At 35.3% G+C, this 144,179-nt stretch overlaps 8 protein-coding genes and 1 long non-coding RNA gene across 75 annotated transcripts in view; 3 read left to right on the top strand and 6 right to left on the bottom strand.

Moving 5' to 3' along the window:
- Positions 1–15,829, bottom strand: part of myo5ab (myosin VAb) — a 38,403-nt gene extending 22,574 nt beyond the window's left edge. The window contains exons 1-14 of one of the 3 annotated variants that reach the window (XM_073942736.1): positions 15,674–15,829; positions 14,991–15,101; positions 10,649–10,820; positions 8,116–8,260; positions 7,868–8,024; positions 6,679–6,822; positions 6,490–6,571; positions 6,223–6,326; positions 4,570–4,676; positions 4,229–4,494; positions 2,501–2,582; positions 2,278–2,418; positions 533–658; positions 360–443 (exon numbers count right to left, since the gene is read on the bottom strand). In XM_073942736.1, the coding sequence (XP_073798837.1) occupies positions 360–443; positions 533–658; positions 2,278–2,418; positions 2,501–2,582; positions 4,229–4,494; positions 4,570–4,676; positions 6,223–6,256 (840 nt within the window). In that variant the 5' untranslated portion in view covers positions 6,257–6,326; positions 6,490–6,571; positions 6,679–6,822; ... (3 more) ...; positions 14,991–15,101; positions 15,674–15,829. Of the gene's footprint in view, positions 1–359; positions 444–532; positions 659–2,277; positions 2,419–2,500; positions 2,583–4,228; positions 4,495–4,569; positions 4,677–6,222; positions 6,331–6,485; positions 6,572–6,678; positions 6,823–7,867; positions 8,025–8,115; positions 8,261–10,648; positions 10,821–14,990; positions 15,102–15,673 lie in introns of all 3 variants that reach the window. The other 2 variants (XM_009297774.5, XM_068217487.2) reach the window with 2 other exon arrangements.
- A 3,408-nt stretch (positions 15,830–19,237) lies between these two features.
- arpp19b (cAMP-regulated phosphoprotein 19b) lies at positions 19,238–26,122 on the bottom strand. 2 transcript variants are annotated; one of them, NM_200972.1, is given in 3 exon segments: positions 19,238–20,030; positions 23,803–23,925; positions 25,982–26,122. In NM_200972.1, coding segments are annotated over 3 exon segments (336 nt in total). In that variant the 5' UTR covers positions 26,021–26,122; the 3' UTR covers positions 19,238–19,856.
- Positions 26,123–29,095: 2,973 nt separating this feature from the next.
- Positions 29,096–35,561, bottom strand: bet1l (Bet1 golgi vesicular membrane trafficking protein-like). 4 transcript variants are annotated; one of them, XM_073942008.1, is made up of 7 exons: positions 35,329–35,561; positions 34,427–34,657; positions 34,130–34,200; positions 33,765–33,968; positions 31,547–31,632; positions 30,257–30,313; positions 29,100–29,647 (listed from the first exon to the last, which is right to left on the bottom strand). In XM_073942008.1, the coding sequence occupies exons 5-7, from the start codon at positions 31,610–31,612 to the stop codon at positions 29,480–29,482; spliced, it is 291 nt and encodes a 96-aa protein (XP_073798109.1). In that variant the 5' UTR covers positions 31,613–31,632; positions 33,765–33,968; positions 34,130–34,200; positions 34,427–34,657; positions 35,329–35,561; the 3' UTR covers positions 29,100–29,479.
- kcnj11l (potassium inwardly rectifying channel subfamily J member 11, like) lies at positions 32,164–38,316 on the top strand. The gene is given in 6 exon segments (NM_001012387.3): positions 32,164–32,283; positions 33,422–33,609; positions 33,694–33,930; positions 34,430–34,699; positions 35,379–35,586; positions 37,577–38,316. Coding segments are annotated over 5 exon segments (1,299 nt in total). The 5' UTR covers positions 32,164–32,283; positions 33,422–33,453; the 3' UTR covers positions 38,005–38,316.
- Positions 38,317–40,933: 2,617 nt separating this feature from the next.
- Positions 40,934–47,531, bottom strand: cd59b (CD59 molecule (CD59 blood group) b). Of its 6 annotated transcripts, none has more exons than XM_073942742.1 (4): positions 47,473–47,531; positions 44,725–44,790; positions 44,493–44,597; positions 40,934–41,375 (listed from the first exon to the last, which is right to left on the bottom strand). In XM_073942742.1, exons 2-4 carry the CDS (start codon positions 44,777–44,779, stop codon positions 41,173–41,175), a joined length of 363 nt encoding a protein of 120 aa, XP_073798843.1. In that variant the 5' UTR covers positions 44,780–44,790; positions 47,473–47,531; the 3' UTR covers positions 40,934–41,172. The 6 variants fall into 6 exon arrangements, with proteins under 6 accessions (XP_073798843.1, XP_073798842.1, XP_001336789.3 ...); XM_073942741.1 differs by having other exon boundaries at positions 44,493–44,633; XM_001336753.9 differs by having other exon boundaries at positions 44,725–44,794.
- Positions 47,532–55,867: 8,336 nt separating this feature from the next.
- On the bottom strand, positions 55,868–70,101 carry prdm11 (PR domain containing 11). 4 transcript variants are annotated; one of them, XM_073942756.1, is made up of 9 exons: positions 69,880–70,101; positions 65,993–66,102; positions 65,810–65,886; positions 65,460–65,719; positions 65,303–65,370; positions 63,233–63,420; positions 59,241–59,774; positions 58,803–58,918; positions 55,868–57,599 (listed from the first exon to the last, which is right to left on the bottom strand). In XM_073942756.1, the coding sequence occupies exons 2-9, from the start codon at positions 66,055–66,057 to the stop codon at positions 56,763–56,765; spliced, it is 2,145 nt and encodes a 714-aa protein (XP_073798857.1). In that variant the 5' UTR covers positions 66,058–66,102; positions 69,880–70,101; the 3' UTR covers positions 55,868–56,762. The 4 variants fall into 4 exon arrangements, with proteins under 4 accessions (XP_073798857.1, XP_073798858.1, XP_693848.4 ...); XM_073942757.1 differs by lacking the exon at positions 59,241–59,774; XM_688756.11 differs by having other exon boundaries at positions 55,868–58,918.
- Positions 70,082–77,755, top strand: LOC141380885 (uncharacterized). The gene is made up of 3 exons (XR_012400217.1): positions 70,082–75,507; positions 75,607–75,659; positions 75,916–77,755. It is a non-coding gene; the product is annotated as an uncharacterized lncRNA (long non-coding RNA).
- A 1,466-nt stretch (positions 77,756–79,221) lies between these two features.
- Positions 79,222–120,443, bottom strand: phf21ab (PHD finger protein 21Ab). 46 transcript variants are annotated; one of them, XM_073942760.1, is made up of 18 exons: positions 120,210–120,443; positions 109,886–109,928; positions 104,522–104,625; positions 101,358–101,390; positions 101,115–101,180; positions 95,989–96,156; positions 91,470–91,721; positions 91,011–91,103; positions 88,108–88,395; positions 87,743–87,853; positions 87,596–87,647; positions 87,425–87,504; positions 85,487–85,547; positions 84,125–84,318; positions 83,398–83,553; positions 82,902–82,977; positions 82,671–82,774; positions 80,078–80,922 (listed from the first exon to the last, which is right to left on the bottom strand). In XM_073942760.1, exons 3-18 carry the CDS (start codon positions 104,576–104,578, stop codon positions 80,236–80,238), a joined length of 2,478 nt encoding a protein of 825 aa, XP_073798861.1. In that variant the 5' UTR covers positions 104,579–104,625; positions 109,886–109,928; positions 120,210–120,443; the 3' UTR covers positions 80,078–80,235. The 46 variants fall into 46 exon arrangements, with proteins under 46 accessions (XP_073798865.1, XP_068073593.2, XP_073798867.1 ...); XM_005174283.6 differs by having other exon boundaries at positions 91,470–91,724; XM_073942778.1 differs by lacking the exon at positions 84,125–84,318 and adding an exon at positions 84,475–84,497 and having other exon boundaries at positions 91,470–91,724.
- An 18,620-nt stretch (positions 120,444–139,063) lies between these two features.
- The window catches only part of dgkzb (diacylglycerol kinase, zeta b), an 84,540-nt gene continuing 79,424 nt past the window's right edge, over positions 139,064–144,179 (top strand). For all 8 annotated transcript variants that reach the window (XM_005174290.6, XM_073942751.1, XM_073942749.1 and 5 more), the window contains exon 1: positions 139,064–139,613. In XM_005174290.6, the coding sequence (XP_005174347.2) occupies positions 139,414–139,613 (200 nt within the window). In that variant the 5' untranslated portion in view covers positions 139,064–139,413. The remainder of the gene's footprint in view (positions 139,614–144,179) is intronic.

Below are 144,179 nucleotides of genomic sequence, written 5' to 3' on the forward strand. Positions count from 1 at the left end.
GGGTAAACAAAACAGCCTTTATAACCAAGAGCAATGTGCTACTTATATACTAGACTAGTTGTTCTCAATTGGTTCCTTGTAAGTAACACAACCTTCCCCTGCTTTCATGGACCAATTTGGTTTCAACCCACCCCCTGAGAGAGCATAGGAATACAAAAATATATTCATAAACCAGAACAGCAGGTGGCGCTACATCCCAAAAGCCATGCTGAATCATAAATCTATTTTTATATAAGTCACTGAGGGAGTACAGAATAATATTTCGCAAGCTGCAACACGCTCCTGTTCTCATTTAGTCTGTGAGTGGAGCACAAGAGTGCCAGCAAAGTGTTTAGTGAGTTATGTTGAGGTGGACACACCTTGCTAGCCTTCAGCACATTAATTTGTTCTTCGTTGACGGTGTCTTTATTTTTCTCCAGAAATCCATCACACTGGTATTCAACCTGAAACACAAATTGAGTTATAATATGATAGTGACTCCCTGAACTCCAGTATGAACACTTTATAAGTGCTTATAATTCTCATTATGTACCTTATCTGCAAAGTGTAATATGATGAAGGCTTTGTTGGACATGCGAGGTTTCTCAAAGTGAGAGCTTTTCTTTAGGTGAGTGTTGTACAGCTTTTGTGCCCACGAGTCATCTGAACCTTTTGGCATCTGAAAGCAACAAATCAAAGGGGATAGTTCACCCAATAATTAAAATTGACCCACTTCTTACTCTCCTTCAAGTGGATCCAAAACTTTATGACTTTCTTTATTCAGTCAAAAACAAAAGAAGATATTTTAAAGAAAGCCATTTACTTCCATAGAACGAAAAACAAATGCCATGGAAGTCAATGGTTACAGGTTTCCAGCATTCTTCAAAATATCTTCTTTTGTGTTGAACAGAATAAAGAAACTTAAAGTTTAAAACAAGTAAACAATGAGTAAATGATGACAGCATCTGAAAGCATCAAATTTAAGGGATAAATTTTCACCCAAAAATAAAAATTGATTCCTTTTTAGGCCGTACTCACACTAGGTACAGTTGCCTCGAAACGGGCCAAAGCACGCTTGTCCCCCCTCCCGTCTCCCCCGACGGCCCGCGCTCACACCAAAAACGGGCGTCGGCACGTTTACGTCATCGCTGCTGCGCTGTTCAGTGAGAAGCGCTCTCTCACTCAGCAGCACAGTGGAGATTTCTCTAGTTATATTGTTTCAGTCGTTTGATATGCTGTCAAATATTTCGCCAAACAGTCCTTAGGGATGCGGTGACACGCAGTCAGATATTTTGCCGAACAGATCCACCACTTTTGGCGCTCATAAACAATCATAAAGCTCTGGTGCTGCAGGAATGAGGAGGTCTGCTGAAGGCGCGCAGCTGTCGTGCAGTGAGGAGTTTGCGTCTTTAATAAGCTACGGCAGTTTGTGTTCACTGAACAGTAAGAATGATTAATAAATCCATATGAAACAGTCCCTTAAAAGTCACGTCTCGCTTTCAGTTTCGGGCTTTGGCGCGTTTTGCACTCACATACAAGCGTACCGCGCCAAAGCCCAAGTGAACCGCGTTCAGGCACACCTCTTCCAACCGGGCCAGGGCCGGCCAAATGAACCGTGCTTGAGCCCGATTGAGCGCACTCACACTTCACAAACGATCCGGGAAACGGGCCTGGGCACGGTACGAATGGCATAGTGTGAGTAGGCCCTTAATCTCCCTCAAGTGGTCCCAAACTTTTATGACTTTATGACTTTATATATCTTTATTCTGTCGATCGCATAAGTCAATATTTTAAAGAAAGTCATTGATTTCCACAGTAGGAAAAACAAATACTATGGAAGACAATGGTTACAGATTTTCAGCTTTCTTCAAAATATCTTCATTTTGTGCTGGACAGAATAAAGAAACTTAAAGGTTTGGAACAAGCAATGAATGAGTAAATGATGACAACAGCTGAAAGCATCAAATCAAAAGGGATAGTTCACCCAAAAGTTAAAATTGACTCACTCTTGACCTCAAGTGGATCCAGACCTTTATGACTTTCTTTTTTCTGTTGAACATATAATATAATATTTTAAAGAAAGCCATTGAGTTCCACAGTAGGAAAAACAAATACTATGGAAGTCAATGGTTACAGGTTTCCAGCTTTTTTCAAAATATTTAATTTTGTGTTGAACAGAATAAAGAAACTCAAAGGTTTGAAACAATTTGGGTGAGAAAATATTCTTAATTTTTGGATGAACTATCCCTTTAAGGATATAAAACAAAAAGTTCACCACAAAATAAAACATGTTTTTACAGTGCATTCTTCATCTAAAAGATCCAGCAAGCCCATCTTGGCTTCGATCAGGTTGATGCAGGGCTGGTTGTCGTAGAAGTCGATGAGCGTCCATGGTATCTGCTCCTTCATGTACTCCTCCTGCTCTAGTTTGAACACATGCTGCAGGGGAAATGCTTTCTGTGAGTCGCGATGTGCTTGGACATGACTGAATATTATGTGAATGCTGAAGAAAAATGCTGACCATGTTAAACTGCTGCTGGAGCTTCTCGTTGGCGTAATTGATGCAGAACTGCTCGAAACTGTTCAACTCAAACGTCTCGAACCTGGACACAAAAGTCGAGGGTTCTTCAGCAACTTAATTTTTTTTTATCTTTGAGAGACACTTTTATTGTTTTTTAGGAATAATTTAATCTTCCTTATTATAAATATGAAAGTATTAGTTGGTATTATGGGTGCTCGATACTGGAAAAAATTATTTGCAATATTTTGTAAAACACTGCGATATTTCGTTCTTCTTTAATATAAATACACTACTTGTAATCTAGTAAACAATCTATAGATGCAATAAAGAAAAAAAAATACAACTGAAATAAACAGTGATTTATCATTTTCCAAGTCCAACAGTATTCAGATACACTAATTGAATAATACAAATAAAAATAATTCAATAAAATTAATCATTATTAATGTTACAAACAGTACAGTTTCTTATGCCTGAATGTTTATAAAATCATTATACAGTCACAGCCCTCAAAAACACATGCAAATTATAATACAAACTCAACCTTGATATTCTGCATTGCGACCACTGCAAATGATGCGATATTGATGCTGAAAAGATATATTGTGTAGCCCTAGTTGGTATACAATGCTTTATAAAATAGCCGAGGCACAAAAACCTTTTACTTTTCCCACCTTATTTGTAAGATTATCTAAGCTTTTATTTTATTTACTATGTATTTGGGACTTTTATTTTGAAATCTGGACAGGCTTTAAGAGTAAGAGTAAGCAGTTATGTGAAACAAGCGGCCCTGTGTGGATCAGAATGCAAAATGCAGGATATACGGATTATAATAAGGTCTGTTTATTTGCCTCTTCAGTTAGTTTAACGTGTATATCGTGAAACTCGCTCCTTCTAGCTAAAATAAACACTTCAGTCGAAAAAATTGTTATTTAAAAAATCTCAATTTGGTCAAATATTTGACAACTGAAAGTATGAATAATTGCATGTGTGTATTTTATAGTACACCAATGCATTCTTTGGTACCTTTATATGAGTAAGTTGTCGGTAATGGTGATAGTAAATAAATAAGTTGCAAATAATAAGGCACCTTTAAGTAAGTCATAAAATATGTCTAAAATGTCTTTTTTTGATGTTAGGACGACTTAAAAAAGGACTAAGTTGTGATATTGAAATTTAGGAAATCGTAGGTTGATCTTTAATTTTAAACTCCACTGTATACGAACACTTGCAGGCTGCAGTTCACCTAATGGCCACCGGTGTCACTAATAACATTAATAAATTCATTTTTCTTCGGCTTAGTCCCTTATTTATCAGGAGTCACCACAGCGGAATGAACCACCAACTATTCTGATATATGTTTTATGCAGCGGATGCCCTTTCAGCCGCAACCCAGTACTGGGAAACAACCATACAATCTCACATTCACACACACACTCATACTACAGCCAATTTTATTAACCCAATTCACCTATAGCGCATGTCTTTGGAATGTGGAGAAAACGGGAGCACCCAGAGGAAACCCAGGCTAACACAGGGACAACATGCAAACTACATACAGTAATGCCAAGTGGCCCAACCGGGATTCGAACCAGTGAGGCTTGCTGTGAGGCGACAGTGCTAACCACTGAGCCACCGTACCACCTCTACCTAATAACAAAGCTGATTAAATTCGACACACAACTAAATAAAGTATAAAGAAGAAGAAATAGCAGGAGGCTCACCCACCCATAGATGTCTAGGACACCGATGAACGAGTGCGGTTTAGAAGAAGTGCTCAAAGCCTTGTTGACCTGGCTGACGATCCACGAGAAGAGCTTGGCGTAAATGTGCTTTGCAAGAGCGTCCCGACCGTTCACAGCTTCCAGTCGGGTCACAGGTTTATTAAGGGTTTCCGTGGCCGTTTTCAGCTTTTTATGACACAACCAGTGAGCCATGGATTCATTTGACACTTCAGTGAGGTCACAAAACATGTCTAGGTGTCCGTTTTCATCCTGGGTGTGATGAAATGGTATTGTGAAATCAGTATAGTAGATATTATTCATTCTTGAATTTTTATGATAGCTTACAGAGATGCTGCAGCTGGATGATCCTCTCTCTTTCACTTCCACATTCCCCAGATGAAGAATGGCTGACAGGATTTGGAATAAACCCATTTGGTGTGCCTCGGTAATTCCTGGAATCAGCAGATACTGGCATGTTTGTGGTTGAATGAATAAACTAAGAGCATGTGAAGGGGCTCGTATCATGAGGAATTTAATTGGATCTGATCTGATCTGATTCAAGAGCTTTATGCACTATGAAAACACAGTCACTTCCGCGTGTGCTGAATGATCAGAGACTGCCAGTCTAGTCGTATTTGTATAATAAGGAGATTAAAATAAAATTATTTTAAAAAATTATTTAAAAAATGTATTTATGATATTATAAATAACAAATCAAATAATACTAATAGACTGAATAAATTAACTCAAATAAAAAATAGAAAAAACAAAACAATTAAAAAGGAAAAATAAAAAGGTATAATTTTAAACCAGTGACAATAAAATAATTAAAAAACAAAAGGCATTACATAAAGTAATGTAACATTAAATAGGCATTACATAAAATAGTGACTGAATAATTAGAAACTGGCAGTAAAGTCATATTTAGATAATGGGAATAAAATTAATCAATAAAAAATAATAAAAGAAAAAAGAACTGTTTTTATGATAATAAAAATAACAAAAAATAAATCTAATAATAATAATAATAATAATAATTAATAATAATAATAATAATAATAATAACAGATTAAATAATATAACTAAAATACAAAACAGGACAAAATAAGAAAATAAAATAGGACGAAATGTTTTTTTTATCAATTTAGTTTTAAATAAATAATATAAAACAAAATAATAAAACCAAAGGCATTACATAAAGTAGAATAAAATAAAACATAAAATAATTTAAAGTAATAGAAAATAAAATACAACAAACATGTTTAAATGCAAGCGAAAATGAATATATATATATAAATAAAAATAAAATAAAAGTATTTATGATTATATAAATAACAAAAACCTTATAATACTAAAATATTAAATAAACTAAAATATAAAAACTAAGAAAACAAAATATATATTTTTTATAAACTTATTATGAAATAAATAAATAAGCAATAAAAATGACAAAAATTTAAAATAAAAGGCTTTTAATTAACTAAAATACAAAATTGTAAAAAAATTAGAAAATAAAAAGGGCAATTTTTTAACTTCAAATAAATTTATAAATAAATATTATGAAACAAAATGACAATACAAAAACGAAACCAAAGGCATTACATAAAATAAAAAAATAAAAGACAAAAATGTATAAAATAAAACAGAAGAAATTAAAGCAATAGAAAATAAAAAAGAACAAACATGTTTAAATGCAAATGAAAATAAATAAAATAATTAAAAGTAATATAATTTATAAATTATATTAATATTTTTTTAATTCTTATTAAAAATTATAACAATGTATATATCATTTTTACAACAATTTAGAATAGAAATTACATTTTACAGCAAAATACATGAATTAAATATTGCAAATATAAATACATTTAAAAAATAAATATAAAATCAATGATGTGACCCCTTTTTATTATTCCAAAAATAAGTTACAGAGACGCATGGATAGGACCCTGGATTACAAACCCCACAAGTGAGATGAAAATCTAAAACGATTCATACCCAGCAGTGAAAAGGCTTTCCTTGTGGCCTGCATCTCCTTCAGGTCATTCACTCCCACGATGACTGGACTTCCGCCTTGGTTAGTGTAAGGAAAATCATCAGCGCTACCTTAAGAGAAAGACTGGTTACTGAAGAGAACGAGTCACCCTGAGGAGAAGTGACCGACAGATGTTCCCACTACAAAATATCAGCTTGCAACACGAAACCTACAACAACACCATCTGTAAACAGTCAAATAAAGACGCACACTGTAGACTGCGCACTTACCTAACTTTAGAGGTTTAAATTCAGGTAAATGAGCGCAGGCACAGAGCTGATAGAAGATGTGGTAGTTTCTCTCCTCACTTGCCTACAACATAGATTAAGACTTACCACACAATTTATATGTATTGGATATAAATGTTTTATGATACTGAAATTAATGACATTCAGACTCTTCCAATGAGAAAAACTAACCTGGAACACAACTCTAGATTTCTCCAGAAGGTACGTCCTCATGTTTGCTCCAATGATGTGATGTTTCCTGTCAAACCCGATCTCGATGTACTTCCCAAAGCGGCTGCTGTTGTCATTTCTGGTGGTCTTGGCATTTCCAAAAGCCTACGCACAGATGAAAAAGTCAAGATGCATTGTTTCCACGTAGTATTAAAGTGTTTAAAGTCCATGTGAAATCAAATTAAAGTTTTTTAAATCTTAGCATCAGTATGTTAGTCTTAAGGATATCGATAAGCTAGTGTGTTCCAAAACAGTGACGAAATGCACATTAAGAAGATGTAAACATCCAAAGCTTGCAATTTGTCACTTCTGCCTAAATGGATTGTTTTTATATGTGACCTCATACTTAAGTTTTTCATCAAATCTGACTAATCAAATCTTCTCTAACATGTCCCGCCCACTTCAAAGCACAATTGCTAAATGCTTTTAAGCTCAACCATTCTCATTGGCAGAGCGGTGTTAAAACCTAATTGCTATTGGCTGTTTTTAAGGGGAGGAGCTACTGTATGCCCCGCCCTGTCTTTTTTTTTTTTTTTTTTTTTTTAAATGCACATTTCAAAGCACTTCATGAGACTTTTAGATGCTTCCGTAGTGATGAATTGTGTCTGGATTTCTACAGTACTTTTCCAGAGACCTCAATGTGACACACAAGCACTACTGTAGTATAATAATCAACTAATCAACGAACTCTGCTGCCGTACCATGGCTACAAAAGGTGCAATGATAGTCCCCAAATAGATAACAAGGTAACAGTGCTGCGTAATATCATTATGCCTGCTACAGTCATGAGACGGCAGCAAAGTTCCTTGATTATTATGCCAGAGTAAGAGCATATTTACAAGCCATATCAACCTACAAAATAGCAATATTTAATTTCCCATCTGTCTCAGTATACAATTTAATCACAGAAGAATCAAGCTTGACCTGGGAAAGTTATTAAAACTCTTTTCTGAATTTTTTTGAGTGAGATGCTAATGGTCTAATCTGATTCAATTATCTATGCTAAGCTAAGCTAAATGTGTATTATATTTAACAGCCAGACCCGGACAACAACAGAATAGATTTTAAAAAAAAATGGTGAAACGCAACTCTGGGAGAGTTGTAAAATATTAATAACATATATAAATTTTCCCCTTTAAAGCTGTTATACCTCCATAATGGGATTGGATGCCAGGACTTTTTCCTCCACGCTGGCATCATCAGATGATTCGCTGACCGTGGCGAAGTAACGCATGGCATATTTGGCAGAAACGGTCTTTCCTGCACCCGATTCTCCACTCACAATGATGGACTGATTCTTCTCATCTCTAACAGGAGGAAAAGGATAGCATTGCAACATATTATTGCACATATTCTTATAAACACTCATTTTATCATGGAAAAGGTGTGTGTGCATACCTGGCCATCTGTTTATAGGCCTCCTCTGACACTGCAAAGATATGAGGGTCCATATCACCCATATTCTGCCCACTGTAGGCATTGATGATGTCAGAGCCATAGATCGGCAGGCTTTCATATGGATTGATGGCAACCAGGATGATCCCTGTTTTTAATTTCAAATAAAGTAATGTCAGACTAAGGTCAAACTTAATTGCGATGCTTTTTCAGACTCTTATTTTAAAGCTTTGCATACTGTATGCAAAACAGCCTAATCTAAGAACAAGAGTCCAGGACTCAAAGTCTACTGAGTGGTTCAGTACAGATGACACAAGCTCTGCTGCCTCATGTTTTATGGTTCACATTCAAGCTGCTGCACATGGAGTTTCAAAGTCTACAGGTCAATGCTCAGGAACATAATCAAAAAAGAAACAAAATAAAAATATTTAAATTATATAAAAAATTGCGCATAAAACTATCTATGTCTAGACTATAATACAATGATAATAAACAGACCAGTCTAAAACATTCTGAATTGTAAAGTGTAATAATAAACATTAAAAAAACAGAATAGTTAAGTCTGATCCAGAGTTTCATAATTTACAGGTCATAAAAATGTATTAAATTAAAATAATTAAATAAAACACACACACACAAACACACACCCACTAACACATTATATACAGTGTGCTTTAATTTGGTTATTTAAAATAGATTGTGTTCACATAAAATGTTTACACAACCATAGCATATTCATTCATTCATTCATTCTCTTGTCAGCTTAGTCCCTTTATTAATCCGGGGTCGCCACAGCGGAAACAACCGCCAACTTATCTAGCACGTTTTTTATGCTGCGGATACCCTTCAAGATACACTACGGACAATTTAGCCTACTAAATTCACCTGTATCACATGTTTTTGGACTGTGGGGGAAACCAGAGCATCCGGAGGAAACCCACGCCCCAAAAATCTCTCATTTAAATTAATATTTTTTATAGGATGCTTTACAATATTATATTTGTGCATATACATTAGATTAGTCAGTGCTGAAGCCAAATCTGGTGCTTATTTAACAAATAACTTACAATAATGGTTATAATAATTACAATAATTAGTAACCCAAATGTATATGTTAGGGAAAATATTAAACAGCTTTTTTAAAAATAGCTAAAATCAAATGAAACAAAAAATATATACAATTTTGTTGAAATATTCTAGTTTGTCATTTTTTGCAATATTTTGCAAGAATTTAAATGTATTATTTTTACATATCTAAATATTTTCAGTGACTAAAATATTATTTTAATAAATATATACGTTTAATAAATCTACCTTGTCCAAATACACCAATATACATTACCCATATTCACTGAGAAATGGATAAAAATATTCGTTTTCAAAATGGGGTTTACTCAATTACTCTCACTGTATATATAAAATATAGAGCATCAATTAGCCTCAAAAGTACTGCATTTATTTTGACATTGAACTAAACAGCAAAGTCTGCATTTAAAGTATCATCCAAATATAATAACACAATAAGTATACAATTTTTTAAAAAATCTAAACATAAAACTAAATTGAATGTGTAATGTCCGATTCAGTAGATTGAGAGATCACTGTTCAGAAATCAAATTAAATAAAATTGTAATTTAACATTAGTAAAATATAAATTTATTTATTTTTTAAAATGATAACATTTATTTTTTTTTAATGTAAAAATTATCATATTTTAGCATTAAAGGAGCAGTATGTAAGTACTGTGGTTGAAATAGGTATTGCAATCCTGGATAAAAACAAACGTAAGAGCAGGTTGCCAGACTGGACAGAGTGATTTAAACAGTGTTCTAAACAGAAGCAACGGCACCCGATAGAAGGAATATTCTCCATATTAAAAGGAGTTTTTGTTTTAACCACCACCTCAAATTGATATATTAGAAATGATTTCTATTGTTTGCAGCTGAACAACAGGACAAACTTACAATGACCACCTCATGTACACCTCATGTGCTTATTCAGTGTTCAATGTTAACAACGTGAATTGAATGCCATTTTACATGACATTTATTTCCATACTAGTGAAAGCAGCAGCAGATAGTTCACATTGTACAATGTAACCTGCTCACCTAATGTTTACGTGCGTAATATTTATATTATTCGCTAATTAATAACCTCATGTGGAACTCTAAATCTGCATCTCATTTCGGAATCTGCCACTGTCCACCAAAGGTCGCATTTCAGTCACGGACGCATTTTTTCAGAGCCTTTCTGAATGAATGAGTTAAATTATCACGGTATTTTTTATTTTTAGAAGAATCAAACGCTTACATACAGGACATTTAAATTTACTCCTTTCATACTGGGTTTAATACTGAATTTGTACAAAGTCAAATGGCTAATTTTACCAATCAATACAAGGAAAAAATTAAAAACAAAATAACAATTTGAAAAAAAAAAGGAAATTTCAATTTAAAATTCAATTAAAATAAAAAAATTAGATGCTTTAAGATCAATCTAGAAAGCAATACCACAATCATTGGTAAGTGTCGTGTACCGCAGTATGTGTAGATGAGCTTGGAGTCTGTGAAGCGGACCCGCAGGTTGTGCAGCACCGCAGGTTCATGAAGGTAACTGAGAGCGGTGAGGTCATTCTCACCCACCAGGATATCCGGGTTACGAAGAGGAGGAAGAACGCCACTCTTCAGGTCTAACTTATACTCCAACTCCTGCAAAAAAGTTCAGATGAGGATAATGTAATGAAGAAAGTTGCTCAACATACAAGTACAACCCTCACAAATCTATCTTTTAAATTCATATTTTTAATATGAAGCTATAAAATATTATATTTGTGCAGATACAATAGATTAGTCAGTACTGAAGCCAAATCTGGAGCTTATCAAACGAAATACCTTACGATAATGGTCCAAAATTAGTACAGCCAAATTTTTATGTTGGGGAAAGATATTAAATAAAAAAATGTAAAAAGAGCAAAATTCAAGAGGAACAAAAAAACTGGTTTACAATTTTATTGAAATTTTGTAGTTTGTATTTTTTCCCCACATCTTGCATGAAATTGTATTATTTTTCTGCTTCTAAAGATGTTCAGTGAGTAAAATATAATTTTAAAAAATATATTCATTTAATACATCTCTTTTGTTCAAGTGCACCAAAATATATGACCTATATTCACTGATAAAAATATTCATGTTCAAAATGGCGTACACTTATTTATGTTGAGCACTGTAGCCTTGACCCATAAGCTTCCACTGTACGAGCATGACTGTAATTCCAACATTTTAGTCAGTAGAGCTTTACGTTTATCAAATTTAACCTCATCAGATCATATGGTGAATATGTGCAGATTAAACACCGGTGTGTTATGGGTAAAACATGTGCTTTTAGTATCACTCAAACATTTGCTGAACAGAAATGAAAGTACCTCAGGAAAACCACAAGCTAACCTTGTAAAGATTTAGGTCTGGTGACCTTACATCCATTTAACGTTTCACCACTTTTAAACAGTGACGAAAAATAAATGGAAACAGTTTCTGAAATGGGAGCTCCACACCCATTATTTTTCCTACAGCGTCTCTGTCTGACTCAAACCTGACTCAAACTATCCACAAACACTGTAATTCTCCTGGGCCTGTTCTTACAAAGCTGTTCATTTACCACTGAGTTTCTAAAGAGCAGTCAAAGTTTTTACCTCAAGAGTTTCTCTTAAAAGCTGTTTACAAATCTGCAGAGACAAACTTTTACTGAGTAATAGAGAGAAGTCTTTAAGGGACAGTTCACCCAAAAATAAATATTCTGTCATCATTTACTCATCTTCCACTTCAAGGTACAAACTGTTTTCTGTTGAACACAAAGGAAGATATTATGAAGAATGCTGGAGAATACAGCCATTGATTGCCATCGATCATCGTTTTTAATTACTACTACGGATATCAACAGTTGCTTTATGCAACATTCTTCAAAATATATTCTTTTTAAGAACAAAAGAAACTCCTGAGAGTGTAAATAAATTAGGAATTTTTCATTTTTGTGTGACTATCCGTTTACGTTGAGATGAGGGTGGGGTTTACTTTGATGCCGGTTTATTAACTATGCACACAGCATTTGGACAACAGGGGAGGGGTCTCTGTCATTTTCCTTCGGCTTAGTCCCTTTATTCATCAGGGGTCGCCACAGTGGAATGAACCGCCAACTATTCCGGCACAAGTTTTACACAGCGGATGTCCTTCCAACTGGAATCCAGTGCTGGGAAACATCCATACACACACACTCATACACTAAGGCCAATTTAGTTTATTCAATTCACCTATAGCGCATGTCTTTGGACTGTGGGAGCAACTGGAGGAAACACACACCAGCACGGGGAGAACATCCAAACTCTAGAAATGCCAAATGGCTCAGTCAGGACTAGTGACTTTCTGAAGACACCGTGCCACCCTGTCAGAGATTCATTCACAGAAATATGGTAGAGTGCGATATTATGTGGCCATATTCAAGTTTATTTCAAAATAAAAATGCTGCTACATCCAAATAAAGATTTTAAAATGCAAGTCTAACTAAATGTGCATGTGCAAGTTTATGTTTAGCTACTTTTCAACCTTTGACTTGTGTGTATTTTGTAAACAATTAGCATATATGCTAATGATAACATGCAAGGAACTCACTTTTTTGCCCAACTTGTGAATGAAAAACATGAATATACTGCCCCAATGGGATTAAGACAATACGTTTTTAAAGCTCACTATCAAGTGTTTCTAATATGTTTACATTCCTCAGCAGATTTTCCACATTTAGGATAGTAGAAGTAGTAGACAAATCTTTTTATTGAACTTTTAAACAGAGCAACTCAAACATACACAAGAACAAGGTACATAAAAAATGGAAAACAAATACAAGGTGAAATAATATTAATTAAAAAGAAAAAGGTAAAAGGCACAAAAAAACAAACAAAAAAAAGATTTAGGGGTGGGTAGAGCTTACAATTCAAGTATTTGGAATAAATCTGTTCTCAAAATATGACAGGAAGGGTCTCCAAACTTTGAAGAAACTATTACTTGAGCCCTGGGTGCTATATTTGAGTTTTTCAAGCTTTAGATCCGCCATGACAATTTGTACCCATTTAGTATGTGTTGGTGGTTTAGTTGACTTCCACTGCAAAAGTATAAGTCTTCGGGCCAACAAAGAAGAGAATGCTAGTGCATTTAATTGACCTGCTGGTAGTGTAAGGTTTTCAGGTGTCACACCAAATATTGTCATTACTGGATCTGGTTATCTCCTTTTCACATATATAAGAAAAAGTCTCAAACGCCGCAGTCCAAAATGGTCTTAGGGATGAACATGTCCAGAACATATGACCTAAGGTGGCCTCATCTTTCTGGCACCTAGAGCATGTTGGGTCAATTTCTGGAAATATTCTTGACAATTTTCTTTTAGAAAAGTGCAGCCTGTTAATTATCTTAAATTGTAATAAACTGTGTTTGACGCAAATAGATGTTGAGGGAATTTGCTTAATTGTTGATTGCCAGACTGTCTCTGGAACTGTATTTCCTAAGTCATCTTCCCACTGTTTCTTTAGAAAATCTAGAGATGGTGCAGTTGCTCTTTGAATCAGACTGTATACTTTTGATATCAGACCACCCTCAAATGCACTTAGATCAAAGATCTCCTCAATCCAGCTACTTATGGGAGGAGCTGAAAGTGTATTAATATACCTTTTTACAAGACTTCTTACCTGTAGATATCTGAAGAAATTTGCTCATTTAGGATAGTTTGTAATTTTCACCCCAAAATGAAACATGAAGCACTAAAATTACCACAAAAGAAGATTTGACAGAATGTTAGAAACTGGAAGCCACTCACTCCATTGACTGTTTGTTTTTCCTACTAACATTAAAAAATAATTTTGTGTAACAGAAAAAAGAAACTCATAAAAGTGTGGAACCACTTTAAGTGCGAGTGAACAGAACATTTTTATTTTTGGGAGAACTGTCCCTTTAAGAGGGGGCGGTTAGGACGACTCTAAGAGCCCAAGCTATTTTGCGGCCACCAGAGATCCTATTAGGGGTCCCCCGCAGTCAACACACACCCCTCCGCTTTTCAAATTTATCCGCTAATGAACCAACCACGCATTTGAGAGCTAATTATAGCACTAAAACAATTTTTTTTAAAAACTCTTCAAGCAAAAATGTAGGACTTCTAAATTTAAAACTGACACTTTTGTTATTTTTAAGATTTTCTATTAAATCTGCATGTTATGAGCTACTTTTAGCATAAAAGGGGGTCTATTTTTCATTATAAATGGTTTTAACACAGTTGTGTGGCAACAGTGTGTGAATATAGGCAGTCTCTAATGATAAAAATAATTAACTCTATTATTTATAAATTAATCATGCTTCACAAAAACAGCCTGCACAAACACTTTAATTGGCATTCTTCGATTGTACGTGTCATCAGAGGGAGAAACCCCGCCCATTAGTGTCCATGCTTATGGTTTCTCCCTCATAAGCATAGACAGCCCTGAGTGAGAAGCAGCCATCTGCCATTAGGGTTTTGAATCTGCTACTGTGCTGACACAAAGACATGTGTAGCTCCGCCTATCATATTTCAATTTAAAGTGACAGTCACCAAAAAGGCACAATTTGGATCTAAGCGTAAAATGGGCAGTTTCAAATAGTTTTAAAACACCATTTCTGAGGAATTTTGAGCTGAAACATCACAAACACACTGTGGGATATCAGAGACTTGTTTTACATCTTGTAAACAAGGGGCATAATAGGTGCAATTTAAGATGTTCCAGGTCTAGATCCTTTTTCTAATCATGTTTTTTGTATCTTAACCTTTAGATTAGATGCCAAACTAGCTGAAGAGTGCGAAAGTCTCACCGTCTCATCCTCCAGCAGTAGGTGCAGGACAGGATCTCCAGGTCTGTAGTCTCTGCTGAGCTCTGCTGATCTCCACACCTCTGCAGGGTCTGGGATCCAGACTCGGGCCAACTGCAGGCAAACATCAAGTTAGTCTAAATATCAGTGGCATTCAAACACAGATGTAAAATGATCTAATTTATGCAACTGATATAATGATTATTATATATAATATCTCATTGATTTACTATAGCAATCAACAATAAACTCAATGGGTTTCATTTGAACTGCAGCTTCTTTTGTTTTGTTTTCTTTTAACTTTAATAAAACTGCATTAAATATTTAAATAAATGCATTCACCTTTAAAACAAAACAGTATCTATTTTGTCTAGTTTTACTCTTAAATATTTCCTAAATTTAAAGTGACAAATCTCTCTATAATATATTTGATTTTCTTTCAACTTTTATCAAGTATCTGAGAGGTCAATACATTCATATTTCTGTCATGTAATTAACTTTTCATTTTCTTTCAGCTTTACCAAATACATACAAGTAAACATGTTCAAACTGAAATACTATTAAGCCTCTGTGAATCTCCAAACAAACCAGGAAAGCTGCTGTGCGCTTGGTCTGTCTGGATCACATTTGGCTTCACATGTTTCCATTGCACAGATGTGAAAGTAGCAGGAATTAAACTCTCATACCTTCGAGTAAAGCTCCGGCGCTGCCATTGAGCTCTGCCTGATCTCCCGCTACTCCAAAAACATGACAACCCCAGCCATTTAGACAAAAGCACACATTGAGAAACGCCGAAGTTTCTGCAATCTCTCGGCTGCTGGTGTGGAAGTGTGACAGGCGCCGGGGAAACGCATTGAGCGGCACAGTTTAATAACTAACAGCTGTTTTTTTATGGAACATGACTATTTATTCCGCCAGGGGGCGCACGGTGGCTCAATACAATGGCAGCTCCGTTCAAACACTTTCAAAGTTTAGTGTGGTTTTTGCCTTAGTGGAAAAAAATGTGTGGACAAAATAGTGAAACCTTTTTGTTAAATTGATTGTGAAGACAACTTTCATATATAAATATGTACGTTTGTTACAGTGCTCATTATAAAAGACTTGGAAGAAAAACAACCGCCTACTAAACTAAAACGGTTATGATTAGTTTATCCTGATGGTCGATGAGAAAAGTAACATAAACCACTTGACAAGGCGTTCGCTTTAGCAAAAAAGTTACTATAAAGACTGTTATAATATAAAACTATACATTTATTACTTTAAAAAGAGCGTTATAATATTTAATATCATGTATTTTGGCGTTTTTCACTTGTCATACTATTTCTGTGTGGAAATTATTTAGGCAATTTTGTATAAGAACAATTGATGCACAATATACTTGTCTTTTCTATAACATATTACACTGCTTGTGGAGAAATTAAAGTAAAAAAAAAAACAGGTCGCCAAATCATTTGTGAGTAAACCGTGCCGCCCTTTGGCGATATGAATATGCATGATTTTAATAAGGTATAAAGACAGGTTCATTCTGTAAATGTTATTAATATAGAGATATTTTCTTTGTCTCTTCAGTCAGGGGCTCTCTGCTCAATGTTGATATTATGTTTGGTATAATTTCTCTTCGTGATAATGAATGTGTGACACTTGAAAAATACGAAGCAATTACGAAGTAAGTCAGCATAGCAGCAAATGACTGACAAATGTGGTTTACTGCACAATGATACTAAAGCTGGTCATTTTCAAATCTATATCTTTCTTTTCCAGGAACTTTGTTGCAATAAATAAATTATTGTGGAAACACTGCCGCCTTGTGGTGATTTTTAGATAATGCTCAAAGCTGTGTAAAAAATAATTTCCCCTACTAAAAATAGCTTATTTTAACATATCACCTGATGCTGACTGAAATTTGTAGCTCATAATTTGTGCTGAGCATATAATAACATAAAAAAATGAAAAACGCAACATTATGAATGAAGAGGGGGGAAACAGTGCCGCCAGGTGGCGATTATGAGTCACTGCACTCTGACCAGATCTTCAAGTGTAGACAAACAATCAATACTCAAAATATAAGCTATTTGCATGTTTATGTCATTTATAATGCTGCAAGAAGCCTGAAGTTCAGCATCTTGCCTTCGACAATTAAATACAGATATAAAAACAAAATAAAGCAAACTACTACGGCAATTTATGTTGGAAAAACAGTGTGGCGATTATGTGTTCTTGTGGTGATTATATGTTACTGCACATCAAACAAGCACAAGCAGAAAGCTGAATTTTATCAAGGAATCAGCCACTACCACGAGTTTTTATTACATTGGGAATAAAATACAACGATAATACTTCAAACGATTAAAATTCTAATTTGATTAAATTGAATAACGAAGACTATGCAACCTTTTGGGTTTGGGTCCAGAAATACTCAAGTAAATAATGCAAATTTAAAATGTGAGCTGGTTATTCATTCATCGTTGTCATCTCTTCTGCTGCAGGAGCAAGTTTGTTCATCATTTTAGCTTTGGCAGCATTACAGTCGCTTGAAAATCATTTTAAAGCCACTATTGCAATTAACAGTGGGGAAACAGTGCCGCCTTGTGGCAATTTTTAGTTACTGCACTGAGACCAAGCACAAGCAGATAATTTAAAATTTTATCAAGTTAGATACTACTACGAGCTTTTATCATATTAGGATTAAAAATATTACAGATTTAATTAGATTATAATCAATAACAAATAAAATGCAGTCTTTTGGGTTTAGGTCAAGAAATACTCAAGTAATGCATATTTTAAATGTGAGCTGGTTATTCCTTCATCAATGTCATCTCTACTGCTGCAGGAGCTAGTTTGTTCATAATTTTGACTTTGGCAACATTGCAGTCTCTTGAAATTAAGTTATAGGCCAGCATGGTAATGAACGGTGGGGAAACAGTGCCGCCTTGTGGCGATTATGAGTTAATGCACTTTAACCAAGCACAAGCAGAAAACTTTAAATTGTATCAAGTTATCAGCTACTACTACGACCTTAATCACATTGACATTGGGAATAAAAACGTAAATAAAAACGCTTATAATACTACAATTGTAAATTGCTAAAAATGATCAACGAAATATTTTTGGTTTGAGTCCAGAAAATATTAAGTAAATAATGCATGTTTAAAATGTGAGCTGGTTATTCCTTCATCAATGTCATCTCTACAAGTTCAAGTCTCTTCAAGTCTTTTGGGTTTAGGTCCATAAAATACTAAAGTAAGTAAGGAGCTAGTTTGTTCATCATTTTAGCTTTGGCAGTGCCGTCTTGCGGCAATTTTGAGTTACTGCACTTTAACCAAGCACAAGCAGCTAACTTAACATTTTATCAAGTTATCAGCTACTCCCACGAGCTTTAATCACATTGACACTTGGAATAAGAACAGAAACACATGTTTAAAACTAATGCAACTATAATTCGATTATAATGAATGATGAAAAAAAGTGCAGTCAATTTTTTGTACCAATAATACTAACGTAAATAATGCATATTTAAAATTTGAGCTGGTTATTCCTTCATGGGTGTCCTTTCTACTGCAGCAAAAGCTAGTTTGTTCATCATTTTGGCTTTGGCAACACTGTAGTCGCTTGAAATGAATTTTTAGGACAGCATGGCAATTAAATGTGGTTAAACAGTGCCGCCTTGTGGTGATTACAAGTTACTGCACTGAGACCAGATTAACGAACATAGAGAAACCATCTACTATAGGATCTCTCGGCTAGTATCAATCTACTAAAACGGCTTTTTGTATATTCCTCGACTCTACAGGAAGCTGTCTGTTACAAATAACATTTATAATATAACAGTTGCTCAAATTATATACATTTACCGATTTACGAACTGACTTTGACCTTTCAAATATTACAGGAAAGCAGACCATAAAGTCCATCTAAAATAACATGGATCTAAAACTAGCAATATTTGAAAGACCTATAAATTGAATAAAAATAATTAATTAAATCTGAACAAATAAAATCCTTAAGTAATTATTCTATGATCAGTCTGTTTATTAGATTCAATCATGCCTTCGTAATTCTCATTGTGAGATTAGACTTTAAACAAGCCAAAACGATTACATGCTTTTCTCCAAAAGTTAAAGATAAATGATAGCAAAAATACTAGCAGCTTAATTAAATACTTTTAAACAATAAATTTTTCTGTAATAGCAAAATATGCGTCTTTTAAAAAGAACTTATGAATTTCAGAAACTACAGATCAGTCCGACAGCGCATGTGCAAAACTAGTTTATTTACAAAACAATGGCACAGTTGTGACAGTAAACGTTTGTACAGCTCAGATAAATCATTTGGGTTATGACAACACAACCTAATCGACCAATCAAAGAGGAGAGGGCAGATAAACATCACCCGACCCGAGAGAGACAAACAGCTTTAAGGCCATTTTCATAATTAACAAGTCAGAGGCAAACAGCGAATGTCAACAAACCTAACTATTAAGAGTGCGTCGATTTTCTTCAGCTCATCAGGATAACGTCTACAAGGCCTTTTTGTTTTTTACAGGAGGCACAGATTTGGCAGAGGAGGTTGATGTGATTATTTAAGTCCAGTCCATATTCATGCAAGTCTTGTAGTTATGAGAAAACAAAAACAAATGTAAAACTCTAAAATAACGTCAAAATGACTTATTTGGTCAGACCGCCATGTTTAAACCTTGGCACTGATGTTGCGAGTTAAATCCAAGTGCTATGGTGGCAGAGTTGACAAAAAAACAAGTATATTATATCAAGAGTGTTTCTATATTTGAAGACAACAAGAGTAAGAAAGGATAGCAAAAGACAGACGAAACAGTAAGATGAATGTAAGGAGCAGCAGGCAGCAGGACTGGCATTAGAACGCGAGTTTGCTGGCCTCCAGTGACTGTTTGCGCTGGGGAAGATCCTGAGGGGTGGGGATGTGGTCTCCGGTGATCTCCGTCTTCTCCGCCGCCGCTGCTGGAAGCTGCTTGTTCTTCATCTTGGCTTTAGCCATGTTATAATCGCCCGAATCAAAGTACTTTTGCTGCTGGAGAAAACAAGAAAACAAAATACACGAGTTGCAGTGAAGTCATGTCAGATCATTTTTTCAACAGCGCTGCTTACAGAATTTCTTTTTCAATGAATTGTCTGTCTGTCTGTCGATCTATCTATATTAAATTATTTAATAAAGGGATAGTTCACAAAAAATGCTAATTCTGTCATAATTTACCCACAAAAAAGTCATTTTGAAGAAAGTTGAGGCCTGTTGTACAAGTAGTTGAACACACTGAGTTGCAGAGGGTGTACTCATCAGGGGCCTCATGTACTAAGACTTGCGTGGAAATCATACTAAAACATTGCGTACGCACAAAGCTGTAAATGTGCGTACACAGAAAAAAATTCAGATGTATGAAACACTGCGTACGCCGAATCTCACGCATATTATTTTGTACATCCGAATGAACGTGAAACTGAGCGCAACATGCACGAGCACAAAACCCCTCCCTGCCTCCTCCCCTGTATGAATATGCAAATGACTCTACTTTGGCAAAACCCAACGAAAAAGCAACGACAAAAGCAAGCAAAAAGAGAAACTTTGAACAGAATGTAAATTGTAGGTGCTCCTTTCGGAGGTAGACCGGAGAAAAGCGGTGTTATTTGCAAGTTTGTTCTCCGGAATTAACAACAAAAGAAAAAAGTAGAGTGGGAGAGTTTAGCTGATACGGTCAACACAGTTGGGTCTGAACATCACACTGAGTGAATTAAAAAAGAAATGGTGTGATTTATATGTGTAAAATGTTGCACTACCCTTAACAGTCTCAGTGGCGCACCTCGTAAAACGCATGTTAACATGTTTTGACACGTTCGAGCATGAACTCGGTTCGAATCCAGCGTAAATCAGAGCTGTAAATCAGTCCATAACAATTAGGCCCCATAGAGCCCGAGCCCTACAGAATTCGGCCCAAGCCCTACAGGTCCATTTTAATTGAAAGCTTTATAAAGCCTGAACCCGTTTACAGCCCGAGATTATTCAAATGTGCACAGGCACACAGCTCTTTTGCCTTTTTTCGAGAATAAGTCATTCATATGTTTTAACAATTTATTCATGACAAACATAGGCCACTTGGAAGTTATAAAATAAGTCTTGGCGGCTAGAATTACCGTTCTTTTTGAACTTGCAGCTGGCCTGACCGCAGTCAAAACACACGCTTTTTGATCTCTCCATCCTCATTTGTTTTTTCTTGCAGGGATGGGTTTTGATGTTGTAACAAAATTTGATTACTAATCGATATGGATCACATGACTATTCATTTACTGCGCAAGCTAAGCCCGGCCCGACCCCACCCGGTCTAAAATGATAGAAATAAAACCCGAACCCGTCTGGTCCTGTCTGGTTCAGGCAAAGATCTTCAGCTCTAGTACTCACACTGTGAACGGTGCCGAATCGAGATTGTTCCCCTTCTTGTCTCCCCCTCGACACACAGTCAAATCTTCTGCTGAACAGAGCCACCACTTTTGACGCTCATAAATTATCAGGAAAATCCTCGTGCAGCAGGTATTAGGAGCTTTGCTGAAGATGCAGCTGTTGTGCAGTGAGGGGTTTGCGTCTTTAATAAACTATGACAGTTCACGTTCATTGAGAAGAATGATTAATAAATCCATATGACCTTAACATGTGCACTTTGAACTCACACTACAAGCGTACTGCGCCTGAGCCCAACTGAACTGCACTTTGCCACACCTCTTCCAACTGGACCAGGGCCAGCCAACTGATCCTGGGCATGAATCGTAGCACTCGCACGCATCAAATGAACCAGGAAATGGGGTCAAACGCAGCCGTGCATGGTTCAGATAGCCTAGTGAGAGTACAACTTAAAAGGGGTCACACACCGGATGCACAGCGCCATGTAAATAACACTTGGAAGTATCCCACATCGGATGCAGACGGTTGATGACGGTTCAAACTATTGGTGCGGCAGAAATATGAACAGTGTTCTGAGTTGTAGCTTGGCACTGTGGATAGCCACCGACATGCAGCGCCGGTGTGTGTACCAGATTGAAATCAGTTTTGAATTCTAAAATGCAAAACACGGCACTGAGAGGCACATCTGGTGTGAAACCCCCTAAATTTTCAGATTGACAAAAAAAAAAAAAAAAAAAAAAAAAACGCAAAAACAAACTGATGCATGTTAAGAGCATGTCGAACCAACAGAGATGATGACACTCATGCTAGGTGACACCAAACAGGGAATTAAGTATGTTGTAAGCAAATTGCATATACAAGTCAATGCAAACGTGAGAACTGTGATGCACTAGTGGCGAACGCACAGAATATGCAACGTTTAGTGTGAACCAGCCATGTTTGCCAATCAGAAAAGAGAAAAAGAGTGAAAAGCGAAGATGAGTTGAAAACTCATTTTAGTGTCCACATGATCAGATTCTACCTGGAGTTTCCAAAAATCTTCCCCCTGGCCAGAGTTTTCAAAACTTCCAGTTTCAGTAATCCGACTGATATGTGGACAAACAATGAAACCGTGTAGAAAAAAAAATAAAAAGTGCCATTTTTAAAATACCCGTGTTCATGAGCACTGTTTGCTCAAGCTAACTGCAAACTTGTGCTGCTCAGTTTTGAAAGTGCCTGCAGATACCCGAGGGCTGCGCGCTGTGTCTCAGTGATGCATCAAGTGCTTCATTCAGGCACCGGCTGCACAGACGCAACATGTGATGCTCCATAAAATTATTCTGCAATATTAAAAGTTTCTGTTCTCTCATCCTTCCAACTGAGTTTATTCTTCCAAGGGGAATACTTACAGTGCTGCAAATAGTTTGTACAGCCTGGCTTATTGTGATCAAAATAGTTGATAAATTAATAAAAGTAAAACTGACAGGTGCAATATTGATTGTCAATAACAGAGATTTATAATATAGGCTACTCTGAAACTGAATATTTCACTGTAATATATATATATATATATATATATATATATATATATATATATATATATATATATATATATATATATATATATATATATATATATATATATATATATATATATATATATATATATATATATATATATATACACAGACCAGTTTGTGTTTTGGCGCTGAAGCATACAAGCGGAACCTTGTTTTGAACTTTCTCTCTCACTCACTCACAACGAGATTTGGTGAGGGATTAAGTAAAACTGGCCTCAGACAGTTTAGTTTAGTCTGCGTCAAACCTGCAGAAAAATATCACGCTTTGCTAAAAGGCTGATTGTTTTACCAATGATTATGGTGAATAGTGGTAGCTTCAAAGAAAAATCTTAATATTAAAAAAGGAAACATAAGCTGGACCACAACAGATCAATGTCGTTAGGACTGTTTAAATAATGTTGCCTAGTTTACAGCAAGCATAGTGTTTTTACTTAGGTTGTGCTGTCTGTCATGTATCATAGGCCTATAAGTCTGTTACTTTTACTAAGGAAGATATATTATTTGAGCTATAAAAACTGTATTATGCTTAGAAAAAAGGATTTTAAAAATGGCACAGTATCGGGATCGGATCTGTAATAGAATTTTGCTATCGAGAACGGTTCCAAAAAAAATAATAGCGGTGCATCTCTATAAAGAAACTCAATGGTTTGAAACCACCTGAGGGTGAGTAAATATAATTTTGGGAGGGTGAACTATCCCTTTAAATGTTATGGGTTAAACAAAATGCATATTATTGACTCTCAGCCCTGAAACTCAAAACAGCTTTTCTTGTTATTGTTAAAACAAACTCCGAGCCTGACTGCTGCACTCCATCGAATACTTGTTAAAAAACTTACCCCCTTTTGCAGTCTTTTCCGCAACAGATCCGACCCGCCAGGCCTGGCTCCCAGATGAGGGTATCGGGCCTTCAGTTTGATCTCCTCTGCCTTTTCTGGACTCACAACAGTGTCCTGCATCTCCTACATCAGATGCGGGAAGAAAACATTTCAGACTACAAAATGACGATTGGCAGAGTTGAATATTGCTTTAAAAACTGCACTCCGAAACACATTCATAAAAGTTTGTCATCATGAATAAAATGCATGTTTGTAGCTTTCAGCTGAAAATGGTGTTGTTTAGGTCTAGGTCCCTTAATGATCTGGTGGTTTTAAAAGGTACAGTTCACTTTATCATGATGATTCAGTCATCATTTCCTCATCCTCCACTTGTTGTTGGTTTTATATTCCTTTCTCCTTAATAATATTATATATATATATATATATATATATATATATATATATATATATATATATATATATATATATATATATATATATATATATATATATATATATATATATATATATATATATATATATATATATATATATATAATTTCAGTAAAGTATTCCTTGCAAATTCTTAATGGGGAAATCATATTAGCAGCCAAAAATCATCAAAGTACAACATTGTTCAGTCAATTAAATAGTGTTAATGTTGTTTTGAAGTCATTCTTGCATGCAACTTCAGACTAGGCATGGGACGATAAACGGTTTCAAGGTTTAACGTGGTTTGGAAAAGCCAAGTTTTTTTTTTAGATTTATTTATTGGCCTTTTTGGCTTCATTAGATAGTACAGAAGTACAGAGACAGGAAGCGAAGTTGGAGAGAAGGGGGGGGGGGGGGTGCAACCAGTTGTAACAACTGGTTACATAAACAACAGCATTAACAATATAATGCTGTTCACCAAATGCTGAGAACTTGTGCCACTCTACCCATATTGTTTACCATGGTACTGAAATCACATTCAAGTATGACTTGAAAGCAACATTAGCAATAATTATTTGACTGTGAACACTGTTGTACTTCAATAGTCATCGCTTGCTAATGTGATTTCAATATTTAAAGTTTGCGAAGTATACTGTTTTGAAATTAAACTATTATTATAAAGGAAAAGTTTAAATGTGCAATTTTAAATACAATGAAAATTGGATTAAAATAAGAATAGATATTTAACAATTAAATGTAACAACTAATTAGATAAACAACAGCATTAACCATATAAAAATGAATGATTAGTTGATTTGTTAATTTATTTTTCACCAAATACATCACATACACATTATAATACTCATTATAATTAAAGTAAAGCTGGTTTTATATCAGCACATTCGTTCAATAAGAACTTGTGACACTCTCCCTATATCGTTTGCCATGGTACTTTAAATATTTGGTCTGAAATCACATGAAAGTATGACTTGAAAGCAACATTAGCACTATTTATTTGACGATTTAGGTGAACAATGTACTTTGATAGTCATGGGCTGCTAATATGATTTCCACATTTACAGTTTGAGAAGTATACTATTCTGAAATTATATTATTATTAAGGAAAAGTTTGAATGTACGAACTTTAACACAATGAAAAATGGGTTAAATAAAGAATAAATAGATCTTAAAAATTGAGCTGTACAATATAAAAAAGTAATGATTAGTTGATTTGATGGCTTATTTTCCAGCAAATCCTGAGAACTTGTGCCACTCTCCCTATATTGTTTACCATGGTACTTTGAATATTCGGTCTGAAATCACATGCAAGTATGACTTGAAAGCAACATTAGCACTATTTAATGGACTGTAAACACTGTTGTACTTTTGATAGTCATCGGCAGCTAATGTGACTTCCACATTAAGAATTTGCAAAGAACACATTTTGAAGTTATATTACTAAGGATAACATTTAAATGTGTGAATAAAAAACCAACTGTACTCAATCACATTATAGGAATGCTAAAGATTTAGTCAAGTCAGTCGCAAGCAACGACAAATGAAGACATTTGCTTCCCAGAATGTGTTTAAATGCGCTCGTTTGCATCTCAAATGAATACATATATAACACATGATGCTTGTTTTCAAATATCTGACACATTTATAAACTATTATTACACTTAAACGAGGCTTCATCTGCTGAATCAACACAATCACATTGTCAGATGCGTTTCGGCCCTCGAAGCAAAACGTGTTTGAATGAGCAAACCTGCTGCTCTTCTGTGCTGGTCTCCACTTCACTGGACATCACGACAAATTATAAATGCAAAAAACAAAACAAAAGGACATAAAACACAAATAAGGAAGACTTGGCTTCACTTCGCCCCGGGACAGCCGTTATTGGTAACTGACCGCCCGCCGTTGCTGCTGTCTTGAAAATCCTAAATGTTCTTCTTCGAGAGGAAAAGAGCGACTCAGTGTGTCACTGAGCTGCACTGCCGTCGTGTGGACTGGAAAAGAACTGCACCACAAATATAAACAAAAAACGTCACAAAAGAACAACTGCACAACATATCCGAAAAGAAGTACATTATTATTGGATACTGTAAAGGTACAACCAATATACAAGAAAACTACAATATTAACTTCTTTATTTTGTATGGGAAATATTTTATTTACAAACAAAAATTCTCAAATTCGCAGCCTTTTCATTTTAATTAAAACTGATGTATTTAGTTTGGGTAAAAATAAGTGATAGATTCTTGGAATATTACGATACATATTTTGGAAATATCACAGATACATAAGTCCTCTATGTTGTATTTGTGTTTATTTTTTATTTCTATTTTTTAAACAGTTTTATATGTATTTTTAATATCATTTAACTCGTTTTACGCACTTCCACCCAGTACTAGGAAACACCCATACACTCACATACACTACTGTCAATTTTGCTTACCCAATTCATCTATACCATGTCTTTGGACTGTACATGGGGGAAACCAGAGCACTCGGAGGAAACGCACACCAACACAGGGAGAATATGCAAACTTCACACAGAATTGCCAACTGACCCAACTGGGACTCGAACCAGCAACCTTCTTGCTGTGAGGCGACAGTGCAAACCACTAAGCCGCCGTGTCACCCTCAAATATATTACTGTACATATCTACTTTCATTTTTAAATATTTCTTTTAGATCTAATGTTTGTTAGTTAGTGTTCTCTATTTATTGTGCAGTAGTCAACATATGAAGTGGTTTCATCAAAGTTGTCCTAAAACTACTGAACAACATTTATTGTTTTGGGTCAAATTTGAAAAACATTTTTGATCCACTTCAAATATTGACTACTGTATATTAATCAAATATCTAAATACCACTACTACTACTAATAAACAATTAAAAATATATAGTGCAAATAGGGGCTGCACGATCACTTCACAGCAAGAAGGTTGCTGGTTTGAGCCTCGGCTGGGTCAGTTGGCATTTCTGTGTGGAGTTTGCATGTTCTCCCCGTGTTGGTGTGGGTTTCCTCCGGGTGCTCTGGTTTCCACCAGTCTAAAGACATGCGCTATAGGTGAACCAAGCTAAATTGTCCGTAGTGCATGTGTGTGAATGAGTTTGTATGTGTGTTTCCCAGTGATGGGTTGCAGGTGGCAGGGCATCCACTGCGTAAAACATATGCTGGATAAGTTGACAGTTCATTCCACTGTGGCGACCCCTGATTATTAAAGGGATTAAGCTGAAAAGAAAATGAATGAATAGTGCGAATGTGAGGTACAACAAAATCTAATTTAATTTTATAAATCTATATGCTACTTAATGCATTTTTCATTTTTTATGGACCAAATATTGTCTCAGATTTTACAACAGACAAGTTAAGACTAATTGTAGGCCCCCGACCAGCCTGAACACCCGCCGGTGACCTGCACACATCTGCAGCTTCTCCACGATGGACGTCCAGCGATCTGCAGCAGCTAGACTCCAGCTCTGCACAAGAAGTTTGGCCAAAGAAGTAATGGTCATACTCAACTGAGCCTGGTTTCTCTCAAGGTTTTTTCCCCTTCACTTTCGTCAATTGGTGAAGTTTGGTGCTCGCCGCTGTCTTGCTTGGTTTGGGACTTGTGTAGCAGCAAACATCGATGGATTTGCTCTTCAGTGTTTGAACTTTCAGCAGTGAAAATTAAACCACACTGAACTGAGCTAAACTGACTGGACTGACAGTTTCAATTAACTTGAACTTCTATGTTAAGCGGTTTTGACACAATCCACATTGTAAAAGTGCTATAGAAATAATCAATTCAATTAATGTTTATTTATATAGCGCTTTTACAATGTAGATTGTGTCAAAACAGCTTTACATTTAAGCTCTAGTAAAGTCCAGTTTTCAGAGTTGAAGTTTAGTTCAGTTCAGTGTGGTTTACATTTCACTGCTGAAGGTTCAAACACTGAAGCGCAAATCCATCGATGCGCAGCTCCACAAGTCCCAAACCAAGCCAGCCAGTGGCGACAGTGGCAAGAGGGGAAAAAATGAATAAATAAAATTCAACAGACGAAGTGAAGGCGACGCAGTGGCGCAGTAGGTAGTGCTGTCGCCTCACAGCAAGAGGGTTGCTGGTTTGAGCCTCGGCTAGGTCAGTTGGCGTTTCTGTGTGGAGTTTGCATGTTCTCCCTGCATTTGAGTGGGTTTCCTCCGGGTGCTTCGGTTTCCCCCACAGTCCAAAGACATGCGGTACAGGTGAATTGGGTAGGCTAAAATTATCCGTAGTGTATGAGTGTGAATGAGTGTGTGTGTGGATGTTTCCCAGGGATGGGTTGTGGCTGGAAGGGCATCCACTGCGTAAAAACATGCTGGATGAGTTCAATTTGCTGTGGCGACCCCGGATTAATAAAGGGACCAAGCCGACAAGGAAATGAATGAATAAATGAATAATGAAGTGAAGGGAAAAAAAACCTCAAGAGAAACCAGGCTCTGTTAGGCATGACCATTTTTCATCTGCCCGAACTTCTTGTGTGGAGCTGCAATTTAGGCTACGGAGGCTGGAGAACGTTGGACGTCCATCGTGGAGAAGCTGCAGGTGTGAGTAGGTCACGGGGGGTGATCAGGCTGGCCCACAGGATTGGTGCGGGGACTTGTGTGCCATTGTGGTCTTTCAGGAATCAGTCTCATGCACTCCCCTCCTCTATGACCACCACAGCATCAGCTCAACACAAACATAAACATAAAATGAATTGATGAACTTATTATTTTCCAATTAAAATATACAGATTAATGTAAATAAACATCATTGATGCTCTTGACAATCAAACAATTTGAAAGAGTTTAAATGTATGCCGTTTATCGAGGCTGGATGGAAAAACACACACAGAAAGAATCATGACATGAAGCATTCGCAATAACATTTTTAATGTACATAATTATCAAAAATTAGTTGCATTTTCTTACATATTTTACAGTGATAAAAATAGAGCTCATGGAAATCAGAAAAGTAAGCTTTTAATCAATCTAATATTGGTCCATGTGGGTTTCTTTGATTGAAGTATGAATAAAAATACACACTGAATAAACTTAATTTTGAACATGTAAACAAAGAGCTTGGAGTTACATGTGATCAACCATTCTCAAACTGCATCTGTTTTCACTTAATAATGATGAAAAAGCATAACCTGTGCGCTTCTCTGAAATCCCCAAATAACAGAGACAATCCCCATAAACTCTCATAGAACTGAGAAACCAGCTTAAAACATGAGCAACCAAAACCACCCATCAGTTCTGCATCCGGGACACCAGATAATAAAGCAGGAAGAAGGCCACAACCAGACCCACGGACACGTAACACAGGATCTTTCTGTTGTCTCGACCCGATCGGACCATTGTGGAAAACCTCTTCACGCTTCCAGTCAACAAACCAGTTGTGCTGAGAAAGTTGGAGTCCTGAGTAAACAAGGATGTAAAAGCACATGATGACGAGTTACAGCCTTCTGCCAACACTGCAAATACAGCATTAACACACTCATGCATACCGTGGCCAAGAGAGATTAACACACTGCAATTTAAGAAAACACATGCAATTACAAAAAACACCAGCAAATTAAGCAAAGATTTTCCACAGGTTGCAAATACTCACAATGCAACCAAATTAAGAATGCAAGCTGCATTTTCTCACAACACAGGCAAATAGCATTGCACACAACAGAAATATTTCAAGGGGAGACTAAAACGTGATGGACTTAGATATTTAGGTTATGGTTATTGAAGCTAATAATATACAAAAGACAAATGGATTGGTGGAATCAGGATGTTAAAATAAACAAAGATCACTTTACTGAGCAATAGTCAAGGCACAATAAGCAAATCCCAGACAGGTCTGTCATGCTTTTGAGTCAACTTAAAACATTTCTGTTGTGTCCAGTGCAGAATGCAGTGTGTTTTCTTTATTTGTTTGCGTTGTGAGGATTTGCTTTCAAACCGATGAAGATTTTTACTTAATTTGCAGGTGCAATTTTTGTAATTGGATATCAGCCACCGTGAATTTACACTTACCATCCCATCCAAATAGGCATTCTGTTCTTCCGCATCTTTGTCAATGTCGTATGCTAGCTGCGAAGGAGAAAACAAAATATAAATGATTTTATTTTAAATAAAATTATATATTTAGATTTTATTAAATGTGTTTATTTAGATCTCCATTAGGCACTTTTTAATGTATTGACTATTCTTCCTGGGGTCCAACAAATAAAATAAAAAAACTTACATCAAATCATCATCAAAACCAATACAAAAAAAAAAACAAAAAACTAATTTATATTAAGATAAAACAACAGAATAAAATACCAAAAAAAAAAAAATACAAATTTACACTAAACCAGAATTATATAAATATAACAAAGCATACAATGTAATTTTTTTTAAAACATCAAAAGTATCAATTAACTAAATATATAAATTAATTATAATAAGACATTATATTAGTCAATGGGTGATTATGATGGAACAGTTCTTGAAAAAAAATCATTTATTTTCAACATTTAATGTGCACTCTCAAAAGGTTTCAACAAAAAACTTTTGTTATAAGAGACAATAAAAACAACAGACAGACAGACAGACAGACTAAATACTTTATGGCAAGAAAATAAATATTTACTACCTCATGACCATTTAAATATGCCAAAATTTTCTTTATAATATTATACATAGAAGTTTTTATGAGAAGCAGATCTAAGAAAACATTTAGATTTTTTGCCTATGCCACCTCTTTCAGAAAAGGAGAAAACCTCAGCCTTGTTCATACCATACACACAAGACACTTTTTTCCACTTGCTGGAATTGAAAAGAAATGCTGAGGGAAATATTTATGTAAAACTGAATCTTTTTAGACTGATGTTTTTAGCTAAATGTTTAGTTTAATAAGAAGTGAAATTGAGGTGAAGTTGGTCTTATATTTGCACATTTGCTCATTTTTGAACAATGACAACTTGTCCCCATGTGGTTTACCATGTTACATTGAAAACTCTGGAGTCTGAAATCGCATGCAAGTATGACTTTAAAACAACATTAGCACTATTTAATTGACTGTGAACAATGTTATACTTTGATAGTTATTGGCTGATAATATGACTTCCACATTTAAAATGTATAAGGGATACTGAAATTATATTATTAAGGAGAATATCTGAATCTCTGAGTATTAAACCAACTTTATTTATACTTGATTTCTGGGAAATTTTAAAACACCATTGAGATTTTCAAAATGCTTTTCAGTGTAGCTCATTATACTCAAAATAATAATAATAATAATAGATTTTAGCAGATCTTGGACTAGTTCTGACTTACAGACTTTAGTCTCGAGACTTTACTGGCCAGATTTTCCGCCATCCGCTTGTTTTCAGCATCCAGCATGTCATCCACAGCTCCATGTCCTGAAAATTACATTATTATTCAATAATTTTGGGCTGTTACAACATTCTCACCTGAACACCTTCATATTTAAGTAAATTTGTTCAGGCAAAATCAACAACCGAAGCTACTGTTAGACAATAAAAGCTTTATAATATTTTAATATCATGTATAATATCATGTAACTTAGCTATAGTACTGCTTAAAAAGTGTAAGAACTGCATATTAAAAGAGAACTGCTACGTGTCACTTACCTCGATTCCATGGATCAGCCATTTTTAAAGAGCTAATCGGCTAACAACCTTCTAAAAATACTCCAAAAGACGCCAAACACCGACGAAAACTATTCTTATTATCCGTAAAAGACGTATAAATGTAATTCGCACACATATAATGTTAATAAAACTGTTGGCAAAAGTAAACAGAGCGCATTTATCCCGAAGAGAACCGCCAAACAGCAGCAGTGTACAGTGAAGCGCAGCTGTCGCGAGGGGATTGTGGGATATGTTTATCCGCCGGTCATTCATTTTTCTATCATAAGGACTCTGTCTGATTGCATAAGCTTCCTAGACTGCCATCTGCTTGCGTTTGGGTTTTAAATGTTTTGTTCGGTTAGTATTATTTTACTAAACGACATCGATATGAAATAAACAGCGCCTGACACTGTTGTGCTGGTAAGCATCTTTATCTTATAAAAAACCTTGATAATCCTGTCATCATGATGGCGATCGTAAAACACAATAATAAAGGATGCATATTGAAATTAAGATTTTTGGATGTCTTAATGCGCTACAATGCATTCAATTAAATGAAGAAAATGTTCTAATATAATGCAAAATAATAATTGAAGGGGATTGAAAAATATTAATCGTTTTAATGCTGATGTTTTAACAGGAATTAGGAGATTGGATGACATTAAGAGCGGTCTATCAGCTACTGTCATCTGAATTCTCATACCGAAAAAAATTGCTTTGAAATATGTAAAATAATCGATGAGCTTACGCGCTTCTTTGATGATGTACAACCAAATTATGATAAAACGTTATAATATATGTATATATTTGAAATAATACATGTATATATTTTATGTTTGAGTGAAACTAAACTATTCAAAATAGCATTGTCGCTCGTGATTAGACAGTTTCATGCCAGTTTTTCCCTTAATAAACGATTACCATTTATTTAATTAAATAATTATATTTTAAATTAGTTAAATATAAAAACTAAAAGAAATATAAATGTAATTGTTTAAAATTATGAATATGCTTTGATATCTGTGCAACTAACAAAAGACAATTTATGAGTTATCTGTTTATGCATAAAATAAACAAAAAAAATAATTAAAATTAAGCTTTAACTATTATATTACGAGTTACATCAAAAATTCTTCGATTTTTATTTATTATAACCTAATAATATAATTTATTAATGTAACCTTTATTATAATGTTATTATAACCTTATTCATTATGTAATTTATAAATGTAACCTTTTGCATTATTATTAGGCAAAACGTTACCTTTAGGTAAAAGATTTTAAAATTATGCAATTCAATGCATATATACTGTAAACCTAATTTATTATTATTATTTTTTTAGCAGTATAAGTAAAACAAAACACTAAATTTAATGATGAATTAATGATAAAATGTAATGTCAAACTGCTTTGTATATTGTTTACATTGTAAAAAGGGCTAAAGAATTAAAGATAAACTAAATTAACTGAAATGTACTTCATAATTTTTTCTTTATTTTTCAAGAAACCCTTAGTGTTACTGTATATTTTAGTTCTTTTTTTTAAATTCCTTCTACAGTGCGGAGCACCAATTGGCCACAAATTGTCATAATGTTGGCCCGCAAAGGTCTTTTGCCTGATGGGTTCTTGTTAACGCGACTCGCTGAAGATGCACAACCCAGCCGCATCCGGCCAAAGTCACAAAGGGCACGTTTTATCACCAAGAGCGGCTCATGTAATGTAGCCCACAAGAATATTCGAGAACAGGTGAGATTTTCCTATCAGTTCTAGGCTAAAGAAAAGTTTCAATTGACTCAGTTGCAGTGTTCATAAGAGATTATTGCTTCTCAGGGTCGGTTTCTCCAAGATGTGTTCACCACCATGGTGGACCTGAAATGGCAGCATTCTTTGCTCATCTTCACCTCAGCGTTCCTCTGCTCCTGGATGCTCTTTGCCATGGTGTGGTGGCTCCTGGCATTCGCTCATGGAGATCTAGAACCTCGAGATCCCAATGAACCCGGACCTGTGCCGTGCGTCACATCCATTCACTCCTTCACTTCTGCTTTTCTGTTCTCCATTGAAGTGCAGGTAAGGATCAATCTGGATAGATATGACTCTGTTTCCATCTAGAATTATTATGACATGCATTTTCAGTAATCTAAATATTTTAGACTCCGCATACATTTTTATTTAATGTCATCCACTTGTGATTGGACTGACTGAAACGTAATACTAGTTGTCAAAACTGAGGGAGAATAAACAATGTAATATTTTTGGTAAACTATACCTTAACAGCGCTGAACAGGATGTGAAGTAGAAGTTGACGTCAATCTTCTGTGGAGGCGGGGCTTATCCACTCTATTACATCATAGAGTAGAACATTCAAGAATCTGTTATCTTCAGACTGCCTTCAATATAATCTGTATTTAGAGGAACCACAAAGTGTTCAGTTCTAAAACTTACAGGATATTTTTAGAGAACTATGAGCTCTTATATGTAAAAAAAAAAAAATTAGGTGATTTTTAGGTTTCACAGTTCATGACCCCTTTAAATCGTCTGTAAGATAATGAAGCATTTGTAATACCAGGTAACTATTGGTTTCGGAGGACGAATGGTGACAGAGGAGTGTCCGCTGGCCATCATAGTCCTCATCATCCAGAACATTCTGGGCCTGATCATCAACGCCATCATGCTTGGCTGTGTGTTCATGAAGACAGCTCAAGCCAACCGCAGAGCAGAAACCCTCATCTTCTCCCGCAACGCAGTCATTGCCCCAAGGAATGGCAGACCGACATTGATGTTTCGTGTTGGAGATCTGAGAAAAAGCATGATCATCTCTGCCAACATACAGCTGCAGGTGACAGATGTGTTTATTTCTTTACTGATGTATTTAAATCATTGAAGAACCTTAACATCCACAGAACCTTCTATTAGAGAGTTCTTCATTTTAGTCCTTTAGATCAGTGTTTCTCAACCACGTTTCTTTGAGGACCACACGCTTTGCACATTTTCCATGTCTCCTTAACCAAACACACCTGATTCAGACCGTCAGCTCATTAGCAGAGACTGAAAGACCTGTAATTGGTTTGACGGACAAAGGAGACATCCAAAACATGCAGTGTTGGTGGTCCTCCAGGAACGTGGTTGAGAAACACTGCTATAGATCTTTAATATGTCCTTCAAACTAAGGTTATTTAATCATTATTTTATCACCAGGTTCAGACAACATAAAAGCAAGGCATTTGATGTCAAAATGATGGCAGATATGTAGCTTTAAAGATAGTATAAATTCTGCCTTAAAGGGACAGTTCACCTTAAAATTAAAATTCTGCCATTACTTGGCAGAATGGAAATCTATTCAGGCATCTTGAATGCAAGAATTTAGAAATTCGACATGGAGAGTGATTTTCATACACATTGATTATCATAACAAACACAAATTATGTGAAGTGTGAGCCAAAAATGCTTTATATATCATGTCTGTACCAGATATTCTTGAGTTTGATTCCATCCTGATCTTGATATTTGCTCCTCAGGTTATTCGGCGGACAGTGACAGCGGAGGGCGAAGTGATTCCCGTCTGTCAGTTAGATATCCAGGTGGAAAACCCTCTCAGGAGCAACGGCATATTCCTCGTCTCTCCACTCATTATCAGTCACACCATTGACAGAGGGAGTCCACTGTACGAGCTCTCAGCGCAGTCAATGGCTACCGAAGATCTGGAGATCATTGTCATTTTAGAAGGTGAATAGAGTCTACTTTCCAGTACTGGGTTGTGGCTAGAAGAGCATCTGCTGCATAAATCATATGGTGGAATAGTTGGCGGTTTATTTCCCTGTGGTGACCCTTGATAAATAAGAGACTAAGCCGAAGGAGAATGAATGTTTGATTGAATAGAGTCTGCTTAATGTAATTGTTTTGTTTAAAAGCCAAAGTATTTTTAAGGGATTATCATAGATAAGCTCTCTAATATGTGACCCTAGAGTACAAAACCAATCATAAGTGTCAATTTTGGGAAATTGAGATTTATACATGATCTGAAAGCTGAATAAATACATTTGTCATTGATGCTGAGATGCAACTATTTCAAAATCTGGAATCCGAGGGTTTAAAAATATCTAAATATTGGGAAAGCTGCCTTTAAAGTTGTCTAAATTAAGTTATTAACAAAGCAGGCCTGTAGCCAGGGGAGGGTTTCAGGTGGTTCAGAAGACCCACCCCTCATTGACAAAGGCCCATAACTACTATGTCATAATAAGTTGTGAAAATAATCCATGGAAAAAGGCTTTAACACCATGTGGAATCCTGTGTTGGTTGTTGCGTCAGCATGACTGAGGAAAGTTGAATGTGCGGGACGGTTTGCTTTTTATGTTAATGATATTTAAATAACAATAGGCTAAAGTTTTTAATTTAAAACTTTAACAAATTCCTATTTTTTCTAATGATGCAATTGATGTATATGATGTAAATGATAATTGATGTAAACCTTAACATCAAAAATGTGGTTATGATGACCATCAAACAAGCTAATCCAGCAAAAAAATAGTGCTTAAAATGTTACAAAAATGCAACTTATTTTAACCTCATAATTACATAGAAAAAAATTAGGCGAATAAATGCAAAATGGTCAACTTTTTAAGAAAAAAGATCCACACCCTTCACCAGGCTGGCTACAGGCCTGTAATGCATATTACTAATTGAAAATTAAGTTCTGACATAGTAGACTCTTATTAAGAGTATTGTCTTAATCTTATTAATGTCGGACTATTGGTGTCCCTGTTAACATACTCTACTTCTAATGCCTTATCTGTCATAATTTTAGGCTTTCTAGAATATTTTACTATGAAATTTTCACCGTATTAATGCCACTTATTTTGGAATTACCTGCAAGACATTTTTATTATTGATAATAATGATTACACAATGCTTTAAAACATGTTTACCTATTTTCTCAGTGTTTGCTGAAGAATGTAAAAAATTACCTTAAGTAGGACTGCACGATATTAGAAAAATCTAATAACGCAATATTTTATTTTTCTGCGATAAATATTGTGATATAAATACAGTTTCACAAGACGGTTTTCTATGGAGCCTAACCGTATTCAGGTACAGGAATTTAATAATTTAGCATAAAATATAATGAATTATAAAATAGCAAGGAAAGGCTATTAATGCTTTTGTTTCTATTTCGTTTCTAGTCCAAATATCTAAAAATTCTTAGATCAAGCAAAAATATTGTTTTGTTTTCAACTTAACTCAACTTAACTTTAACTCAAACGTTTGTCAGGATTTTTTTTTCTTAAAACAAGTAAAATAATCTTGTTTTCACTTTGAAATTAAGACATTTTAAATAGAAACAAGACAAAAATTTTAAGATTTTTTTTTTTTATGCATAAAGTGTATATATTCGGTCTAAATACGGTAATTAAATACAATTCTGTGGCTCCTGTTCAACTATAATCTAGACTCAACATTACATATCTTGCAATGGGACTATGGGTGCACACATTCCGATATCGATTCTGAAACGATATATTGTGCAGCAAATAATACAAAGCATTAATATAAAATGACATTAAATTTAAAGAAAATGAAACTATTTAAAAACTGAAAGAAAAAGAAACCACACTGAAGTAAAATCAAATTCAAGTCACATCCAAAGGTCCATTTAGGTTAGCATGGTGTCTTATAAGTTTGCTTACCAAGTTTAAACTTTCTAAATCTGTTTGACTAGGTGTTGTGGAGACGACTGGCATCACAATGCAGGCCCGCACATCCTACATACCAGAAGAGATCTTGTGGGGTCGGCGTTTCGTCTCTATTATGACAGAGGAGGATGGACGCTACTCTGTCGACTACTCCAAATTTGGAAACACTGTTCCTGTACGGATGCCAGCGCTCAGTGCTAAGGAGCTGGACCAAACCAGGGGCGTGCAGGACAGCGGACCCCATGAGGGTAAACCTCAGGGCTGGGGGCTGGTGAGGGCGGGACGAGGTGGGTACAGGAGGGGTGGAGCAAGGGCATGTGATGACACGGCAGCAAAGCCATGGTACGTGCCAGCGGAGAAAGAGGAGGAGAAGAAGGGTCAAAAGAAAACCGTGAAGCTTGAGGAGATAGGAAGAGAGATTGAAGAAGAGACAACTGAGGATATGAGCGATTAGAGCACAATTTTTTTGGTGTTGTTGTATTTTTAGATACTGAAGTAGAAATGACCTAAAAGTTCACCAAGGAATTATAATATGCTATTATCTTACTCAGTCTCAAGCCATCCAAGATGGAGGATTTTATTCTAATATAGAAACATTATACATGGAAATAAATGCAAATGACATAAAAGTTAATATTTGGATTTTTACATATATACAAATATGTCATATATGCAACATGTATTGTGAAATATTGCAAAAAAAAGGCCTCTTACGGAGTTGGCACTTTCAGATGCAATAAAAAAATACTTGTGGCTCCTAAAGATACACTGATTGTAGACATAATGTGTGTAGGAAAGCTAGTTCATGAATGAATATGCCTCATAATGGTGTGAGCAAACTGAGCTGACAGTGTTTACAGCTTTTATATAGGATGCATCATCCAGGACATGCACAAGTACAATTGTGATAAGCAATGCAACACACACGCCTCTCTCTCGCTGTTGTAAACAATTAGTGTAGGCTCACGTGAACTTATGCAGTGCATATGGAACAATATCTGACGTATGTTATAAAAATTCTTAGACCACTTGCTGAGGTTGTGGACTAAAGGTACACAGAAATGTACAAAAAGTGCATCATCGGTCACTGGTATTAGTTTTGTTTTTCCTGTGCATTTACAACTTTCAAAGTGACTTGAGACCACCATGGTTTCATCTAACCAAATTCTTTAATGTTATACTGAGAGACACCTGCATATCATGGATGGCCAGAGGGTGAGTAAATAACAGCAGCATTTTCATTTTTCAATAACTCCTTTAATATAGTCCTATTAAATGTATTACAAATTGGTCACAAATAGGTATTTTTACTATAGACTACATGTTTTGCAAACTGCCAAAACATGAACAACTGTGTAGTTCTTGTAGATGATTTGTCAGTAAAATAATACATTTTAAGATCTTTGTAACAGAAAAATGTGGCAGTTTGGATGTATTCTTCAAGAATAGTGGACTCGAGTTGGGGTTGACGCCATACTAATAGTTTAGACGCCAGCTAGCCTAATAGTTTATGAAGTAAAATGAAAGGTGGGTAACGTTAGGCAATATAAATACAGCAAATACAGTACATTTACAACGTTCATGTACATTCCAAAGATCTTACTTACCTCATAGTTGCAGTTAAAATAGCGGGATTATCTAAAAATGTTATATATACAGACTTTTTTTCAGTTTAATTAAAGGCGCGAATCGCGAGTGCAACAGTTAAAAGCGTCCGTCTATCGCGCCTACACAAACGAAAAGCCCAAATTATTTACCAAGAATGTTAATCTATTCTCCACAGCTTTTATTTTATTTACACCTCAAATTACATACAACATATATTGCAGCATGTATCATTCAAGATGTGGACTTTAAGTTAGGGCTGACGCCTAGCTAATAGTTTGATGAAGTAAAATGAAAGGTGGGTGTACAAATATAGCAAATACAGTAAATTTACAATTTCCAGGTTGTGGTATACATTCAAAAGATGTTTCTTACCTGCATAGAATAACGGCAATATCTAAAAATACTAGATATACGAAGGTTTTTTTAGTTTAACAAAAGGCGCGAATCGCGGTTGCAACAGTCAAATGCGTCCGTCTATCGCGCCTACATAAACAATGTAAACGTAAAGCCACCAAGAACGTTATTCTATTCTCCACAGCTTTTATTTTATTTACCTCAAATTACATACAGCATATAAACCAGACTAAGATGTGTGTTGTTGCTGTCTCTGTTGAAGAAAAGGCAGCTTTATTTGTTGAGTTTTGATACCATAGAAATCCTTTTAAAATATTACACTTCGGTTTGTCTTTTCATCTTGTTTCCTGAGATGTGATCGTGTTTACGTGACATTTTTTTTAAATGTGGCTATCTTTTTTATTTAGTGGTTGTAAGTGACATGTTGTGTTTACATTTGTGTGGGATTGTGCAATTGTGTATTGTGAACTAGATGACCTGATTTTTGTGTCCACTTAATTTATGAAAATGGCCATTAGAGAAAACATTCCGTGTGTATTTATTGTTTACATATCAGTGCATTAATTGATATGACATGCATTTAATAAAATATATGACATTTTATATCTGACTGAAGGAATTCTCAGAGTTTTCTTTGTTTTTTTAAGGGAGGAAAATGGCATGTTACGTCACAGGATTAGGGGTCAACAGCTGGCCAGAGTTTACTTTTACAGACTTCGCAGCCGAAAAGCTGGTGCATCTGCATTCATATGGTGGAGATTTTAAAATGAGCTGTTTTAAATCCATTCAACAGTCTAGCACTGACTATTTTCCTCCAGTGTTTACCCAAAAATCTGAAAATTCTGTCATCAGTTACTCATCTTTCAATTTTCACAAACTTGTTTTTAGTTTCTTTCTTCTGTTGAACACAAAATAATAATATAAATATTATTAATAATCAAATAATTAATCAATAAAATAAAGTATGGAAAAAAAGAAGTATAAGAAAAAAAAAGTTGGAAACCTGTAACCATTGACTTCCATAGTATTTGTTTTCACTATGCAAGTAAATGTTACACGTTTCTACAATTTTTTCAAAATATCTTTTGTGTTCAAGAGAGAAATATACCCATAAAACTTTGAAACCACTTGAGGGAGTGTAAACAGTGAGTATATTTGCATTTTTGGGTGAACTATCCCTTTAATTATTTAAATTGACTGGTTGTAATGGAGCTGTTCGCGATTCTGAATGGACGAACTGTCGTTGAAGATAATGGGTTAAATTAAAACTCCAAATGTTTTTAAAAATGTGGTATTTGCCAGAATATTTACTATCGTGTTACTCAGTTGTTGCTAACAATTTTTGTTAATTAATTGTGACATTGCCTAAATTGTGATTTGCTTTATTTTAGCTTGATGTAAATTGAAAGAAATTCATAAACTTAAGATTTATTTTTTAATTGGTTATATTTACTGATGTAAAGGTTTCACATACAAAGTTCATATAATAAAAGTTTGCTACATTCATTTAAAATATCAGTCAAATTAAAATAAAAGTCAGAAAACAATGGTATTAGAATTACAAAAACAAAACAGCGCAATTAGATATAAAAGCTGTTAGTTCATACAAACACAACATAATCATTTACAGTAAATATAAAGGGTAACAAACTGCATCCATTTAGCAAATCATGCAGTGAAAGAGGCCTGTGAACACGGCAAGCAGAGAGAGAAAGAGTGAGCCTGCAGTTGTCAGTGGGCCGCCGTTACACAGGTCTGTGTTACAGCATCTGTACGTATACTCTGATATGGATGGAAACTGTTGAGACAGGCGAGAGTTATCGCAGTCAGTGTATCGAATGCACCGGCGAATGGTCTTCCCACCTGGAGAATCACAAACAATACTACTGTAACTACATAGAATGATACATCATTTGAAATGGTCAGAAAATCCAGATTTATGTCTAATATAATTAAAGGCAATGCGTATAACAGTATTTCATAATCTTAATTATCACTTTGCTGCTTGTTTAAACTACTTATTTAAAATGAGTTGAAACAACACAATTCTTAAGGTTTTTTTGGGGTCAACTTAATGGTTTTTACAAATTTAAGTGGACTGAACATAAACAATTAAGTTAACTTAATTAAGTTGTGTTAGGACAACATGAAGGAATTGCCAAGTCAAGACAAACTTTATAGAGCGCTAAAAACCTAGAAGTGAGCCAAAGGGCTGTACAGAAATATACAAAATAATACGAATAATACTATATTAAAAAATTAAAATTTCATTTTCATGTCAGCTTAGTCCCTTTATTAATCCGGGGTCGCCACAACGGAATGAACCGCCAACTTATCCAGCAAGTTTTTACGCAGCGGATGCCCTTCCAGCCGCAACCCATCTCTGTGAAACATCCACACACACACTCATACACTACGGACATTTTAGCCTACCCAATTCACCTGTACCGCATGTCTTTGGACTGTGGGGCAAACCAGAGCAAACCCACACGAAGGCAGGGAGAACATGCAATCTCCACACAGAAACGCCAACTGAGCCGAGGTTCGAACAAGCGACCCAGCGAACTTCTTGCTGTGAGACGACAGCACTAACTACTGCGCCACTGCCTCGCCCACAAAAATAAAAATATAAGGTAAAAGATAGCTAAACATATTTTAAATACAGCTAAAATGAGACTGATTAAGGGTAGGCAAACAAGTATTGAGCAGTGTTGATCAGCACAAGTATTTGAGTACTGTTTTAGATAATAAATTGTCCTTTTCAGTAAATACTATAATTTTATAGGAATGGGCAGCAAAGATTGTACTGCTTGCAGAAATTAAGATCATTTAATATAGATAAATCATTCATGTCCATGTTTTACAGTTCATATACTGTGTTCAGTCAGTGTTATCTTTTTCCTTGCTTTGTTGGTTCAATTCTTTAAGTGTGAAAAATAAGAGTTGTTTGGAGAGAATTGTGGACCTAGCAGAAAAAATAACAGGGAGAAAAGAGATGAATAGGGCTCAGTTATACCAGACAAGTTTTGAGTAAAGCTCAGAGTATTCTGTCAGATGATTCCCATCCTATGCACGACAAGATTTATATTCTTCTGTCTGGTATTTGATACAGAACTCCTATTAGTAAAAATAAATAAATAAATAAATAAATTTAAAAAATGGTTCAAACTTTCATTCATCCCCTAAGCTGTAAAGTTTTTACATTTAGGGTAGATTTGTATTGTGCAATGTGCTTTTGTGTATTATGTGTGACATGTTTATATGCTGTAACCAACTTGCCTTCTGGAAATGAATAAAGACTGACAGACTAAACTATCTAAAAAGGCATTTTAATGAAAGTAATTAGTAAAATCAGGTGTCAAAGGCCAACGAAAATAAAATTCGAGAACTGTGTGAAACACACATTTACCGGTAGGAATGACCTCTTGCCCTACTCATAATTCTCTCTCTTCTTATAGCCATATATGCCTATTACATATCTATAGCACACTGTGATATAGCCGGGCCGAATTGTTTTGCTTTCTCACTGCAATCAATCCGCTCCAGAGTTCGTTTCAATCAAACTGAGACCCCCTCATTCAGGCGATTGATTTGGTGCGGATCTGAGACGATTGCTAGTTTCACATTTGCCAAATGAACCACGCTAACTGGGCAAACGAAACAGGTTATGAAACAAAAGTTTAGGTGTGAAAGCACCATTAGATCGCAGTGAATGGGAGAGTACAACAAATAATTTTTAAAAATCCTATTTGCTGAAATAATAAAAGAAAAACTCCACGATTGTGTTATCAAGACTTTTAGAAAAAGGAAACAAATTGTATGAGACTAATAACGGCAACCAGAAAAAAGAATAACGTCAAATTTGCATTAGAAACACCTCGCATAAGCAGTAATATCTTGATTTTATACATTCATAAATGCATAGAAAGATTCATATACTAATGATCTTGTGAAAAGGGTCCATTGTGTGTTATTTTTTTTGTTATTTACAGCGCAGAATGTTCTGTTATGAGAGCATTTATTATATTTAATTCCTTTTAAGCATCTCAAATATTTTTTCTTCACCACAAAATTTCTTCTTTTTTAAAAGAAACAAAAAAAAAACAAACACAATTCTTTCTAAAATAATACAAATTTTAACTTGATCAAATAACATTCAGTAACATTATTCACCACAGCCATATCAACCTGCAGCTCAAGATCAGTTACTCAGCCTGGTCAGTACCTGGATGGGAGACCACATGGGAAAACTAGGTTGCTGTTGGAAGTGGTGTTAGTGAGGCCAGCAGGGGGCACTCAACCTGTGGTCTGTGTGAGTCCTAAAGCCCCAGTATAGTGAAGGGAACACTATACTGTCAGTGAGCGCCATCTTACAGATGAGATGTTAAACTGAGGTAATCAAAAATCCCATGGTACTTCTCATAAAGAGTAGGGGTGTAACCTTGTACTGTCTAAATCCCCTTCATCGGCCCTTATCCATCCTCCCAATCATCCCCATCCATAAAATTAGCTCTATCACAGTCTCTCCACCTATAGTTGGTGTGTAGTGAGCGCTCTGGCGCCGGTGTCCTGTGACTGGCGTTGCATCCTCCAAGTGGACGCTGCACACTGGTGTAGTGGGGAGACCCCCTCATGATTGTAAAGCGCTTTGGGTGTACTATATAAATATACATTACTTACTTATTTATTAATAATTAGTATAGTTTTCATCACACATTTAAAAAGCAACTAATTATTGATTAATTTCTAATTATTATGTTATTAAGTTATTGCAAAGCGTTTCAGAAAAGTGAAGTTAGTTCTCAAAAAGTGTCAATGTTTACTTGTTTGTATGTGATAAATATGCTGTGTATTACGCAAAGATAGTTTAAGTGATATAAGTCTCTAAGTATTTATTTAAGAAAAAAAATATATTTAAAAATGTATTAACAATGGGGTGAAGCAAGCACTCCACTTCTAGAATCACCAACAATGCCAAACCTTTCTCATGCAGGTGTAAACAGGCGTCCTCATAAGAGCAGGGCTGCTGAACGGAGCATCGTCCTCCAGCGTAATCCTCACACTTATAGCATCGCAGAGACGAGCCTGCAGAGGAGAATCGCATTCCATAATGCTTATTGCCTGTTTCGAATACAAAACACTGAGGTCATGACCAAAGCCACACAGAACCAGCCAAACAAACAACTGCCATGCGTGTGTGCTGGAAACTCACCTAAACTGAGAGTCACACAACAGACCAATAGAAACAGTCCAAGAGAGAGCTTCATTATGAGGAAACCTGCCTGAGAGACTGATCATAAATAACGTGAAACTACAATTAAGCAAAATGAAAAGGCATAAAAAACAGTTGTGATCGATTCTTAATTATTAAAAATACATATTTTCCAGACATAGAGAAAATAACATCAATGACGAAATATTTAAAGAAGAGAGTGTAACAGATATATTATCAATATCTTGATTAGAGATGCCCAAACTGGGACCCGTGCGCCAAAGTTGGCCCATGGTAACCTTTGAATTGGCCTACCATTCCATCTGAGAATGGTTTAGAGATTGTCATTTCAAATTTAATGTGAGCTTTTAAATGTTTGTTTTAGTGTTAAGCTACCAAAACATTATCAGAAACTAAATGTCTGAAATTAAAGTGTAAATGAATCAGGTTTAGTTGAAAACGTTCATACGATGGATAGAGGAGACTTTCGTGAGCAAATTAAGGCAAAGAAAGCTTCTGCTCGACTAGTATAGTCAGAATTGAACTCCACTGTGTTATAAAAGTGATTGTTTATGTTTGTATTGCAATTAGTTATCATTTAAAAAGTTATATTGTGTTTGTTAATACAATTCAACGTGATGTTTTCTATTTATTTTCTTAATATTATGAAATGAATTAGGAAATTAACAATGGCAACCTTAATATAAAACAGTAAATGGTTTATGTATCTTCGGCCCACGGCTATCAATGATATTTGGTTTTTGGCTCTTCATAAGAAAAAATTTGGGAACCCCTGATCTTGATAGTCAGATAAGAAAAAAAATAAAAAATAAAAATATATACAATAAAATAAATAAATAAAATAATAATGGGGAGGTTTGTGGCAGAGGGGGGTAAACTGGCAAAAAAAAGTAGTTTTAAGTACAATAGCAAAGAATAAAGGTTTAAAATAAATACATTAATTAATTAATGTAAAAAAATAAAATAAATTAAAAAAATAAAAATGAAGGGTATATACACTGACAAAATACTCTTTATTTTAATATATAAGTGGTCATATAAAATATTTAAATGATTAAAAACAAAAAAACAAATGGCTAACGCCTGGTATTTTTAAGTATAGTGGCAAAGAATAAAGGTTTAAAATAAATAAATAAATAAATAAATAAATATATAGATAATTATTTAATGAACATTTTGGGGGATATACTGAAAAAATAATCTTTTTTTATATTATATTATATTATATTATATTATATTATATTATATTATATTATATTATATTATATTATATTATATTATATTATATTATTCATTAATTTTCCTTTAGCTTAGTCCCTTTATTCATCAGGGGTCGCCACAGTGGAATGAACCACCAACTATTCCAACATATGTTTTACATAGCGGATGCCCTTCCAGCTGCAACCCATTACTGGGAAACATGCATACATTCTCATTCCCACTCATACACTGCAGCCAATTTAGTTTATTCAATTCCCCTATAGCTCGTCTTTGGACCGTGGGGGAAACCAGAAGACCCAATATTATATCATGTTATAGTAAGTGATCGTATAAAATATTTAAGTTGTTAAAAACAGCTAACACCCATTATTTTTAAGTATAGTGGTGTAGAATAAAGGTTTAAAAGACTTAAAACTGAGGATTGAAAATAGGAATTAAAAGGTGTGTTCAAATGTAACTGGGAAAAATGTCAATTTTAAGTTGTATTAAACTTTTACTTGAATTCCTCTTCATGTTTGACACCATAACATATTAAATTGTAAATACAAATGTAATTTAGAGACATTTTATGATGTTGCTAAATATATATTCATACATATTTACAGACATTTTTAGAGAACATTATTAATGTTTTAACTTCAGAGGAGTACAGAAACCGATATTTCACCCTCATTTCCAATCGCAACAAATAAAACAATCATTATTGTCATACAAAAAAAAGCTGTAGATGACATATAAAAAACATTAGGAGTTTTTTTATGGGGCATCTATTTTTTATTTAATTAATTTTAAAGCATCTCAGTTTTTTTTATTTACTATTAAATGCAAGTTTTTTAATACAGTTTTTTTTCTAAAATTGTTTTTATTTTATACATAAACATACAAATTAGGAGCCTAAAATAAACATAACCTTTAAAACAACCTCTAATTTATCAATAAATATTTAGTAATACTATTAATTAGTAAATATTATTAATATTATTAATTATTAATAATTAGTACAGTTTTAATCATGCTTTTAAAAAGCAACTAATTCCTAATTTTAAAACAAATATTTAAATGACATCATTTATGAAATTTGCAAGAACTATTATTTGTACCTTTATAAAAATCAAACAAAATCTAACATTTTACTGAAACCCGTGCACTTAAAACTAAACAAGTACATCCAACAAAAGTTTATTTTTCTATATCTCTATTAGTATAAATATTAAACAACATGCATACTTTCATAGACTTTTAAAAATTTATTAAAGAGTATTGTTCAAATATCAAAAACAAAAGGCTCTTATAAGAAACAACATGTATACTTGCATAGACTTTCTATTTTAAAAAGCTTTCTTTTGATAAAATAATTTCCTATACACACTGAATAAAACAATATACCAAGTTTGTGAAGTGAATTTACTTACAGAAGAGTGTTGTTAAGATATCAATACACAAAGGCCCATTGTGAGATTCAGAAAAAAAATCTGTAACATCAGAATAATATTAAATATGTCTTACCCTGCACGAAAATATTCCGGTATCACAAACGTCCAATCTTGTGTGTTACAAAAAAGCCCAAAAGCATTCCTCGTGCCACCTCTTCTCTGCTCGCTCGGCCAGCCTCACCCTCACCCTCACCCTACATGAATGATGTCATTGATGGAGCTTCTCTTGAGTGCCAGCGCACATTAAACTGAGCCTAAAAATAATGACACATTAGAATTACCACAACAGAATAATTCCTGTACTTCACTATAGTATGGTTTAGTAACACTATAGTATTTACTATAATTACTATAGTATTTTTTGACAGCTTAGCATCTTACTAAATGTTAACTTGCACAGTCAAAACATTGCAGTCGGCACCTTGATATCAAAACATCATCAAATGGAGAAAAATGTAGATTAATTTAACGTCTTGAGGTTAAATTGACATCTAAAATTGGGAAAATTTATCTTTTGATGCCAATTTTAGATGTCAATTAGACGTCGTTTTGCCATCAAGCGGGTTTACATGCATTGTAAGGATACAAAATCAAGTGTAAATTTGTGATTTGTATCTGAAGCTTTCTGATAAATACAGGTTCTCTTATATTATGATATGTTTTGTGTCGTTATTTTGCTGGTCAAAAAGCATCCATGTTTGGATGTCAAATAGACGTCATGGTTTTGACATCAAATCCATTTGGATTTTTGATTTTCAGATAAATGCAGGGTTTCTTATATTATAAAGTTGTGCCATTATTTTGCAGGCCAAAAAAGCATAAAAATTTGGATGTCAAATAGACGTCAAGGTTTTGATAAATCTATTACCATTTTTGACTTTCAGATGAATGCAAGGTCTCTTATATTATGATATGTTTTGTGTCATTATTTTGCTAATCAAAAAAGCATCAAAATTTTGACGTCAATCAGACGTCAAGGTTTTGACATCAAATCCATCAGTATTTTTGACTTTTAGATAAATAAAAGGTTTCTTATATTATGCTTAGTGTCGTTATTTTGGTGGTCAAAAAGCATCAATATTTGGATGTCAAATAGACGTCAAGGTTTTGACAAATCCATTACCATTTTTGACTTTCAGATAAATGCAGGGTTTCTTATATTATAATATGCTTAGTGTCGTTATTTTGCTGGTGAAAAAGCATCCATATTTGGATGTCAAATAGACGTCAAGATTTTGATAAATCCATTACCATTTTTGACTTTAAGATGAATGCAAGGTTTCTTATTTTATAATTTGTTTTGTGCCTTTATCTTTGTGTTCAAAAAAAGCATCAATATTTGAGTGTTTAATAGACGTCAAGGTTTTGACAACAAATCCATCAGTATTCTTGACTTCCAGATGAATAAGTTTCTTATATTATAATGTTGTGTAATTATTTTGCTGGTCAAAAAAAGCATCAATATTTGGATGTTAAATAGACGTCAAGGTTTTGACCTCAAATCCATTAGCATTTTGACTTTCAGACAAATGCAGGGTTTCTTATATTATAATACATTTGTGTCATTATTTTGCTGATCAAAAAAGGATAAAAATTTGGATGTCAAATAGACGTCAAGGTTTTGACAAATCCATTACCATTTTTGACTTTCAGATAAATGCAGGGTTTCTTATATTATAATATGCTTAGTGTCGTTATTTTGCTGGTGAAAAAGCATCCATATTTGGATGTCAAATAGACGTCAAGGTTTTGACATCAAATCCATCACTGTTTTTGACTTTCAGATGAAAACAAGGGTTCTTATATTATAATACATTTTGTGTCGGAATTTTGCTGATCAAAAAAGCATCAAAATTTGGATGTCAAATAGACGTCAAGGTTTTGACAAATCCATCACCATTTTTTGACTTTCAGATAAATGCAGGATTTATATTATAATAAGCTTTGTGTCGTTATTTTGCTGGTCAAAAAAAGCATCAATATTTGGATGTCAAATAGACGTTAAGGTTTTGACATCAAATCCCTTCACATTTTTGACTTTCAAATGAATACAGGGTTTCTTATATTATAATATGCTTTATGTCGTTATTTTGCTGATCAAAAAATGCATCAAAATTTGGATTATAAATAGAGGCCAAGGTTATTACATCAAATCCATTACCATTTTTGACTTTCAGATGAATACAAGGTTTCTTATATTATAAAGTTGTGCCATTATTTTGCTAGTCAAAAAAAAGCATCAAAATTTAGATGTCAAATAGACGTCAAGGTTTTGATGAATCCATTACCATTTTTGACTTTTAGATAAATGCAGGCTTTCTTATATTATAATATGCTTAGTGTCATTATTTTGCTGGTGAAAAAGCATCCACATTTGGATGTCAAATAGATGTCAAGGTTTTGACATCAAATCCATTACTGTTTTTGACTTTCAGATTAATACAAGGGTGCTTATATTATAATACATTTTGTGTTGTTATTTTGTCAATCAGAAAAGCATCAAAATTTGGATGTCAAATAGACACTAAGGTTATTACATCTAATCCATTAACATTTTTGACTTTCAGATGAATACAAGGTTTCTTATATTATAATATGTTTTGTGTCTTTATATTGCTGGTCAAAAAAGCATCAATATTTGGATGTCAATCAGACATAAAGCTATTTTTGATGCTGTTTTTGACATCACAGTGGTTAAAGTGACTTTAAAAAAATAAAAATAAAAAAACCTTGTGCTTGAACTAATTGTATCACCATCACCGCTAACCCCCCGAATTGAAACCAAATACTTTCTGCTAGGTTTCCAATGAAGCGCTGCAGCTGGTGGCGACAATAAGGCCTGTGTGGCATCTCCCAGAGCCGTTCTGCAGTCATGGAAGCACTCAATTCAAATGTCATCTCAATGCCGCCCTTATTTTAGCCTCTGTCTGAAAAGACACAAAATACAACCGTGAATTTGTATGCCAGGACAGTAGAACAATCCGGGTTAAGTAAATGGATTTGTGGCATTTAAAACAGTTAAGTGGCGCTGTTTGTTTGGCTGCCTACACTATGCTGTTGCTTTTCTCTTACGATAATAAAGGAAACAAAATCATCCATCACATGTCAGAATGCTAATATCCAGGGGAAGGCGTGATGATTGGCTTTTTCCACAATGCTGGAATGGGACTGTGTGTAAAGGAGCAAATCTAGGCATGGGTGAACAATGAAGCTGTGGTCAGACGAGCAACAAAGAGCACTTGATCTTTGTTTGGGCTGCGGTAACAGTGCAGCTTTTTAAATAATGTGTGTGTGTGTGTGTGTGTATGTGTCTAATTCAACGTACAAAAAAAGATTTAGGCCACACTTTTAAAACAAATATTAATAGAGTGTTTTACTAGACAATACTTTCTTTTATGTTTACTTGTTGTTCATAATACTCCATATGAAAAATACTATAGTAGTTTAGAGTAAATACTATTAGTTTTTAAACATTTAGTAAAGTGTATTACACTGTATGAGTTAATAATTGCTAAAGCATGTTAACTGTGATGAACTGATAAACTACTGTAGTATACTCTACTATGGTAAAATGTGATCTCTTGTAGTAAATCATACCATATAGTTGTTGCAGAAAGCTACAGTACTGGATTGCTTATATTACAATAGATATACACTCACCGGCCAATTTATTAGGCACACCTGTCCAACTGCTTGTTAACGCAAGTTTCTAATCAGCCAAACACTTGACAGCAACTCAATGCATTTAGGCATGTAGACATGCTCAAGACGATCTGCTGCAGTTCAAACTGAGCATCAGAAAGGGGAATTAAGTGACTGAATGTGACCTGGTTGATGGTGTAAGATGGGCTGGTCTGAGTATTTCAGAAACTGCTGATCTACTGGGATTTTCAAGCACAAACATCTCTAGGGTTAACAGAGAATGGTCCAAAGACGAGAAAATATCCAGTGAGCGTCAGTTCTGTAGGCGCAAATGCCTTGTTGATGCTAGAGGTCAGAGGAGAATGGCCAGACTGGTTCCAGCTGATCGAAAGGCAACAGTAAGTCAACCACTTTTTACAACCAAGGTATGCAGAAGAGCATCTCTGAACACACAACACGTCTAAACTTGAGGCAGATGGGCTACAGCAGCAGATGCTGAACTTATCTTGACAAACGTATAATATTCATAATAGATCACCTACAATTTTCAAGTTACAGAACAATGTACATTTTAATAAATTGATCATGGTTTATACTATTTGAAGTACTTTTTTTATGTGTGTGTGATGTGTATTTCTTTGTAACTTTGTCCTTTACGCAGTGTGTATAGCCAGTTAAGTGTCAGATTAGTTAGCACCAATTCTGGGTTTTAAGTACCATGATGGCAGCTCAGCTGAGCTCAGATGCTCCATAATACCATGGCAAAAGAGAGTGAATAACGTGAAGCTGCCTTTAAGTTACCTGAAAAACCAAAGATTGGAACCGAATGGAACACTACATTGAAACTTAGCTAGCTAGCCAGCTAATTCAGGGCCTCACTGGTAGAAGAGATCCTGGTTAAATAAGTAAATACAAAAGAAACAGAAAAGGTTTGTGAGACGACAGTTATTCAGTTGACTTTTGTGCCTAATACCCCTTGCCTACAATAGTTTTCAAAACCACTGTCTAGACTAAGCTTTCGAAATGATGTTATTGTCTCTTGAAGTCCGGGTAAGTCCTCCACCAAACCCAATAACCTTAAGCTGTAAAGGGCTCTGAATAAAAGTTAACAGTGGATGTGAACACACTGCACTGTGAATAATTGACAAAAAGAATTGCTAATAATATACAGTTAAAGGCTATACATTTTATATCAGTTTCAGAATTTTTTTTTCTTTCATTCAATCATTTTCTTCCGCTTTTCCGGGGTCGGGTCGTGGGGACAGCAGTCTCAGAAGAGAACTCAAGACTTCCCTCTCCCCAGACACTTCATCCAGGAGGATCCTGAGGCATTCCACCAGGCCACACACGTCCAGAAGACATCTGAAACAGATGCCTGAGCCACCTCAACTGACTTTTCTTGACATGTAGGAGCAGCGGCTCTACTCCGAGCTCCTCCCGAGTGACAGAGCTCCTCACCCCATCTATAAGGGTGCTCCCTGCCATCCTGTAAAGGAAACTCTCTTCAGCCACTTGTATCCGAGATATTGTCCTTTCGGTCTTGACCCAAAGCTCATGACCATAGGTGAAAGTAGGAACAAAGATCGACCGGTAAATCGAGAGCTTTGCCTTTCGGCTCAGCTCCTTCTTTACCACAACGGACCGTTATTACTGCTGCCACTGCACCAATCCACCTGTCAGTCTTATGTTCCATCCATCCCTCACTCATGAACAAAACCCCAAGATACTTGGGGTAAAGACTTTAATCCAACCTGAAGATGGCAATTTTTTTAGAGCATTGTAATGGCTAAGACTATATTATAAATGCGCTTATTTATGCTTTGAATATTGATTTAATTCTTATAGGGCTTTGTTTGGCAAACTCATCCTTTAAGGAAACCAGTGAGGGAGAAAAAAAAACTCAATGTGACAATGAAAATAACAAAACAAAAACATTTTATTAAACCAATAATTGTTGAATATAGAGTCCATATGCTGAAATTTAAAGTGTGATTCTATAATACATGTACACATTCTCCAGGCTTACATTTCACATGTAGTTCAGATTTTTCGAGTTTCCAGTGTTATGTTTTCAGAAAATAAAGTGTGTGTGTATGATTTATAATGAATATATATGAGAAAATAGAGCTAACATTTCAACATAAACTTAAAAACAGATGTTGTTCTTTAACTTTTCAACCTAGAATCTCCCAGTTCAAAACAGATCATCAATAATTGTTGGAAAAACAATAAGGACCTTGCAGATTATTGTGATTACATGACAAGGAAATCAGGAAAATACAAAATCATCAATCTAGATATTTACATTTGGTACACATAGCATTGACAAAAGGGATAAAACTATAAATATATATATATATATATATATATATATATATATATATATATATATATATATATATATATATATATATATATATATATATATAGTAAAGCCTTTATGAAACTAAATCAAGAGGAATTTGGCTCATTTTTTGAGAAATCATCATTGAAGATGAGCAAATGTTTGCTTTGACACAACTACGGCATTTAACTCCCAACACAATATGAGAAGATATGGCATACCTCACTGTGAGGTAACAGTCTAACGTTTAAAAGCATTCACATACATACAAAAAAATCAGATTTTTTGGCAGCTCACTTATTATCAACCCTTAACATAATCCTATTGCTATATATGTTATGGCAACAACTGCTTATCAAGACAAGAAAGGCTAACAAAACTTACATGGAAACAACAGTTTAACATATTAAATGATAATGATCTTTCGACTAAATTACTGCTTTTGAAATGTACATTCATTTAAACAATAAAAATGGATTCACTGAAACAATTTCCATAAAAAACAAGCTTGAGTCTTTAAACATGCTAAATGTTCGGACGTGCAATGACTCTAGAAAATGAAAAGGTTAATGTAACTTAAAGATGGCATTCAACTGCTTGATTTCAGTCAATACACTACCTGACAAAAGTCTTGTCGCCTATCTAAGTTTTAGGAACAGCAAATAATAACTTGACTTCAAGTTGATCATTTGGTATAAGAAGTGGCTTATATGAAAGGCAAAGGCCTTTAGATTACACTTATTTTTACCAAAATAAAGTATGATCATGCTATGATTTTTAATTATTTAATTAGGGTCTGACTTTGCTAAAAGTTTTGCTAAAAATGTACAGTACAGAATATAAAGTCATGCTGCAGTGGAAAAATAATTAATATTGTGCATGACTCCCATGAGCTTGGTGGACTGCATCCATCTCAGCAATGACTCCAGTTCATCAAGATTCTTTGGATTCATTTTCAATGACTCTTTCATCTTTCCATAGAAATGCTCAATAATGTTCATTTCTGGTGACTGAGCTGGCCAATCCTGGATCACCTTGATCTCCTTTGCTTTCAGGAACTTTGATGTGGAGGCTAAAGTATAAGAAGGAGCGCTATCCTGCAGAAGAATTTGCCCTCTCCTGTGGTTTGTAATGTAATGGGCAGCACAAATGCCTTGATACCACAGGCTGTTGATGTTGCCATCCACTCTGTAGATCTCTTGCACGCCTCATACTGAAGGTAACCCCAAACCATGATTTTCCTTTACCAAACTTGATTGATTTCTGTGAGAATCTTGGGTCCATGTGGGTTCCAACAGGTTTTCTGTAGTATTTGTGATGATTTGGATGCAGTTCAACAGATTATTCATCATCTGATAAAAATCTATCTTCTGCCACTTTTCCAAATGATCAACTAGAGGTCAAGTTATTATTTGTTGCTCTTACAACTGTGATCGACGACGGCGACTTTTGTCAGGTAGTGTACTCTTCAATATTACTTCATGTATTTGTTTGAGACTCGTAAATATACAGTGTTTACTGTATTTCTAAAAGATGATGTATTAACCAGTTTTATTACTAAAATTGTTATATTTCAACTTTAAAAATGTGACTGTTACAAAGTCATGTTTTTAATAACAGATCACAAGTTTTTTTTTTACCTTATAAAGTAATTTTTAAAAAGTAATGAATAAAAAAAAAAATGAAAATTTGTACAGCAAGGTGAAGAAACAATAGTGAGTGAATCTTGTAAAACATGCTTAATCACCTTTAAATTCCAGAGCTTGGATTTAAGGAACATTGTTATTAGTAAGTACTAAATTTGCTTATATTTAAGAATACACAATTTAAGTAAAATATATATTGCACAGGGAAAGAAATCTATGGAACTTAGTGGCAAGGCAAGGATAACAACTGAACATAACATCTTTGAATAAAATAAATGTTGCTGAGCATGCACTGAATACACAAATTGATACAATCAAAAATACAAAAGCTTTGTTCTTATACATCTTTGATTCCAAACAGCTATTTTTTTGTTCAGGTGCTTAAATGTCTTCAAAGTTTCCTCCAAAAGTAAAGTGTTGTACAGTGTCGCCTACTAGTGGTGACTTCATGCACAATCTTTTGTATCAAATGAAAAGTATTGCTGATGGAGACTGATAGTAATGATATCCGCTTGTTAAATGATGACGTATGTAATACTGTTTCCGGGTCCAAGTTGCCATTCATTTGAGTGGAGAAATCATTCGTTTATGATCACGTTTTATTCCTATCACACATTAAAGTTAAATTTTATATAAAGTCATAGTGTACACAACAATCTCTGGGCTTGCTGCATAACAAATGCCAAAAATTTAACAATTAAAAAAGAAAATGAATCACTTTCTGACATCGGATATTAGGCATGGACATATATACTGCGATCGTGATTTTCGAAAGTATTAAATCACTTTGTAAACGTTTATTATTACCATTTCATTAATCTCCCCATTCAGTTGAATAGAGCGCTTGGACCTGGAAGCCGCTTCGCGTGACGTAACACTTAACAAGCGGATTTGAGCTTGTTTACGGCTTTCTATTTTCAGTAAACATTTGAATATTTATTCTGATGATGCGTGAATAAGTAAACATATGATATATTTGTTGGTTTGATGCAGAATCAGAATCAGTTTCATATTTCACTATAAAATTATTTGAACTGGCTCATGTTGGTTCATACTATACTTATCTTTCGATCAGCTTGGGTGTAAACATCACATTACGGGTGCCTCATTGCATTAACTATTATGGCACATTGACAAACCAAGAGTACTTAAAGATTGAAGATAGAAAAAATGGTATATACTGCATGGCAAAATAGTGGCTTCCGTTGCAGTTAGTGATAAAAAAACGTAAAGAACATGCTATGAAAATTAAGCACTTTTTGTTATTTTCCATACACAAAAGTCTACATACAAACGCTTCTGATTGCTCAAATTATATTGCAGATCGAATACTGAAAACGTTTCTTTTTTTTCTTTTTTTTAGAAAGTTTGTCTCTTAATCAGGTGTAATTTTTAGAGACTAAAAAAGTTGGGTTAACTCACCAATGCCTGAAGAAATGGTGTTCAATCGAACATTCACCTAACAGCCACGATCCTCATAACTAGAAAACAGCATCTCTTTGGAACAAAAACACACATTACAACCATTTACATGAACATTTTAAAGTGTTTCATGTGCCTGCGACCTGCAAAGGCATTCATACCGACTCTTAGAGAAGATGCTGATCTAGGCCATTTAGCAGCAGGGCCAGTGTCAAACTACTTGGCCAATCACATTACAGTCCTGATCAGCCCTTTTCCAATGAGATGGCTTTTTGGAATCATATTGGCTGAGAAATTGGCTCCGATCAATCAAACATCAGGATAATACTCTGCATTCATATCCATATTGTGCAACACAGATTTTTGTTCGGTGGTGGACATTCTGCTCAGCACCTCTGTCGACAGTGAAATGCTGTTCCCAGATTTCTCTTCAAACCAGCTGTCCAATGCCCGCTTTCCATCAAAGCTCCCAATAGGCGGTCCATTGACAGCCAAGGTGAGCAAATCGTTGATCTGATCCAGAGTCAGTCTGGAACGGCTATTTCTGCGCACTTTCTGCAACGAGCCTCTTCCTTTGTCACAGCATGTCGTAGATGTTGGCAAGACTCTGACAATCTGCAGAATGTGATTGAGAAGAGGATAACGTTGCTTGTATCTGAAGATGTGGCTGACGACTTCTTTAAAACCATTCACACTACAATAATCAGCTTTCAGATCCCTCCATTCAACCACGAGACTTCCTCTGGCATCTGTTCTTTCGATTGAGCGTTCACGGCCGGATGAAGGAATAGTCTCCAGGTGGTCAAAAATAACAAGGATCTCTTCCTCTCCATATGCACTGAGATCATCCCTGTTAATAGGCCATGAGGCTAGGTCAAGGACCTGACAGGCCTGGACAACTGTGCGGCTGCGTGGTTCAAAGCGCTGAGCCAGAATGCATTGACTTTGCTGGCAGATTTTCTCTCGAATTGACTGAAACTTGGACTCGGCAACCCTCAAGTTCTTGAGGTCCACACCATTAAAACTCTCCCGAAAGTTGTCCTCAAATTCTTGCAGGTACTCCCCTGGGGAGTCCACCAGCTGACCAATCTCATGAATGGCATCTTCAATTTTTGCGTCCACTTGTGACACCAGCAGATAGTCACCCTGAAAGATGAAAGCAAGCCGTGAAAAGACAGCAATGACATCCAGGAGAAAATAAATCAGCTTCACTGACTGATAGTCCAAAAGGAACTGTAGGAGAGACAGAGCAATGGCAGCAGCATCACCCCTTTGTGTTTGGTTGCTTATGGTCTTCAGATGAGCAACCACCTCCAGATAGTCCTTAATTAGGGCATTGAGAACATTGGGTTCCCCTATGATCCAACGGACAGCTCGAATATCACCAAGAAACTCAGTTTCCTCCGACAGCGTTGGTGCTGATGACCTTAGCTCAGCCATCAAACGTGGGGAATATCTATAGAAGCTAAGCAGTTGCTTCAAGTTGTTCTCCAAATCCTCCAAGCAGGACAGTTCCTTCCCACTAATGGCATCCAGAACCTCTAAATGTGGGCGATGGATCATCACAGGTAAACACAACACCCATGGAATTGTCTTTCGGATGGCTACGTAAAGATTAGCTCTTAAACTAGAGGAAATGTTTGAACCATCTATTCCCAAACCAACGACTAGCATGTCCTGGAGTCTTAGCCCAAGGACTCCAAAGGCACGATCCACAGCCTGAAGGTAACCTTCGACATTACCTCCACAAAGCCTCTGTAAGGAGAGGAACTCAGTGGCAGGAAGCCCGTCAGTGGTGGTGAACTGGACATATACGGCAACCATATCAGCCAAGAGATCATCATTCTGCCCATCCATGATGATGCTTAAAAAGGGTGAAAGGCGGATCTTCTCAGCCAAATCTTCTTTAAATGCTCGAGAAATGTGTTGGATGAGAATCTGACAGTCATTTTCGTTCATGTATTGATCCACCACTTTGAGGTCGCACTTCTTGAGTAGCTCCGCTAAGGGGCGCAGATCAGAAAACGGCCGTCCTTCAAGAGCCAGATGATAGGCAGCATTCAGAAGAGTCATCATGTTACGACACATCTCTTCAGTTTTCTCCGGGTGCATTCGAAGTTTGTAAAGCTGAAGGCACTTCTTGTGCAGATTGCTCTGGCTGTGCAGTTTAATGGTGTGGATTTTAAATTGCTTGGAGCCGATGATAAACGCAGAGGTGCGGGAGGACTGGACGGTGTATTGGCGGCACACGTGGCACCACATCTCATTCAGTGTAGGTGAATAACGGAGAAACCAGAACTTCTTCAGCCACTCCTGTTTGAATCTGCGAATCCGACGACCCGAACCCACCGAGAGTTTTGAAGACTCATCTGCAGCCACCAGGAGGTCAGCAGAAATGGATTCATCGGCAGAATCAACGTCCTGGTCATCCTCCTCAAGGGCCGCTGGGATGGGCGTCATGGTGTCTGCAACAGATAAGCAAACAGAGCACAAAATTAAGCTGAGCACCAATATAAATGAAGATTAAAGTTCAGGATTTGGCAAAAAAAAAAAACACTCATTAACAATTTTAATAAAACTTTTAATTATTAGTGCATTTCCATTCGAAACATTTCAACAAATTCTGCAAACAATGAACCGCAAATAATAACAAAACACTTCAAACAGTACTCAAGTAAACCAAGAGACAAATATATAGTCATACATCAAAATACATACACCAATATCAAAATGTGTTGCAGAAAATCTTTCATCCATGGCAGACTTCCATCCCTGGTTCAAACCTACCTCTGTGGTCCTCACCAGCAAGCATCTCAGAAGCTGGTACAGGCTTAACCTCCACATGCCCCTGTCCTCTGAGACGGTGCAGTTCGGCCTCCAGCTCACGGATTCGACGTTTTAGCCTCACACAGTTTGGGCAGAAAGATGTGGATGGTCCTTCACTGGTCAAGGCCTCATCCTCTTCCGTGTTTTCCATTTTAATGCATTTCCCATCAAAGCCAATCTCGTGGTGATCCATTGAAGCCAACCCAGAGGTGAAGACGGACTCTTTACTTTCTGCGTCAGGATGGCAGAAAACCTGGCAGACATTTGTTCGTGCTCTTGGAAAAGACAAGGTGCTGTTCAGGGGGTTGTTCTGACTTTGATTAGCCTCTAGAGATGCTTCCAGGACATCTTTGAAAATGAGGTCAATCTTCTTTTTCTTGGCCTGGGGCTGGTTTTCTGCCTCATCGCTTCCATGCTTGCTTAGGGTCCTTCTACCGTGCATTGCGGATCTTAACACTGGGCCTTTGGGCTCCTCCTGGTCTTCTGATTTTACTCCTGTAATACAATGGTGCTGTGTGTTAACAAGTGAAATGCATGTAACACTTTCACCATATTATATTTTAAAAATAAGCAGCGTGATAATAGATAATAACATTAGCTTTGAAAAAGATATGATGGCAGAACAGGTAAGCATTTTCATATATTAAAAAATATATATATAATCCCACTTCACTTACCTGTTAAAAAATTGCAGGCCTGGAAAACGTCTCCTGGGTACATTTTGGTTGCTCAAAAATGTTCAATTTGAAATATTTCTTGATATATTGTCAACAATAATTATGGATGACATGTAGTATACTTTTTAATTGTTCTTTTAAATCAGGGGTGTCCAAACTCAATCCTGGAGGGCCGGTGTCCAGCAAATTTTAGTGTCAACCCCAATTAAACACACCTGAACCAGCTAATCAAGCTCTTTCTAGGTATACTAGAAACTTCCACGCAGGTGTGTTGCAGAAAGTTGAAGCTAAAGTATGCAGGACACTAGTTCGGACACCTCTATTTTAAATCCCTTTAAAAAAAAGCTTAAAACCTCAACTCTGCATTTCTTGGGGCTGTATAAAAACAGCAATTGAACATAACGTCTGCTTTTGTGTTTTGACTATGATGATGAAAGTCATATATAATATATTTTCTGTTCATTTTTTATAATATTGTGTTAATGTCTACTAAGAAAGCAATAGAGATTGTGTGAGATTCAGTTCGTTACTGCTAAATAAAAGGCACCTTTTAGTAAATGAGATTTTAAAATGGCAGAACTGTTTATTATTTAGAAGATAGTTTCAATTCACAATGAGTTTTGCAAAATTTGGTAACACTTTATAATAACTACACTACCAATCATTTTATTAATAATTATCAAACAGCTAACTCATTATTCGTTAAGCATTAACTCTACATTATTAGACGTTAGTGAGCAGTTTATAACTGCAGCTACAAATGCTCTATTTTTGACTTATAAGCACATTTATAAGTTGCTTAATAATTATATTATCATACTTTATTACTTGTTAATTAACATTACTACATTCAGTATTTCACTATTTACGAACCATTTGTATTTAAGAGTAGTTGGTGGCTTTGACAATCATTCAGAATGAGTTAGTAAATAATAATTAAACTATTCATATCAACATTTATATATTTTACTATTCGGGAAAATAGTTTCATTCATTCATTCATTCATTCATTTTCCTGTCGGCTTAGTCCCATTATTAATCCGGGGTCGCCACAGTGGAATGAACCACCAACTTATCCAGCAAGTTTTTACGCAGCGTATGCCCTTCTAGCCGCAACCCATCTCTGGGAAACATCCAAACACACATTCACACACACACACTCATACACTACGGACAATTTAGCCTACCCAATTCACCTGTACTGCATGTCTTTGGACTGTGGGGGAAACCGGAGCACCCGGAGGAAAGCCACGCGAAGGCAGAGAGAACAAGCAAACTCCACACAGAAACGTCAACTAAGCCGAGGTTCGAACCAGCGACCCAGCGACCTTCTTGGTGTGAGGCGACAGCACAACCTACTGCGCCACTGCCTCACCTCAGGAGTATAGTAATGGTTAATATTTATGTTAATAAATGTTTTATTAATTCAACTTCATGCAGTTTTTTGACCTAATCTAAAGTAGGGGACTAAAGTGAGGACTATTTATATTTTGTAAATCCCTTATAAATGACAATTAAAGGCTCAGTATCAAATAAACAATAAATGTTTGAAATCTTATGTAAAAAAATAAAATTACTGTAAACTTTAAACATTGCTGAATAACAGGAGTGTCAAAATACAATTATAAATAAATACAATTAAATTAAACAACAATATAATAATTTAACAATATTTTATGTTACAACATTTCAATGTTATTTAGCAAAGTTTAAACTGCACAGTCATTTTATTTAAGCTAAGACTGCAAATATTTATTTTTCACTTGATAAAGTTTCAGTTGTGTATCTTCAAATGAACAGAAATTAATAAAGTTGTTTACTTTCTTTTTTCCCTGTTTAGAAGATAACTGAGCCTTTAATTGTTATTTATTAGGGATTTACAAAGCATAAATATACCTCACTTCAGATTAGGTCACAAAACTGGAAAAATTGACTTAAAGCATTTATTAATATACAAATTAACTATTAGTATATGCCTGAATAATAAGTTATATTAATGTTAATTTTAATCATTTACTTACACATTCTGAATGATCTTCAAAAACACCAACTATTCTTAAATAACTAGTTTGTAAATAATGCAATAATTAGGAAATAAAAAAAATAATAATTAACAAACTATGGAAGTACAATGATTAAGCACATTATACATGTGCTTACAAGTCAAGAATAGAGCATTTATATCTGCAGTTAACTGCTTACTAACGTCTATTAATGTAGAGTTAATACTTTACAGACGATGAATTAACTATTTGCTAATGCTTAACAGATGATTCATAGAGTGTAGCTATTATAAAGTGTTAGCCAAAATTGGTATTCATTTGCAGTGTTTTTATAAATATGATTTACTATTATAGATCATGAGTTGCCATACCTGGATTTAGCCTTGCAATTAGGGCTGAGCGTTATGGCAAAAATGCAAACCTGATCATTTTTTAGATATTGAACAATAACGATAAATTTCAATGTACGTTGTTAATGCTTCCAGCTTTAAAAGTTACTATCCCAACAATGACTGATGCCACCAAAAATAGAGGGTTCAATAAATTACAATACTGTTTATTAGCAAAAATAGATTACACATTTAAATTAATAGTAAAAAACATTTAAAAAGACTAATCTAGCATTATGAGGTTAGTTAAATGTGCAAAACATAAACAATAAAAATATACAGTACATCTATCGACACATTGTAAAACTTTCTTGGGGGGTTTTATTGGGGCTGATATTGTTTTAGGTGAGTGAATAGGTTGGTTTTGTTGCCATACTTGGTTTTCACAAACCATTGACATACTTTACAGATCGTTTTAATTTGCTCCTTGTGACACTTCAGATAGCTAAACCACTTCCATATAACAGAATTCGTGCTGCCTTTTTTGTCGATAATTCCATCATCTTTGAATAATAGGTTAGTTTACGTTTGTCACTGCTTCCACTCATTTTTTCTTTATTTTTTTCACCTTGTCGAGTTAGCTAGCAAAGTGTGATAGGAAATGGTCTTTTGACTTCATGCTGATTGGTTGTTGTTGTCGCATATTGCTGCTGTGTGATTGGCTCCTAGATCAATATCGAGTAAAAATGTCCAGAGCTTATCATCGTTATCGAAATAAATTTTGTCCCAATTCGACATGATATCGTTTGTTGACCAATAAAAGATATCATGTGCTTGCATAAATCTTAATCTATTACTTTATGAACTGTTCAGTTTAAAACCTTTCAAAGCATCTTTCATCAATTAAAAGTATTTGTCTCAAACACCAACAAAGGGTGTCTCACCTGTGTCCAGATTGCGGTCAATGCTGTCCCGGGACACACTCTGCAGTCGCTTCATATACTCGCTGCTGTACCAAACACCAAGTTTCTCGCCCACCTTCAGTCTGTGACACACTCGAAAGTAGATTTGATCACCATGTTGAAACGCACTCAGGTTCTGTTCACTCTCATCAGAAGTAATCTGGATAAACCTGGGAAGAATAAACAAACTTAGCATTCTGAATATAAATATATTAATACAACCAAAAGACAACAACGTTTGCATGTTTGAGAATTGTGTAATGGAGGCCAGCTGCTAGTACTGTAAAATTGGTGCCGTGACCCGGAAGGGACTTTTACCTTCTCAAAGAAAACACATCTTTTGAATGCATCAAACCTCAAATAAGTGATAACGACATGTCCAGCATTGTGTTCTGCAGCTCGATAAGTGTTTTGTTTTAAATTTTGAGATTTTACTGTACCTTCAGTGTCAGTGAAAGATTGTCTAAGAAATTCACAAGCAGCAAAATGTGCCCAAATGTAGGTTTTAAAAAAGTCTTTTAAATTACTTGCATATCTCGCCTCCCTCGCCATATTATGTCACCATGACAAATGACATCTGAAAACCATCAGTACATCACAACCGAGGTACCGATTATGGCCTGTAGCTAAATTAATACTAAATGATCCTCATCTATACCATAAAAATGATTTTGACACCCCTAAAGTTTGAATTTGTGATACAATAGCTATAATTCCATCCACCTATTTTAAGCAAATGCATAATTTTAAATTTAAGTGCATTAATTTAAATGCAAATGCGCATTAAAAAAACAGTTGATGGAAACGCCATGACGCGCATACATTTTGAAAATGCGCATAAAAAACTTATGCGCCTAACTGGGTAGGATAAACTTTTTATTCGATAAGAAAAGATGCGCATAAACTGCGATGGAAACACTTTTACCGCACAAACTCCAGCATGCGCATTGAAAAAGGTCATGTGATTTTGTTAAAAGAGATCATGTGATGCTTAAAATGTGTGTGAATGGACAAAACGTCAGGCTGAGCACATTATAAAACATCTGAAATGTTGTTTTGGTCATTATAAAACACCTTACCATTTCAGTATCAATGTTATTATATTATTAATGACCTCCAGAATCAAGAGCGCCTGTGCTCCGCGTCTGACACCTTCAAACGCCACTGCGTGCTCACTGCTTGTGTGTGTGTGTGTATGCACAAACTCAAGTAAGGCTCCCATGTTCTACTTCACCACATTTTAGAGGTAGTTGCATGTACTTTTCTAATTGTCCACGGATTTTTTTTGCCATGCATATATCATAGACCTCTTTGTGACGCTGCTGTGAAATAGGCCGTTCATATATCTCGTCTTTTCTGCGCATAAGTTTATTTCCAATGGAGTAGTGCGGCTAGCTCATGCATATAGGGAGCGATGTGCACAAGTATTTCAGGCACACCCAGTTGAAAACATCTCAGCTTTTCAGACTGCCGTGAGCGCACCGCGAGTCACATAACAAGAACTGACCGAGAGGCTTCATTCTTTGTCTGATATACATTCGCTTTATACTTTGTATATTCCATACAGATACAGAACACCCAAACACCCAGTGCTTTTAAAATGTCTCCACAAATAAAACAATGTCAGTGCAAGCGCAAATCGCATTGAAAATGCTGATGGAAGTGATTCACCACATGCTTTTTACACATGATATGTGACTGACAGATCTTACACAGCTGGTTCTGTGATACATCAGACTTCCTGTATGCAAAGTAATCCCTCACCACAGATTTTGACTTTTTTGGCCCCAAGTCCTTCAGTGCTGAACTCACCATCCTTGTTTATGCAGGCTATTTGTCTTTAAGCTCTTTAAGATTTAGAAATTGTGCATGTTCAAATCGAGATTTCAATACGATATCCATTAATCGCACAGCCCTAAAGCCTAATGACACTGATTCAAGTTCTAATTGAAGTGGCGTGGATAAAACTGGAGGGGTTACAATAGCAACAGAACACTTTTTTTTTTTAGAAATGATAAAGAAAAATGAAAATGAGTGTGATGATGTTATTACCTCATCCAGTTAGCTGTAGCTTCGTCACTCCCATCGATGAATTTATATTTGCTGTCCTTATCAACAATCTAAAAAAAACACATTTGATATTAGAATGCAATTTTACTTGCACTTAAAAATTTGTACAATTACATACATCTACGCTAACAAAACCTACCATCCAAGAGTACGGCCCTGAAGGTTTATCTGAGGCCATTATTTGGCCTTTATAAGGACCAAACAGTGCCCCCTTTGGTATTTTTTCATCCATGCAGTAGACATCCACCTTATCGCCATTTCTGCGCACTTCGATGCCTGAGGGTGCGGTGAGAGCTGCCCGATTGGGCACCCCTGATGCCACAGGGGTGTCTGGCACAAAGACAGGCGGCCCATGGGTAGGACAATCCTCCAGGTAATACTTCTTGCACTCTTCGCAGACTATAGATATAAAAACATAAATATATATATCTAAAAATATATTCATAAATCTACACAGTAAACAATTGTGGAAATCTAACCGATACTTACACCAAAAACTGGAATAACGCTCATGTTCTACTTTTAGCCTTTTGTTTGGCTCTTCAGCTGACTTCTCATTTGATGCACTAAGGTAAATAGATTAAAAAAACCTACTTAATACCATGGTTTTTCTATTTTTATGCACTGTAATTACTACTTTTTTAATTGCTTTTTACACTTTTCATGGCTGACCTGGTGCTGCATTCGCCTTCAGCTTCCATGGAGGAATGATCTGGATTGGTGGAAGAATCTGCCATGATCTGGGCAGGATGGAGTCTCCGTTTCACTCCGACATATTAATGCTAAAGTAAAATGAAGGAATAGTAGTTTTCATAAACAGATCATTAAAATCTGAATCATAATTAAAAATCATGAAAAACTTACTCATAGCACCAAATAAAAACTTAAAAAATGTTACATATGAATACATAACATTCAGAACTACATTACTTAATTTTTACATCATTTTAAAAGTGAAACACTGATTGTATTGCATATATTTTAGACCCTAACAAGCAATTATTTACATGCCTTTTATATGTCAGATTATTTTATTATAATGCCCAAAAACAATAAAAAATATATATGTATATACTGAACATACAATATCAAAATAACCATCAGACCAAAGAATAATATCATTCTTAACAATGAAAAACCAGCGACGCAGTAATTAGTGCTGTCACCTAACCAAGAAGGTCGCTGGTTGGAGTATCAGCTGGGTTAGTTGGCGTATCTGTGTGGAGTTTGCATGTTCTCCCTGTGTTCGCATGGGTTTCCTCCGGGTGTTCCGGTTTCCTCCACAGTCCAAAGACATGCGGCACAGGTGAACTGGGTAGGCTAAATTGTCCGTAGTGTACGAGTCTGAATTAATGTTTCCAAGAGATGGGTTGCAGCTGGAAGAGCATTCGCTGCGTAAAACATGTGCGGTTCATTCCGCTGTGGCAACCCCGGATTAATAAAGGGACTAAGCCAAAAATAAAATTAATGAAGACAATGAAAAAACACACAAATAAATGGAAAAATTGAAAGAAAAAATAATCTAATAATGAACATTGAAAATGCTAAATTGAGATTTACAACTCATAAAAAATAGGAAAAGAGTTACAAACAGATGAAAGTGTTAGAGGCTTTTTGTTCTTAGACAATTGAATCAATGAAAGGTACTGCTCAAATTATTTTTTTAAAACAACAACATTTATTGAGTTTGAATATTTGGACTTATGAATGTGCAATTTTGCTAGCAGCAAAGCCAAGTTTACCACATACAACTGTTTTTCTTTAGACTGTTTTTAGTCTTTTGCCCCTTTTAGACAAACTTTTTCCCCTTCTTTTTAACAAAGCACATCACTGGGACGTAGTTCCAATTACAAAAAGTCATATATGTCAGCTTTACCCAAGTACAGTAGGAATGACTGTGACGTCATTCTGGTTCTACTTTCTCATATTGTTTATTTCAAGCTTTTTTTTTTTTTTTTTTTAAATAAATCTTTATTTTACAGTCAATGGTTCAATATTGCAATAGTTACATGTTAGCCAGTCCTTTAATCAGTCTACTGCTGAGATACACAAAATTTCTCACAAAATACAAAACTCTGGTAACTCCTAAAGCAGTGGTAGGGAACCTATGGCTCGTGAGCCACATCTGGCTCTTTGACCAAATATACATGGCTCTCCAGCAGTCTCCCTACAATAATATTTTATAACAGTTTAAAAAATTCTAACCGTCACTAGAAATCAGTTTCCGATTGAAAATACAATTATACATCCCCTTTTTAAAATGAATGAAATCCCTTTTTAAAATGAGCAAAATGAATAAGAACTCAGTTAACAATAAAAGGATGTTTCAACCAATCCACATGTGCAGCATTATGGATAAACGTGAATTGCGACACTAATAAAAAGCAAACAACTTGCATTACTTATAGTAATCTTCTCATGTATGTAAATTCAAACAACATCCATGAGTGGTGACGAAAAGAAAAACATTCTATAAATTGTCCTTTTTTTCCATTCTTGGATTTGCTCTACATGTGATGCTTCATATTTGTTTATTTTGGAGTTGTGCATGGACATAAGGTTTTTATTTAAACCTGTGTATTTATAGCAGCAATCTATCATTTTGACCATGTCTACATGCCTCAATGCATTGAGTTGCTGCCATGTGATAGGCTGATTACAAATTTGCATTAAGGAGTTTGACAGGTGTACCTAATAAAGTGGCCGGTGGCTCTTAAAAAAAAAAAATCATTTGCTAAAAAAAATCATACATGACTCTTTGCTGAAAAAAGGTTCCTGACCCCGTACTAACAAGTTTGCAAAACCTATAGGCGCTATTCCTTCTGGAGCAATACAGTATCACTAGGAACAGTTACCATTCCAGAACCAGTTAATATGCCCACTGGTGAAATTTGTTTTGCTATAAAGAAAATCAAGCTCTGTTTCTTGATAATACTATCTCTACCCCTCCTGCTCTCTCACATTGGAACAGTCTTTTTGAGCATTTAAACTGAGAAAATATGGTCCATGCAGCAAAAGGTTTTCCTTCCTAGGTAAAGGAAATAAATTATTACATACCATTTACCCAGTCAAAAACTTCTTAAAGAAAAGATTTGGATTTGACTTTAATACAAATTGCTCCTTTTGTCAGAATAACAATGAAAATCTTCCTCACTTATTTTGGTCATGCAACTACAGTTGAAATTATTAGCCCCCCTTTGATTTTTTATAATATTTCCCAAATTATGTTTAACAGAATAAGGAAATTTTCACAGGATGTCTGATAATATTTTTTCTTCACAAGAAAGTCTTATTTGTTTTATTTCGGCTAGAATAAAAGCAGTTTTTAATTTTTAAAAAAGCTATATTTTTTTGACTGTCTACAGAACAAACTATCGTTATACAATAACTTGACTAATTACCCTAACCTGCCTAGTTAGCCTAATAACCTAGTTAAGCCTTTAAATCAGTCAAATATTCAAATATTCATCATCGCAAAGATAAAATAAATCAGCTATTAGAAATGAGTTATTAAAACTATTATGTTTAGAAATGTGTTGAAAAAATGTTCAATCCGTTAAGAAGAAATTGACTGACTTCAACTGTATGTGCTCCAATTTTGGCAAGATGTTAATTTATTTATCTCAAATATTACTTCACAGAATTTTTCTGACTCCAAAAGTAATTATTTAAGGTTTTTTTATATCTAAAATTTTTAATGCCTTTTTATGCAGATTTTATACTCATAAATGTAAATGTTTAAAATTGCAAGCCAATATTTATAGCATTTATCAAAGAGATTAAAATTACTTACAATTCCAGATTCACTTAACAAGCACTCCACGCACGTATATTCTATTAAATCTCTAAATTGCTGTCATTTTCTTATATTGCCCTATTAACAGACAATTTCTTTATTATACATCTATCCTCAGATCAGAAAACCTATTGATATTTCTTTGTTTTTTGTTTTGATTTCTGTTTTTTTCCTCGTTTTTCTCTTTCTTTCGTTCTCTATAGGCATCATTGTAAATAATCTAATGATTATTATTGTAAATGGTGTGTACAAATTGTTTCTTCTTGTTATACAATATTACAAGCTTTCCTATGTTTATAAATTATTCATTAAAAGTTGCTTTCATAAAACACCCATAACACGACAAACCACATGGTAGTTCAGTGAACACGAAAAGTGACCGCAAGAAACCCTCACTCTGTTCTGCTGACGCTTCCGATACAGAATCTAGTTCCAAAATATTTTAGTCAGAGAAAGCTGCGCCCTGATTGGCCAACCGCGCCATCACTCACAAACTACCCGAGCTGAGAGAGAGAGACGAGTGCAGGAAAACAAATAGGGCAACAATGATCTCTTGAAAGACAAAACTGCTGCAAAGTTGTGCTCGTCTAAACACTGTGAGGTAAAAGTTGCACATACGATCAAGCGCAGGCGTTGACAATGATAGTGCGCAGCGTTTCTGCAGGCTCTGCCTCCGTTTGGCGTCTGCAAGGCAACTGGCAATTTGCCTAACGCTTTCGGAAGCCATTTTCATTGGCCACATTGGCTAGTGAATGTAACTCACCGTCTATAGGATATACGCAGTGCGTCGCGGGGTCTTTGGTGGTCTTCTTCAGCTGCGGCGCGTCTCGGTTTCGGCCGCTCCGTGGACCGCGGCGGCGAGGCTACGGCACGGGGGGATTTCACTAGTCCCGGGCGATGCAAAGTTTATCATCTCCAAATGTTTGTACCACAGTCAGCTGCTTCTCTCTGCTATGACCACCATCTTTTTATTACAGGAAATGACATGGAAAACGGAAGAAAGCGGCGTTTGTGCAGACCGGGCACGAAATTTCAGGAAAGGGAAAGTTAGGTAGTGTGTCAAGTTGTGTGAGGGAGCGTCTCGCGCGCGCGCGTTCATTTTTGGGAACGCGCCTAACAAATATTCACAACATTACGCAGGCGGTTTGTGTGTGAAGTTTAAGGTTTTATAAATGAACAGCCTTTCCCCTATTTTAGTTTTACATCTCCAAGCTCTCCGCAGTTCTGTCAGTTATCACTACTCTTCAAACTTTGTTGATAATGTCAGCCTTAAAGGGATAGTTCACCCCACAAATGAAAATGTATCCAGTTTACTCATCCTGAAGTGAGTTAGTTTCTTCTGTTGAACACAAAAGACGATATTTTTAAGAGAGATGTAATCATTGGCTTCCATAGTAGGAAAAAAAACTAATATTATGGAAGTCAATTTCACAGGTTTCCAACATTTTTCAGAATATCTTCTTTTGTGCTAAATAGAAATTAAGGTAACGTTGGTTTTATATTGACACATTTGTTCACAAAACTTGTGACAAGTGTCTCCCTATATTGTTTACCATGGAACTTTGGATATTCGATCTAAAAAATGTGTAAGTGCTTCTAAACAACGATAGCACTATTGAATTGACTGTAAATATGTAATATTTTAATAGTCATCGGCTGCTAATATAAGATCATTAAGTCAAATTCGTTAAGAGTTATTTTCTGAAAATATATTATTAAGGAGAAACTTTCAATGTGTGAATAAAAAACAACTTTACCACAAATTAATTGAAGAGATTTTTGAAAGTAACAGGTTTTTGGATGAACAAATCTATTTGAGCGAACAGTTTTCATTTTCTGATGAGTGCTACTTTGAAATAAGCGTATAGTTTGAACATCACACACAGACTGCTGTCTATGTAGTACTACAAAATATTACTATGTTAACGTTAACATGGAACCATGTAGCAATTGACAATAAAATAAACACTATCTACATTTGCTAATTGTAATAAAATAAACACTATCTACATTTGCTAATTGCAATGAAATAAACACTATCTACATTTGCTAATTGCAATGAAATAAACACTATCTACATTTGCTAATTGCAATGAAATAAACACTATCTACATTTGCTAATTGTAATGAAATAAAATAGAATCTTATGCACTAGAACTTTAATACATTAATTTTCTTTTCTTTATTAATCAAGGGTTGCAACAGTGGAATGAACTACCAACTTATCCAGCATATGTTTTAATCAGCGGCTACACTTCCTGCTGCAACCCAGTACTGGGAAAGTTTATTCAGTTCACCTACAAAACATGCTTTTGGACTGTGGGGGAAACCGGAGCACCCGGAGGAAACTCATGCCAACATGGAGAGAACATGCAAACTCCACACAGAAATGCCAACTGGCGCAGCCAGGACTCATACCAGTGACCTTCTTGCAGTGATGCGACAGTGCTAACCACTGAGCCACCATGTCGCCCTACACTGTACATTTTTACATGAAAATACTGCATTTCTGATTTAGCCTATATTGTCACAACTATTTATAGACGTATCCAAGCTGGTTCATGGATATACTTGGCAAAAAGATTACAAACAGCAGAGTTTTATGTGTGGATGAAAATTTATACGGTCCAGTAAATGATTTTGCTAAATATACTGTGAAAATTAAGATGAAGCCATTAGTTAACACAGCATAAATATTTAACAGTTTTTAAAAACTGCAATACACACTGTTCATACACAGACACACAAATCACCACTCTAAAGCTGCGGTCACACTGGACTTGTCTCCCCATAGACTTCCATTCATACACACGCAAATGCTTCAGACCAGAAACCCAAGTTTCGCAGGTTGCTACGGTGCAAAGTTCAAGCTTGGTGAACTCTTGACCTGCAAAATCGCATCACTTGACTGCATGAGACCAATCGAGGTTCAAAATATGACCTTTCTAAACAGGAATTTAAAACATTGAGCAATCGCTCGCTTTTTAACTGTCTAATCATCTTGTTTAATTCCGCCCCTTTTCGCAGCGCCGTACGACAGAATTTCGCACACACAAACTATAGTTCCTATAATTCTATAAACTATAATATCCATGTAATATAAAGTTCAGTGACTTATATGATCAAGGATTATGCAATGTTGCAGCATTGAGCAAAATGCATTGATTTGTACTCTGATGAAACACTGATGAAACACTATCTATGCTCAAAACAATCATTCGTTCATTTTCAACCGCTTTTCCGAGGCTGTGTCAAGGGGGCAGCAGTCTTTGAAGAGAACCCAAGACTTCCCTCTCTCCAGGACCCTGAGGCGTTCCCAGGCCAGCCGAGAGACTTGGGCTGTTTCTCAATTCCAAGAACGCAGAGAACGGACTTGTGTTCTTGTGGAGAGCGGTCTTGCCAGGTGTCCTAGGAAGAACGAACACAGGAGACCACGAGGGCAGAGAACGCGTCCTTTGAGAATTGAGATGCTGCGTTCTTCCTGATGGTCACATGACCTTCCCATGTTTTAAATAGTAAATTATTTAAACATTACAGCCTTCATACAACGATTTATTGTTTTTACCCTTTTCAAAATATATACTTTGCATAAAAGCATTATAAATATACCCTGCACAATATAAATAAAACAGATTTTAATACGAATTTCAGCAAACAAACACCCTTAATGTGTTTATTACTTTATTAAGATGTTCATGTTAATGTTTACTTTCACCGTTTCATTTAGGGAAACTCCTGAGGTAAAAAGTCATATCTATGAACTTTAATAATAAATCTAGATAAAATACAGCGCTTCCCACCTCCAGTCGCAATGACTTCTGGGACTTCCAGAGCGAGTTCGGTGCTCAAGTCTGCATCGGTGCGTCCTCGATATCAAGAACACATCCAGGAAGTTTCATGCGTCCTCCGTGCTTGCGGTCTTGAGTATTGGAACTGAACTTAGGCAGCTGATGATGACGTTTCACGAGAACACGAGGACGCAAGACCGCTGAAGAACGCATATTAAGAAACAGCCATAGTCCCTCCAACGTGTGCTCTGTCTTCCCCGAGGCCTCCTCCCGGTGGGACATGCCTGGAACACCTCCCTCTGTAGGCATCCAGGAGGCACACGAAACAAATGCTCGAGCCACCTCAGCTGACTTCTCTCGACGTGGAGGATTAGCGGGTCTACTTCAAGCTCCTCCCAGGTGACAGAGCTCCTCATCCGATCTATAAGGGTGCGCCCTGCCACCCTGCGAAGTAAACTTTATTTAGCCGCTTGTATCTGAGATCTTGTCCTTGTGGTGTTGACCATAGGTGAGAGTAGGAACGTAGATTGACCGTAGATTCTTTACCTCAGCGGACCAGTACATCAACCGCATTACTGCTGCACCAATCCTGCAGTCAGTTTAATGTTCCATCCGTCCCTCACTCATGATCAAAACTCCAAGATACATGAACTCCTCCACCTGGGGTAAGGACTTTCCTCCAATCTGGAGATGGCAAACCACCTTTTTCCAATGGAGCAGCATGACCTCGGCTGATTCTCATCTTAAAATAATCAATTAAAACCTAAATTATCTTTGTTTCCAATAGCAGAAATATAATTACCTTTAAGGCACACATTTTTATTTTAAATCAACAAGTTTTGCATCTTAAAGGCATCCTACAGCTAAATGTCCTTAACCCTTTAAATGCCCCACCAAGACAAACATGTTTGGATTGCATTTCTTAACCCATAATGTTGCTATTTAACAAACTCGATGCATTTTGTTTTCATTTAATTTCTAAAAATCAGCCTCTACCAAATGGTTGATATGTCAGTTCGTGGTAAAAGTACCAGAATTAATACATATACCATAAAAAAATCTGAAAATATAAAGTGCAAGACTGATTTATAAAAAAAATTTTTTTTTTACAATAAAGCAAAAATCAAGTCTAGTAGAGCAACAGGATTATGTATGTTTAATTTTTTTTTGTCAACCAACAATGCTGTGTGTGTAAACTATTATTAAAAACAGTTAAAATATGGTCAACCATTTGGTAGAGCAGCCAGTTAAAGGGTTAAAGCACAGGGTGTGGTAACATTTAAGGTTAATAGTGCGTAATTCACCTGCATCCAGCCCTGATGTTTACTTTTTAAAAATACTGTATCAAATGCACCATGGACAGTACATGGATGGGCAGTATTTATGATACATGTATTTCATATACGCATTTCGAATACGAAATAGTATTTTGTAACTTGTATAAGTCTAATAAAAATGGCTTAATATTTTTGTATCAAGATACTTTAGCGTCTTGTATTTTTGTAGTTTCAAAATACTATAAAATACTTAGCAAGAAGTCTACATGATCATATCTTAAAAATGAGGCCTGTGATTGGTGCTTTCACAGTTATTTTCCTTAGTTTGAGATCAAAACAGAAAATTGATTATTTTTAGAAGGTGGTCAATGATTGCTGTGTGGATGGAAATTATGCTTAAAGAGAGTAACAGACAAATGGTGAGTATATATTCAGGAGCAACAACCATTCAAAAGAGTATACCGAGCAATGCTAGCCCCGAATATATAATGGCTGTAGTGTACGATTTGGCTTCTTTGCTTAAGAGATGAGATAGAATCAATCCTGAAGAACAAAATGGGGAGCTTCAGAACATCAATCTCAGTGCTGCAGGAGGAAATGCAGAGGAACTTTATAAATATAAGACACCTAAATATGATGTGTTAATGTTTTTAGGAGGATAATTCAAGACTCTTCCAGTTAAAGAAGAACCGAGAGAATCTTGGAAGAATGACTGTACAAATAATGGATGGATTGTAATTTGCAAGTCAAAGAGAACCACAAGTTATCTTTGGGTTACAAGTCCAATTCGCCAACCATTAGGTCACAACTTTACCCTGTAGGTCAGGGATTACCAAACTTATTCCTGGAGGTCCGGTGTCCTGCAGATTTTAGCTCCAACCCTAATCAAACACACCTGAACAAGCTAATCAAGGTCTTTGGGACACTTGAAATACACAAACAGGTGTGTTGAAGCATGTTGGAGCTAAATCCCGCAGGGCACCAGACCTCCAGGAATGAGATTGGTGACCCCTGCTATAGTTGAACAAAGTGCCAAACAAAAAGTTGTTGCTATGAAGCATTGTTTACTTCCCAAAGTCGATTTAATGATGAAGAGACTGATCGATTATGCCTCTTGATGGAAGGTTTGCGAAGAAATCTCATGCTCTATTTTAAAAGTAGTTTGTATTATATTAAAATACAGTATTTTAATTTGATACTTATTGTGGCTGCTGGATTTTGTAGTTTAAAATTGATGTATTTGGCTTTTTATTTTAACATACATTTCAAGGTATTTTGCCCGTCCCTGAATACATGAAGCCAAACTGAATTCAGCACAAACAGGAGGCAAGTATTCTTTATCAATTTATTAACAAAATGATAAAATAAATAAATACAAATTGATCAAATGCTCCTAATATCAATTTCTTCCCATGTTCCATACAGTATTTTCAAAACACTGCATACAAAGGACTCATCACAGGCTCAATACAGGAGAGGTAAGAACCAACTGACTCACTCACAATGTCAGGCGGACAAACAAGGAGAATAAAGACTGAAGAGAGAGAGAGAGAGAGAAAGAGAGAGAGCTCTGTAACAGAAAAAAGTCAAAAAATAAACACACTCCTTTTTAAAATCATTATGAAAAAATACAAACAATTTTACAAATATTCATATTGTGTATTAAACCATTTACACGTAGTTCAGCACACCGGGTGAACTTATTTCTTTTTTTTTGTTGTTTGTTTGTTTTAGATAACCGTCGCTACAATGTATCCTGTTGTGTTTCATCAAGTGGAAGATTTTTTTTTTTCAAGGATTTTTATATTTTTTGCACGCGTAAACAAAAATGTTTTCCAATTGGACAGATGAGGTAACGCTCACACACACCTTTTCAAACACACACCCATTCACTTACACTCATACAGTGCACAACACCAGGGAAGTCACGACAATAGAAATGAAATGCATCAACAGTACAAGAAGGCCACAATCATGACTGAGTAAATAGTATGATAAGTGAACAGAAACTACATTGAAACTACAATGACTTCCATCTGTCACTGTGGAATTATGACGCACCATAAAAAATATGCATGATCTACACACTATTAAGGTGACAGGATGAAACGGCTGGAATGGGTCTGAAAATGTTTCAGTTCTATGCATAAAATGTACACCGCTACCTCCAAAAAGTCTTTCAACACTTCCAAGCCATACAAACAACTCAAAGCATTTCTCACATGTCAAAGCCATAAGCGGAAATCAATCATGACAGGAAAAGAACAAGTCTCAATGATATGTATCTGGAATGCATATAAAAAGGCTTCCTAATAGCAAAAATGCAGTCTCTTTGGGTATACTGACTTAAGAACTTGAATGCGTGGCTTTCAGAAGTTCCCTCCCCTTCTTCTTTCTAACTGGCCCACCCACAACACATTACATGCACTCTCCCAGATAAGACCATAAACATCTTCTCAACCAATGGAAATAGGCCCCGCCCCCACCTCGCCCACCCAGTGACCCCCGAGATATCAATAACATTCAGCATGGTGTGCTAGCAAAGGCAGACTTGAATGAACGTAACGGTCCATGAGATTCATACACGGCTAAAACGCCAAAACAGTGGCCAGCAAATAATCTGTCTCTGTACACGAATGAACTACTTTCTAAAGACGTGAAAGTGTCTATTGTTCATAATTTAAACAGCAGTGGAAAGAAAAATGCAATAGATGTACATATGTATACTGTTTCGTTTTGGCATCGTCGTCGCCAGACATGTAAAAAGGAAAGTGACACAAAAAAGTTCACGTAAAAATCTTTACAAAAGAAACGCAAAACTAAATGCATATTTAAAAAGTCTGACAAAACTTATATAAAAGATTTGCATAAGAAGGCATGCTTTGTTTTTGTTTGTCGTTCGTTGAACTGATCGGAAAGGTGGAGTTCTGGGGGTTCGAGTCTTATCCAACAAGGGTTTTCTTTGATCTGTTCGGCCTTGCTAAATTCAAGTCAAGGCTGAAATCTAAATACCTGATTCAGGTACAAGTCCAGAAAACAGTGACTCAAGCAGAGATGAAGGAAAATGATGTGAATAAGAAAGGGTGCATGTCTTTTTTTTAAGAGCAGAGTGTTACGTATGACATTAGAAGAGCCACTGGCCTGAACAGTCCTGTTAATGTGACAACACAAAGAATTTTACACACACAAACAAACAAAATTTAAAAAAAAAATGAGCAGACACTTAAGTATTTTAGGGTAATACTTCGGACATTCCTATAAAAAGTGCATAAAGACAGGACTTTCTAAACTTCCAGAACTGTTTCCAATGAATGTCAATCCAACAAGCATTTTTAGGTGGCATTGAGTGCTCCGATAAACCAATTCATAACACATTATTAGGAACAACTCTCTTTGTACAGACCAATTTTGTGCAATCGCTAAGATTTGTTCAGTGTTTAAAAAATAAAACGCAAGGCAACTCCTTAAAACACAGCCTACTCTACAGGGGCTCTTGAACTTCACAGCTGATATAACTAGATTTAGTACGACAGACATGACCAACACAAACACATAACTACATCCAGTTCACTTTAACCAATGAAATAACAACAAATGTGCTTCTAACTGCGTGACGTTTTACAGAGAAATGTGACCAGTTTCTTTCTAAATATATTTTTTTTGGGGGGTGGGGGGTGGGGGGGTACGTAGGTGATCTAGGAGATTAAATTCAGTATGTAAAAAGTTGAAGGCACTCTGGGCACCTGTACAGGAAGGAGTAAAAGTATTCTTCTTTAAATATTCTCTAGACTGACAACGGTGATTTCTGGAAGGCCTTATATATTCATGTCGGTATGCCACAATAATGGTCGCCATGATATGAATGTTTATCCATCATTACCCAATGCTGGCTCAAAGGGTAACAGGGCATTATGGGAATGTATTAAGGATAAGTATGTGAATTTTCACAGTAGATTGTGAGAAATTGCAGCACATTGTTGATATAGCCAAACCCCCATTCTGTAAGAACCACAAATTGGTTTTAAAGCCATGAAATCCGCACTAAACAAAACAAATCTATCATAAAAAAAGACAATAAGGTAAAGGTCAGTCCACCTTATGGTAAGGTTATCTCTCGTGGTGAAACAGTCAGCTATGCAATGTCCGTGTGAAATCCCTAATAAATATGCACTACTGTATACATCGTATAGTAAAAATCAAGCACTTAAAAAGATGTCCCAAGCAGTTACACTGAATTTGATATGCGTAGTTTGTTCAATTTTAGCCAGGGCGGCTGTCATCACAAAGGTAAAAGGGATATGCTGTTTTGGAATGGCCTGGAATAAAGACAAAAAAGGTGCCAGCCGTGCATTACTGTTAAGACTTTACATTTCCTAGAACAGGTTAAGATAACACAAAGACAAGCCAGCAAACAAACAAACAAAAAAAAAAAACAAACAGCAAAAGTCGGAACTAAACAGTGCTTTCTAATTTGTTTGCCACCAACTGGCCACCATTTTTCTTTGTCCTGGATGTTTTGTTGGCAAGCACTGTAAAAAGCAACAGAAAAGATTTAAGCGCTTTTGAAAAAGATTTGCTCTTAAGAAGTTCTTAGTGCGTTTGCTTGTTATCTGCAATAAAGCTTGTGCTTTAATTAAGGGTTTTCTGTCATTTCCTTATTACTCAATTTGGCTCATACATCAAACCCTCAAGTTTAAGACAGCAAATTGTGACTTAGTCATTATTGTTTGTCCAAGGGAGAAACAAACAAACGATGGGGTAAAATGGGGATGGGACTAGCCCATTATATTCTAGACTAAACACTGTAAGAGGATATTTCCATTATTAAGGATTACAAAAAAAAAAGCATTTGGCAGTTCGGGATTGAAACAAAAACAGACAGTCATTATGCAATGTGCATCTCCGAGATCGAGAAAGCTGCTTGCATAATTCATGCCATTTTTAAACACCATTTATAACAAATGACTGTTTCATGAAACAGAAAAGCACTTATTTTTCAATGAAGACTAGGAAGACCTGAATATATTTTCTTAAAAAAAAAAAAAAAAAAAATCCACAACAGCATTGAGTACACACACACACACACACGCACACACAGAGACTTTAGTACAAGACTCATTCAATACACGGGACTGACACCACTTTTCAGACTAATCTACCACGCATGATTTGTTGCAGTTACCGAGATGTGACTTCTGGTGTAGCTTTCTCTTCCAGCCCTTTGTCAAAGATCTTGAGAGGCCCTGCCATGCACTCTACCGCTGAATAGCCTGAGATGACTTGGAGACGGAACGCTTCTACTGCTAACTGGGAAATGCGGACAAGATGTATAGTGGAGGAGAAAAATTAGAGGGGTTGCTATAGGCAGTCCTGGCCAAGTCCTGATTTAGTCTAAACTTACACCAGCAACAGGATTCAAAGCCTATGCCTCGTCACTGGCGAATACTGATGCATCTGTTTTTTTTTGTTAAAGTCTTGTTTGGAAAGAGAAGGTTTTGGTTTTGCCGGTCCACTCAGGCCTGGCTAGAGGTGCACAGGGTGTGGGCATATTCATGCAGTCTTTGGACATGTTTGCCCCGTCTTTCTCCTCCCGGAGAGAAGACAACTAAGACAACCTATGAAACAAACCCCATATTGGAGGCACACACTGGTCTGATCTGATAAATCATCCATCTTTATCACCATCATTATTATTCCTATTAATAAACTAATATTTATCTTTTTTATATATATATATATAATAATCTAATAATTGGCATGACACTCTTTCGTAAGTCCCCCTTCAACCCACAAACTTGGGCTCCATTGGTCTACAAGAACCAAGACTAGTTTGCCTTGGATGTAGAAGTACTGTTGACACAGTTTTACCATATGCATTAAAAAAAGAAATAAAATAAAATAAAAAAGACAACATTTATTTGGATATAGATAATATATATGTATAATATATATATATACGTATAGATTGGCAACTTTGTGCACCAGTCCAAGGTGCAATAGGAAATCTGTTTAAATGTTTTGGTGATGTAGGTGTGTTTGGGGTGAGGCTGAGAACTATTTGGGGTTGTCCACGCTGCTTAGAGGGGCTGGCAAAGCCTGCTGCGAAGGTTCTGAGGTTTTGCCGTTGTTGGTGTTCATGCCATGACTTCCATCTTCCTGCAGCTCCACTTCCATCTTCCCGGCATCCTCTGCACAACTGCTGTCAATAGGAGGGATGTTCTCCGAGTCCACGGCATCGACGGTACTCTCCTCCTCTGGGTTCAACCCAGTACAAACACAGTCCGTTCCTCCGTTTGTCTTTACATCTCTGACCTGAGGTGACTCCACAGGCTCCACAGTTTTTGCTGTATCCATCATGTCCTCGTCAACTGTGGTTTTGGGCACTTCCAGGACACTAACTCCCGATTCACCTGATACAGCCTCAGGTGTGACTGCCGCTGCTGGCTCTGCCATTTCCCCGACCTCTGGCTCTGCCTTCACCTCGGGCACTGCTACAGCGGCTGGTACTTGCACACTAGGCTCGGTGGGACTCTCCTGTACACACACTTGTGTAGTGTCCTTTGAGTCTTTGATACTTCCTGACTCTGTGCAGTCCTGTTTGGAATCCTTAAGGGTCTCTGTCTCTATGGACTGAGTGAAGTTAAAGCTCTGGATTAGGCGGACCAAGTGTTTCACTTTTTCCAGAGAGGCCTGCATGTCCTTCTGACGGGCAAGTATGCTGTTCTTTGTCTCCATGCATTTCTGTTGAATAATGGGAATGCAGCATTAAACAACAAGCAGGACATATTGCAAAATTAATGTTGGGAATAATAATATTGAAAGAACTATGTTATACAATGATAGTCATCTCAAAAAACATTTTAAAGGCAAACATAAGCTTCGTTTTCTTGTTCTGATCCCAAATACATAGTATCAGTATCATAATACGGGTGTAACGATTTATCATTGTACGATTTATTGCGATGCAAAAATGTCACAATATGCATCGTGGCGTTATGACGATTTGATTACGATATGACGTCCGTTTTCTCTTATTAGTTGAGCTGTTTGCGCGTGAGCTACGTTCCACCTGCTGTCGCACGTGAGTTCAGATGGCAGCAGCAGTAATGTTAGCAGACCAAGATGAGTGGAGCTGAAATAGAGGATGGCCCATCCTCTCAAAATCAGACGTCTGGCAACATTTCGGTTGTACAGTCATTGCTTTAGACTCGTTCGCTTTTTGACACGCATACTGGGTCAAACATCCTAAGTTTTAAAGTCTTCACAGTGATTTACATACTTTGCACGGCGACAGGGATATCTCCTAATGGTGTTGAAAGAGTCACATACTGTATTTATAAGGTACAATTCACCCTAAAATCATTCTGTCTTCATATAATGTTCCCGCCGCAAAATCACACATGACGTGAGCTGACTGTGAGCTGTTACTACAGAGGGCGGATGATAGACGTGCACGTATGGCAAGCCGTTTTAGCATTTAAACCTTTGTTTTGACTATCCATAAATATATTTAGAGATATCTCTAATTATATTTTGACTAGTCATAATTATAATTTGACTACTCAGAATGACAATTAGAGATATCTGCAATTACAATTGTACTAGTACGAAATCAGATTGGAGACATCTGCAAATATATTATGACTAGTCATATTCCTCCATTGACTTCCATTGAAAAATATTTGCAGATATCTCTAAATGAATTTAATTAAATATGAATTAAATACCTGGAAATGTGGATTTTTTTTTGCACACACAAAAAACGCAAGTGACCAAGCAAAGCCTTAAGCTCTTACTGTTAAATTCAATTGAATAGAAAGCTTATTTTTTTGCACCTTTACTTAAATTGTTCCTTAATTTTGTCTCTGTCATTTCAATAATATTTTTAAGAAGTTTTTAAATTGTTTTATTTTCCAGAGACAGGCGTGTTTAATTTATTTTCTTAAAGAAGGTTCAGTTTAACAAGTTGAAACAAAAGAAATGCATAAAAAATAGTTTACTTGGTAAAATTTGCATTTCAGTTTAATTTTCAATTTTTACTCCAAATATCATGATACATATCGAACCGTGAACATTATATCGTGATACACATCGTATCGTGAGCTGAGTGTATCGTTACACCCCTAGTCAAAAACAATGATTATTTCAGATGTTAGGATTGCAACAATTAAAAATTGCAAATAGCCAGCAATTTTTTGGGGTAGCTTGTCAATGAACTATGGCTCTTGTGCAGTAAATGATGCTCCATCTGAAATCAGCTGCCAAATTATACTGCCAAAATCAGGATAAAAATCACCAATTACTCATGCAGCCCTATTTCCCACTATATTTTTTGAGCCAGAATGGAAAAAAATTAAGGTGCACTCCAAGTGTAATGTTTGGCTTAAAATTGGTTTTCTGAGAGAAATACTCCCAGATTTGTTGTACAACTGTATAATCTTGCATCTGGAAAAGGCTTCAGTTAAAAAGAAAATAAATAAATAACTCACTGTTATAGAGTTGCTGAGCTGTTTCACTCTCTGTTCTAGTTGCTCCCGTTCCAGCTTTAGTTCAGCACTCCATTTCATTAGCTTCTGCTTCTCTTCTTCTTTTGCTTTTTGGACAGGGACAAAACAAATATGATTGTGATGTGCTCCTACACTAGTCTCATGGATTCAATTGATTATAGATGTAGTTGAATTGGGGTACAAAGTTTAACAACTGAAAAAAAAAATCTATACCTTCTTTGTAGGCAATATAGGAATGGACGATTGCTAGGGTACCTGGCCAGGGAATGGCCTCTTCCTTCTTCAGAATCTGTAAAAGAAACTCTCTCAATAACAGACCAGTGCTGTGCACACTTGACCTCTGAAAAGCCATGAGAGAAACTGAGATCAATTGTGTATGGCAACAGTGATGAACAACAGAACTTCAATGGGAGTGCTGGATGCTGTCTTACACTTACATGATGGGTGGAAAAAAAGGCACAATCAATACCGAACCATGTGAGAGCTTACAAAGCACGAAACAGCCTTAACGCCTGAAGAAACTCACTATGTGTAAAGGGGGAAAATGTACACTTCATTTTTGCAGGGAAAGGGGAGTTTAATCTCTTAGTTGATCTCCCATTTCTAATTATATAACAGTGTATGTGCTAGAAAGGACTGAATTCCAGATAATAGGAGACATCACTGGCTAGCCTGGGAGTCAAAGGCTCATTGTGCTGCTATTATTTACCTGGTCTTGACATTTAGGACAGATCCACATGCCTTTGGGAATGTTTTTGAGGGGTGGGTCCAAGCAGTCGAGATGGTAGACGCGCGAACATGTGTCACACATGAGCAACTGCCCACTGCGTCTGCACACAGTGCAGAAATCCTCATGGATGTCTCCCTGTCGGGAAGAACGGCAGGTGTCAGTACCACCGCCCCCTTCTGGTCTGGACCAATCAGATGATAGTGGGAAGGGAGGGGAGAACAGGAACTGACTGCTGATTGGAGATATTGGTCTAGTGGCTCACAGGTGACTGGATTTTTTACTTTATCAAGGCACTTGGATATTTAATTGGATATCATCATCATTATCATCATCATTATAACTGGGGCCTACATTAATCACTGTTAAAACATATCAGAACTTAATTCTATAATAATTAATCACTTCAGGCCTAATATTTGTGTGGAAAGTAGAGAAAGACTGTTCACTTTGTAAGACTGCTGGCTCAATTTCAACAAATACAACAAATAAACATGAATGACAGTGCTGGTGTGGTCAATCTTTCTCTTTCCAGGGTGGATTGCTTGACTCTTTACCTTACTCCTGTACACTTTGTAGTGTACAGGATAAATGCAGTGGAGGGCTTTGGGGGGGGCTAAGGGCAGCCTGTGATTTTAAAAACTAGAACAATAATTAAACTGGGGCTGTCAACAACATGGTCACCCAGACCTGGCAGGTGGCTACTTACATCCCCGGAGCTGGGGCTGGGCTGGGGGACAGAATGAGGGTGGACAGAGAGGGGAAAGCCCCCCGTGTCAGGCCGCTCAGGGGCTGGGGAGGCGGGAAGGCTGCTGGTGGGGGAGAGCAGGGGGTTGCAGCCCAGCTCCGGCACCGCCGTGCTGCTGCTGGTGGTAGTTGTGGTGCTGTATTTGGGAGGGCGACCTGAGTGAAATGAGACAGACAAGAAAAGAAAAACAAACCAAAAAAACCCAAAACAAAACCAAAAGGAACAGAAAAATGGAGGAGGAGGAAAAAGGGAAAAGAAAGAAAAAAACACAAAGATGAAATAAATAATGGCATATTTTGGTTGCAACATACCTTAGAGAGGGGATCCTCATTGGCTAGCATGGAAACAAAGGAAAGGAGGGAGAGAGCGAAGGAGAAATGGAAGGGAGGGTCACAAAAAGCAGTTAGTGCAACAGACGAACACAGCAGCATGCAGGGAATTTGAGAAGCAACGAGCAAAAGAAAGGGAGAAAGAGAGTGAAAGTCTAAGCCAAAGCCACAAACGCATCTAATCTCAAATCTTTAATATGTTTCCTTGCAGGTGACTCCTAGAGGAACATGTAGGCAATGTGTCTTGCACTCTAAAACAGGCTAAACTATATACACATAGCCAGTAAAGCTAACAAGAAAAAAGTAGCAGAAGACCAACAGGAAAAAACTCTTGCACATTTAAGTCAGCATTTAGCAACGAGTCACAAAGTCAAGGTGTCAAGGATCAGGACTGGACCAACAAGATTGCTGTCACTGGATCCATCACAGAAGAATATCTTTGAACTGAAACAAACTGAATGCAACAGAACTGAATGTTTCTAAAGTACTGTAGGTAATGACCTAGGTCAAGCCTTGAAGCTAATCAACACTTAAGGATGGAGTCAAAGCCCAAGTTAATGTCTTTCAAAGCAGAGCTGAAGTATTTGGCGTGAAGTATTTTCAAGATCAAACCCGGCTACATCCATTGTGATAAAGCATCGCTCTGGAATTCAAGAGCAAGTAACAGGCTACCCTGAACAAATGCAAAGAGCAAACAAGATACTCAAATCTGAAGTGAAGCACACCCAAGACTTCAATTAAATGTTAACAAGGCTTGTGAACCCTAAACAAAATTGTTGTACAACTACTCAACCACATATCTAGGCCTATAAAATATCCCACATGTCATCTTGGGTCTACTGCACAGCTGTAGGACTGCAGACCAAACCAGCGATACAAAGCAGAAATGCAAGAGAAAGCAGAGAGATGTCTATTTGGTGTCAGTTAGGTGGTACACAGAAGAAGCAGGGCTACAATACATCAACTTAAGCCACTAAGACAGGCAAGTACAGACCTCTCTTCCTGGTGCCTTGATGCAGTGGAGTATTCAAGTAAGTGACAGCACTCTTTTTCCTCTGAGATATACAAGAGAAGTCAGACTGTTAGAGGAGGTGGGAGGATAATCTAAAGCTGCTTTTCCACTGTTCTGTACGGTACGGCTCACTTTGGTTCAGTTTAGCTTGGCTCGGTGTGCATTTCCACTGCAGTTTAGTAATGCTCTAGAGCAGGGATGTCAAACTCAATTCCTGGAGGGCCACAGCTCTGCATGGTTTAGTTCCAACCCTAATTAAACACACCTGATCAAACTAATTGAGTCATTCAGGCTTGTTTAAAACCTACAGGTAAACCTGCAGTCACACCAGAGTTTAAGTTTGCGGGGCGGGATTAAACAAGATAATTAGACATTTAAAAAGCAAGCAATTGCTCTATATTTTAAATTTCTGTCTAGAGAGGTCATGTTTTGATCCTCGATTGTTCTCACACAATCCAGATGCAATTTCGCAGGTCAGAGTTCACCAAGTTTAAACTTTGCACCGCAGCAACCTGCGAAACTTGATGCATGACCCTGCGTTTCCGGTCTGACGCATTCGCATGCGTATGAATGGAAGTCTATGGGAGGAAAAGCACAGTGTGACCTCAGCGTAAGTGTGTTGGAGCAGGGTTGGAACTAAACTGTGCAGGGTTGCGGCCCTCAAGAAGTTTGAGTTTGACATCCCTGCTCTAGAGCAATGGTCTCACTCAATTCCTGGCGCTCTGCGAAGTTTAACTTCAACCACCTCCAACACACACCTGCTTAATAGTCTATAGTAGCCTTTAACACCTTGATTATTTGGATCAGTTGTGTTTGATTAAGGTTGGAACAAAATTGTGCAGAGTTATGGCTCTCCAGGAATCGGGTTTGAGACCTATGGCTTAAAGGATCACTCCGCATTTTGCAAATAGGCTTATTTTACAACTCCCTTAGAGTTAAACAGTTTCCATCCGTTTAGTCACTCCGGGTCTTGAGGAAACACTTTTAGCTTTTTTAGCTTAGCATAAATCATTGGATCAGATTTCGATAATTATCTTTTTTAAAGTTAGTTTCTTCTATAGTCATCATGTACTAAGACTGAAGGAAATAGAAACGCAGCGTTTGTCTAGTAACTATACTGTCATTCTGGCGTAATAATCAAGAACACTGCTGCCGTACCAACGCTGCAGCAGGCGCATTGATATTACACAGCACTATTACTCAATTCTTACTACCTAATTTGATTCAATGATTGATACTAAGCTAAAATGTCCCAGCTAGAAACTGAGATCGACTGAATAAACTCAAAATGAATAAAACTCAACTCTTTAACTCGAGGGCAGTAATAAAATTAGCATATTTCTGAAAAAGTGTAGTGTTTCAATAAAGTGGGTGGGATTTTTATTATAGTTGCACTGCCTCTACTGCAGTGACATCACTGTTCATTCCAGGCCATCCCATCCAGCTCTTAATGAATCTGCTCTTCGGCTACCAATGAGAGGAACGTCTTGATCTCTTCTACTGACCACCATGCTTCCATTTCAGATGTCTTTTTATTTATCTTGGTGGTATAAGCATTGTTTAGTCATACAAACCAACAACACAGCAGTGGCTGCTTCTGACTATTTAAATATAGTGGGTTTGCTGACTGTCTCACAAATCCAATGACGCTGGTAGTGATGATTCTCTTAGACCAATTAGTGATCATCAGTGTGCATACATCATGTTTTGGTAATGGTTGGGCTTCCTTGGAACCTTACCTAAGGTAGTACTAAAAAGGTACCAGGTACTACGTACAGAATGCAGTGGAAAATTCCCCAATTGTTAGCCATACCAAATTGAACTGCACCGTACAATGGAGTGGAAAAGTGTCTTAAGTAATCAAAAAAAAAAAAAAAAAAGACCAGATGTAGCAGGGAACCATATAGGATTTATCTGTACCTCAGGTTCAAACACTGCTCCACTGTACACTGGGTTGGCCGTTGTTCTTCTTTTACGTTCTTGTCTTCTACTCTGTATCTCTGAAGGGAAAGGACATCCCATGCACATCTGGTTACAAAATATTCTGTCCTACTAAACCCATAGGCCAGTGTTGACCCCAGTGGCACTTACCTTCAAGATGATCATGTGTGACCAACCCAAGAGACACCATAAAGGCTAGTTTCTGATGGAAACAGCAAAGGAAGACAGAAAAATCAAAGGTCATAGGTTAATCTTCAGATAGAATTGGCCGGATATAATGGTGAAGGTGAGCAGTACCTGTGGGCTTTCCTCTCGTTTGACCTTAGCTGGGGGAGGAGGAAGAGGAGGAGAGGATGAAGGTGGTGTTTTTATGACCACCTGTTCTGGTCCTCCCTGTGGTTTCACAGTCTGGCATAAAGAACAAGAAACAAGTAAATTACTCGCGTTATCTGAATGCCTGATCTCATTCATGTGTTTTGTGGGGTACAGGAAGCAGCCTCGTCAGAGCTTTTTTATTCGCAGTTGTAAGAAAGCTAAAAAGATATCTTTCAAGTATTTATTAAGCATTAAGGGGGGAAGAATTAAAGTAGTTTAGTGTTTGAAATGTACATGCCAGTGATAGTGATTGGCTTCCTGAAATCCAACCAAATAAGTACTCTCACCTTCATGTCTGAGTTAAGATTGCTGATCTGAAGTGTCTGGGCAGGGCTGATGACGATGCCTGCGAGTTGCGTGGTGCCTGTGACTGTTGTTGTGGTCTTGTCGATGGTTGTGCACTGCTGTCCATTCACAATGCGCACCTGATGGATGGGCCCAGCGGAGGCGGGTAAAGATGATGTCAGTTTGGTGGTGAGCATCAGGGGTCGCTGGATTAGAGGAGCTGCCACCATGGGAGGAGGAGGAGCTGGCGCGATGGGCACATTGATGGGAGTGGGGGGTTTTGGTCGAACCTGTGCAGTAGTGGAAGGCGTGTTGGATGACAATGCAGGTACAGATAGAATGATAACGAAAGCCACTTTGTTGTCATGCCCTTAACATCCATGCATTTTTGTTGTTGTTGTTAAGAGGTAACCTCAGCCTTAAGTAATGCCAAGACTGAGCTCTGGTTCACACTTGGTGAATTGCATGAAAGTGGATGAAATGTGCAGAGCTCAAACCCTCAAGACAAAGGATGGGCCTTCGAGGTCCACCTTCCTACAGTGCTTAAATTTAAACCAACAGATCAATCTCACTAGCATTTATCTTAAGGATAATCTAGACCAGGGGTGCCTAAACTCCTGGAGGGCCAGTGCCCTGCATAGTTTAGCTCCAACTTCAACACACATGTCTGGAAGATTCTGGTATACCTGGAAAGAGTTTGAATAGCTAGTTCAGGAGTGTTTAATTGGGGTTGAAACTAGAATATGCAGAACTACGGCCTCCTGGACTGAGTTTGGGCACCGGTGAATCTAGGCCATGCTTAACTTGTGCATATTTGATTAAGGGCCATGCACACAGGGATGATTTTTACTAATAATCACAGATGTTGATTGTCTTGTTACTAAACAAAGGGAGCCAATGTGAGTGTGCACGCAAAATTTACAACACTAAACATTGGTCTAAACGTAACATTTAAAAAATGCATATGGCTTTCATTTTTGGTTTGAAAACTTGTTGATTAATGCGATTGATGCATTTGTTCATGTGTCTTGAGCTGCCGAGGTTACAGTAAAACACGACTTGGTGGCACTCAAGCACAAAGTGCTCTAGCCGAGCACGGAGGTATCACAGATCAAATAGGATTAAATGGTGAGTTTTATTTCACTTTTTAAATGTACTTTCATTGCTTGTAACCTTTTCCGGCAAACTTTTGTCAAGATGTTTTTGTGCTCTAGGGTAGATTAAACAGTAGCTTACATTGTAAATGCCAGTGAAAATCACTTGAATTTAGAATGCCAAAAAGTCTTGGAAAATACACACGAGGAGTGTGCATGAGTGGCAGCTAAACTCAGTGGACCTTGAAGGCTCATCCTTGTTACAAGTTCATTGTCCCCAAAAATCCTGTCACAAATTGCGTCATTCCAAACCTGTCTTACTTTTTTTAGCAGAACACAGACATGAAACTTTTTGGAGAAGCCATTGTTCTGCTTCTGTCATCGTATAGATTTTGAGATACTGATATCAGGTATACAGGTTTAGAATGGCATTAAAGTGAGTCATTATTAATAATAACTCAATTCGCCCGAGCTCGATTTAGCATTACACAGCTTTTTTGAGGTAAAAGGTGCTAGTATTGTCACTCTTTAAAGGGGAAGGGTTAATGATAGGGTCAGCCAAAGCAATATTAAACAAAGCAGAAATAAAAAGCTGCAACTGAAGCAACAGCATTATTATGAAAGTACAAACAAGCTCTTAAACACCGTGTCTACACCAGACATGATCAGCAACTCACACGATGTACATTGCTATACCAATGGATCGAAATGTTCCTGAAGCAACTTGGACACGCTGCAGAAGTACTCCACTGGGCTTCCACTGTAGACACGGTGCAAAGGGAGCTTGCACACTAGAGAAAGCTCTGATGGATTATGCTTTGAGGAATGCATTTTGAGAAAGTGCATATTAATTTAAACCAATAGTACATTTTTATTGGTATACAGATGCCTAGGATGGGTTTCTTTTTGTTGAAAGATGGCCTTGATTTTTGCATCCTTGCAACACAATATCCCCATTGAAAACAGACTCTATGACAGAGCGTAACTTTAGTGTGCAAGTGCCCTAAGGCAAAAAAAACCGAAAACTTGAGCAGACAGTATAACAGCAACAGCCAATGCTGGGAAGGAGAAGTTGAGTATCAGTGATAGAGGGAAATTATTAATGTGAGGGGCAAAAACAGGGTCTCTAGGGGTGCAACAATGTGTTCAGCTTTGACTAGGTTAATTTCAGTTCACATCTTAAAGACTCAACTCTTTAATGACTAGAGGCTTAAAAACCTCATAACTTGAATCAAGTGTCAAACAAACAGGGTTTCTGCAGGTGTCACCAACTCAGATTGAAGACTTTTCAATACCATTATGAATGGAATCTCAGACTCTACATGGCTAAATGCTAATGCTAAAATGCTAATGCTAAATCAAATTAGTTATTTCCTAGCCACAGATTTTAAATAATGTAAAAACAAGCAAACTCTAGTTGTATACATACTTAGAAAACTATAATAAACTAAGTGTATCCCCAACAGTTGGTCCAGGTCAGGGTCCTTGCCAGGTAGCAATAAACACATGTAGAGCTTTTAAACAAATGTTATTAAAAGGAAGATAATTAATCCTTATTGGTAAGTTTTTTTCGATGGATTGTTGGTGTTTGCCTGACTGGGCAGCTTTACATCGATGAAGAAAAATTAAAACTTGTTTTTGAATGGTTTAGGCCTGAAATTCTGTTCTTCTAATTTAAGACCCTACGGACACCCTGAACAAAGGCTTGATAGACACCAGGCCTCTGAAACTACATTATGTGTCCCTCTGGTGGTGTCAGTGTGGAACTGCACATACATAAGGGGAGGGGGGCAGGTCTAACAGAGACGCACCTGTGGCTGAAAGGTGGGTCGAGGCGTCAATCTAGGAGGAGGGACAAACTGGGGAACTTTGATAGGCTGGGCAGAGGTGGTGGTGGCCTGTACCTGTGACAAAACCAGCCATTCATTGGGGACTATGCAAGTGAAATGATCATAACAGTCTTTTTTTTTTTTTTAAAGAGGAAATTAGCCTCTCTGGTTGGTTATATCACAGAAATATGTCACCATACACACCCCTGCCAAGCACATCACTGTGAGAAAGGAAGTCAATTCAAATCTTCATACTAATTGGAGACATAAAACATCCTGTTCTAAACACATCAAAGCAAAGTGGGTCTGGCTACTACTAGTCTACAGCAAGCTATGGAAAATATAAAATACACAGAATGGCATTTCCACTTCAGTTTACAACTGTTAAATTTAAGCTATAAGTAAACACTGAATGAATCTTTTGCAGAACTTCACACTCACGACTATGACATTCTTGGACACGATCCGCGTGCCAGCATCCGTGTCCTGATTGGGTAGCTTGCTGGCCATCTGAAGGTTGATTGGTGTGCTCTGAGAGTCGGAATTGGCGCCGGGTCTCGTGGGGTTGTTGATGGCAGTGACCATGGCGACTGCGGAGCGTTGCGTTGCCATGGAAGCAGGCATGGTGGAGGTGGCAGCTTTCAGCACGAGAGGTAGAGTCTTTGCAGTTATGACCGGCGTCACGGTGAGAGTCTTCTAGTCGATGATCAAGAGAAAAAATAAATGAGAGCGAGGCAATAGATGATGTTTTGAAAGTTCATGATATTTTTTCTGTTTATTTTCTGTCTGCCATTATGGTTTATGAATTATTAATGCAATTGAGATAAAACATGCATGTCTTTTATATAAAAAAAATTAATTACTTGAAACAACTTTCAAATTATGTCACTTAATGCTGATTTATACCTCTGCGTCGAGTAATAGCTTTGACCCACGGTGCCTGCCTTGCGCATAGTCATGCATTTATACTTCTGCATGGTGTTAGTGTTGCTCTACAATATCACTTTCAAAACGCTAGCTGGCAGTAGGTTATGTTCTTCTGTGTTGAGTTTCTGTTTTTTGTTTTTTTCTGAACGCTAAAAGTAGCGCAATCTCGCTCACTTAGAAACGGGAACCAGCAGACGTGCAACTATTTTAATTATAAGGTAAACTAAACAAAAAGTTTCCACCTGGAGCTCCTTCGTGCAACTCGACACACCTGAAGCTCCATCGGGCTCGCAGCTCTCAGCACCACCCACACTTGTTACCACTACCAAGCCGACCAATCACAGAGTTTTCGCTACATGACGTTGTAACGTGTACTTACAATTTTTGACAAGTGCGCATCAGCATCAGCGTCAGCCATGGCGAGGGCTATGCCACCACGTAAAGGCTGCGCCAGACCATATGTATGCGTTTGACGCAGAAGTATAAATCAGCCTTTAGCCTGAAAGCTTAAAAAAAAATTATTATAACCAATGACCAATTAGCTTTTTAGGTTTTGATTTAGCAAACATTGTTGATTCGCCTCCATTCTGGTAAATAAAACTTAATTTTATTTTAATAAAATAAAAGGAATTAAATTAATAAAATGAATTAATAAAATTGTTCCATTGGTAAAATATAGTCCCACCATTGCAAAAATAAAATGGTTATGAAGGCCATTTTTTGTGGATTTTAATGTTAACGGTTAAAATCATTTTACATTTACATCCAGCTATGACAAAATTATACTAATTAATTAATTTGTTAAAATTAATAGACCACTGGAAAATGCTCAGTTTCTCTGGATTGTTTAGGTAAAATTTTATGTTTTGTTCTGTAAACTCATTTCTCCCAGTTTATTTAAAAAAGTGCTGTGTTTCAGGCATGTTTTCATTTTTAGGCAACATAATACCACGAATGGTGGAATAGTGAGTGGATTTTCTCAGAAGACCTGCTCCACAATAAAGAATAAAACAACATTTTACTCAAACCAATACCTAATAAATCCAGGGAAACAGAGAGTGGTCAAGTGGTCTCTAATGGTCTTGTGACCTCAGAAGCACAGTCAGTAAAGTGGTTTTCTACCCTCAACACAGAAAAAGAAAATACAAAAAAAGAACAGAGAGACCCTTCATACATTACTGGCTATATAAAGCCATTAACAGTAGGCTTCTAAGGTCACCCTGTCCTTATTGTTCACAAACCCAAAGCTCATTTCAGAAACAAAAATGTGCATGTCTGCAGTTACAGAGTGTACCTTTAGAACAGATTAGTCAGCCAACTCTTTTTCAATTAACCTTTGATTAAACTAGCTATTCTTCTCATTTGTGCGTACTTAAAGCCTGATCCCACCAAGCATGATAACTATAAACATAACCACATATATATTTGCGTCGATAATAATGAATGATAAGTGTTTATTTTTATTTTTTGACTTTTTGTATTACCCCCTTTATAACTAGCACATGTTCACAGTGTGCTTCTAGTGTGTCTGACCAGTGAATCAAGCTCATGTAACTTAATCCAATCAAAAAGGCTGTGTCCGAAATCGTATACTACCATACTATATAGTACGTTAAAAACAGAAGTACCCGGATGACCTACTACTTTCGACGAGATTTTGAATTGCGCATTCAATGGACGCTACACGGGCGATGCAGCAGCGCAGTAGGTAGTGCTGTCGCCTCACAGCAAGACGGTCGCTGGTTCGAGCCAGTTGGTGTTTCTGTGTGGAGTTTGCATGTTCTCCCTGCGTAAGCGTGGGTTTCCTACAGGTGCTTCGGTTTCCTTCACAGTCCAAAGACATGCAGTACAGGTGAATTGGGTAGGCTAAATTGTCCGTAGTGTATAGGTGTGTGTGTGTGTGAGTGTGTGTGTGTGTGTGTGTGTGTGTGTGTGTGTGTGTGTGTGTGAATGTGTGTGTGGATGTTTCCCAGAGATTGGTTGTGGCTGAAAGGGCATCCGCTGCGTAAAAATGTGCTGGATAAGTAGGCGGTTCATACAGCTGTGGCGACCCCGGATTAAAAATGGGACTAAGATGACAATGAAATGAACGAATGAAAGGACGCTACACTATCCCATGATGCACTATGAAAGAATTCATAAATGTGAGTGAAGTGACACAACTGACGGGGAAAGGTCGCGTGATCATAGCAAAATGACTGACGTAGTTTGTTCAAGTGCATTCATACTGTATAGAATGTGCTTTTCTAAGAGTCAAGTAGTAAATTCAAATTCAAATGCAGTACCTTCTGAGTAGTATCTGTTTTTGGACGCAGCTAAAGTAAATTTAGTGATCAGTGTAAAAAAAAATTAATTAAAAACACAAACAATCTCCCCAAGCTTTTTTAATAAACAGAAACGCAAAGATGCAAAACTAGCACTGCATACATTAGATATTTAGATTTTTGTACTTCCATTTGCCAGCATGGCATGCATAAAGTCCAAGATTTTTTAAATCATTATTTCCCCATGGTATAACCAACTGTTTTCAAGATAATCACGATCTTTAAGTAATCTCTGACAAAACTCAACATCAAGCAGAGTCTCTCCACAATGTCATATATAGCTTTAAAATGGAACCAGCCCTTTATTTTTTTTAATGGTTTCTGACTGGCTGTCATTTCTTTTAATCATATATTTTGCTGAGAAAAAAAAATCATTATGACAGTATTTCCTACATTTTTATCATTACAGCTGTGGTCTGTACACTACTTTTGATTTACATACAAAGTAATTTTTAGCACAATGTTTTAATTGTTATTTTTATAGTTATCGTGCTTGCTGTTAAAAGGCCTTTAGAGGAACCAAATTCAAGTAAAATAAAGAAAATTATTCCTCGGTAAAGGCGAGGCAGTGACGCAGTAGGTAGTGCTGTCGCCTCACAGCAAGAAGGTCGCTGGTTCGAACCTCAACTCAGTTGGCGTTTCTGTGTGGAGTTTGCATGTTTTTCCTGCCTTCGCGTGGGTTTCCTCCGGTTTCCCTCACAGTCCAAAGACGTGGTACAAGTAAATTGGGTTAGCAAAATTGTCTGTAGTGTATGAGTGTATGTGTGTGTGGATGTTTCCCAGAGATGGGTTGCAGCTGGAAGGGCATCCGCTGCGTAAAAACTTGCTGGATAAGTTGGCGGTTCATTCCGCTGTGGCAACCCCGGATTAATAAAGGGACTAAGCCGACGAGAAAATGAATGAATGAATGAATGAATTCCTCGGTAAATCACCTCAGAGTACAGTTGTGTTCTACATGTTTAGTCTAGAAAGATTTTACGGTGTTAAAGTCTGCGTGAATCGGAAGTCGCTGACTTATTTCAGGATGCTGATGTACTTCCAACTGAAACTGAATATTGAGTAATGGGTGGAGCTTTCTTTTTGCGCATCATCATTCCCTAGTAGCAAACTAACGGTAGGATGGGGTTAAAGGTCCCATGAAAGTAAAATAAATAATTGTTAGTTTTTAGGATATCTATAAGCTAGTGCACACCAAAACAGTGACAGTTTAGGAGATAAAACTGATATAAACATGTAAAGCTTGTAGTTTGTCACTTCCGCCTAAATGGAGCAACGTTTTATTCACATCACCTCATACTTCAGTTTCTCATCAAATCTTGATCAATAAAATGCTCTCTAGTATCTGACATGCCCCGCCCCCTTCAAAACACTTCTCATTTGATGTGCTTAAGCTTGGAGCCGTGATAAAACATTATTGGCTGCTTTTTAAAAAGAGGAGGAGCTACACTATGTCCCACCCTCTCTTTATGTTTCAGTTGTAATTCTGTCAAACAAACATCCAATTAAAAGCACATTTCTAAGCACTTCACGGAAACTTTAAGTGTATTGTTAATGTGAAGCAGTCAAACTACACGGAAACAAATGATCATAATTTGATTGAAGATTACTAGAATAAATAAAGTTCCCACTGGATTAACATGCATGTTTAGCAACAATGGTAGCAAAATAAACATCAGATTTTAAATGCCACACAGATTTTAAGCTGGTACCTGTGGCGCCCCCTGGTTGTGTGGAGGGCCTGATAGCGGCTGTGAAGCAGGACAAGCGGCCGTCAGCAGTACGGTTTTACCATCTGTGGTTGCTGCAAACGTCTGCGGCTTCAGATCGGGCTCCTGTTTCACCAGCAACTCCTTCCGCAACTGCTCCACCACTTTTTTCTGAGAAAGAAAGAGAAATTGCTGGGAAATTACACATCCGCATTCACATTTTGATTGTGTGTTAAAAGAAAAGGCTGATTGCAGAGAAAGCGCTGAACGTGTCAAACTGTTCTCAAACACACACATACGCACTTTTTCCAAGAAATAAAATTGAAAAGACCACCACCCCCCATCCCATCTTTTCAATGTTCTGTTTATATCTGGCCGCGATGGTTTCTAATAATAGATCATTAGTCATCAAATTTCCTGCTTTTCTTTGTTCTGGGTGTGAAGCTCATATGTGGCTTTTATTCAGTCAGCTTTTAAAAGACCCTTCAGGTGCTAGACCATCTTAACAACACTGGAAATGCTTTTATAAAGGCCCACTGAGCGCCACACACGCGCACACACACACAGAGGAAAAACGTGATTGAAATTCATCTCACACACTCTGCTGCCTCAGAGTCCTCTGGAGCCAAAGCGCACCTCTGAGAGTGGAAACACACACACACACACACACACACGCATACACACACACCCCTCAACAAAGCCTTTGCACTAAGCACAACATCAAATGAAAGTCTCTTCTTTAAAATGAATTTTGACAAACTATTTCTCTCTTTAAGCACACGATCAATCACGCAGTAGCAGCTTTAAGACTCACAAGCAGAAAGTTTACATACGCAACAGACCGCCGTGCCAGATGCAGGCCTCACATTGAGGCTACAAAAATTACAGGAATATAAATTCATGATGCATTTAAATGCATGATGCATGAAAGAGTTATACAGAACTCTTATGAATGAAACTGAGATTTACAAGGCAGACAAGCCGCATTCGGGATTGAACAGATTCTGAGAAAGCAACAACCTTTCAAACTGACACAGTAGAAGGTGAGGTTTTTAATGAAAACACATGAAGTTCACATTCTGCTACAAATTCAGACTAACCTAAGAACACGAGACATTTTTACAAAAACAAAAATTAATAGATCACCTCTCAACTATAAAATACAATTGTATGTTCTTAGTACTAATAAACTCTCCGAAATAAAGGTGAAAATGACGTCATGGGTGGTAACAAAAGGTTCTTTTTTTGTTCTGTTCGCAAGCATGTACATTTAAAGAAATAATATTGACCCTTTATTTTAAGAGTACTTTTTTTTTAAAAGGTACCATCTTAGCGACAGCTTTTGTACCTGTTAGTTAATAGGTTATTTTAATATTATTAAAATACTTCTAGTTTTTTTTTTATTAATATTCAAATTGAGTTATTTTTGTATTATCCATTTTCATTATAGTTAGACATGTATTTCGTAAATGCAGTTGTGTCATTTAAGTAGCTTTGTGTGTGTTTTTGTCTGTTTTAGACTGTTATTTTTAATATATTTTGGTACATCAAAATTTATCTGCTTTTTTAAAGAACATATAACACATACATTTATTTTTAAACATACTTTAATATTTTAATAAATTATTTAATTTCAGTTTTTGTTCAAAGTAACTATAAAAATCATATGTAATGCAATTTGCAATAGACACATTTTGATGGAATATACATAAATATGAGTATTTGTCCCACAACCCTGAGCCCATTAACATCTTTTAAATCAAACATTTATATATGACCATATAAAATGTAATTACCCCAATTTGAACACATTAATGACAATTAAAGACTTTAGAAAGCCAACATATTATACTTCAAAAGGTCTTTAATGTATTCTAATGTATTTATGTATGTATGTATGTATGGATGCATGCATGCGACAGTTTTGTCTGGTTTTGAATCTGATTGGCAATAACAGCACTCGTCCAGCCTCTTCACCCTTGTGTATTACTACACCCACATACAGCGACAAGCGGAGGACACTCTACAGTTTGACAAATAGTGCCGCTGTTGGACAACAGAATGTACTTTTGGTGCTTTTTTTAAGGCAAAAATGTAGTTGTTTAGATTGCATCTATGTTGTTTATTTATAAAGGATAGTGCCCATTTTAAAACATTTATAATTTTGGACAATTAGTCACTGATCACTGAGCAGAGCGAAGAAAGTGATGGTTGATGTTCTGCCACAAGATGGCGACAGAGCGCAATAATCCTTAGAGGTAGGAAGAACTCAATGACATTATCACGATGACATTTGATAACGTGTGGAGTGCTGTCCCATATCTTAGGGGTAACTTTTGAAGCCCTTCCTCTTCACACTCTGTTTCAAGTGCCAAGGGGAAGGGATAAACAATTTCACATAAACAATTAAGTTATCCCCCCAAATATTACGAATTGTGTCATTTCAACTCATTTAAAAGAAGCAGTTTGAACAAGCAGTAAAGTCATTTTGAGTCTAAAGTGATTCTTTTATTCCAACTGCGATTAATATTTTAAACTGAGACAAACATTGCTGCCAGGATCTTGTGCTCCCAGTCTGATGTTTATTATTTTAAAGGTATGTTGTAGTGTGGTTTTGGTTGTTGTGCTGTGTGTTTCTATGTTTTGTGAATATGTGAGCCTTATTGATGACAAATCACCAGTTGATAGATAATAATGTTTTTTAAATGTAAAAATGTTTCCCCAAAAAATATCTGTGCTGAAAATCCTGACTTTTGAAGAAGCAACTGAATCCCAAAACTTTGCTAATATAGTGTTTTCACATCGCAGCAGGACAGAAGGAAAGTCCCAACACACAAAAGAAACGCATGCGCAAACACACACACACACACACACACACACACACTTTAGTGCTTCTGCTGTTGTTCTGCGCAGACACAGACTGGCCACAAAACAATTAAATATATCAGTCATCAGTTATTTCTCCACTTGTTTTATCATTAAAAAGTAAAATTCCCAAAAGAACCGCCACTTCAGGAAATCAATAACTCCTCTTGGAAGCAAACAAATCAAAAATCGCTCCAGTAAACACAAATTGACCTGCACATACAGATGAAACATGATGGGGGGGTTTTGTGGCGCTGCTTGAGAAGTTAAAACTGCTTTAGACAGGGTTATTATTGCAAAATATCTTCAAAATGTAAACAAATGTACATTGAAATAAATAGAAGTATTACATGATATATACAGAGCAGAAATTATGACTTTGCGACTAACTGTGTATGGAAATAGGCGCAAAACACTAAATCTGGGCTTTAACCTTACAAATAAAATACTAAACACAATTAGGCCTGTTACAATAATCAATATATCGACTTATCAACCAACACATGGACATGACCTCAATCATTTTTGATGATGCAATATATATTGCTCATAGATGAAAACAATTCTAGCAACATTATAGCTGATTGCACAACATCTCTATCTCTATTGGAGGTGTCAGTGTTAGTATGGTTAAAAAACACTATAGAATTTAATATAATTTACAATAGTATATTTTCCTGTGGGTGCCTAACAACTGAAAATACATCTTGTAGCAGATATCGCAGCCTCCGTTGCGCTTTTTTGTTAACATTTATTATTATTATTTGTTTAGGATATGCTTTTTCACATTCTGATTCCAATGTTTCATTATTAAATTGTTAAAATGACCATAATTAAATTAAATATTCTTAAGAATAAAATATTATGTGTCCTTTGGAAGAGTGAACTTGCATTATGATGCCGTTATATTGTCATTCTGGCATTATATAATGACTGGCATAAAAAATGTATTGTCTGACATATAAATGACAATAATATAGTTTAGCAATATATTTTGGTGCAATACATCTAACAACAAAAAATAAATATCTTGACAAGCCAAAACTAAACAAGGAGCACATAAAATTATTAAAAATTATATAGTAATATAAAATAATTATAATAAAGCACCTAAAAATACTAGAAATAACATTTAAAGATAACTAAAATTTGAATATGCAAATTAACTCAAATAGAGTGAAATCAAGAGTATTAGAGAAAAGACAGAAGCACATACAATAAAAATAAATAATAATAATAATAATGACAGTAATAATTATATTATAATACTAATTCAATAATAAAAAATATTATTTTAATAATAATAATATTTTTATAAAATAAATCTAATAATAAAAAAATCACATTAAATGATTAAAACCAAGAGTAAAATTGTAGAAGTTATAATAAAGCACCTAAAAGCACTAAAATAATTAAATTTAAAAAAAAATGTCAATTTAAATACAGAAATGAACTCAAAGTTAGTAAAAAAAAAAATGCAAAGAAAAAAAAGAAAAAGAAAATTCATAAAAAAAAAAGAAAAAAGAGAAAAGAAAATAACATATTAATTTAAAAAAAACGAGCTGATATTGAAATAGGCAGCACAGCGGCTCAGTGGTTAGCACGGTCGCCTGACAGCAAGAAGGTCACTGGTTTGCATGTTCTCCCCAAGTTGGCATTGGTTTTCTCCGGGTGCTCCAGTTTCCCCCCACAGTCCAAACACATGCGCTATAGGTGAAATGAATAAATTAAAATTGTCTGTGGTGTGTGTGTGCGTGCGTGTGTGTGTGTATATATACGCGTTTCCCAATACTGAGTTGCATCTGTAAGGGCATCTGCTGCATAAAACTTATGCCAGAATAGTTGGCGGTTCAATCCGCTGTGGCAACCTCGATATTCAAGGGACTAAGTCGAAGGAAAATGAATGAATGAATGAATAATATTGAAATAAAAAACAAACAGTAATTAGAAACATTTATCAAATTAAAAATTAAATGAATTTTCAAAATATTAATTATATATATCTTATATATAATTTACACATTTCATGATTCTATAGAGTGACAAAATTAAAATAAATACAGATAGAATAAATTAGACATTTAAAAGATCTTAATAATCTTATAAACTCTAATAACGTCAACCTGCGTCCATGTTTTAAAACCTAATCTTACAAAAATCAATCAAACTGACTCATTCATAGCAATTCAAGCCTTTGAATCATGCTTTCAGAGAAAACAGCACCATCAGCATCCAATGACGTCAAATACTGCGAAAGCTCTTACCTGTTTCTCACTCAGAGCCGTGATTTTTGCCTGCAACTCGTGAAGCTGTTTCTTCAGATCTGCGTTCTGTGACGAACAGCAAAGATATGCATTACAATGACATATTTATGAACTAATAACTTCAGAACTGCTAATCCTTTATTGAATAAAATAAAAAGCAAACCAAGTATATGCAAAAAGTTCAAGTTCTCAAACAAAACCATTAGATCATGTCTGAGGAGCAGCGTCATAAATGATATTTACCTGTGGATCCTGCTTCATTTGGGCGACAAGTTTCTATGGCAACAAAAGAGAAGAAAAGGATTTCCAGTCAAAACTTATGCCAACAGTTTATGATGGAGTTACAGATTAAGTGCGCCATCTATAGGCCACAGAAAGAGCTACAGGCCGCTGCACCTGCTTCATGTCCAGACAAAAGCAGAGCGGGAAACCTGCCAACAGCTTTCTCTGTGAGGGAAACCGTCTTCCAGCTAACAACGGTTTGAGGAAACGTGCTCGTTTGCAAATATTTTAATTTGGGTAACACTTTAGTCACAATTCGCGCTGTAAACTAACGTTGCTCGGTTATTATAAAGATATTAACTGTGTATTAGTAGCTGTAGTCTTATTTTACACAGCTAATAATACCCAAAAGCTATCAATAAACCGCTAATTAGCAGTTTATTAAGCTAATAGTCTTAGCAAATAGTTTGTTAATAGCGTGGATTGTGACAAAATAAAGAATTGTCTTCTTATAACCTGCCTATTATTAAGATTTTAACTATGTATAATTAACTAAAAAGTATATTTTACATACCTAATCCTACCCAAAACCCACTTCTAACTATCAACAAACCGCTAATCAGCAGTTTATTGAGCTAATAGTCTTAGCTAATGGTTTGTTAAAAGTGTTTGAAGTGTTTCCTTCTTATTACCTACCTATACTTATGATTATATTTAAGTGTTGGGTAGGATAAGGGATGTAAAATATAAACACATATGCTACCAATATACAGTTAAAACCTTTACCATATAATTTCTCATTTTAAGTCATAAGTCTTGTAATAACCTACACAGTATTACTCTGAGGTTTTTTCCTGATGGGTATTTCAACGAGTGCCTTATAAAGGATTATAAAAGTGAAAAATAATAAGAGGAAAGCGGGGTAAGCTGGGCCACTTCATACACTTAGTTGTCCTCAAGACAAAGAGAATTTCTAAAACTAGTTTAATTACATTTTATGACATCTGCAATCAACTTAAATAATTTTCCATATCAACAAAACAAAGATTTTATTCATATAAAAAGCTTAACTAAACATTTCTTTTATTTCAGCTAGTTGCCAGGAAAATAGTACTAAAATAAATAAAAATACAATAAAGCAACCAAATATCTAACCTTCACTATAAAAAATGCAGGGTTCCACACTATTCCTTCATGCTGTCCCAACACATATCGCTTAAGAAACTTAATCCTTTTTACAAATTTAAGTGGATAGAACATAAAACAATTAAGTTTCCCCAAATAAAACAAAAATTTTGCTCATTCAACTTAATTTTAATGAGTAGTTTGAACGAGCAGTAATAATATTTTTGAATGATCTTAAAATGAAAACTTAAAATTTCATTATCATTATAGAAAACGTCTAGCAATGAATATTACAATTCACATTTTTCAACCAGCTGGAAAAAAGTGAAACTGAAATAAATTAAATTACAATTACAACTAAATTAAATACAGTTAAAACAAAAAAATATATTGGACTATAATATGTATAGTACTCAGTATTTCATAATCAATTATTGGAAATATGGAATCATTAAAATAATCACAAACTAGAAAATTGTGAGATATATATATATATATATATTATATATATATATATATATATATTATATATATATATATATATATATATATATATATATATATATTTTCTGGTTAATAATTCTTTCTTTATTAGAACACTCCGCTATTCTGGCAAGTCGCGTCTCAGTAACACTCGCTCCACCTTCACTTCTGCTCAGCCCATTTTCTTCCTTCAACCCACACAGCCAACCGCAGAACACCTCTTCCTTTCTCCCTCCCTGGGTCGTCTATTGATGCATTTTTATATTTTTTCATAATTGAGGGATTTCCATATAAGGACTCAGAAGGCGGGCTGTAATGTTGTTGTTAAATCTCGCATCGCCACACTTGTCTTTTCATTAATTACCCATTCTACAATTTTGAAAAACCTTTTTGATTCAATTATAATGTTGACTAATATACACAAACACACACTAAAAAAGTATCACTATAAATGCTATACTAATTTTGATTCAATAACTTTGGATTAGTCTCTTATTTATCAGGGGTCGCCACAGCAGAATGAACCGCCAAATATTCCGGCATACGTTTTACGCAGCAGATGTACTGGGTTACACACACTCTTACACACGTACTCAAACACTACAGCAAATTTTGTTTATTCAATTCACCTATAGCACGTCTTTGGACTGTTGGGGAAACCGGAGCACCTGGAGAAAGCCCACACCAACATGGGGAGAACATGCAAACTCAGAAATGCCAACGGCCTTAGCCGGGACTCAAACCAGCGACCTTCTTGCTATGAGGCGAGAGTGCTAACTACTGAGCCACCTTGCTATACTCATTTTACCAAACTAAAAACAGTACAATGCACATAAAAGAGTTCTCATAATGTTACTTACATTCATCCGAGCCCAAGCAGCCCTAAACTAGTCTAAAACATACAGTCATATTTCAAAAATCATGACACATCTTGCATCAATTTAAAATAAATATAAAAAAAGCAACCCAACAGTTATTTTCTGTTTCTTCAGAGTTTTTGCAGTCCACCAGTAGGCAACTGTGAGTCATGCGAGACCACAAAACAAGCCGTTCAGCTGCCCCGGATGAGGCCCAAAAAAACTTCCACTTCCACCTGCCTGTCAAATATTCTAAGCGATATGAAGACAAAACCAGACCCCCCTCCCAAAAAAAAAAAAAAAACAGCCTCCAGTATGTAAAAGAACACCTGCTTGAGACGACTGGTCACAAGAGCAGTAATGGGTGAAGCTTTATCAGCCCAGTATGACCCTGATTCTCCGGCGTTTTCTTTCTCTACATCCCTCCCTCCTTGTCTTTTTCTTTCTCTTGCCCCACTCAGACAGCTCCGCTAATTTTCGGCCTGCTGGGACACGCCGCCTCTAACAGCGAGGGACAAGAAGAGAAACAGATCTTCATTTATCACCAAGAGGACTGCTTAGACTCTCCCAAATCATTTTAATCATCCAAAAAAGCACCTGCTCTGAAACAAACAGTCAATAAAAGTGTAATGCGCTAACTGAGAGTGCAGCGGCGCTTCAGAAATGTTCTCCCCCCACATGATTCAAATGATTAGCGGCACCATTTGTGAGATCTCCTACCTGATGGACTTGTATTTCCACTTTCAGGGCCTCCTGTAATGTTTGCAATTCCATCATTGATCCAGTTCGCCAGAAAAGAGAGTCCCGGGAAACTTTCAGCCTGTCTAGAGAAATCAAACAGAGACTTATTGGATTGTGTTTTTATGTGTTTAACCTTTATTTTTGCCAGATGCTCTGAGGGTTACTTAATGCCACGCCACCATGAGAGGGAACACAAGTTGCTTTTGAGTTGCATTAAGACCTTGATCTTTCTTACAACAACTTTTAAGCTTGAAAAGTTGGGAGAAGTGACATTTATTAAAATATTTATACAGTGCTGGAAATTATTCATAGCTCTTCACATTTTCAACATTTTTTATGTTACAGCCTTATTCTAAAATGGATTAAATTCAATTATTTGCTCAAAATTCTACACACAAAACCCCATAATGAAAATGTGGAAAAAGATTTTTTGAAATTGTCCCAAATTTATTAATAATAAAAAAGCTGAATCACATGTATATCAGAATTTACAGCCTTTGCTCAATACTTTGTTGATGCACCTTTGGCAGCAATATATTGAATATGATGCCACAAGCTTGGCACACCTGTCTTTAGAAATTTTTGTCCATTCCTCTTTGCAGCACCTCTCAAGCTAAATTAGGTTTGATGGGAAGCGACGCTGTACAGCCATTTTGAAATCTCTCCTGAGATGTTCAATAGAATTTAGGTCTGGGCTCTGGCTGGGCCACTCAAGTACATTCAACGAGTTGTTGTGAAGCCACTCAGTTGATATTTTGGCGGTGTGCTTTGGGTCATTGTCCTGCTGGAAGATGAACCATCGCCCCAGTCTGAGGTCAAGAGCACTCTGAAGCAGGTTTTCATTCACTATGTCTCTGTACATTGCTGCATTCATCTTTCCCTCTATCCTGACTAGTCTTCCAGTTCCTGCTGCTGAAAAACATTTCCACAGCATGATGCTGCCACCACCATGCTTCACTGGTATTAGCCTGGTTATGATTCGTGCCTGGTTTTCTCCAAACATAAACGCCTGGCATTCACTCTAAACAGTTCAATTGTCCTCTCTCCAGACCAGAGAAATAGGTTTCTTATGGTCTGAGAGTCCATCAGACGCCTTTTGGCAAATTTCAGGCAGGGAGTGGCCTCCGTCCAGCCACTCTACCATTCAGACCTGATTAGTGGATTGCTGCACAGATGGTTGTCCTTCTGTAAGGTTCTACTCTCTCCACAGAAGAACGCTGGAGCTCAGACAGAGTGACCATAGAGTTATTGATCACCTCCCTGACGAAGGCCCTTCTCCCCTGATCACTCAGCTTAGATGGCCGGCCAGCTCTAGGAAGAGTCCTGGTGGTTCCAAACATCTTCAACTTACGGATGATGGAGGCCACTTTGCTCATTGGAACTTTCAGGGCAGCAGAAATTATTCTGCAACCTTCCCCAGCCTTGAGATAATCCTGTCTCGGAGATCTACAGACATTTCCTTTGTCTTCATGATTGGTTTGTGCTTTGCCATGCACTGTCAACCCTGGGACCTTATATAGACAGGTGCAGCCTTTTCAGATCATGTCCAATCAACAGAATTTACCACAGGTGAACTCCAATTAAGCTGCTGAAACATCTCAAGAATGATCGGTGGAAGCTCAATTTAGAGCTTCACAGCAAAGGCTGTGAATACTGATGTACATGTGATTTTTCTGATCTTTTATTTTTAATAAATTTGCAACAATTTCAAAAAATCATTTTTCAAATTGTTATTATGCGGTATTGTGTGTAGAATTTTGAGGAAATACATGAATTTAATCAATTTTGGAAAAAGGCTATAACATAAAAAAATTTTAAAAATTGAAACGCTATGAATACTTTCCCGGATGCACTGCAGTTAAAAGTGATCTATTGTCTGTGTTGGTGTTGTATAATATTAAGGCACAAAACCTTGTAATAAACTGCCAGTACATTTTCTGTTATTTTACAGACTTATTTCTAGGTACATTATTACTTATACATTAATTCACACTATTAAAATGCCAATAAAAGTCCATTTGTTAAACTGTAGATAAATTTTTAACATCAAAATCAACAGAGCAGATAACCATAGGGCAATTGAAAACTGTAAATAAATAGAAAATACTTGGAAATCACAAAATACGGAAACTGTAAATAAAAAGATATTTTTTACAGTGCAAATAATAAAAACAAAGGTTACTCAACAGGTAAAATAAGAAAACTTAGTGTATTGCTTTATTGTATATACATGTTCAGAGTAAAATGTTCCAATGAAATGTTATTTGCTAAAGGATTGTGAAAGTACAATTAGCAACATTTTATCTTAAAATCTCATTAGCAAAAATGTTAATGGATTACAATCAAAGAAGGCCAGATTTATTATAGGTACTATGCTAAAATTATTTAAATACAACAGAATATTTTTAAAAACAATGACGACTTTTAATCAGATTGTACTTATTTTACAAGAGTGCATTCATGTAATACGAGCGAGCGAATCTCTTTGCTTGTGCACCGATTTCCTCTGATTGTGGACAAAACTGCGTGCGAGCTCTCAAATATAATACGCTGCACTTTTCTCACTCTGAAATGTGCACTGCTCACGCACAAATTTTCTTGCGCGCTCTCAGTACACTATTCCCTCTTCCTTTCATGCTTTTTGATATGATTTATATTAGTACGCTATTTATTAACAATAACCAAAATACTAAAATAGACTTGCATATTACATTTTGTAACTGATAAACCGTAACATTTTTGGCTGTGTGTTATATGAGAAGATATTTCCAGTTTCAAACACTTAAAGACACTAAAAATAGTTTTATTTTAAAACATTTATTAAACATCCATAAGGTGCACCATAATAATAAAATAAAATCATTTAAATCTAACTAATGCAAGCAGAAATGTAACTGTGAAAGAAAATAGGGAACTTGATAAGGTATTATAGCCTACGGTACTATTCACTCTTCAAATAAATGTCACTATCAATCCCATTGTATCATGGCAACTAAAAGTGAACTAGTCTCTGCTGTACAGTGTTTTGTAAAGAACAGTAAAGTTCTTCAATTAAATTGTTGTGGTAATACTATAGTTGCTATGGTAACACAAGTGTATTATAAACAAATTACCCAGTGCTGTAGTTATTTTTACAATATAGGGTATATTATTCTACAATTCAACACACTTTACTGTAGTAAAACTACACTGCATTTCATTTTAACTGAAGCATCTCTGGAAAGCGAAAGTACGAGAGGAAGAAAAACAATACACACAAATTGTGAGTCTGCATCGTCCGACGGACCGAGAGCAGATCATTTGCACGCGAGTAGCCAGTGTTTCGAGAGCTCGCGAGCAGTTTTGTCCACGAACAGAGGAAACCAGCGTGTGAGCAAAGAGATTTGAATGCGCTCCCAACTTATAAAACTACGCTTACGACATTTGTCAGTGAAATAACGGCATACTCTGCCAGCCGAAATCTTCATGTCGCGCGCACTCAAAAGCAAACTTCCGCAAACACAGCGATGGCGTCACATTTGCCGCGTGTTTAATAACAGAAAGCTGATTGGCTATTGCAAGTTGATCATTTTGTAGTTGTAATACCACAAATTACAATTGGACTAGTGAAATAAAGAACTACAACACCACAAAAACCTAGCAACAACAACAAAAAAGAATTTAAAAGAGTATTAGATACGACTTGTGCAAAAATATTTGAGATCTAGAAGAGCAAACCGTTTACACTGCCAGTTAAATGTGACCCAATTCCGATTTTTTGCTCATATGTGACACAGATCGGATCTGTTCTATGACCTTGTAAACGCAAAAATAAAAACGCATTCAGATATTCAGAGATCAGTTTCAGACCTCCTTCAAACGTGGAAAAAATCTGATATAGATCGGATGTGTGACAATGCGACTGTCATGTAAACAGGCAGATTGGATTTATCGAGGCATTCCGTTCTTCACATCACTAAAATTATGTCAATGTGGTGCTTCCCCGCGGTTTAATGACAGAAAGAAGAGCATGTGTGGAGAAGCCAACTCGGTAAACAACATCAGAGGAAACAGAGGAGAAAAGTGGTCAGTCGCCAGAATTTGCTACCACCAGACCTGAGATCTCTCTCGTACCCACAAATTCCTCTGAATGGTGGAGGAGATCATAAAGCATATAAATCATAAGCACAAGCTTCGATGACGGCCCTTTCCCACCTCCGCCTCAAAATCATTTTAAAGTTGTGCGAACTTTGTGTTGTAACTTTTGCTTTTTGTCGCTATTAATACACATACTGCGGTCTACACATAGAACAACTTTATTCTGCCTAACATCAGTGCGGACACAGGCAAAGGCTACATCTTCAACTACACACAAATCAGGGCCATACCATTACAAAAAACTGTGGGGGGGTAAATCTGGACTAAACCATTCTGCTTATACTACACTCCGCATATTTCGCAGAGCTAAAAACAAGACAATTTCTTCCATCGTGGCTAGTGCCGCACAAATGCTAGAACCCGTCTTTATACATGCGCGACATTGTAAATTGTATGGCAAGTGTAAACGCATGAATAGGATATGGGTCACAATTAAAACAACGTGTAAACAGACAGGCAAACAAATCAGAAATAGGCAACAAATCGGAATTGGGCATCAAGACCTGACAGTGTAAACAGGGCCTAAGACTTTTTAAGACCTTAAATTTCGATTTTTAAATTTTAGACTTTTTAAGGCCACGCAGGAACCCTGTTAAAGTCACAATTCCTACTATTAACTACTGGTTTGTTACCTGCCTATTATTAATATACTAAATGTTCATGAGTAGTTATAAAGTATGATTTTTATCCAGCATCTCTTATCCCACCCAAAACCTAAACCCGACTATGACATTATAAACTATTACCAAACAGCTAAATAGTAGTTAACTAAGCTAGTAGTGTTTGCTAATTGTTTATTTATACCGTGAACTGTGACTTAAACTAAAGTGTAACCAAATTATTAAATATCAGGCGGTAGTAAACACACACACTCTATACAGTTCGCATTCCCAAAGCAACACCTTTTGTTTAAGTTCAAAAAGTGTTTTAGTCAAACAGGGATTAGACAAGGGGAAAAACTCAATATAGGTTCTTGTCAAAAAGCAATTTTCTAGTAGAGGAGAACCTGAGGATAAAAACTTGTGACAGTGGAGAAGATGGGCAGGACCGTTCGCCCGTCCGTCGGATGATTCGGACGAACAACCTCGCCACGTAACAGTGGGCGAAACGGAGGCAGTGTTACAGACATTCATTCACTCTCATTGATTTTGGTGTGCGGCCCTGTGCCAAGAGGACAATTATAACAGAGGCTATTAGAGGACTTACCAGCTGGCACTGAGACTGGTGTTCACGCGCTCTCTCCAACTCCCTGCACAAGATGAAACACACACATACACACACAGCCTATTAGATGGGGGAGAGACACTCCAATTCCCTCTCCTGTACAGTCTGTGAAAAAAAAAAAAAAGAGGGACAACATTGCAAGCGCAGCATTCAGCCGCCTTCTAATTGCTCATCCCGTCTATGAACCCCACGACAAAAAGTCTTGCATCCCTGTGCGTCTCCCGGCATCTTCGCCGACCTAAAAATATCTTTCTTCAAAACTCGAGCGTCGGATTTGTCCTTTGTGCAGTCCTGCCAAATGGAGTTCTGAGATATTAAGCGGAGCCGATATTCGCCAGCGATGACATCTGTCATGACCAAACGCCACTCGGAAATCTCGGGACCTTCAGCCTACAATATACAGGAAACGACAGCCTCTCAAATCGATGAGTTTATGAGTCACTGTGTGAGTGTTTGAAGAAATAAAGCCGATAAAAACAACAACAACAACACACACCTAAATAGTACCATCAGTTGATCTTTAAGAAGAGAACTGCATCAACGTTGTCGTTCAGCAATTGGGAATGATTATTAAAAGTAATTATTGTAAGAGCTCTCCATTTACATTTAGAATATAGTAAGTCGAAATGATTTAGGGCCATAACTACTAATTAGAAAGGATATGAATATTTGATAATGATGCTTCTGTGTTTGTTTATAGAAAGTTTTAGAAGCTTAAATGTTTTGGTCCTGCTCATTGGTCTAACGTTATCCAAATGACTGAGATGGCCAATCAAATCAAAGCAATCGAGGCTTTATGGTTCACAGATGCAAAACATACTGTAAATTCCAGCATGAAACTTTAGTTTTCTCTAGATGCAAGTAGGTAAATATCTCACATTTAAAAGGTGTTTTGCAGTACAATTAGCAGTAATATGCTGCTATACACAATACTGGACTTTTTGTTGTCAAATTGTGAGCTTTTAAATAGAAAATATAGGATAAATCACATATCTGTCTGAAATCAGATACTCTCAGTAAAGTATTACAGGCACATAGCCAGAGGTATTCAAGTGATTCAGAAGACCCAGCCTTACTGACAAAGGTCTAGAATTTGTCCCGTACATGAGCTTATTTTTCTTATTTTGACTGCTATGCCCTTATAACTAGTAAAAATAACCCATCGAAAAAAGGTTTTAAGGCCAATCGGAATCCTCTGTTGGCTGTTGCTTTGGTGTGACTTCAGCTAATCAGTTTTGGCCAATACTGACAAATATTTTTCATGAGTCCAACATCCAACTTTGCAAGAAAACACACAATCTGACGTAAAATAAGTCATCTTTCGCTACTGTATTGTTTATAAATGGAGAAAACCTTTTGCAAAAAACTTTTATTGTAAATCTTAGACCTTATTCTTGAAACAAAAATGACCAATAAAAAGGTGTGAAGCACCAAAAGTGGCCCTTATTAAAATCGATTTAAATGCTATTTTGGCTAAAATAGTCAAAAAGTGTGGTTATGATGACCATCTGACAAGCTAATTCAGAATAGTGCTTAAATTGCCACTAAAATACAGCATTAAAATGTTATAATTCAATAGAAAATAAGGCGAATAATTGCAAAAAGGTCCACTTTTTGAGAGAAAAAAAGAACCAACTATTTCACCAGGCTGGCTAAAGGCCTGTATTTTAAATATTATATCATATATTTTTATTAAATGCCAGCAACAAGGCCTATTATCATGGCTTTCAAAAGCTATATTAAAAATAAATACAATAAAACTTAGAAGCAAATAAATATGCATTTTGAGCTTTCCAAGATTAAATCAGATACAAATTTAAAAACATTTTATAAATAACACTATAATAAGTGTGTCTATAACAATGAAAAAACAACAATAAATAAAATAAAAGACAATATCTACAAGTTTTTAAGACCTACTTAAGTCTACCATTGTGAAGATTATTTTAAATAAGGAATTAGTTCCCAATAGGCATGGGACGATAACCGTTTTCAAGGTTTACCGTTGTTTGAAGGACAAGGTTTTAATACCGCTAAAATGTTCTGTTATACACGTCCCCAAGGTATTAGGCATGGGACGATAACCACTTTTAAGGTATACCACGGTCTGGAATAGTCAAGGTTTTAAATCAAGCAAAATTGTACCAAACCTAAGGTATATGTAAATTTTTTTTAAATGACCTTTCTTTTTTTTTATGACAACAATATCTTCAGCAGAAAAGATCCAAAGATGCCATTTTAAATAGTAAAGAAATCTGTGGTTTTGATACCAAAGAAGACAGCAGAAGTCAATGATTTATTTGGATTATTTAGCCTGACACTGTCCCAAAATGTTTTAATTTTCTCAAAATAAAGTATATTGTCTTCAAAGTGAAAAAAAAGTTTTAGTTTTTTACCCAAACATTTAAAAAAGAACATATTTAAGAGCAGTAAACACAATACCATAAAGTGTGATATTTTTATCCAAGGTTATCATACCGTCAGAATCTTATACCGGCCCATGCCTACAAGGTATAAGTAAATCTGTGTTTTGGAAAATAATAAAAAGAGCACAAGTCAATGATTCATTTTAATTATTAAACCTGACATGTTTACCGTCCCAAAATATTTGTAATGTTTCTTAAAATAAATTGTGTTCAATGTTGGGGAAAAAAAGTTTATTCTTGTTTGTTTTAACCAGACATTTAAAATACACTTGTTATAGAGCAGTAATCACAATACTGTGATATCGTGGTATTTTATCTAAAGTTATCGTCAGAAACTTCAACCAGCCCATGCCTAGTTCCAAAGAACTAATTAAGCATGCTCTTTCTAGTATGAACTGGATTCAGAAATAATACATTCTGTGTTGTTACAATCGTGTGTCCTACAGCATCACTTCAGTCATTTATAAATCCTCTCACATGTCCTCATGGGGCAGTTAAGACTTCAGATTCTACTAGTAGGTCATATTGGTCGTTACTGTCAACTCTTTTATGATTACAGTGAATCCCGACATACTATTTTGTACTATTATTACTATCTTTGACACCGTTTTCTTACAGGGTTGCACAATAAATTGAAAAATAGCAATATTCATATCACAGAAAAGTGCAATAATTGTTTAAACTTTAGAATGATGGTAGATTAGTTAACATACTGACATGAACAAACAATACATTTATCAGGCCATTTCTTCATCTTTGTTAAAGTTATTTATTGTTAGTTCACGTTAACTCACTGTGCATTAACTAATGTTAACAAGAACAAGTTTGGATATTAATAAGGCACTAACTATGCTTACTAAAATCTTTACAAGATTATTTTATAATTAGATATGCAAGTAAATACATTTAAAAGTACAGTAGTTACCCTATAAATTACTTTTTGCTTAGGGCTGGGCCGAGGAATGAATTTAAAACTCTGAATGCACTTGGCCACAAATCAAGACCAAAAAAAAAAAAACTTTTTATTTATTTATTATTTTATTATTAATTTTGTAAAAAAAAAAAAAGTTTAAGACTTTAATTTAAACTTAATGATTTGCATTAAACTGATTTAAAAAATGTAACTTAATTAACTTAAAATGTTAAATTGCAATAAATATCACTGCCACAACACTTAACAGCTCACATATTTCACCAGTATCGCAGCCCTAGTTTTGTTGCATACTACGTAGATGAAAAAGCAGACACAGCAGTGATTACGTTTCCGCCGGAAAGGTATTCTTGAAAATTAATATTGGCAAGTAAATACTGCTAAACACTTTATAAAATCACCAAAAAATAAAAATGGAGAGAGAAAAACAATCCAAATCCTTCAAAGTCTATATAAAAATTAAAAATCTGTAAGCATGCAAACATTTGTCCTAACAAAATAACTACATTTGCAATAATACCCATACTGATTACAAGTAAATTATAAAAATATCATCATCCACCTCATAAAGCATTGGCTAGAGGTGAATTTCCTTGAAGTAGATAGTAAAAAAAATGATCCCATTAGGTATTTAGTCATGGATGCCATAAAAAAGATTTATGTTGAATCATGATGCTGACTGGCTTTTAAGAAAGCACTAGCTAACATCTTAAAAAGGTGTTTAAAAACCCTGCATATTAAAATCAAATAAGCAGGCAACATTAGCATCAGTATAATATAAGATTCATATTCACATTTAAGTGCAATAGAAAAGCTATATGTGCAATAAAAGAGGACTGCTAGTCTCTGTAAAAGTTTTCAGTGACCTGTTGAAATGTTCTCCGTGAAACTCTTACAACTAGTCTAGGTCAGATCTATACTCCAAAATCTAAATGGGAAAATGTAGTATAGAGGTAAAGTTAGTTTTATATTCATACATTCATTCAGTGACACACTCCCTATGTTGTTTACCATGGTACTTTGAATATTCAGTCTGAAATCACATGCAAGTACGACTTTAAAACAACAATAGCACTTTTTAATTGACTGTAAACAGTGTTTTACCTTGATAGTCATTGGCTGCTAATATGATTTCTCTATTTAGAATTAGCAAACAATACTTTTCTGAAATTGTATTATTAAGGAGAAAACCTGAATGTGTGAATATAAAACTTTACCCCAATAAATGTTGTAGTGGTTTGCCAGATAGTCTGCTTTATATTTCAATTAGCAAAACACAATCATTACAAGTACACAACTGAAATAATTTCTAAATTGCGCAATAAAATATTAAGCTTTAGGAAAAAAATACAACAACAACTAAAAGATTACTTCTTATAAATGAAGATCAACAACATACGATACTGGATAATATTCAAATATATTAACAACCATTTCATTTGACCCCAGAGAATAAATGAACTTTACTTTAGCAAGTAACAAATGGCTTAAAATAGATGTAATAAAGCTAATGTGCATGATTGTCCTTTATAAATAGCATGCAGGTCTGTAAGAGGTAAGAAAATATCCCAAACTACACCTGACAGGACACTAGCTATAGGACTAAAATACTTCCAGTGTCATGTTACATAAGCCAGCAACGTTTTTTTGTTTTGCATAATTACTTGATAGACAGAAATACCAACAACAACAACACAAACTACTGCTAATATTTCGATGTAGTTTGTGAGTGTTTAAGACATTATGTCTATTAACGTGATATGAAGCAATAGAACTCCCAAAGTATAAACATTAAAAGTGAAACTAGCCGAATAATGAAAACAAAACCTAAAGAGAAAGGGTGTAAACATACTGTGAAGTTTTACAAAACATATGAACAACCAGTGCTAAATAAAAGCCAAAACAGGCAAAAACCAGAAGCTAATCAACAACATTAGCAAACAAAAAGGTAAACACGTTACGACACTAACGACTAAACGTACTGAAAAAGCGATTTTCACAAACAAATACACTAAAATGACAAAATATTCCCTCAATACTTTAGATATGCTTAATTAAATAACTTACAGTACTCTCATTTTAATTTTTTTAATGTATTACCTGCATATATAGACATATAAAGTGCATTTTGACCATTACTGTACATTAAACCAAGCTTTAGCTTTACATGTGTGATTAGAGATGTGCAAATGACAAGAAAAGTTGAGCAGCACTTTGATTAGGCCACTATTATAAACCTGAAAAAAACACGGAAGGTGATGCCCAAACTGTTTACCCACCGCATACTTTCACAAATATTCATAAAGGAGTGTAGAAATGCACGAGGGCCGAAGCGACTTTCTTTTTCTCTCTCCAAAAGAATCTCCCTGTAGTTGGTGCAAGCTAAAACACACCAGCAGCTCCACTAAACTCAGCCTCCACCAACCAGAAAAGAAGAAGAAGAAAAAAAAAGCAAGCAAGCAACATAAAAGAAAAAAAAATCACTTTCCAAACAACCCCCAAAATCGCAGCGGTTTTAAAAGCATCACTTTAGCAGGCACCCACCAGCAGTGCAGCTACTAAAAGCGTTGAAAACTAGCAAAATAGGAGTGAATCTTTTTCACAAACCTGCTGCTGGAATAAGGAGCTTTCATATTGTGCTACGGCTAACTCTGCTAAAGCTAACAGGCCAACAGCACAAATTACAGTTAGATGGACTCGACTGAGCCGCAACCACTAATTCAAGCCATGCATGAGCAAAAGATCTTCATTCTTCCCCCTTTTATCCCCCCGCTGCCATCGGATACATGGTTTCCACTGATCTGGAAACAAGCGTTGCGGCAACAATGTATCCAGCGAAGTTTATAATGTTACAAAATAACAAAACGCGCGGAACCTTCGATTCACGCGCTGCACTTAGAAATACACCACTCAACTCCTAGAAATAAGCGGAAATTCTGCTTCAAAATGATCGGGATCCTGACTTCTCTACCTACCCGATCGCGACGGGGTTTGGATTTGGAAAAGCGAAGAAGAGTCTGGGAACGATTAAAGTCCAAAAACGAGGCGCATAAAAGTTGCAATAATAAAAAAAAAGATCCCAAGGTGCACTTACCCTCCTCTACTCACTTGAGCAGTAGTGCCTCTCTCTCTCCCCACAAATTATTTAAATAAATATTTACAAACACTCCGAGATCTCGGTCCGAACGATCCCTCACATAGCTGTAGTCGCGCTCGGGGCCGATTCTAGCCAGGTTAGCGGCCTTATTTTTTTGTTTGTTTAATTTTAATTTGTGTGTGTAAAAAAGAGAGAAACTGAGATACAAAACAAGAACTCTTCTTCAATCTCATTCACCACAGCCGCAGCACGCGAGGATCCATCCGCGCAGGAAGAGGGAGACGAAGGGGGCAGGAAAAGTAGCCGTCGAAAAGCACAAATACTACAAACATCCACCCAAACGCTTCGGAAACACCGCGATTGCAGTAAAAGTACGCGTGCTTGGCGTAAAAGTGGACGTGAAGTTTCCTCAAAACGTGTTTGGCAAGAGGACTACTTTTTGTGACGGTGCGGCGAATTTATTTCACTTTGCCTAAGGAACAGCGGTAGTGCGACTCCCATTGCCTAGGGAAAAACCCGGATGTAAACTCGGCGAAACTCATCTGGAGAAGAGAAGTGGCAGTCTAACTCACTCAAACTCATGGATGCACACTTGCAGAGGCCATAAGAAGTTTTTTTAGTGGCATAGTTATTATTTATGCATATTAGCATAAACAACAGCAATAAAAAATGTGTTTAATTAAAAATACACAATAAACAACATTGGGCAAAAAACAACTAGTTCAATTATGTAAACAAAATGCAGAAATTAAAAAGTGATAGGCTTTAATATTATTAAGTTAAAAGTACTTCAAAAATGATATCGTATTGCTGTAGGTTATATAATCATAATAATAATAATGCTCTAAAATAGTTTCTGCTTTAGCATTTAGGACAGGAATAGGCCTTAATGGGAATAAAATAGATAAGTAAAAGAATTTAGTTTGATTTCCCAAGTTTTACTTCCCAAGTATTAAATATAACAGTTTTTTCCCCACTAAATATAACTAATTAAAACATGTAAACAGTACACAGAACTAAAAAAGTGGCAGACTACAATAAATAAAAAGAGTTTTTAATATTATATACAGAGACTGAGAATTTGATTTAATTTAGATTTAGCTTCAGGAGTAAAATTACGATATGTTTTTTATATTCTTTTGCTTCTTAAACACGAGTAAAAATTTATTTTTACATAAGTACAGTTCTTTTTACAATAGTTTTGACTCAAAGCAAATCAAAGTCAAGACAACCAACATCCAGAAAGCCATTTTGTTGTCATATGACAAGAAAAGCATAACAAATCAGTAAAGATCAAGTTTCAATACATACATAAATAAATAAATAATAAAACAAATAAATTGATGTAACATGATAATTCACAGTTCAAGTGGAGTAATTTTAATAAAATGACAAGTTTTAAACTAAAATGTTAAATATATATATAATTTTAGCCATCCTTATTCATCATGTATACCCACGTTATTAAATATTTTGAGGTCAATTTGTGAGTCTGTTTATTTTCTAATGAACTCCACAATATAATTAATTAATAATTATTAATCCCAGATGCTTCCAAATCTTATTTATGAACATTTTTAGTCACTCAAACTCAATGGATGTACACACGTTTTTTTAGTAGTATAGTTATTATATTAGCATAAACAATGGCAAAAACTGTTTAATTAAACATACATAATAAACATTGAACAAAATAAGACTAGTTCAATTATGCAAACAATATTCAGAAATTAAAAAGCGATATGCTATAATATTATTAAATGAAAAGTACTTCAAAATAATATTGCATTGCTGTAAGTTAATTGAATAAAAATAATGCACTGAAATATTTTCTGCTTAACATTCAGGAATAGGTCTTAAAAGGGAAAAATAGATAAAACAAAAGAATTTCATTTGATTTGATTTGAACTGAACCTCCCAAGTAACATATATAATACATTTTCTTCACTAAATATGAATAATTAAATTATGTAAATAGTACACAGAACTAAAATAGTGGCAGACTGCAATAATAAAAGTGTTTCTAAAATTATAAACAAAGAATTTGATTTCATTTGTATTAAACTTCTTGAGTAATATTACGTTGTATATTATGTGTTTTTTTTTATTCTTTTGCTACTTAAACACAAATAAATATAATATAATTACATTTTTATTTTTTTGTAATATTTTTATTAAAATCTAGGAAGCCATTTTGTTGTCATATAACAAAAAAGCAAAACAAATAATTAAAGATCAATTAAAAAAAATAAATAATAACAATAAAATAAATCAATACATACAAAATAAACATTTACTGTTACTTCAAGTCAAATTGAGTAACTTTTTAAACTAAATGTTAAAAAAGTATAATTTTAGACATCCTTATTCATCATGTATACCGATGTTATTAAATATTTTGGGGTCACTTTGTGAGTCTGTTTCTATTGTAATGCACTACATAATATATAATTATCAATTCCAGACGCTTCCAAATCTGTTTTATGAACATTTTAGTCACTCAATCTCAATAGATGTACACTTGCAGAAGGCATAAGAAGTTTTTTTAGTAGTATATTTATTATATTAGCATAAACAATAGCAAAAAAGGATGTTTAATTAAATATACATAATAAACATTGAACAAAATAAGACTAGTTCAATTATGTAAACAATATGCAGAAATTAAAAAGCGATAGGCTTTAATATTATTAAATGAAAAGTGCTTAAAAAATAATATTGTATTGCTGTAGGTTATTTGAATAATAATGCTCTAAAATAGTTTCTGCTTAAGCATATAGGACAGCAATATAGGCCTTGATGGGGCAAAACAGATAAAGTTTTCATTTGATTAGATTTATACTGAACTTTCCAAGTAACATATATAATAGTTTTCTTATTAAATAATTAATTAAATTATGTGAATAGTACACAAAACAAAAAAAAAATGTCAGACTACAATAGAAGAGTTTCTAAAATTATATACAGAGACAGAGAATTAGATTTTTTTAATTAAACTTTCTGAGTTACATAGTCTTTGATACCCCCCCCCCCCATTCTTTTCTACTTAAAACTATAATAAATAAAATTTCATTACATAACTACAGTTCTTTTTTGTAATATTTTTGACTCAAAGTATGACTTCAAATCAAATCAAAGTCAAGGCAACCAGCATCCAGGAAGCCATTTTGTTGTCATGTGACAAGAAAGACATAACAAATCATTAAAGATGAAGTTTTCAACAACAACAACAAGAACAATAATAATAATAATAATTTAAAACAAAATGAATAAATACTTAGAAACATTTACAGTCGTTTCAAATTGAGTAATTTTAATAACATAAGTTTTAAACTAAATGTTAAAAAAGTATAATTTTAGACATCCTTATTCATCATGTATACCCATGTTATTAAATATTTTGGGGTCACTTAGTGAGTCTGTTTTAATTCTGTTGGTCTCCACAATATATAAGTTTTAATCCCAGACGCTTCCAGATCTTCTTTAAACATTCTTTAGTCAATTCAAAACATATTTGAAATCAAAGTAATCTATAAATGTACAATCGTTTTCTTACAACCACTAACCACAGAAGTAACCATCCCAATTCAACCCAAACGTTCCAGTGCTACTTGTTTCACCGGATAAATCGTCAGCAAATGAAGTGAATGCATCCCCCCATCCAGACCACCATGTCTGCCTGACAGCACTTCACTCCCCCTTCAGCCTAACATCAAGTCAAAGTAAATGCCGCTGTCGTAAACGTGTTTATATACGTTCTCCATCACACCAGAGCACGTGCACCGCTTTATACCCGCTAAAAGAGTACAAAATAGATGTATAGAATAATCTACGCCAGCGAAATGCTCCTACCATGTTATGAAAGAGGTGGCCGCTCCGTTAACCAATGAAATTGTCAGGAGTTAACAGTTTTTTCTGGGCCGCCATGACATATTTTTGAGGCTGCTCAGAATAGGGCTTTTTTTGTGCTGAATTTGTGCTGAATCAACACGCCGTGAATCAAAAGGATTGCGCTTTGAGGCAGGTGTCTGTTAAACGGGGGAGCGGCTGAATTTGCCTTCAAATGCTTATTTTGAGTTTTCGTCTGAACTTAACTCTCAGTTTGGGGCTTTTAAACTCGTCATGCAATGTGCTGCGAAACGCGTTTGAAAACTATTGGACGCAAATCTCGCGAGAAATAAACAAATCATTTGTTGATTATTAGCTGAAGAGGGCAAATTAACGGATTATTATTCTGATGTAAATAGAGCATGGATATGATTTTTTTTTTTTAGATATAATGTGATTTAAGATCAATAAAAACAAAAAAATGAAGGTTAAATATGTAATTTAATGTGTTAAATGCTTAAAATGTTTTAAATTATTAGCTGTAGTGTACTTTAAATATTAACAGTTTAAGAAAAAATTAAAATGGCAAGTATGTGTCAATATGGAGTTACAAAAATAAATAATATAATGAAAATAATAAATTACAATTCAAATGTAAATAAAGTACATATAAATATGATTTTAAAGATTTAATATACTTTAAAATGAAGAGGAATAAATAAAAACAAAAAATGTAATGTACATACTTGACATACTTCAAATTATTAGCTGTAATGTACTTCAAATATTAAGAATTGAAGAAGAAATGAAAATTGGCATGCTGGTAAGTGTCAATATGGAGTTATAAAAATAAATAATTAAATAAAAATGTAAAATTATAATTCTAATGCAAATAAAGCGCATATAAATAAGATTTTTGTAAATATAATATACTTTAAAAGGAAGGAAAACAATTAAATACAAAAAATGCAATATAAAATATGCGAATAATATTAAATATGAATGTTGTGTACATTCTATATGTTAAAGGGTTTAAAAATACTTTAAATTATAAGCTCTAATGTCCTTCAAATATTAAGAATTTAAGAAAAAATTTAATTGGCATGCAATTATGTGTTAATATGGTGTTATAAAAATAAATAAAATGAAAATCTAAAATTATAATTCTCATGCAATTTACGCGTATAAAAATAATGTTTTTTAAGATATATTATATTTTAAAAGGAAGGAAAATAAATAAATACAAAAACACAATCCAAAATAAGCAAATAATATGAAATATGTACGTTGTGTACATTTTTAATGTTAAATGCTTTAAAATACTTAAAATTATTAGCTGTAGTGTACTTCAAATATTAAGATCTTAAGAAAAAATAAAATCGGCATGCACATTTGTCCATATGGAAGAAAAATATATACAAAATAATGAAATTATATAAAATATTTAAAAAAATAAATATGCATATATAATATTTACATAAAAGTACTTCAAAAATTACTTTAAACTTCCAGCTGTAATGTACTTAAAATAATAAGAATTTAATAAAAAATCTAATAAAAATGGTTAGAAATGTCATAATATATATTGCAATATAAAATAACATAGGGCTAATATTAAATAATTACAACACATATTAATGTGTATATGTACAGTGCATTACACATGTAAATACTTAGGAAAACTTAGGAAATGAAGACAACCTCATAATTAGCGAATAAATATGTATATGTCATTAACAAATAATACCTTGACTTCTAGTTGATCATTTGTAAAAGTGGCAGAATTGATTTTTCTGATGACTCATCAGCTGAACTGCATCCCAATCATCACAAATACTGCAGAAGACATATCTGAACCCGCATGGACCCAAGATTCTTACAGAAATCAATCAAGTTTGGTGAAGGAAAAATCATGGTTTGGGGTTACATTCAGTATGGGGGTGTGCAAGAGATCTGCAGAGTGGATGACAACATCAACAGCCTGAGCTATCAAGACATTTGTGCATTACATTAATTACAGGAGAGGGCAAATTCTTCAGCAGAATTGCGCTCCTCATACTTCAGCCTCCACATCAAAGTTACTGAAAGCAAAGGTCAAGGTGCTCCAGGATCAGCTGCAGCATGACTTTATATTCTATACTGTACATTATTTCTGTTAAGTGACTAAACTTTTGTCTAAGCAAAGTCAGACCTTACTATCCTAATTAAATAATTAAAAATCAAGACATGTCCATATTTTATTTTGGTGAAATAAGCGTAATCTAAAGGCCTTTACCTTTCATATTAGCCACTTCTGATGCCAAATGATCAACTAGAAGTCAAGTTATTAGTTGTTCCTAAAGCTTGGATAGGCGACAAGGCTTTTGTCAGGTAGTGTACATCAAAAGTCAGAGGACTTTTAACAGCAATGGACACCTTTTTGGCATTACATTAATAATTTCTCTTGATTTTCTATTTTATGGTGCATATTTACCTCCCAGCCTGACAGTATTATCCTATTGTTTGTATATTTACATTATTTCCTACTATATAGCTGAGACTGTATCTGAATGTGCTGATTATAAATAAAAAAAACAAGTAGAATACTTTAAACTACTAGCTGTAGCGAACTTCAAATATTAGGAAATTAATAAGAACAACAATTATTGAAATCGCTATGCAAAATCATGAACATATCAATTTATATCTCTAATTGAAATCAAAATAATTTGCAGACAAAACTCTGCATCAGTAGAGCACGGGGCGCTAAAATGCCTTATTGAATCATCATGACCCTTTTATTCCCCTCTCCGTCCTGTCATTTATTGCTGCCACCATTCACTAGTCTCAAGATGTCCGCTTTAATAATGTTCTCCCCAGCAAAAGCTCCAAATGCCACCGTGACTTCAACATCACATATAGACTCGCATACAGCCAGGCTGCACGCTGACATCCGAAATTAATCTTCAAATGTATTTGGGAACTTCGACCTACTGCAAGAAGCCTGGGAGATTTATTATATCGCCTCCCTCTATATGTCTAATTTACTGAAAGGCAAAAAACAACTCTTTTTTTCAAAAGAATTCATTAAGATTCACGAGTAATGCAAACAAAGTCTTGTAGTTTTATCTATCACTATTTGTTTCCTTCTTTTCTTTACTAAATTAAAGGGCTAGTTCACACAAATATTAAAATCTGCAATTGTTTACTCATCTACTTGTTTGAAACACTTGCAAGTTTCTTTGCTCTGTTAAACACTAAAGAAGATATTTTCTTCCATCGTATTTGTTTTCTCAATTGAAGTAAATGGTTAAAGGTTTTTAACTTTCTTCAAAATATCTTCTTTTGTGTTCAACTGAAGATAAAAACTCGTAAAGGTTTGCCACCCCTGCTGAAAAATCCAGCTGGTCGACCAGGCTGGTTTTAGAGGGTTTTGGCCACTTCCAGGCTGGTTTCCAGCCATTTCCAGCCTGGTCTTAGCTGGTCAGGCTGGGAGATGACCAGCTAAAACCAGCTTGACCAGCCTAGCCAAGCTGGGAGTACAGCCAAAACCAGCCTTATCCAGCTTAAACCAGACTGGTCAAGCTGGTTTTAGCTGGATTTGGCTGGTCATTTTCCAGCCTGACCAGCTGAGGGGTCAATGACGTGACGCTCATTTTTTTGTGTCCATGTCTTTTAAATAAACTCAAGTAGGTTACAGTTTCAAAATAAATAAGCAAATTACTTGCAAACATTCTCTATTTTGAGGTCCAAGTCTAATTTTTTTGGTTTTAATCCATTTTAAGATAATTTTAAGGGGATTATTGCAAGAATGTCAATGTGGTGTAACCAAAAAAAATTGGTACCAAATAGTTTACCTTGTTTAAAAAATGTGAAAGCCTCAATGAAACATTGTATCGGCTAGTCTGGCATAATTTTACATTAGACATATTTAATAGTAAATAAAGGTAAATATAGCACAATTGTTTTAAATGTTATAATTCATTTGGGGAATTTTGTCTGTCACCTCAAATTTCTGAAATGTCAAGATGGTGTAACCACCATTTATTGAGCCATTTTGTTAATATTGTGCACAAGACAGTTAGACAGGAAATTGGATCACAGAGAAGAACTCTTGATAAGACTAATTGCTGCATGCAAAGGTTAGTAACTCTTGTCTTAAGACAAGGCTGGAAACCAGCCTGGAAATGGCCAAAACCCCTCTAAAACCAGGCTGGTCAACCAGCTAAAACCAGCCAACCAGCCTAGGCTGATTTAAGCTGGATTTTTCAGCAGGGACCACTTAAAGGTGAGTAAACAGTGACTAAATTTTTATTTTTGGGTGAACTATCCCTTTAAGCTGAACCTCCATCTTCAGCTAGTCACACTTCTGCAGTCATTTATAGTCCATTTAAAACTGGAGATGCTGTGAAATGAAGTCTACTTTGCCTTGAATGTTTTGACATTCATAATATGATGAATCTTGGCCTTCTTTGCCTGTGTGAAGTGTTTAAGTTAGTCCACTGTGAACAGTAGATGGTGCCATTGCACTGGCTAAAAATGAAAGCTGAAAACTGACAAGCTTGAATTTACTTTCTTATACCATACCTAGTGATTCATTTGAGGCACTTGTTCATTTATGCAGACGTACAGAAAAAAAAAACAGATGCTTTCAGATGAGAACAAGTTGGTGACTACCCTACTGTTAGTGTATGTTACTATTTGTTAAACAGTATTAGCGTACGTTAATATTTAACTGAAACACTTTTTAGATGTGTATATTCTAATGCCAAGGTTAAATGTAGGCTTCAAAGTTATGTGTAGGCTTCGTATATTGTAAAACCTGTGTTGGAGGAGAGCCGTGTTGTGAATTCTTACCCGCAGATGTAAGTAGTGTTATAGTGTGACCGATGGGAGGCGCTATTGTCCAAGAGTTCATCTTCATGTGACAGACGAACAGTTCAGAGCATTGTTTGGTCTTATAAAATGTTTTAAATGTAAATAAATGTTGAGTATTTTGATTCATATTTGATGTGACTGACGCGACGGAAAATATACAACGGATGATTTATTTATAACGGAAATAGGCCTTAACTCGCGCCATTTTGTGATCACGTGGCCAGCCAAGAACTCTTTCAAAAGCACAAGTTTCGTGTTTTTTTACGCCTCGTGTGTGCCTAACCGCTACGTGGGTGTTCAGCAAAAACTATAGTAAGTGATTTTGGGTGGTGTAAATTGTACACAGTACTCTAATGCGGGCACGTCACGAAAGTACTATACTCTGTTTGGCTTTTCAAATTTTCATGTCACTGATTAGTAGTCATTTGTATTGTATTACAATGTAATTTGATTACAAAGAGACGTGCCTGTCACGTTTAATACTTTAAAAATTATATTTTTAAAAAGAGAATTAAAATGCTTGTCAAATATAGCTGTTAATAAAATAATAATAAAATGAAAAAAAAATATCACGTGTGTAAATACACTAATCCATTAACATTTTAGAAATTATGAGCATATTAATGTTTCAATTAAGCATTTTAAAAAAGTGATAGCCTAAACTGTGAATATAAATAGGTGGATAAAATCAATATTTTTGGTATAAATTTGCTAGACTGATGATTTTAGTGCCCTTTAAAACATATACTAATCTGATTTAGACACAGCTTGATTGTACATTTAATTATGATTAGGACCAGACAGAATCTGCGGACATTTTGTAAAATCTATCCTAAAATATGTAAAGTCTATCCAAAATATTGAATGCCAGACATTACCTTTTAGTTTTTTTTTTTAAATAATATAATTAGTCTACTTTAAAAAAAAATTATGGATGTATTTTTTACTTTAATATTTCATCTTCAATTCAATGTGTTGAATTAAAAACAGCAAGACATTTCTGTCTGACATTTACCAGCAATTTATAATTGAAAAGTCTTTCTGTTCAGTTAAGAAAGTCTTATTATTAGAAAGTCTAGATTATTTTGTAAAATGTATCATAACACATCACCAACTTATGTTGTATTAAACCCATTTGTATATAAACACCTGAGCAGTAATCTAACATAAAATGGATTTGCAAAGCACAGAACCTGTTTCAGATGTAGCTTGAATGACCCGTTGATATCTGTTTTGTGCACATCTGTTGTTCCTGTGGTTTAATTGCACTAGACACACAATCAAACAGCTTTTCTGCTCCTCTTTCTCTTTCTCTCTCGCCTCTTGATGTTTTAGATGAATCCAAACAGGTCACTGTAATCAGTACAAAATCAAAAGCATCAAATGACATTAGACTGGCTTTTCAGGGTAAATGAGATCCCAGAGTTCCTCCTTTGTAGTACAATTTTGTTGTAAGTGATGTGACAATGAACAGATCTAAATGAAGTATGAGATAGATAGATAGATAGATAGATAGATAGATAGATAGATAGATAGATAGATAGATAGATAGATAGATAGATAGATAGATAGATAGACAGACAAATAGATTTTCCATTTTACTTCATTGTATCTGAAATCATTGTATCTGAAAATGAATTTTGTAACAGAACATTTGCATAGATGCCTGCATTTTGCATTTATTTGTTTGCACTTTGTGTACATTGTTATTTGTTCACCTGTTTGAGGTATTATACAGTGGGTACATTTGATTTTCTTATTCAATCTATTGTTTGTTAAAATGCACTTGGAAATCTACCACACAGGGATCCATTATCACATTTTTTCCCATAATATTGTATAAAGATGCTTATTAAAAGCCAAAAATGGTTGTGCAGTTTGATGTAAATTTCTAATTGTAATTTCTCGAACTGACATAGCGAATTGATCTGAGATTTAACTTTGTGAATTCATGGTTCACCTCCGCTAGATAGATAGATAGATAGACAGACAGACAGACAGACAGATAGATAGATAGATAGATAGATAGATAGATAGATAGATAGATAGATAGATAGATAGATAGATAGATAGATAGACAGACAGTACAATAGATAGATAGATAGATAGATAGATAGACAGACAGACAGACAGACAGCTAGATAGATAGATAGATAGATAGATAGATAGATAGATAGATAGATAGATAGATAGATAGATAGATAGATAGATAGATAGATAGATAGATAGACAGACAGTACAATAGATAGACAGACAGACAGACAGACAGACAGATAGATAGATAGATAGACAGACAGACAGACAGACAGACAGACAGTACAATAGATAGATAGACAGACAGACAGACAGACAGACAGACAGACAGACAGTACAATAGATAGATAGATAGATAGATAGATAGATAGATAGATAGATAGATAGATAGATAGATAGATAGATAGATAGATAGATAGATAGACAGTCAGACAGACAGTACAATAGATAGATAGATAGATAGATAGATAGATAGATAGATAGATAGATAGATAGATAGATAGATAGATAGATAGATAGATAGACAGACAGTACAATAGATAGACAGACAGACAGACAGACAGACAGACAGACAGACAGACAGACAGATAGATAGATAGATAGATAGATAGATAGACAGACAGACAGACAGACAGACAGACAGACAGACAGTACAATAGATAGATAGATAAATAGATAGATAGATAGATAGATAGATAGATAGATAGATAGATAGATAGATAGATAGATAGATAGATAGATAGATAGATAGATAGTCATGTCTCTCTCCACATGTCTTCTGAAAGCGGGTGATCTGGTTCTGTGTAGTAGGATGTTTTGTCAGAACAAAGGGTTTTCCAGCAACACCTGTTCTTCTACATCAAAACCTGCGCCTCTAAAGAACTCTGAATTGATCAGGCAGGATCGGGTTAGTGTCCTGGCTCAGGCAGACCTCAAAGCGGACTTGCATGAAAGCTGACGCATGAAAGAAAACCAGCACGCACTGTGCTTTGCTCTGTTAGTTTTACCATTTAAGTCACGATTAAATCTGCTACTACTATCACACACGTAACCATAGATGAAGGTAGACTAGTAAAGCTGGCCCAATCCATAGCTGCTTTTGGAGACAGATGAGAACATTTTGGCCGTAAATGTGTCCCCATCTCTCCTGCTATAGCAGATGGTGAAATAATGAATGTTAGATGTGAGGCAGTTTAGATAAAATGACCAATGACTGATTCAGACTAAATTATACCAGCAGCACCAAAGAAGGGATTGGAAGTGATATATTTTTTGGAAGTTCTATTAAAGAAACTGTTTGCATTAAATTAAAAATACAGTTAGTTGTAAGTACACAGTAAAAAGCAATTAGTTACTTTAGTATGTAAACACATTGTAACTTGGCACTGTTAAGTTGACTCAATAATTATGCATATGCAAAAATTAAGCAGCTTGTTTACTCACCTTTTTAAAGTAGTGTCAACGAATCTCTTTAGGTAAAGTCTAAAATCGCTTTAAAAGCAATGGGTTTAATCAATTTTTAAAAGTAAAGTCAACTAATTGCTTTAAAAATAAAGGGTTTACTCACTGTTTAAAGTAAAGTGAACTAATTGCTTTAAGTCAACTAATTACTTTACGTAAAGGCAACTAATCGCTTTAAAAGTGAAATGTTTTACTCACTTTTTAAAAGTAAAGTCAACTAATTGCTTTAAGTCAACTAATTGCTTTAAAAATAAAGGGTTTACTCACTGTTTGAAGTAAAGGCAACTAATCGCTTTAAAAGTGAAATGTTTTACTCACTTTTTAAAAGTAAAGTCAACTAATTGCTTTAAGTAAAGCCAACTAATCAATTTAAAAGCAATGGGTTTACTCACTTTTCAAAAGTAAAGTCAACTAATTGCTTTAAGTAAAGCCAACTAATCGATTTAAAAGCAATGGGTTTACTCACTTTTTAAAAGTAAAGTCAACTAATTGCCTTAAGTCAACTAATTGCTTTAAAAATAAATGGTTTACTCACTGTTTGAAGTAAAGGCAACTAATTGCTTTAAAAGTGAAATGTTTTAATCACTTTTCAAAAGTAAAGTCAACTAATCACTTTAAGTAAAGCCAACTAATCGCTTTAAAAACAATGAGTTTACTCACTTAAATAAGTAAAGTCAACTAATCGATATAAGTACAGTCAACTAATTGCTCTAAAATCAACGGGTTTTAACAACTTTTTATAAATAAAGTCAACTAATCACTTTAAAAACAACAGGTTTATTCACTTTTTAAAGTAAAATCACTAATCACTATTAAAAGTGACAGGTTTTAATCACTTTTTAAAAGTAAAGTCAACTAGTTGATTTAAAATAAACGGGGTTTTAATCACTTTTTACAGTAGTCAACTAATATCTTTAAAAGAGATAGCTTTTAAACACTTTAAATGTAGTCAACAAACCACTATAAAAGCACCAGGGTTTAATAACTTTTTAAAGTAAAGTCAATTAATCGCTTTGAGTAAAGCCAACTAATTGCTTTAAAAGCAATGGGTTTGATCACTTTTTAAAGTAAACTAATTGCCTTAAGTAAACTAATCGCTTTCAAAGTTACATGGTTTAATTACCTTTCAAAAGTAAAGTCAACTAATCGCTTTAAAAGCATGAGGGTTTAATAACTTTTTTAAATGAAAAGTAAACTAATGGCTTTTAAAAGCAATGACTTTACTCACTTTTTAAAGTAGTCAACTAATCGCTTTAAGTCAACTAAATGCTTTAAAAGTGTCAGGTTTTAATACATTTTTAAAAGTAAAGTCAAATAATCGCTTTAAAAGCAACGTGTTTCCTCACTTTTTAAAGTCAACTAATTGCGTTTAACAGTGTTAAACTAATACAACTTAGCATCACATTTGATTATATTTTATTCAATTTATTCATATATTTATAAAAAAATATTGTAATCTTTAGTATTCATTTTGTAATATTCGTTAATTTTGCTACAATCATTCAAACTACTAAATGGTTTTGCATTTTTTAGCAAATAATTTAAAATGTAATTTATCTTTAATTATTTAAAATATAAGAACATTTAGCATGGCCACTTTTTACTTCTATATATTTTAATATATACACATCAGAATAAATATTTAGTTTCATTTTTACAGAAATGCTTGTAAAGCTGTATGACAATTCTGGCTTCACCCAATTCCTGAAATTCTTTTTTAAATTAATGTATTTATTTCTAAATTATATTTCTATTTAATGATATTTTATATATATATATATATATATATATATATATATATATATATATATATATATATATATATATATATATATATATATATATATATATATAATAGACTTTACAATCTTTTTCTTCAATTTACAATGCATTTTTACAATAATTTATACTTAAATTAAGTAAAAGTGCCATCAAATTTAGGTTTATTGTCAGTAATTTTAGGTTTAAGATGAGATTTTTGTGTAGCCAATGCAACTCATTGATTAATCTTAGTTGTTATAACTCATCATAATATCACTAATTATCACAAACAAACAATAGAATGGATTCTTACACGTCATGTGACCTGTCGTCCTCTGAACACTTTCAGAATGCTCTTCAGCTATTTTAGATGTCATATTGTGCAACAGCATTCACCTCTTAAAAGCATAACATAGATACCATGCTCTTTAACCTTTAACCCCACACATAGTTTGGTGTCAAAAACAGTTTTAAAAATAAGTTTTTGGTGAAAGTGCCAATGTGTTTTGAGCTTTGTAAGACGTCACTTGGTTTTAATCTCAGATTTAGGCTAAAACTGCTGAAATCACATTAACTAGGAGTTCTTTACATGATGTGTTGTCTGTCTCTGTGTTCACTTAATCAAATAAGTGCACATATTGCACTGAAAACCAGAAATGTGCACCCTTTCTGGTTTTAACATGCATCTCTCACCCTCTTGTGATTTTGTTAAAACCTCTTATTTCACCATACTACAACATTTTTTGTAAGGAAATTTCTCAGTGATGCCGGCATTCTATACAGGTAAATGAACAGAATATACAGGTAAATGTAATGTCAAGTGCCATACATGTGGATTCAGCTGTTAAAATGGGAAATGTAGTGTTACAGAGTATGCAGTCATCAAAAAGTCCTCAAAGATAGTATGCCAATCAGATTTCATGAGAGATGCTGGATTTGGATGAAGCACGTTTCAGGTCTAAATATAGCAAACGGTAGCAACAAATGTTCCTTCAGAATTGGAGCTACACTGAATGGTTGACTGCATATTGTTGCAAGCTGAATTTGAACAAACAAATAAAGTTCAACGTTACTAAATTTAATTTGTTTGTTTTAATTGAGTTACTCGACCGTCCCCGAAGGTGATTTAAAACATTTAAACACAGTCAAAATGACCGTCTCAGTAGTGCTAGTCTTAAGGCTATGGGTTTACTCACTTTTTTTAGTTAAGCAACTAATCATTTTTTAAAGTGAGGCTGTTTGAAGTTGATTAGTTACATAATCATAAGTCTATACTGTAAAAGCACGAGTTCACACTAGTATCATTTTCAAAATGAATGCTTTGAAACTTTTTTTTTTAGTTTCATTTAAGCCTCACAAGATGCCAAAAAATAATGAAATAAATGGATTTAATGCCTAAAAGGATCTTTGATTTTAAGTTGAAAACATTGTCTTGTGAATGTCCTCTAATTTTCATCCATTTCACCCAAAATAGCATATTGTGAGAAAAAGCATAGATATATACACTAGATATCGCATAGGGACCCTGAACATGCGTCAATAGCGCCGCCACATTGGTACAGTGCTCCCAGGACAAATGTCATTCAACCGCACTAGTCAAGACAGTGTTATTACGTGAAGATGCGGGACTTTAGCGCTGTCTACGGGTGTAGTAACGAGCAAAAAAAGAAAACAAAGCACAAAGGCAAAACATTTCATAGGTAAGATCAAGTTTTTTACGTTTTTGTATGTTATGAACTTTTTGTGCTAAACAGGTAACGTTATTGATGATAATACAGTCACTAACCGGAGCACCTGGAGGAAACCCAAACCAACATGGGAAGAACATGCAAACTCCACACAGAAATGACAACTGGCCCAGCTGGACCTCGAACCAGCAACCATCTTGCTGTGAGGAGCCGTGCTAACCACTCAGCCACCGTTTATATAACACATTATTATATAAAGTATTTGTTTTTCTTTCTGTCTTCTTCAGTTGCTTCCTACCTATCTTTTTCTTTCTTTCTCCTCCCACTTTTTGTCCATTTCTCCGCACCTGAGCATGGCAGTGTGTTATCTAACAGAAGCCGGCGTGTGGGAGGGGATTATATCCATGTGCTTATGAATATCATCATCTCAGTTGATGGTGCAGAGCAGAAGAGCTCTTCTCCAGTCCTCTGCAGCCGCTGGAGATCCAAACACGAGAGAAATGAAGTGAACTTTAACCTCACAGGAACTAGGACAAAGTTAACACTGCGACGTATCAACTCAGAATTACACAGGGATGTTTCAGCTGCACTGACAACATGACATTCCCCTAAAATAAAGTCAAAAACACTGTTACTACTTAAATTTACATATTTTACACTACAAAACAAATCTTTATTATTAATTATCCAGATGTTTTCTTTACATTATTCTTAGTCTGATTACTGTATTTGAAAACATTTCATTCAACAATCATTTTATAAGATACCTCAGTTAAATAAATATTAATGCTTAAATTATACACAATTTTCTCTATATTAAAATATAATAACGTTTTCTAATAAATATATATATATATATATATATATATATATATATATATATATATATATATATATATATATATATATATATATATATATATACCAGGGATCACCAACCTTGTTCCTGGAGGTCCGGTGTCCTGCAGATGTTAGCTCCAACTCTAATCAAACACACCTGAACAATCTAATCAAAGTCTTACTAGCTATAATTAAAATACACAGGCAGGTGTGTTGAGGCAGGTTGGAGCTAAACCCTGCAGGGCACAGGACACATACACTCATCGGCCACTTTATCAGGTACACCTGTCCCACTGCTCGTTAATGTAAATCTCTGATCAGCCAATCACATGACAGCAACTCAGTGCATTTAGGCATGTAGACATGGTCAAGGCGATCTGCTGCAGGTCAAACCGAGCATCAGAATGAGGAAAAAAGGTGGTTTAAGTGACTTTGAACGTGGCATGGTTGTTGGTGCCAGATGGGCTGGTCTGAGTATTTCAGAAACTGCTGATCTACTGGGATTTTCACTCACAACCATCTCTAGGTTTTGCAGAGAATGGTCCGACAAAGGGAAAATATCAAGTGAGCAGCAGTTTTGTGGCCGCAAATACCTCGTGAGAGGTCAGAGGAGAATGGCCAGACTGGTTCAAGCTGACAGAAAGGCAACAGCAACTCAAATAAGCACACGTTACAACCGAGGTCTGCAGAAGAGCATCTCTGTATGCACAACACATTGAACCTTGAAGCGGATGGGCAACAGCAGCTGAAGACCACACCGGGTGCCACTCCAGTCAGCTAAGAACAGAAAACTAAGGCTACAATTCACACAGGCTCACCAAAATTGAACAGTAGAAGATTGGAAAAACGTTGCCTGGTCTGATGAGTCTCAATTTCTGCTGTGACATTCAGGTGGTAGAGTCAGAATTTGGTGTCAACAACATGAAAGCATGGATTAATCCTGCCTTGTATCAATGGTTCAGGCCGGTGGTGGTGGTGTAATGGTGTGGGGGATATATTCTTGCCACACTTTGGGCCAATTAGCTCCAATTAAGCATTGTGTCAATGCCACTGCCTACCTGAGTGTTGTTGCTAACCATGTCCATCTCTTTATGACCACAGTGTATCCATCTTCTGATGGCTACTTCCAGCAGGACAACGCCACATGTCATAAAGCACTAATGTGACAATGAGTTCACTGTACTCAAAGGGCCTCCACGGTCTCCAGACCTCAATCCAATAGAGCACCTTTGTAATGTGTTGGAACGGGAGATTCGCATCATGGATGTGACGCTATCATGTCAATATGGGTCAAAATCTCTGAGAAATATTTCCAGTGCCTTGCTGAATCTATGCCATGAAGGATTAAGGCAGTTCTTAAGGTTAAAGGGGGTCCAACCAGATGTACCTAATGAAGTAAATGTATTATGCCCGCTACAGCATTTTTCAAAACATCTTTTTTTGTGTTCAACATTATAAAAGAAACTTAAAGGTTTGAAACAATATGAGGGAGCTAATTCTCATTGTCTGGGTAAACTATTCTTTTAACAGATCTGCCAATCCATTCCTCAAAATGGAGATACATACAGTAACAAATGTCAGTCACAATCTACCAAACATCACTTTCTATATTTGCAGTGTTAACTGAGCCTCCAGTCCCATAAAAGGTCTCTTTCGCCCATTTTACACAGTATAACCGAGCTCAAACACACACTGTGTTCTCGTATATGAAGCAATAGCAGCATGCAGTCAGCATATAGCGTGGGCCTCGCTCCACCCGTCTTTATGTAAAATCTGAGTGGGAGAGAGTTCTGATCCGCTCTTCTCTTCCACACCAACAACAGCACGACAGAAACACACACTGAAGATTTAGTCCTATGTGAGCAAAACCACCCACTCTGACGATATAACGCCGTAAAACTCCAGCGTTTGACCCCTCGCATCTGAAGCAATGCTTTGCTCCACTATTAGAAGCGCATTATGCAATACCAGGGCTGCACAATATAACATTTCAGCATCAATATCACAATCTGCAAAGTCAGTTCAGTTTTCATGTATTCATCCTTTCAGATATTTGAGTGGGGTTGACCAGGAACCACAGTTCAGAAAATTAATGGGGTAATTGCAAAGTTTATGCCTAATGTTTTTAATTTTATAAAGGGAGAGTTCACACAAAAATGCAGATTATGACACTGATGACTTTCTTCTGTCGAACACAAGAGAAGACATTTTTAAGAATGTTGGAAACCTGTAACCAATGACTTCCATAGTATTTGTTTTTCCTACTATGGGAGTCAATGGTTACAGGTTTGTAACGTTCTTCAAAATATCTTCTTTTTTTGTGTTTAACAGAAGATGAAAAGTTTTAAAACAACTTGAGGGAGAGTAAATAGCAACTCAGGCTCATCCGGAAAACTTACCTCTATATACATTTCTGGAGAGTGCCAAATCTGTCCCAGGAGATACATTTCTTTGGCGTTTTTGTTCTTGCAAATCCACCAGTGGCCATTAAGTAAATTTCTCAAGATCTCAAATTCCTCTCACGAGTGCCATTCGCGCCTGCTATTCTCTTGTAAATCCACCAGAGGCTGCTGTCGACAGACTGACTGACCGATCAACTAACCCACTCTCCTCCACTAAACCCAACTAATAGTGTTTTCAAAAGCACAGATTGACCAATTTACCTGTTAATTTTATTTATTGGCTTTTGTTTTTGTCTTACTTGCTTTCTGGAACAGTTCTTTACTGGACTCGAACCCCGTCATCGAGGACAAATTTTCTCTGAATCTCAAGTCTGCCGACGTGCATGGCGAGCCACTGGTCAAACTGGTAACAGCGGGAAAGTCCTCCACACAGAGGTAAGCGGTCAGCACGTAAGCACAAAAAGGAACAGCGTCATACCACCCTGTAGACGAAATGCATCCATACAAACTTCTGGCTACTAAAATTACGATCTCCAGAATTGTATACTGGGGTACGCTTTCAGAATTAGCTAATGTTAGTAAATAGTGAGCAAATTGAATTTTTGTTTGTACTATGCCTTTAATACCTGTGACTGTAAGAGTGAATTTAACCTTTTTTGTGTAATAAATTATAACAATGTTCAATTTTATTAGTTTTTTTAAATACAATATAGTATATACTGTTATTTATTTACATTTATTATTCAATTTTGGTAGCTACATATCCGTAAGACTCTCCAGAAAAACTAAAAGGCTGTCTATTTCATTTGTGTCTTTGCTTTACTTTATTTATGCACATAACTTGTATATTATATTTTATGCAGATTAACTTTCCTTTGAAATCATCCCAATCAGTCTAAATTTATGATTCTTTTTCCAAATAGAGCTATTCAAGTCATTGGGTAAAATGATATTTGATCCCACTTTATATTAAATGTCCTTAACTACTATGTGCCTGCATCAAAAAATAAATACAATGTACCTTCTGTGTTTATAATGTATTTGAGAACACTTGTGGTGCTCGTAAGTTGGGATAGGGGTAGGGTTATGGACAGGTTTGCTGGTATGGGTAGGTTTAAGGGTGTGTTGAGGTGTAAGGTATGGTCAACAGTGTATTTACAAATGTAATTACAGAAGTTAATTACAGATGTACTTACATCCAGGTATTTAATCAAGCATTAGTACACAGTAAATACATGTATTTACACAATTAATACATTGTAACAAATTATTAATTTCTCTGTAAGTATATATTAGTTAAGGCCACTAAATATAAAGTAGGACCTGATATTTATATTGCAATATGTACAGTACAGTTGAAATGATTAGCCCTCCTGTCAAATTTGATTCATTTTGAACATAATTTCTAAGTGTTGTTTGATGGAGATATTTTTTTAATCACGTTTATACTTTATAGATTTAATTACTATTTAACTAATAGTTATAAGAACTATTTTATAACTAAATTATTTTTTCTTTGCCATTATGACAATACATAATGTTTTATTATTTATTTAGCAAGATACTAGTATTCAACTTAGGGGTGACACGGTGGCTCTGTGGTTAGCTTAATAATTAGGATATTGCGTTAACTATTGGCAAGTTATTGGATAATAATGGTTTGTTTTGTAGCCAATCAAACTTAGTAAACAATATTGACATTAAAACTGTAAAAAAAAAAAAAAAAATAATAATAATAATAAGAAGAAAAATGGCTTGTATTCTAGCTAAAATAAATAAAAAAAGGCTTTTTAGAAGAAAAAAGATTATAGAAATACTTTAGAAAATTTCCTGTTAAACATCACCTTTTTATATGTTTGAAAAAAGAATAGGGGCATCACGGTGGCTCAGTGGTTAGCACAGCAAGTAGCTGATTCGAATCCAGGCTGGGCCAATTGGCATTTCTGTATGGAGTTTGCATGTTCTCCCCGAGTTGGCATGGGTTTTTTCCGGGTGCTCCAGTTTCCCCCACAGTCCAAACACATGCGCTATAGGTGTATTGGATAAACTAAACTGACCGTAGTGTATGTGTGTGAATGAGAGTGTATGGGTGTTCCCCAGTACTGGGTTGCAGCTAAAAGGCATCCTCTGTGTAAAACATATGCTGGATAAGATAGCAGTTCATTCCACTGTGTATGAATAAAAGGACTAAGCCAAAGGAAAATAAAGGTGCAATTTAAAGACTTAACTAGGATATTATGTTAACTAGGCAAATTATTTTATAATAATGGTTTAAAATAGTAAAAAGAAGTGCTTTTATTTTAGCCAAACTAAAGAAAAATAAGACTTTTAAGAAGAAAAAATATTATAGGAAATACTTTGAAAATTTCCTGTTAAACATCACTTTTTTATACATTTGTAAAAAGAATACAAATTGCGCATGCAGGAGGGCTAATAATTATGACTTTAACTATATATATATATATATATATATATATATATATATATAAATAGTTGAAAGCAGAATTATTAGCCCCCTTTGAATTTTTTTCTTTTTTTTTTTATATTTCCCAAATGAAGTTTAACAGAGCAAGGAAATTTTCACAGTATGTCTGATAATATTTTTTCTTCTAGAGAAAGTATTATTTGTTTTATTTTGGCTAGGATAAAAGCAGTTTTAAAATTTTTAAACACCATTTTAGAGACAAAATTATTAGCCCCTTTAAGCAAATTTTTTTCTCGATAGTCTACAGAACAAACCATTGTTATACAATAACTTGCTTAATTACTCTAACCCGCCTAGTTTACCTATTTAAGCCTTTAAATGACACTTTAAGCTGTATAGAAGTGTCTTGAAAAACATCTAGTCAAATATTATTTACTGTCATCATGGCAAAGAAAAAAAGAATTCATTATTAAAAATTTGTTAATAAAACTATTATGTTTATAAACGTGCTGTAAAAATCTTCTCTCCGTTAAACACAAATTGGGGAAAAAATAAACAAGCTGTCTAATAATTTAAGGGGGCTAATAATTCTGACTTCAACTGTATATATATATATATATATATATATATATATATATATATATATATATATATATAGTTGAAGTCAGAAATATTAGCCCCCTTTTATTTATTTTTTAATTTTTTTAATATTTCCCAAATAATGTTTAACAGAGCAAGGAAATTTTTACAGAATATCTGATAATATTTTTTCTTCTGGAGAAAGTCTTGTTAGTTTTATTTCTGGCTAGAATAAAAGCAGTTTTTTAATTTTTGAAAAAAACATTTTAAGGTCAATATTATTTGCCCCTTTAAGCTCTATATTTTTTCGACTGTTTACTGAACAAACCATCATTATACAATTTCTTGCCTAATTACCCTAACCTGCCTAGTTAACCTAATTAACCTAGTTAAGCCTTTAAATGTCACTTTAAGCTGTATATAAGTGTCTTGAAAAAATATCTAGTCAAATATTATTTGCTGTCATCATGGCAAAGATAAAATTAATCAGTTATTGAGTTATTAAAACTATTATGTTAAGAAATGTGCTGAAAAAATTTCACCGTTAAACAGAAATTAAAGCTATTAAAGGCGGCTAAACATTCTGACTTCAACTGTACAATGTATTATTGTTTCACTGTCTGCACAGCCTTATGCAATCTCTCAAGGTGTGATCAGAATTTCAGCACAGACACTTGCTTCCTGTAGTGGTTAGTTCACCACTTCCCTTCATCTACCAATAGATGGTGACACACTCCTGGACCAGTGAAGGGAGAGCAGTGTGTGTGTGTGTGGGAGGTGTTGGAGAGAGAGAAAACCTGATAAAAGTGTGTATTTGAGCGTGAACGAGTCAGTCCGGCTGGCACAGCAGAGGGGCAGTTCTCCACGCGCTCAGGATTACTTTGACACTTCCTGAATCACTGGAGAAAGTGAAACAAAGAGGGGACAATCCTTTAACTTTACCAGCAGAAGAGCTGCAGTAGGTGAAAGACGAGGAAGTCGATCAGCTTATGGAGAAGAATAGAAAAAGACGTTAAAGCTGCACTTTGAGATTTACAGTACTTCCTGGTGTGTGTGTGTGTGTGCTGTTCTGCACCGTTGCTTGCTGAAGTCATACATTAAGTCGTATTTTAGTCGTCGTCTGCTATGATGGACTGGGCTTTATGGGACCGTGGTGTGTGTGACGGATGAAGTAGGATTGCATGTTTGAGATGGAGCGCCTTGAGGGAGAGGTGGAGGAGCTGTCCCGACCCTTGGAGGCTCTGCTGGATGGTGAAGAGCCTGGAGGTCCTGATTCTGCCTCCTCGTCCTGTTCTGACCTGTCCAACACAAAGCCTGTGGTTCAGCCCGGTCCCAACAACAACAGCAAGAGCTTCCCTGGACTGCGGCTCTTTGGTAGAAGGTGGGTGAGATGATCGAGCGCTTGTGTGGACTCGCAGCTTCACTGTTGTGCAAACGGAAATATTACATTTTTTGGTGTCATTATTTGGCTCTGCTTACTCCACACATTCGTGAGCATCATGTGTTACGCTAAAAAAATTTTTTTTTTGCTGCTTGATCAAACTACTAAATGAGTTGAAACGACACAGTTCTTAAGGTTTTTAATTGTTTTATGTTCAATCCACTTACATTTTTAAAAACAATCCAACTTATTTTTATAGATTTGTGTTAGGACAACATGAAGGAATTGTGTGGAACCCAGCATTTCTTACAGTGTACAATGCTGGGTTTCACATAATCGATTTGTGTTGGGACAATGTGTGAGTTATGTTCACTTATTAGTTTTTATTTTATTTTATTTTTTTATTATTTTTTTTTTACAAATTGAAGTGGATTTAACCTAAAACAACTGAGTTGTCACCCTCTAATATCAAGAATTGTTTTGTTAAAGCTCATTTTAAATAAATAGTTTGAACAAACAGCAAATGTCATTTTTAAAAAATTGTACACTGTAAAATATTCTGGGCTCGACACAATCGATTCGTGTTGAAGTGAATAAGTTAAGTTCACTTATTCGTTTTTATAAATTTATGTGGATTGAACCTAAAACAATTGAGGTGTCTAAATCACCAAAAAAAAAATAAATAAAAAAAATAATAATTGTGTTGTTTCAGCTCATTTTAAATAAGCAGGTCGAACAAACAGCAAATGTAATTTTTTTAAAATTGTACACTAAAATATTCTGGGTTCGACACAATCGATTCGTGTTGAGGTGAATAAGTTAAGTTCACTTATTCGTTTATATAAATTTATGTGGATTGAACCTAAAACAATTGAGGTGTCTAAATCACCAAAAAAATACAAAAAAAAAATAAAATAATAATAGTTGTGTTGTTTCAGCTCATTTTAAATAAGCAGGTTGAACAAACAGCAAATGTCATTTTTTGAGTGTACACTATAAATAATGCTGGCTTCCACACAATCGGTTTGTGTTAGGACAACGTGAAGTAGTTAAGTTAACTTAACAGATTTTACACTTTTATGTGGACTGAACCGAAAACAATTGAGTTGACATTGTAAAAAAACAAAAAACAAACTATAATTGTGTTGTTTCAGCTCATTTTAATTAAGTAGGTTAAAAACAGCAAATGTCATCTTTTGAGTTTAGGTCTGAATTTCCTTTTTATATAGTATTTATGTTATTTTTATATGTTATTATTATATGTTTTATATTTTATCTGTTTATATATTATCTAATTTAATTTATTAATTCATTTGTTATTACTTTTTTCCTGTAAAAAGCGATTAGCTACTTTAAAAAAATGTGAGTAAACCCAGTTGCTTAAAAGCGACTTGACTTTACTGAAAAAAGGTGAGTAAACCTGTTGTAACTTGGAACTGTTAAATTGACTTTACTTAGAAAAGCGAGTAAACTCATTGCCTTAAAATGATTAAGTAAAAGAACGATGTGCAATATTACAAAAATTAAGTCAGTCAGCTAATCGCTTTAAAATCAACGGCTTTACTCTTTTTTTAAAACTAAAGTCAACTAATCTCTTTTTTTTTTACAGTAAACTAACCTTATATTTATAAAATGCTGTATAATAATACATAACTTTATATTATATGTAATTTATGGTATTCTTTTTGTCATTTTTGCCACTATCCATCAAACCGCTATTTTTTAAGAGACCTTTAATCATTTAAATTATATAAAAATGTATAAAAATGTAAAAACCTGCTGGATGAGTTGGCGGTTCATTCCGCTGTGGCTACCCCAGATTAATAAAGGGACTAAGCCAAAAATAAAAATGAGTGAATGAATAAATGAATGTATAATATTGTTTTGTATTTTGCTAGTTGTTATAAAAAATATACAGACTATCTGCATCAAAGAAGAGATGAGTAAAACTGTTCACTTGAAACTGTTAAGTTGACTTAATTTTTATGATATTGCAAATCGTTCATTTACTTAATAATTTTAAGGCAATGGGTTTACTCACTTTAAGTAAAGTCAACTAATATAACTACTAGTCAACTACTTTTTTTTTTTTTTTTACAGTAAACTAACCTTATATTTATATAACACTATATAATAATACATAATCTAATATTATATGCATTTTTTGTTTTCTTTTTGTAATTTTTGCCACCATCCTTCAAACCACTATTTTTCAGGAATCTTTAATCACTTAAAATATACAAAAATGTATCATGATCCCTTTTACTTTTCTATATATTTTAATATCGCTTTGTATTGTACTTGATGTTAAAAATAATATATGAACTATCTGCATTAAAGAAAAGATTTGTAAAACTGTTGGAACAGAGTAAAAAACGTGTGACTGTTAAACTGACTTAACTTTTATAATATTGCACATCGTTCATTTACTTAATCATTTTAAGGCAATCATTTTACTCCTTTTTAAAGTAAAGTCAATGAAACAATTTAAAAGCCACAGATTTACTCACTTTTTAAAGTAAAGGCAACTAATCACTTTTTTTTTTTTACAGTAAAATAACCTTAGAATAATATACTTGAATATAATATAATAATAATAATAATAATAATAATAATAAAATTTATTAATATAAACATTAATAATATAATAATTTGTAATAATACATAACCTTATATTATATGTAATATATATATATATATATATATATATATATATATATATATATATATATATATATATATATATATATATATATATATATATATTTATATATGTAGTATTATATTTTGAGAAACCACTAGTATCTTAGGAGGCCTTTAATTAAAATTTTAAACTATACAAAACTATACTTTAAACTACAAAAATTAAGCATGATCATTTTTACTAATATATATATATATATATATATATATATATATATATATATATATATATATATATATATATATATATATATATATATATATATATATATATATATATATATAGCAATAATATATATATATATATATACAGTTGAAGTCAGAATTATTAGCCCCCTTGTGATTTTTATTTTCTTTTTTAAATATTTCCCAAATGATTTTTAACAGATCAATGAAATTTTCACAGTGTGTCTGATAATATTTTTTCTTCTGGAGAAAGTCTTATTTGTTTTGTTTCGGCTAGAATAAAAGCAGTTATTAATTTTTTAAAAACTATTTTTGGGACAAAATTATTAGCCCCTTTAAGCTAATTTTTATTCGATAATCTACAGAACAAAACATCGATATACAATAGCTCGACTAATTACCCTAACCTATGTAGTTACCCTTATTAACCTAGTTAAGCCTTTTAATGTCACTTTAAGCTGTATAGAAGTGTCTTGAAAAATATCTAGTAAAATATTATTTACTGTCATCATGGAAAAGATAAAATAAATCAGTTTTTAGAAATGAGTTTTTAAAACTATTAAGCTTAGAAATGTGCTGAAACAATCTTCCCAGAACAGAACAGAAATTAGGGAAAAAAATAAACAGGGGTGCTAATAATTCAGGGGGGCTAATAATTCTGACTTCAACTGTATATATATATATATATATATATATATATATATATATATATATATATATATATATATATATATATACATACACATTATTGCTTTGTATTTTAGTTGATGTTATATATAATATATGTACTATCTGCATCAAAGAACATTAACATGATAGCATTTTTTTTATCAAATCGAAAAGATACAAGCAAATATTGTCTGTTTTTGGCACTCGTGGTGTCTCTTTCCTTTCTTTACACTGAACATTCGTGACTGAAACTGCAGGTTTGATCTCTATTTGCAATTTAAAGTTGCGTTTTTGCTTGGACCAGCCCTGTGGTGAAAGGCACCATCTGCTGTCCAGGGGTCACCAAATCTGTCTCTTCGTCTTTCTAGGAACCAGTTTGCGAAGCACCTTTTGTAACTATTTCTAAATTAAAACGTTGACATATTCCTAACTCCCATGACATCTCCTTAAGGTATTTTTAAGTTGAAATTTCATCAGGCGTCTAAATTAATCCTACGATCTCCTGTGGTTTTCTGGATATAGATGCTTTTAATGGATTGCAGAGGCAATTAATTAAGCACTATAATTGTCTGACCTGTTGGGAGATCAGCGTATACCTGTGCTCCACACTCCTGACCTCAGAAGATGACTTGGATCTGCATGCAACTTGTTTTATCTTGTACCTGTAAAACGAGACAAGAATTAAGAATATGAGGATGTGAAATAGCCGAAAAAAACAGAAGTTTGTCTTTTTTTTCTATCTTTTCATCACGCTACTGTCTTGTGTCACGCATGGTGAGGATGTTGATATGGTTTGCATTTTTGCATCGTCTAAAATGAATCTCCTTAAAGGGATAGTTCACCCAAAAATAAAATGTACTCACTTTTCAATTGTTAAAACGTATTTGAGTTTCTCTCTTCTCACAAAGGAAATTAATTTGAAAATTGCACCCCCTACCATAGAAGTCAATGGGTCTCATCAAACAGCATTCTTCAAAATATCTTTGTGTTCGACAGGAGAAAGAAACT

This window comes from Danio rerio, chromosome 25 (assembly GCF_049306965.1).
Source record: "Danio rerio strain Tuebingen ecotype United States chromosome 25, GRCz12tu, whole genome shotgun sequence".
NCBI lineage: Eukaryota > Metazoa > Chordata > Actinopteri > Cypriniformes > Danionidae > Danio > Danio rerio.

Bases quoted from the DNA above. Each gene is read 5' to 3' on its own strand.
- arpp19b (XM_009297776.5), bottom strand. From the start codon at position 26,020: ATGTCCAGTGAAGTGGAGACCAGCACAGAAGAGCAGCAG. The intron at 23,926-25,981 runs GTTTGCTCATTC...CATCTGATGTAG, and splicing joins CCAGCACAGAAGAGCAGCAG to GAGATGCAGGACACTGTTGT. The intron at 20,028-23,802 runs GTAAGTTTTTTA...TTTCTCCAGCAG, and splicing joins GGAAAAGACTGCAAAAGGGG to CAAAAGTACTTTGATTCGGG.
- bet1l (XM_073942008.1), bottom strand. From the start codon at position 31,612: ATGCTGGATGCTGAAAACAAGCGGATGGCGGAAAATCTGGCCAGTAAA. The intron at 30,314-31,546 runs GTAAGTCAGAAC...TCTCCTTCGCAG, and splicing joins AAGTCTCGAGACTAAAGTCT to CTAGCATACGACATTGACAA. The intron at 29,648-30,256 runs GTAAGTGTAAAT...TTGTTTACTCAG, and splicing joins ATGCCTATTTGGATGGGATG to GACTCCAACTTTCTCAGCAC.
- cd59b (XM_073942741.1), bottom strand. From the start codon at position 44,779: ATGAAGCTCTCTCTTGGACTGTTTCTATTGGTCTGTTGTGTGACTCTC. The intron at 44,634-44,724 runs GTGAGTTTCCAG...TATTCGAAACAG, and splicing joins TTGTGTGACTCTCAGTTTAG to GCAATAAGCATTATGGAATG. The intron at 41,376-44,492 runs GTTTGGCATTGT...GTGATTCTCCAG, and splicing joins TTTACACCTGCATGAGAAAG to GTGGGAAGACCATTCGCCGG.
- prdm11 (XM_688756.11), bottom strand. From the start codon at position 66,057: ATGGCAGATTCTTCCACCAATCCAGATCATTCCTCCATGGAAGCTGAA. The intron at 65,720-65,809 runs GTAAGTATCGGT...TTATATCTATAG, and splicing joins GCGTTATTCCAGTTTTTGGT to TCTGCGAAGAGTGCAAGAAG. The intron at 63,421-65,302 runs GTAATAACATCA...TATTCTTCCCAG, and splicing joins GCTACAGCTAACTGGATGAG to GTTTATCCAGATTACTTCTG.
- phf21ab (XM_005174283.6), bottom strand. From the start codon at position 104,578: ATGATGGAATTGCAAACATTACAGGAGGCCCTGAAAGTGGAAATACAA. The intron at 101,181-101,357 runs GTAAATATCATT...TGTTCGTCACAG, and splicing joins AAATGAAGCAGGATCCACAG to AACGCAGATCTGAAGAAACA. The intron at 87,854-88,107 runs GTGAGAGTACTT...TCTTTATGCCAG, and splicing joins ATCTTAACTCAGACATGAAG to ACTGTGAAACCACAGGGAGG.